The 112,157-nt window shown below is 44.2% G+C and overlaps 3 protein-coding genes and 8 non-coding genes across 11 annotated transcripts; 2 read left to right on the forward strand and 9 right to left on the reverse strand.

Moving 5' to 3' along the window:
• Nucleotides 1–39,709: 39,709 nt before the first annotated feature.
• On the reverse strand, nt 39,710–41,870 carry LOC128272135 (ras suppressor protein 1). Its single transcript, XM_053009885.1, has 6 exons — nt 41,657–41,870; nt 41,376–41,426; nt 40,813–41,052; nt 40,672–40,754; nt 40,354–40,601; nt 39,710–40,284 (listed from the first exon to the last, which is right to left on the reverse strand). The coding sequence occupies exons 1-6, from the start codon at nt 41,802–41,804 to the stop codon at nt 40,191–40,193; spliced, it is 864 nt and encodes a 287-aa protein (XP_052865845.1). The 5' UTR covers nt 41,805–41,870; the 3' UTR covers nt 39,710–40,190.
• A 276-nt stretch (nt 41,871–42,146) lies between these two features.
• Trnak-cuu (transfer RNA lysine (anticodon CUU)) lies at nt 42,147–42,219 on the reverse strand. Its single transcript has one exon. It is a non-coding gene; the product is annotated as a tRNA-Lys (tRNA).
• A 653-nt stretch (nt 42,220–42,872) lies between these two features.
• Trnak-cuu (transfer RNA lysine (anticodon CUU)) lies at nt 42,873–42,945 on the reverse strand. Its single transcript has one exon. It is a non-coding gene; the product is annotated as a tRNA-Lys (tRNA).
• Nucleotides 42,946–46,274: 3,329 nt separating this feature from the next.
• LOC128272297 (46 kDa FK506-binding nuclear protein-like) lies at nt 46,275–47,768 on the forward strand. Its single transcript, XM_053010076.1, has 2 exons — nt 46,275–46,427; nt 46,597–47,768. The coding sequence occupies exons 1-2, from the start codon at nt 46,418–46,420 to the stop codon at nt 47,667–47,669; spliced, it is 1,083 nt and encodes a 360-aa protein (XP_052866036.1). The 5' UTR covers nt 46,275–46,417; the 3' UTR covers nt 47,670–47,768.
• Nucleotides 47,769–48,180: 412 nt separating this feature from the next.
• On the reverse strand, nt 48,181–48,253 carry Trnaa-agc (transfer RNA alanine (anticodon AGC)). Its single transcript has one exon. It is a non-coding gene; the product is annotated as a tRNA-Ala (tRNA).
• Nucleotides 48,254–48,406: 153 nt separating this feature from the next.
• On the forward strand, nt 48,407–48,479 carry Trnak-cuu (transfer RNA lysine (anticodon CUU)). Its single transcript has one exon. It is a non-coding gene; the product is annotated as a tRNA-Lys (tRNA).
• A 3,969-nt stretch (nt 48,480–52,448) lies between these two features.
• On the reverse strand, nt 52,449–93,578 carry LOC128270614 (disintegrin and metalloproteinase domain-containing protein 10). Its single transcript, XM_053008024.1, has 12 exons — nt 93,515–93,578; nt 61,215–61,408; nt 60,840–61,134; nt 57,887–58,410; nt 56,436–56,585; nt 56,200–56,357; nt 55,897–56,131; nt 55,297–55,819; nt 54,980–55,221; nt 54,621–54,902; nt 54,212–54,554; nt 52,449–52,885 (listed from the first exon to the last, which is right to left on the reverse strand). Exons 1-12 carry the CDS (start codon nt 93,576–93,578, stop codon nt 52,770–52,772), a joined length of 3,126 nt encoding a protein of 1,041 aa, XP_052863984.1. The 3' UTR covers nt 52,449–52,769.
• Trnaa-agc (transfer RNA alanine (anticodon AGC)) lies at nt 53,179–53,251 on the reverse strand. Its single transcript has one exon. It is a non-coding gene; the product is annotated as a tRNA-Ala (tRNA).
• Trnak-cuu (transfer RNA lysine (anticodon CUU)) lies at nt 60,062–60,134 on the reverse strand. Its single transcript has one exon. It is a non-coding gene; the product is annotated as a tRNA-Lys (tRNA).
• Trnan-guu (transfer RNA asparagine (anticodon GUU)) lies at nt 79,756–79,829 on the reverse strand. The gene has a single exon. It is a non-coding gene; the product is annotated as a tRNA-Asn (tRNA).
• Nucleotides 83,838–83,910, reverse strand: Trnaa-agc (transfer RNA alanine (anticodon AGC)). The gene has a single exon. It is a non-coding gene; the product is annotated as a tRNA-Ala (tRNA).
• Nucleotides 93,579–112,157: the final 18,579 nt, after the last annotated feature.

Below are 112,157 nucleotides of genomic sequence, written 5' to 3' on the forward strand. Positions count from 1 at the left end.
GACCCAACCGGAGTGCGATTGTAACACCCGGTGCCGGAATGTTTTGTAATAAAGTGCACCGAGCAATCTGAATTTCCTGCAAAGAAGGTGTCCCAACTCGGTGCGTGCAACTCGAAGACCATCGATTGAGGCAATTAATGGGGTCTTCTCCTAGGACCAGCTTCCTGCACCGGGTGTTGTGGCAAATGAGTTGCATAAGGCGACGTTTAATCTTGCACCTGAACAGTCGTAATGTACATCGTGCTGTACATCCCGTATGCTGCGCTGGGACTGCGATTCCAACAAGGTTGGTAGGTCCCTTTTTCATCATGCAACCGATTTTAAATGAGCCTCCGGAGGAAGTGCTTTTGATTTGACTTTAATTGACGGCTTTGTGCTTTGTGCTCTCTCTGCACCTGGTATCGCTTCTAAACGTTGGAAAGCCCACTGACAATTGATTGAAGCAGAAAAGGATCTACTCTACAAAATGGCTCCAGTACGCTAAAAAACGAGTAATCATCGTCGGTTGGACCCGTGGGTAATCGGGTAAACAGATTTTGCCATGATTAAAGGACGGTCGCGAGTGATGGTGATTTTTCAGTCCGCCGATCGCGGACCATGAGCCGCTGTGTTGGGACGCCCTCGATCAGAAGGGTCTGGACGCGCAAACCACCAACATCACATAAATAAACCGGGGACATCATTAAACTCGTTCGAGCCGACCACCAACGATCAACTGGCCGAACGACGAACCGAATCACCGCCGCCAAAGGAGCGCCCGTTAGTTATGAGACGATGAGATTGCCGGTTGGCCGATTTAATCTTCCAATCTCGGCCACAGCGAAAGCTCATCTCGTTTAACGCTTTTTCGGCAGCCGAAGCCGGCAGCATGCCGCGTTGCCAGGCAGGACCAGCGGCAGCGGCACCCGAAATCGAAAAGCTCATTTCGGTCAGCCACCCGAAATTGAGCGTATATTTAATCTCGTTTCGAGCATCGGTTTCGTCAGTAGTTTTGTGAGTTCCGCAACGGCGCCAGTATGGGACCACGCCGTTCGGCGAAGGTCCGAAATCGAAAATTCAAATTACCCGCCCGGGTTCGATCGGTAACCGGACGCAGCTAGCCGCAGCAAACCTGCGTGTCCTGTGGCTGGGCGATTCACCGGGACCATCGCTTAGTGGGGGGCGGCACGGTCCATCGTGCGTAACGTTCGTGCGGTTTTTCAAACGGTTCCCGGTTGGTGACCACGTTCCATGCAATCCGGCGAAACATATTATTTCGCCGCTCCCCACCGGTATTGGCGATTAATCAGTGACGGGTTCGATTGCGCTAGCCTAAGGATAATATCATTCTTGTTACGTTTGGCTACGGCTAATTTAGGGAAAAGTATTTTGAAACTTTCGGTTATTGCCTTCTTACAATAAAGGGCTCGTCACGCAGCTAACATAATCAACATGGCTGAGTCCTTCACGTCCTATTAATAATGCCCCGTAATGAGTGATAATTATTATCGGGGTTTTTTGGTTTTATTGCAATGCGTGTAATATTTTTTTTTAAATTAAATTTGATCTTTATTATACATAAATGTTTGGTTAAATTAGGTTACAGAGATATTCCACATTGGGATTGCAGCTATGTATTAATTCTAAGGTAACAAAAGGATTGAAATGAACATGTTTTCGATTAAAATGTATTTAAATTATATGTTATGCCACGTGGCATCGAGTCATTTTATCATACTTATAACTAATAGCTAATAACTAAAAAATATCTTACAACTAGTTAACTATAAGAACTTCAAATAATTAGCTCTTGTATTGTTGGGTGGATAGAATTATTGCACCTGTTGATTAGGCCTTCTTTTAGTTTGTTAATTTCAAAAGATAGTCTTTACGAGCCAGCAAGGCTTAGGACGAGATTTGTTGGTGTTCTCAGGAAATTCAGGATCATTTTGAGAATTTTATTCAGTCTGATTTGTATTGATTGGAAGTTAGTTTTGGAGCAATGCGACCACAGGGAAGAGGCATAGGTTAAGGGAGGGAGGAAAATTGTTTTGTATATTAGGAGGAGTTTATTTGGAAAGTTTAGTTTTGATTTTCTGTTGATTAGTGGGTATAGCAGTTTGATAAGTATGTCTAGTTTTTTATGTAACATTTCTAAGTGTGGACGGTAGTTAAGTTTATTGTCCAGTAGTAGCCCCAGGTACCTGATGTGAGAGGACCATAATATATTTTGGTTATCTATAATGATATTTTGTCCAGGTAGCGGAACAACTCGCTTGCTGAATTTATATGGAAAAAATATAGCCTGAACTTTCGATGGATTGATTTTTATCTTCCAATTATTGTAATACTTTTTATAGGAATTAACGATTTTTTGTAGGTTCTTAATCGCTGTTTTGGTTACCTTGCTTGTTGATATAAGGGCAATGTCGTCAGCATAAATTGCCACTTCACACGCTCTTGTTTTTGGAATGTCGGACGTGAATATATTATAGAGGGAAGGACCAAGGATACTTCCTTGTGGGACACCTGCTGGTGCGTTAAACGATGCAGAGAGCGTGTTGTTGAGAAGTACATGATAACTTCTGTTGTTAAGATAACTTTTCAGTATTTTTAGAATGTATAGCGTGAAATCAAGTTTATGCATTGTGTGTAGCAGTCCATAGTGACAGACACTATCGAAAGCTTTTTCTATGTCTAAAAAGACGATGGCTGTCGATTTGGTTTCAGATTTAGCTTTTCTTAAATGGTTTATGACTCTGGTTAGTTGAAGTGTAGTTGAATGTCCTGATCTGAAGCCAAATTGTTGGATTGGGAAAATATTATTTGAGCTCACGTGCTCTATGATGCGAGTTAGCAGAAGTTTTTCGAAGATTTTGCTAAGAGAGCAAAGCAGACTTATCGGTCTGTAACTACTTGGATGAGTCGGATCTTTACCTGGTTTTATTATTGGAACTACTTTTGCTGTCCTCCAGATGCGTGTAATATGATCAAGCTTTTTACATTACGCATCGTAGCTTATATTTAGCTAGTTTTTCAGTCATCTCAAATTCGGTAATGATGTGCGTTAACGTGAGGGCAAGGTCCGTAACACACAGCTACCCGATGAAACAAACGGCTTAAATAATAGGGTACTGTTAAAATGCGGGTAATTATTGCATTATATGAACAGAATGCACATTACCTCTAATTACTATTATGATCCCTTCAATCACTATTACCATTGGGATTAAAATGTTAAACCCAGTCCCAGTCCGCGCCAAGCCAATCCTTCCTGATAGAAATCCCTACCAACCAATCGAAACATCTGCATTTTTGGCCACGAACTTTAATGCTGTTTGCCAATGTGCTTTTAGTTTGCAGTAATCACAAACATGAACGGCTCCAGGCAACCTTCCTTTGGTCTGATGCATTTCTGCGATGAAATGGGATTAGTTGAAAGAACCGTGCAGGAATCTGTACAAACATCTCCGTCAAATGTCACCACATCGTCCGTCGAGTGGAAAATCCTTCAGCCACTCCTAAAAGCCCCATCGAACGAGGTATCGATCGAAATCTGAATCACATTATTGTCAATTTACGATTATTATCCACAATCCGGACCCTCATTCGTAACGGGCCTTTGGCCACGGGTTTCTTTGTCCTTTTAATTCCTCACGAACAACAACGGCCACCAGCCCCGGTCTGCCACATTCGGTCAATTTTCCACAGATTTCCACCCATTCAGGGTTTCACGTGCAGCTTCAAGGATCGAAAATCACAGTAGACGAGCAAGCGACCGTTCAATCGGATTTGGGCCGTAAATGTGAAAACCCGGCCGGCCAGCTGACGACATTACAAACGGACCTTACACTCGGGCAAACTATTAACCGGATGAAGGTGTAGTGGCCCGAAGGCCCAACCCGTGAACCGGTTTCTTTTGCTGGAAGCGTAAATTGCTGGAAAAGGTTGCCGGAAAGAATCGGTCGCCTTGCCTTCCAATCTCGGTCGAAGATTTCGTGCAACTTTCATGAAGCGATTTAAAGGATTCTTAACAGATTCACGGCGTTCTTGGGACGGCGCCAAATCTGGTGACATTGCGAAAGGTTCAATCACCAAACCACACAAAAACCCACGCTACTTTGGAAGCCTTTGTAGCGTTGCATTTTTTAAATCACAATCCCGGTGAATAAGGGGACCCGTCCAGGACGATGGATATATGAGCGCTTCGTGGAGGGTGTCGATTTTATGGGACCGACTCCAATAAAGTGGGCACGTTAATAAGAAAAAGGGACGCGAACGACCACGAATCGATTTCTACCCACGACTCAATTTCAATTTCCAGGTGAGAGATGGAATTTTGAAACTTAACATTAATCTATTCTTTAAAACATGTTTTCGTTGTTAGAAATAACAGCTTGTAGTATGATATATTTTTTTGTTTATTTCCATTAATCAACTCATCTAAATTTTAAAAAAACCTTCATATAATACGAAGAAACAACACAAAACACAATTCGATTGTTATTCTTACCACCAAAACAAAGCTTCCACATCAAATCCCTTAACACTCGATTTGCTGCAATCGAATCATTTTTTTTTATTGAAAACCCTACACACAAGGTACTCCACATGCTTACGGCTCTATTTGAACCACGGCACCCACGCCACGATCCTTCGCAGGTTTCCCGGACTAAAAACTATCTCCACCGCGACTCACCGGAATACCGGGTACGCATTTCCCGAAAAATCACTTTCCGAGCGCTGGCGAAAATCCAATTATTCTCTCAACCGAATGATTGGAAGAGAGAAGGAATTTTGAGTGATTTATTTGCTGACTACGGTTCAGCGAATTTATTACCACGATCCACTTTGCCGGTGCCGGATTTTAATACATTCAATTTTCCCCGCGACGCACCCCGACTTTCGACGGGCTCCGGGTGCCGGGCTCGGTAATAGTCCATGTTAACCGGATTTCCTATTATTTTTACTCGGTTCGGTGAGGGCCCTCGGGGAACGGTGCCCCCCGGGGAAGGTACCTGTTTTCCATCATTTTTATCTCGTACCGTACCGTAAGTGCACCAGTAATGGGAACGTTTGGTCGGATTCCAGATTCGCGAACCACAATTCGTCGAGTCGACGCGATCGACGATTTCGATTTCCACCTGCGCCAGCGATTTGTGGGAAAAGCATGTGGAGGCCGTGTTTCTAACACCCATCCTCGACTCGAGACGATCTCGATCAACTTTTGGAAGCTGGGGCTTTTCATCTAGTCTGACTGCTGGCGGCACCAGGAACGCCGTATGTTTCGGATGCGCAGAGATAACAAATTGAGCGCTTGTAATGCCACATATACACCGGCTCTGGAAAGGAGTGTCCATTATTTTTCCCACGCTCGTGCCATAAGTCATGTTAGCTCGTGGACAGAAAAGATGTACATCAAGTCAAACCTAGTCACGAGAGCCATCCTTTTGATAGGGAAATTACACAGCCCTTCCAGTTAGTGCCGTAGTGCCGTACACTTTTAATGCTTCGCAGCGTACGATCTTGAGAAGGCAACCCAAGTCGAACCGGCTTGTTCACAATGCGCTCTGCTAATGCACCACCGAAGACAATCCTCGATGCACCGGCGATGCTCATTAGAGGCCGAGGCTTACTGAATTGATGTGTACCCCAAATTAGGTTTCTCCAATTTCTCCCGATGAAAATCGAATCGAAACCATCTTTGTTACACTGCAACCGTTCCACGAGTGGAACGGTTTTAAAATAACGAATCAAGAGCACGGCTGAATTTCCAACCGGCTGCCAAGTGACTTTGACAGTGGTCGCTTCGGATGGCAATAAAGCGCTTTTCCGTTTGGTTTCACTTCCGTCTTGGGCGGGTTGGCATGGTTCGTTGCGTTGTCGGTCGGTGCCAGGCAGTGCTTCCAATCGACTTCGTCGTTTCCGACAGAAGCTTCATTACAGCCAATAAACCTGTAAGACTGAAGACTGTAAGATGGCAGTCTTGGCGAACCACCGGATGGTAGTTTTGACAAGATTCAATACAGTACCCAGAATTTCATAGGAAATGCTGCACCAGGAAACCGCTTTCGTCCGACGATACCCGAGCACTTTCAGCGATATCGATTGTCATCGAATGATGATTTTGTCTAGGAATCGGTTGCACTCTTCAACAATTCAAGTCTATGAAAACGCCAAAACAGACATCATAAAAATAATGAATTCAAATCAAAACTTTATGAACACATTTATTAGTACAGGGTGGCCCAGCCCGAAATCTTTTTTCCATTTGGTTATAAAATAAAAACGGCCCAATACTTTTCGATGCTTGAACTTTTATTTGAAAGGTTGATTCTTAAATTTTTTATTTATGTAAAACAATTTTGGTCAAATATCTACCACAATTGGTTTGGCAGTGGCCCATTCGGTCGACCTATTTTTGAGTACGTTTTTGATTGTTTCTGGTCCTATTTTGGCAATAGCAACTTGAATTTAGGGCTTCAGGTTGTCAATAGTTGCTGGTTTGTTCACATAACATAAATATCGATTTTGGCTGACGCTGTATGGCACGTAGCGCCGCCCTGTTGAAATCAAACGTCGTCCAAGTTCTCAGCTTCAATTTCACCGAAAAACCAATCAGCCAAAATCCGCACCAAACAGTCACTCTTTGTGGGTGCATTGGCTTCTCTTGCACGATATGTGGGTTTTCCAAACCGCAATACTGCTTATTAACATAGCCACCGAGGCGAGAATGAGCTTCAATGAAATGTGCTTTTGACGAATGATTCGACGACCTACCACTTTGGAAATAAATTTTTAATATTTCCCAGCTTTCTTCAAGCGTAAAACGTATCATTTCGTAAATTTCAAAGTGTATACAAAATGATTACAACTTACCGAATTAAGTTTGACGTCTTAAACATCAAGTAATTGAAAGTTCAAAAACGAGCGCCAAATGGACCACCCTGTAGTACAAAACATTCATCATATTTTTTAAATTATTAAATGAGTTGCCGGTGAACAATAAATGATTTATTCACTTTTCAAAGTGCCCTACGGCCCTTGTTAAACATCGTGCTTTGAGTTTGTGAACGAAAGTAACATTAACCCATGCCCAATCAACGACCACGGCACGAACCCGGAGCAGTGGATTGATTGCTCAAACACCCGTTGCACTCGACACTGCAACATCTGCCCGAATTTGATCGAAAACCAACGAGACCACCACTTTCGGTTTGCCCGGTTGACCAAACTGTTGCGGTTTCATCGCCCCCACAGTGTATTTACTTTGACTTGCAGCAGATTTATTAATATTTGGTGTAGGAATTACGGGGAAGAAAACTTCCCGATCCCAGTCCGCCCGGGCGCCCAGGCGAATAAACAACATCAAATAGAACTCCGAACGTCGAAAGATTGAAACTTTGCGTCAGAAACGCTGGCACAGGACAGGCCCACCATAGCAACAAGGCAATCGTTTTACTGGCAGCGGGCAACTTTCTTGGAATGTGTCTTATTTTTACTATGCTCTCAAACAAACCGTGTTTTCCTTCAGACTCTGCCTCTGCCGGAGGTTGGGCCACCATAAAACGGGCCGATATCGAGTGCAGTGGACTGTGGCAACACGAATTTACAAGTGCCAAATCTAATCAAGGAATATTGATCAAATGGTGCTTCCAGATAAATTTATCAATCGAAAAACTTACTTCAGGACGATGCTGATTTGCCGCACGATTGCCAAGTAAGCAAAGTTGTGCCATGCCCAAACTGCTCGCTGTTGAGTGTTTTCTCATGATGGTTTGTTTAAAGTTTCACTGTCAATATATTTTCCATCAATTTATGCAGACCGATTTTTCTGTTTGTTACGAGTTTCGAGCAGTCTGTTTCGCTTGGAATTGGCATACAAACAATCAATTGATACGAATCCCCTAGGTTGAATGCTTATGTTTGGAATGTTAATAAAACCGAGAACATTGCAATTCAAACACTGCACATCTTTGACCAAATGTGGCATTTCGATGGCCCTTGCAAATGTAACTACCATTTGAACTAACATTACTATTTACTATTTCATACAGAAAATCCTGCCTCCTGTGGCAACGGGACGAGTTACGTTTTCCAGCCCTAATCCCGTAAAGCAAGGCCAGTGATCTTATTACGTGTAATCGCCAAGAAACGGTAGACTATATAAAAACTCCCCACAAACGCTCGACAAACACACGACACTCTAATACACCGTGCGTTCGAAATCTTCTCCCGGGTCATTATCAAGCTACTTTAGCGCTGGTACCGCTTACCGTTTCGTTACCGAGGCGCACACAGGACGAATCCTGGCGCTGCTTTCTTAGCACTGATTCCAATTTCAAGATGCTCGCAGCACGGCCGGCTACAGTCGTGCTACTTTTTTTGCTGCTGTTTCTGCCAAGAAAAGGCGGCCTCGGTTCGTACCGAGGAGCAGGGATTCCTTCGTTCCGAAAAGAGCAACCGGCCAATGCTCAGCCAACCGTGAACGCCCCCCCGGGGCTTGTCCTCAAATTAAGGAAGTTTAATTTATAAAGCTTATTTAGAGGTTTATACTTTTATCTTGTTTATCAAGTTAAGCAGCCAGTAGCGGGTACCGGTGTCTTAGCTCCAGGGCCCTTCGAAGCCGGGGAAAGCGGACCAGCGAAAACAGCATCCCACAAGCGCGAACCGCGAACGTCTCGGCTTCGCTGGAAGCTTTCAGTATCCCTTTTAAGAAATCGTTGTAAAGAAGTCGGTTTTAAGTCCCGGTTTTAAACCGGTACAACTGGGCAAGGTTGCGGTGCTCTAACGAAGTAATCCTTCGATTGTCTTGCTCCCGATGGTCAATGGTTACTCGTTCGTAGCCGGATTTGTGAGAGAGATCGCTATCCACCGGGAACCGCCGTGTATCGTTACCGGAAGTTGGACATTTTCGTACCTTCAGTGGGCGCTGTGCTGCAGATGGTGCACCCAACCGACCGGGTTCAGAATGTCCGATTTTCAATTATAAGTTGTGCGCCCTTCCTTATCGAACGCAATCGATTATAACGGGTTATGTCTTAAGTTTAGATAACTTTCACTGCAAACTGCTCCCGTTCACGGTTCGACACGAAAGTGCCTGGCTCAGCCAGTTGACAAACTTCTTCGTCGACCGTCGACGTTGATTGATTATGGCAGCAAAGTGGTGCATTTATGATATTTCAGTTGCTACAATCTGTATCCTTTTTTTCTATTGGTATTTAGGTAATTTATGTAACTTTTCATGGCATTAAATAATAAACATTTAAATGGATCGTAATTTCGCCACCGGTTTGCTTCTTTCTTTGTCCACTAGTTTGAACTTCGAAACAAATTAGTATCAACCCATTAAACCATGGTATAAAATAACAATATCAAAAGTTTTATCAAAAGTAAGAAACGCTCCTAAAGCACTGCACTCACTCTAAACTAGTTTTAAATATCAACGCATCAAACGGTTTCACGGCCAGTTTTCCGGATTCGGCAAGCACCGATGTGAGTCCTTCCAGCCGACGTCTAAGCGCTCGCTCCTCCGCTCTAGGAAGAACTTAGCAAATCCACACGTACTTCACCGAAAACACACAATCGAACGCAGAATGCGAAAACTTTCTCACCGGAACCTAGGTGCTTCCTAGCGAGGGGTAGCAGAAACACAAATAAACATACTGTTTTGGGGCTAGAATTTTTGCACTCAATTACCGGCAACTTTGGCTCGATATTTGTTTGCCACTCCGTGGACGACGGCGTCGGCGGAGTGCGCCCGGGCGTCCCTGGGGAGACGAAACCTTCAGACATCGAAATGTACTGCCTCTGAAGCTGGCAAAAATCACACCACTCGAGACACCAACCGAACGGGGATGCGGCTAGACTATGATTTCTAAACCTCTTAAGGTACACACACACATACACACTTCATTCCGGGTGTTTATGCTTTTCAAAAACCCATGTGTCTTCTGAAGGTTCTGGAAGGTTCGGGCATTGTTTTCGTGTTTTTTGTCGGCACAAGGTGTCGAGGAAGGATTGAAGTCGGAAGAGAAGCGATACTCTGGGAGTCTAATATGCATTAAACTTCCGTTCGCTACCTTCGTCAGTGACACTGGAATCCTATACTCAGATGCAACAGGAGTATTCTGAGCGGGAAAGGAAATTTGTGCAAAGCATTTGGCGAGTTGTACTCACCAATTGTCGAGTTTTAACACGAATGTCACAAAATTCATGTCCATTACAATGACAGGCCATTGTGAATGCGTTTCATTCCAAAGCAAATCGACCAATGTTGGCAACTTCTTTGTCTAAAAGGTGTTTCATGTAATGATTTATCAAATAAAAACGGTTTTTACAATTGATGGGACTTAGTGATAAGAAATCGATTACCGAGCATTACTTTAAGGTATTACTTTTTACGATGAAAGAGCAATTTGTCAATTTAACAAAAAAAACGATATACCAAAATTTTTGTAAACAATGTTAGTACGATCAAGTGCCAAAACTCACACAGTAATCAATTATTATTATTTTATAAAATTGAATAAGGTTTTTAACTACCGTACTAGTCTTTGAAAAACATAAAACCACTCCATTTTTTTTTCAGAAACTTCAGAAACCCATACTAAATTCAAATTAAACAAATAGATTTCCAAAATACTAAAAAATGGGAATTTGGAACTGGAAAAAAGACAATTTTAAATGTTGTTGCATGCAATGTTTTTAATTTAAATGCAGCAGAGACTAGTTTTGGGGTGTTGATGTCCATAACGCTACATGCTCCATATGGTCAATAAATAAAACAATTGGCAGTTGGACTTGGTTCCTATTGAAACTTCAATATTGACTACTTCTAAAACAAATTTCAAGGAGATTTGAGTGAAAAAGCAAACAAATTGAGCTATCGAAATGCTAAAAAAAGCCGCAATTGCAATAACAAAAAGATTGACCCAAATTGATGGCCGCGGAAACAAAAAAGAGACAAACTAAATTTCCAAAAAGTGCACTTCCAGCTTGCCGCACGTTCGCTGCACTTGCCGGCCTAATAGAAAGAGTTGTTAAAATTTTATGAGAAAACTTACCCTCCTTTTCGCTGCCAGCTGTTAGGTTTCGCTTTTTTTTCTGCCCACTCTCGCCACAAAACCACCAACCAACTCTCGGGACGTGAGTGAAGGGCGAGCTCACATTTGCATACGGAAAATTCGCATCTTGCGTCCTCGTCTGATCGACGCTTCCTTGCCACCGGAAACGGTATACCGAAAAGAAATATTTAATTATCGGGAGCTGCAACTATTCTTTTCACTCACTCCGAAGCTCGTGTCGAGAACCGGAAATACAGAGAGGTGTGTGTGGGATCTCCTTGCAAATCTCCGATGCCTCCGAGGTCCATAATTACACACGACGCACATGCATGCGCTCGTGGACATTGCCTCCTACACAATGGCGCCGTCGCCAGATTGGCGAAGAATGTGCTTCAGACCAACCAACCCGAAACTGATGCCGGTTTTCTGCCGAAAGGACTGCGCCATCATTTGCATCCTGCGAGGACTTCGCCATCATCGTTTGCGCGGCGCTTTTCGGCGCGAAAGACAGCGAGACATCGGGGCGGCAATAAAAACGCGCCTTTGGTTGCAGCAAAAACGCATTGGCCACCACCGAAATTGTCCGCCGAAATGCGCCACTCTCGGAACGGAATGGCCGCGACGTTCTCTCCATTCCCCGGCGGGTGGAAGTTCTGCCATTTGCCCGTTCCATTCGGATTCCTATCGCTTCGAACCATCTCGTCCACACCGAGATTCGATGCAGCTTCTTATGCCTGCCACTATCCGAAGCCACCAGCCACAGCGATTGTAAGTCGCCCGACAAATGCGGCCAACCATTCTCATCCGCTCGCATCCAACTTATGTCTTAAATATTTTTAAGAGAAAAGTTTAAATTGAATTACTTAGAAAATTGACGCTGAAAACTTGCCCGCCCTGGTGTCGGTCGGTCGGTCGGTTATCCCTTTTTCGCCTCGGACTCTCTCTCGGCCCCCGTCGAAACGTGTGCGCGTTTTTCTTCTCTGTTGCATCCTGGGCCAGCATAATCAAGCGATACTGTTTCGGTAGTGTCGGAACGGGGGTGCAGAACTCCATCTCACCGAACCGCTGGGCCACCGTTACACTGCACCGACCCCCTTGCATATGGGTAGCTCTAGAAACTTTCGAAATAATCTATTACCGGCCAGCATTCGCCTCGCTCCGACAAAATCCGACGCTCGGTGTGTGCACGAAAATAAACAAACAGCTCGCCGCACTAGAACCACTAGATAGAATTGCGCCAAACGGCCAAAACGGGGTGCCAGCTGGCAATGATACCCATTAAAAAAAAAAAGAACAACGGACGTCCAAAAACAACAAATGAATCCTTGCCATGAATCAGAACGATATAATTACAATAGTTAGCTTCCTTTCGGTGCCGCTGCACCAAAGTGCACGGGATTGCAGGAGCAACCTTCGCTCCAGTCCAGGATTCCCGTTTAATTTATCACATCTTAATCCCGGGGCCCGGATTTGCTTGCCTGGCTTGCCCACCGGATGTGCTTGGTTCCGTTCCTTGGTTGCCGTCCCACCGCTTTTTTGTGACCACCTTTTCCTTCCATCATGTTTTCCCGGTTTCCCGGGTTGCGCTAACCAACGGCGACAGATAATCCGATCCGGTGGAATGTACGTATCGGGTGCCGCCCAGCCAATGCCAATGCCGGAGTTCTGCAGAATTTTCTCACATAAATCATCGGCCGAACAGGCGCCGTGGTTAAAAAAAAACCGGTCCAAGAACGGTCGGGCTTCGAGAAAGATTGAACTCCGTTGCCGGTGAACAACCGTTCCTAATGGAGGTTGCTCTAACGCATAAAATAGGTCCTCCAACGGGCAGCGCTGCAGTTCGATAATACCGCCTCAGGATTTGGGCCAGCATCCGGCGGGCACGGGTCGATTTGAACTCGTGAGGTGGTGTTTATGCTTTTTCCTGCCGAAAATGCAGTTGCATACACCGTTGGGCAATGCGATCGAATGCACCCCGAAACGTACCGTACCGATCGGTACACAAATCCTTTCCTTTATGCTGCTCCTGTCCGTCTTCTTTTTCGTTCGTTGGCATATGCTTTGTATTCGAGAATGGCTGATACCACTAATACCGTGCCGTCTAACGGGTGGATTTGTTGCAGCTATATGTGAGAGAGAAAAAGAGAGCAAGAGTGAAGCAGATACAAACAATAGAGTCTAAGACCCCAAAAATACCATCCACAAAGGTTACCGTAACGGTTGACTGTTTATCAAAACAGTACTAAGAACACTAAAAGTCCGATAAGTACCGCTGTTCGGCTGAAAGGCCTCTACATTCTTCAAGGAAACATTCATAATCTTCTAACTAATTAAACTTTGGCTGCTCACTGACCTAAACAGTCATTTAATGTCATTACATTTGGGAAGATTTCGTATAAATTTTAATGAAAAAGTCTATGCGGACTTATCGTAACACGTTTCTCCCCAAATCCTTCTGGTCCTGGTGGTGTGCACCGGGCAGCCTGCCTGCATAATGCTCCAAAACTGACCCATTAACCTCGCCGCACCTCACGCGGCGATCTTGTTTCCGGCAAAAAGGTGCTTCGAACGCACATATCCCAGGAGAGGGAAGAAAATTGATACCCAACGTGTGTGTCAGGGCATCCGTTGGTCGGCCATTTCGGCCCTAGAAAATCCTGTACCAAACGACGCGTCACGGACATCGAGCTTAATCCGTGAGGTAACTGCAACGGTTCGACCATCCGTGAAAGAACGCCACAAGTGTGCGCCGAAAGCCTCGGGGACCTACGCCTGAGAGCCCCGAACGGGAGATCCGATATCCTCGGGGATCCCCTATCGGTGGCACCACTTTTCGCGGGGAATGGCCGCGCAGTCGCCATCGCTGACCTCAGATGGTTCCCGAACCAAAATAGAGCCGACCGCGGCAGACCATCGTTGAGGTTTCGGTTCCGCAGGACCAGAATTGGCACGGATACGGAAACTGCATTTTGCGGGCTGCGTTAGGATTCCTTACTCCTGTTATCTGGGTTCCGGTTTCCAACGGCGGAACGGCCGAACGCGCCGATGCAGGAACAGCATGCGGGAACAATGAAAGATTAAAGTATTAGGCTGGATTTGGTTTTATTTCGCACGGGGACGACGTCTCCCGAGGAGCCCGGATGGGCCGGCAGTCCCGATGGCAATAGTCGCAAATTGTTTGATTCGACCGGTGGCTGCGGGACGGCTGGCTGGAGTTTCCTTGTTATCCGTATTCCCCTGGGGCGGCTCTTTTTCCGGCACGATGGACTAAGCTTTTGAAACACTTTAACCGGACACATCGCACTGCTTCTCAAGTGTGTAGTAAAATGTACCGACTCACACGGCACGATGCCAAGTAGAAAGTACAAGTCCCCGGCATAGGTACCAAGATAGTTTGATCACAGGACACAGAAGTTCTACCTAGATCCATGAAATTGTACAACTCACTGAACGAAAATGTTATTTGTCTCCAATGGACACACCACTTTTATATCATTAAAAACCAGTTTTTATAATAACTAAGATAAAATAAACTTAGTACGGTGGAAAAAGGTCAAACTTCTTTCCAAAATAAATTATTTCTTTTCGCTAAACCCAGTGAGGTTACTTTAACATTTGTTTTTTCATGTTCTTTAATACACTTACCCCCTTATTATGAAACTCGAACGTTCACTCGATCATTCATTTTGAGTTCATTTTGCCAGAGCTGTCACTTTCTGTCTTCTCTCTTGCTGTATTTTGCTTTCTCCCTTACTGTGTTCACTCTAACGTTTGAGTACTCAATTAGAGAATGATAATCGGGCCTTTAATGTACCTCAATGTCGGCAAGTGTTACATTGTCTCATTTATTCAGAATTCTGTTCCGATCGTGTTTCCATATCGCATTGGTTCCGAGGTCTGTGGTGTGACACGTCTTAAAACTTTGTACTGTTCTCTTGTTTGTCCGATTCTTATGTTCGCTTGTTGTGTGGAATCCACATCACCAGTGTTGGCGCATAGAACTTTACTGGGGCGCAGTTATTCTCAGGCTGAGTTGGAAATACGCCGGTAATGGGCCTAACTAGGACACAATGTGCCTAACTAGGAGACGCTTAGCTCAGGCTGTTTTCGTTTTTAAACTTTTGCATCGTGACAATGCACCGTGTCACAAGAGCATTTTGACAATGGCAAAAGTCCATGAATTTAAGTTCGAATTGTTCAAGCATCTCCCGTATTCACCAGATTTGGCCCCTAGCGACTTCCATCTATTTCCAGACCTAAAAAAGTTCATGCGTGGAAAGCGTTTTTCATAAAATGATGGCGTCATAACGCCCGCGAAGCGTATTTTGCAGCCCTTCAGGATTCTCAATTCAGGGATAGAATTCATAAATTGGAATATCGCAAGACTTATTGAACAGCCTGGTACCTGTTCGCTACCTAAGACGTCGACATGACATGAGCTCTGAACTGTTTCGCGCATCAACATGTGTTCGCCTCAAATTGATTACAACCTATCTATTCATCAATGTCGCAATATCCTCGATCTAGCCTTCTTTTAATGTCCACACAGTGATTCGAGCGGCTCTCCAACATTTCAATACCACGTTTTTAAAACGATTTATCTTTTGCCTCAAAAGTAGACTTTCAACGATCACCTTTTCATTCGAGCGAAATTCGTCACCGGTGAGCATTTTTTGAGGTCTGTGAACAGCCCGCAGTCGGTGGGAGTCAACGTTGGCGAACACGGTGGCTGTGGGAGTAATTCAAGGATTAATTCATGCAGTTTTGCCATTGTTTCAATTCAATTGCTCTTGGTCAACATTGAGCAAATGTCGCACCCACTGTAACCAGAGCTTTCTCATAGTCGAATGCTCATGCATTATAAAGCCAACACGTTTTTTGATATCTTTACAGTGTCAGCCAACTCACTTTTTGACCATTCAGAACAATTTCGTCCACTACGACCACGTTGGAAGTCATCGAACCAACGTTCTGTGGTTGTTTCTGCCGAAGCGAGGTCCTTTTAACACTTTTCAAGCCATGGCTTCGCTTGGGCGGCATTCTTTCCCATCAAGAAGCAGTGTAAATTTAAAACACAAAATTACTATTTGTTAACTATGCACTGTTTCCCATATCCAGTGTTTTAAATATTGGGTTGGGGAAAAAGTAATCTATTATTTTCTCGGTAGATGGTTTAGTGATCGATATCTCGTGAAGTATCGATCGTACAGTTTCAAGTTTAGGCTCGTTTCAAAGCTGAAACTTCACACTTCAAAAACTGCTTTTACTGTTTTTTGTTTATTCCATTCGTTTGTGAGTTACAGGATGTTAACTATAGAAGTCAACTAGGAGAAAATTCGGTACATTTAACATTTTTTCTTTGAATAAGGCGAAAACTCAAGCTAGGTCGCTGAAATTTTGCATGGTGTTTATGGTGCCGATACTCTAACACCTAGCTACGTGAAATTTTGGTTTCGTCGATTTTTTATGTTAAAGTCTAGGCAGACACATCATCGAATAAGTCGATAAAATCACAGAAATAATCAAAGTTGATCGGCATATTAGTAATCAGAGCATCGGCCAGGAGCTAAAGATTAATCATCAAACAGTTTTAAGGCATTTGCGCAAAGCTGGATTCACAAAGAAGCTCGATGTTTGGGCGCCACCATATTTACACCAGAAAACATGATGGCTCAAATTTCCATCTGCGTAATTTCGGCCAAACGGAATGAAATCGGACCGTTTCTTTAACGGGTGGGTACTGGGAATGAGAAATGGGATACAGACGACAATACTATGTGAAAACGATCATGCTTTAAACGTGGTGAAGCAGCTTAACCGGCGGCCAAACCAGGACTCACGGCCAGGAAGGTTCTACTGGGTGGGACTTGAAAAGAACCGTTTACTATAAATTGTCTCCGTGTGGCATAACACTAAATTCAGATCTCTACTATCAAGAACTGCACCGTTCGAAGCCAGCGATTGACCAGAAACGACCAGAATCGGCCAACAGAAGAGGTGTTGTGTTCCATCAGGACAACGAAATGTTACGCATGTCTTTAGTGACTCGTCAGGAAATCCGGGAGCTTGGTTGGGAAGTTTTAATGCATCCACCGTATAGTCCGGACCTTGCACCAAGCGATTGACACCTTTTTCGCGCATTACAAAAATTCCTGAGTGATGAAAAACTAAAATCAAAAAAGGATTGTGAAAATGGATTGCTCGAGTTTTTTGCCCATAACGAAAAAGTTATCTACAAGATAGGCATTATGAACCTACATTTGAAAAGTCAACAAATTTTCCAACAAAATGATGCATATTTGACGCAAATCGGACCATCCGAACATCTTAAATACAGTTTCAAAGCTCACGCAAAAATAATGGATTTCTTTTTCCCCAACCCAATAAATGGATGAATAAATATAACTTACTTAATGTTCCTTAGAACCTGCCTCAAACAACGAGAGATACCAAACCACAAAAGGCTCGTGATCAATTACTCTGCCACGAAGATCCATGTTTAAAAAGAAATCATTTGAACGTTCTCGATATGAAATTCTATTTTCATTTTAACGCCTTTCTTCAGTTCTGTAAATGTTAATTCCGAATGCTCGTGCTCCTTTTTCAGGAAACCCTTTTACGACTATACATTTTTTCCTCACGCACACAAGTGAACCATTTTGGGTGCCAATCAAATAACATGAATAAATTGGTGCCAATATTACACCTTTCGTACACCGAGATTCGGAAGCATCAGGCCGAATATTATAATTAAACCGCCGCCTAAGCACGAGCTGGCGACATTTGAACGAATAAAATTGACCTCCCGACAACCGCCAGACTGGAGTTGTTTGGTTCGACTAGAAAATAATAGACTACCAAGCGGATCTCCAAACGGGACAGAGAGCCTTTCTCATCGAGCGCTCTCCCTGTGGTGTGATACTAAAATTTGTTTAAAAAAAAGCACCTGCGAAACGATCCCGTCGTGTCCTTTGGGCCACCCACAAACGGATCTCGACCGCCTACCGGCCCACCGGCTACTGGTAAAACTCAATTAACACGCTTCACATCATACTCGCAACCATGTGGGCGCCCGTGGTCGGTCGTGGGGTCCGCCACATCAGCGACATTTCCAGCGTGTTTTATGCTCGACTGCTGCAACCGAGCCGAGCCGGGCCGGGGACGGTGATGATCCATTGATTTATCTTTCGCCAACGCTCGGTGACGGATTTTTCGGGACAGTCACTCGGTGTTAGGGGCCCAACGTCTATGGTAACCGGGTAACATTCATTGATCCACGCTGGAACTCCCCGTGGGCCGCATCGTCCTGGTGGTCCGCCCACAGCCACACCATTGTTTTCGGATAAAAAAGCAACACGTACATTGTGCGGCAGGGTTCCCAGCAACTCCCAGAACGGGTCCAAAACATATTGGCATGTGGCACGGTTATTGAACGATGTCGATCGCATACGCAGCAGTTTGACGTGGGGAATTGTCGTGAGCCTGGTCGGCGGTGTAAATAGTTCAACAGAGATAGTACAGTTTACCGTAACTGTAACCGGATCCCAAATATTACACCGTTCAGCTTGATTGAGGTGATCGGTTTGAGCTGCAAGTCCTGGCTCCTGGACCAATTAGTACGGCAAACGGAATGGATAGCATCTCTTTGAAGAAGAAAAAACATTCTTTCTAGGAGCAGCCTGGTGAGGGGAGAAAATATAGCAAAAGTTGGCGAAACGACATTGCCACTCCACAATCCCGACTCCCGATTGTCTGTGCGGCACGTGTAACGGTGTAAGCGTTCCCAACCCCAACCATCCTGACAGTCTGTCAAGCGCTAAGCTTTTATCCGGCAAAAATCAACCCAAAAACCGATCATCGACACTTCCGGCACATCATCAACGAAAGTCTAAAAGTTCATTACCTTAATCGACATCTTTCGCCGGGTTTTTACTTCATATTTCCCTGGCGACCCCTGGCGGAGCAGGAAGGCTGCTGGAGCGTCAGCTGGTGTGCCCCGGACACCGAGACCGAAGCCGACACCGACGAGTGGAACAATCGACTTTAATTTGTCCCCCGAAATAACAAACTTTTCGCCGACACCGGCGATGTACCATGTGGCGCTGTGTGCGAAAAAATGTAACTCAACTGTTGTAACTTTCTTTTTCTCGACCACCCTCCCACGACCCTCCGCGGATCGGCGGGGCCTCTCGCTCAGCACCCAACATATGTTGCAAATTATGTTAAAATATACACATCCCATTAAGATTGTTATCGTTGATAAACTCTTCCTCCGGGCGACGTTTTTGTCGGCGGCGGCGGCGGACCACGGCGAAGTCGGGGATGAAATCTTCCCGGAAAACTGTTGGAAAAACAGAACCCCGGCCCGACCCCTCCCACTGTATTCCCACGAGTTCCGTTCCCGAAACGGGTGCGTCGAGTAGCCTCGGTTACATTGCCTCGGGTGGGAGCGCGCCCGAACGAACATGTTTAAACAAAGTTAGGGGAGGAAAAATTTGCCTTCCGCCAGCTTTATCGCCAGCCAACGATGGTTTTCCGGCCCAGCCCAGAAGCGGGAAACCGTCGCTAGTTGTCGCTGGTTGTCTTTCTCGTCGGTCGTCGTCGTCGGTTGGTAAGTCACTTTTCTGTCGGAGAGACACCAGAGCATGGTCGAATGCTGCTGCTTAACCTTATCACCGGCTACGATCAGTCAGCCAGTCAGCCGGCCAGGAGTCAGGTGTAGATAAACCATCAGGAAGAACGGATAAATTTACAACCACTCCGCGCTCGAAAGGTTTTCAACAAAAATTTGAATTAATTTCATCGAGCTTGAAAGGCCTAGGCCGTACCGTTCTGTCCTTGCTGTCGGGGTGTGCCGTGTAATTAACCCTATTGTTTACCACCTTGTAAATCGACCACAAACTTACCGAGCAGATTCGAAGTTGTCTTTTAAAAGTATGGAAACAAATCGCCACGAAAAGATAAAGATAGCGTTTAATTTTTACATCTTGTCTCACGTGAGCAATAAATAATCGTATTTCACTTTAAAATTACCGTAATTTATCCTGTACGTGGTTTGTTCAAAAAGTATCGCGACTTTTCAATTTCCGCGGGCTACGTATATCCGATTTTCGATCCGATTTTGTGGCGTTAGGTTGCTACACATGTCAGTGACTTATGGTAAAAATTTCGGCCATTTTGAGTAATCAGTAAATTTTGGACAGCTGTTTTGCTTGGGCGTGTTTTGGTTCATCGTCGATTTTTGTGTACGCCAAAACTAATTGACCACGAAGCGGTAATTTAAGTTTTGGAAACAGAAAAAAAACAGAAAAAAATTCACAGGGGGCCAGATCTGGGGAATAAAGTGGCTTTGGCATCACTAGAGTGTTATTTTGGCCAAACACTTGCGCAGAAACAACGATGTGTTAGCAGTGTCGCAAAAGCCAGTTTTTGTTTTTCCACAAATCCACACGTTTGTGGTGGATTGCTTCACGCAAATTGCACATAATTTTTAGGTAATATTCCTTATCAACCCTTTGGCAACAACTCGTGACGCAACACGACCCTGCAATCGAAGAAAACTGCAAGCAAAACTGTTCGCAATCGATCAAAGTAGGCTTTTCGACGTTCACATCTTCTCGGCCTACTTAGAAAAATTTGAAACACCGATAAGCAATGCTTTTGGTCTTAAAAGCTTCAGCATAAGCCACAGTCAACAAATCGATTGCGTCCAATCGAATATTTTCGTTTTTCACACAAAATTTGATAAAGATTCTTTGCCATCCATTTTTTGGAAGAGACAAAAATCGACGATGGGCCAAGACACGTGCACACTGAAAAAAATTGTCAAAAATTGACTGATTTTTCAAAAATTTTCAACTTTTCACCAAAAAATCACTGACATGTGTAGCAATCCAACGCCACAAAAACATCGGAAATCGGATATACGTAGCCCGCGGAAATTGAAAAGTCGCGATACTTTTTGAACAAACCACGTATAAGTCGCACCCTGATTTTTGGATCGAAAATCTTGGAAGAAAACTTTCTTTTCTTGTTCTTCTTCTCAAGAATCGAACCCATGGCCAGCTGCGTATTAACGGCGAGCGTTTCCGACTGCTCTATCAGCGGTGCCAACATACTTTAGTGAACTTTGATATAGCTAAAAGGCAAAGGCAGAATCTAGGAAAACATAATTCCACTGTCGGAGAGTAAAGCAGTAAGGTAATCACTCTCCTCACCGTACTGAAACTTAATTTAAAAGCGACAATTTAACGAAATACTAATACTAATCCTCAACATTTAAATTCTCCTGTGTACATACATAAGGACAGGACAGTACGGAAATCATCAGATATGATCAAGACGAGATGGAATTTACCGAGGCCGAGAGTACTATGAGTAGTAACATGAACGAGAGTAACATGAACGATCTCGTGTCCGAATATCAGCAGTATCAAGAAGCGACGGCCGATGATGAAGGAGAAATCTACGAAGAAGAGGAAGCAGTTGAGGATTAATTTTTTTCTTTCTGTTGATTTCTAACCCTGCGTCCACACTTACAGCAAATGGGGAAAAATGTATGTAGGCCCAGCAAAATTCACTCATTTTTGTTGGACATCCGTGAGCTACTTTGAGTTGCCGTTGAGTTCCTCTTGCTTATCGGTTATTTGTACCGATTCGGGTTGAGAGGCCTTATTTTTCAATTTGACAGTTGGTACGGGCAACTTTTTTCGCTGTCCAAATTTTTGGACAGCATTTCGAGAGCGGATCAGATTATGACAAAAATGGCAATAGAAAGAGAAGGAAAACATCATTTGTTATTATTTGTAAACGTAGTTAGGTGTCAGCTGTTGTTTACGTTGATTGCAAGTTTGTGAATTTGAGAAATAAGTGCAAATTGTCCTCGGGAAAGATATGTGCGAAATGCGGAAAATAATTTGAAGAACAATTTGGTGAACAAGAAAAAGTGGTTGTTCATGTTATCCGCAGAAAAGAATGGCGAACCATAACGTAATTGTTGAGGAACCACTGCCCAGCTATAGCTACCAATGAAAGCGGTGCGCCAAAAATCTGTTGAGGGTCATTCGGGTGAAATTCCGGAACCCTATTCCATCGTTCAGCTGGTCGATTAAATGTAATCCGTGGTGTGAAGCCTCCGCGAAGAGCTCTCGCGTCCAACAACGTCGTGATACACGCTCAGCATCCAAATACTGAGGGTATGCAACAAGCACAGACGCACCAACTAAACACATTTTTCGCGATTTAGATTTGTTTTTATTATTTTTAAAAGACATTTTAATATTCGAAGAAGCCTATTCGCTGCAAAACTACAATTGGCAAAAGAATGAAATGGTGAACTGCCAAATTAAAAACATAAACAAACGAACTGTCATTTCACTCACTGGAGCTCACAGATTTGACGTCTAGAAATTGCTAGTGTGACAGCAAAAAGTTGGCCCAACTTGCTGCAAGTGTGGACGCAGGGTAATAATGCAGGTTAATCAGGTGCGTTAATCAGGTGCTTAAATGTTGTGTGAATTTGCAATAGTAGTTTCCTTTCTACATTTCTCGGCTTCTTTCTTAGATAAACAGTAATTACAAATAACAATACAATAAAAAAACAACTAGGTATAATCGAATTCAACACTTCAACAAATACACTTTAATTGAATGCAGATAACTGCTCGGGGTTGGTATGGAGCGAATCTTTGCACCGCAACTTGCATCAATCGTTAACGATTGCTCTATCCACGAGACCATCAATTCCTTACATTTTACCCCGTTTCAAACTTACTTCAAGGTTATTGGAAAATATATTCTTCAAGAATAATAAACTGTCTTTGTGGCATATTAGGAAACTATCAGTTAACTCCTTTGTTCATCATAGTAGCCATGGAACTTCTTCTCAGAATTACTCGTATCGATAGCCAATAAATTACCGAAGGTCTCAGCTACATCATCTCTTTTTTCATAAATTGCCTCATTCCCATTGTCCCATTCAGATTATTCGAAATTCCAGTCTTTTTGATAATTGATAGTCAAAAGATTTCATTAGTGATACTCTCCCAAGAATAAAGGACCCTTTCACACAAATCACACTAGTTGCTTGACAGAGTATCTCAGGTATGCTCTGAGCTGGTCAAACTCTAAAATGGATTCTTTCTTCCTAGGGTCTCCAACGCTTTTTGCCCAATTATTAATCTACCACATTTTCATTCCAGCTTCATGCATCCATCCATAATTCGAAGCGAATTGACTCCTTTTGACAGAGTCTCTTGAAAATCAACATTTCGTGTTAGGGACAAGACAGTAATTGGTTTTCTTCAAGTAGAAGAAACTTTGACTACCTTCGTACAAGTCGCAGGCCGTTTTTAAGCCGCAAAAAAGTGGACAAAAGGTGCGACTTATACAGGATAAAATACGCTAACAGCTGGCTAACAATTGTTCGAATGGAAACAAATTTGTCCTTAAAAACAAGAAAGCGTTTCAACGGTGACTTGGCAGTCCACAGTAAATGCGTCTGCTTTAAGAAAGTAGAACGATGTCCACCGCCCACCGCCTTCGCTCGCCCGATGAATATAACGCGAACGTTCAACCGAGTGTCCCCGGGGCGCTGGTGGCCGTGTTTCTACTGGAGACTTCCGGGGAATCGGGTTATCATTCGCAAAGACAAACATTTTAGCAACTCCCGGAAAAGCAGTCCGCGCTTTTCACGTCGCGCCCCGGCACCGGCGTGCCTCAAAATCAGCCGAAAGTTGTCAGCAGATTATGACAAGATTTTCGCCCGATAGCGAACGGTGGCCTTGCGGACTCGGGTGGTACTGGTCGATGACGTGAACCATCCACGCTGGCTCACCACGATCCACCGGGGGGGGGAATGCAAGCCGGCCAACCGACCGACCGTTGAGGATCACGGGACGCCTCAGGGAGCGGGAGTGCGCGAACGGGGACGAAAACGGCGAAACAGAAACAGGCACCATTTTCTGCCAACAACCACGTCGCCGCCGTCACTTTTGCTGGCGGCCTTTTGCGAACGCGAAATTTGTCATGTAAAATGATAAAAATAAATATTGTGAAAATCTGGTAAATTAAGTTTTGTCAAAATATTTTCAAACGCCCACACACAAACACACAGCATCCTCGATACACCCCCGAAGCGCCCTTGGGGATGAATTTTTTGTGGCTTCCTTTCGGCGAAAGACGGCGAAAGTTCGTTCCCACGAACGGCATGAACGTTCCGGTGAGGGAAGACCGTTTTCCACGTTCCGCCCACAGCCCATGCGGAAACGGTAGTGGGTTCCGGTTAGCTGTGAGGGCCAGGTCCAAGGTGGCAGTCGTAGGATTGAATATGCTTTCTTGCGTTTTTGTTTTGTTCCCCGGCACACTCACTAAATCGCCCGCTCGTCAGAACAAAACCCGTGTTTCTCGGTTTGTTGAAAGTAATAGGAACGGTGGTGCCGTACGTATTCCGCAAACACCGAGATAAATCATTTCCCGGGCGGCACCCGGTGAGAAATTTGCGTCATGTACGAAAGCTGATTTGGTTTGGCTCGTGTAACGTGTTCCCGGCCGCTGCGGTAAACCCGGACGAATGTGAAATATAAACACAATTTGTTTCTTTCTTCATATTTCTTATGTTCAACGCATGCCAGTTTCTGTCTGCCAGTTTTTCCCCAATTTTTTGGATAAAATACGGAAATGTAACGATCATGTTCTATCTTTTCCCAACTGTTTGCTTGGTGTTGCTTCACTCACTTGGTAATACGTTTCCCAGAATGGCCAATTCACTAGTCAGACTGCGATGGTTGATTTAGATGAGCAATATTCAACACGGTTTATTTTCGGTTTGACACCGTTTTGTTTTGCTTTACTTGTGTATTTTTTGCTCCAAAACTAAATTTAAATGCTTGCTCAAAAAATGTGCGAAATGCGTTTAAATTAAAAAAATCCTATCTCTGATGAGAATAGGACACAATAGACTAACACATTCATACCTAATAGACAAAGGTTAGGTTAGCTTAGGGTTTTTTAAGTCAGCTAATTTTTACCTCTTTTTTTGTCAACTAGACCAGAATAGACCAAGGCATACCCCAAATCCTCTCCAACCATCCTAACCAAGAGCTTAAACGGTTACATTTCCTTAGAAGAACCGGATTATACACCCAAATCTGAATACTTTCAGATAAACTCTAACTAGCAACAACTTCAAGCAGCGACCACAACAGCCAACTAAGAGACGAATAAAGCCTTGCGCTCAAAGTCTCTATAATAATATAACAACAACCATCTGTAAGTTTTTCGTATTAAATTACTGTCCTTTGATTAAGATTTTTAAGAAAGACTTTAAGTATTTCATTTTTATCGATATTTTTGAGAAACTGATGTTAACAACGCACGCATTTTTATGTACTTTTTCTTTCGTATTGTTCTATTCGTATTACACTTTATATATTTATTAAATTGGCGAAGGATCATGAGTGAATATCATAATCTTGATATTCTTAAAACTATCGTGGTTTGGTCAATCGTGGTTTTGTCATGCAGTACTTTCTAGAACTCTCTATTGTTATTGTAGACCTGGTTTCTTGTCCTTGGAATTCCGTCAAATTACGCAGTGCCTTTTTAGCCTCTCGATGTTTAACTAATGCCCACAAGTTTTGGATATGGAGTCAAGTTTTGCTTTGTGGTGGATAATCGAAAACATCAATATCTTGACATTCAAGGTACTGCAATAATTTTAACCTTGTGGATTGCAGCATTGTCCTGCTGTATGATGAAATTTTCACCAATGAGCCGTTTTCTTTCAGGAACGGTGGTATTTTTCATCGGGTTCAAGTAAGTTTTCGAGTCAACGCGACCTTGAAGGATCACTAACTTCCCAGTTCCATGTGCAGAAATTCATCGCCAAACCATAATGTTTTTGCCATGTCCTTTTAATCTTGGATTTGACACATTTGACCATGACTGTGAGTCATGGTCAAGCACCATCTTGTGAGCCGTAATTTTGCAATTTTGGTTCGGGGCAAACCGAGATTTTCTAACACTACTCAAGTAAAAAAACTTTACAAAGCAAACCGGAGAAAATTGGTGTAAAAACTGAAAGATTCAAGCTTCAAACTTCAACTAAACTAGTTATAGCGGTGTTCAAATTCACCTTTGGCCTCAAATGACCTTTTCTAGAGACTAGATTAAGTCAAAATGTCCCTTAATCGTCCTAATTTTGCCCTTACAACCCCAAACAAACATTCAACGTCTCAAACAACGTTTCCAAAAGAGGATGTACTCATATTTTCTCGTACTATTCAAGTGTTTAGTAGCTAAACTTTTTTCCACTATCCACTGTATGTTCCGTATTAACAATTATCCGATATTTTACTGCATTTAATACGTATTGGTTTGTTATCATTCTGGCAAATCTTGCTGCCTGCCTACGTTATGTTGAACGAAAGATCGCTTACAAAGAGGCCCAAGGCTCGCCCGATTGGTAACAGTTTTGGCAAATCATTCAATTTCACCGAATCGAAAAAGGATGGCCTCATTAGCTGATTTATCGCCTTGCCCGAAGCATTGTCGCGAAACTGGGGTTCGGAACATACGCTCGACAGGTCGTTACTCATACGGATGCCACTTGTGACAATTGCCACCGGCAGGTGAAATCAGCCTCAAACGGTGCGAAATAGATTTCTCAGCCCATGGCACGGCATATCAAATCCCGCCCCCATGTCCGTGCGGCTCCCGAAAGGCTCGCTCATCGCTGTCACGGAGCACGTAGCAGCCGGCCGACGATCCTGGATTCGATGTAAGCTGTTTTATGACACCAAATTACGCACGATTTTCCAAATGAGGCCCGCAAAAAAGAAACCCCTCTGGAAAAGGCAGAACGACAGCTCTTCACCGGGATCGTAAACTGGCAGCTGGAGCGGCCAACGGGAACATCTGAGCCACATCCGGACCGGAACGGATACACAATACAGCGCGCGCGAATATAAAAGAAATAAAATATATTTTCCCACGAAACAGATAGCGGGACGCACGGGGGATGGTAAATTGTGAGCAAAACGATACCACCCTCGGAGAGCCTCGGTCGGATTTTGGCACCTAGTCAGTGGCAGTAGCAGCCGCTTTCCCGCCCTGCTCGGAGACGTCGAACAGTTTCCAACTTCTTCCGAAACACAGGCCGGAAAGAGAAGGAAAGCCAAAGACAAAACGTTCGTTCGGAACGGCGTAGGCTTTCACGGAAAACGACTTGTAGCCGGCCAGATTCGCCGTCATAAATTGGAAAACTACGTGCCCGGAATCGGAATGCTCGGTTCGCCGTCGGAGGTACATTTTAAGATTCGCTCTCGCCACCAACCGCCACCGACCATAACCTTGGAAAGGCTGGCGCGCCGCGCCACCCAGAAGGTCCTTGGATGCGAACGAGAAAAACGAAACAAACGGACAACCCATAAGTCAGGGCGGCGGCGGCCCACGATGGAGAAAGCTGCCGTCGTTTTTATTATTGGCCATTTCGTAGCTTGTTGTCGTACCATTTCGGGGCCAATTATGCGAAGGAACCATCGCCTGATTTGACGTTGATACGTTTTCAACGCGAGAAGCCGCTTGGATGCAGAATTAAAAAATCAATCACGAGTGCGAAAGTGCCAAAAGTGCCACACTTGGGAAAAGGCTATATTGTCGCACAAAAATAATCTATTAATAAAGCGAATTTGTGACAGGCACACCATGAGTGACCGAGTTACGAAGGCCGTCCCAGTGGCAAACTCTTTCTGCGAAACTGTTCAATCATCTGCGTCTCGAAGAAACAAATCGACGGATGGCGGAACCCGTGAAATCAATGTTATGCTAACCCACATAAAATTGAATAAATGGAAATGGGCAAAACAGTAGCAAAGGGTTTCCTTCCTGCGTACATCGACACAATCACGGATCATGCTCGGTTTTTTTCTCAATAAAGTTACAAAACATGAAGCGTGGGGGTAGTAAACCATTCTGCTTCATAAAACGTTACCAATTCAATATTGAGGACCGAATACAATTGTTTGGTTTAGTAGTGTTATGCAAAGTTAGGTACAATACATGGCGTACGGTCAACACAAACAAGAAGGTTTGAAACTCTCCCTGAAAAGCGCATTCTACTCAACAAGAAATGACCTTAGAGGGGAATAAAGTTACTAGAGAAATGCTGGCTTGCCCCAGAGAACAACCCCATACAAGATCATACAGCATCTTCAAACTAGGCATTCGACTCCATCTGGCATAGTAGTCTAATATACAAACAAACAAAGTTTCCTAAACAAATCGTAAATACAATACAATCGTTCCTCTCCAATAGAACAAACGCCGTACACATCGGGAATGGAAAATCTACAGTATTCATACCAACTGCAGGAGTCCCCTAAGGGTTCAAATGTGAAAAAATATTCAGAAGCACTGAAGCAGTACATCAACAGAAGATCCAAATTGTCAATAAGAAACCAAATCCTTATCTACAAATCGTTAATCAGACCAATCATGTCATACGCAGCCCCCATCTGGTTCAGCTGCGCTCAAACACACTTACAAAAACTCCAAACAATCCAGAACAAATTTCTAAAAACCATCCTCAACCTACCTCCATGGCACAGAACAACAGACATTCACAAAATGGGCAACATCCCAACTTTCCACCAACACATTGCACCAAGTTGACACAGAATGTCCATCAGAATAGTTCAAGAAATAGAACACACAACTACCCAACCTGCACAACCAAATGTAAAACAGTTAGGAAATAAGCCTATAATAATCTTAAGTTAGATACGGAAATAATTAAGTTATGTTTAAGTTACTATAAAACTAACCATTAAGAGGTAATTTGCAAACTACTATGTAAACCACCAAATCAAACATGCAAAATATACTACAACTACGTCAAGATCATGCAGCGATCACTTCCGGGAGACTGAGCGGCCATGTAGTTTTTGCTGGCCACTGTAGGGCTAGTTCCTGGTTCCTGGGTCCTGGGAAGAAGAGTTCCTGGTTCGAATTCCAGTTCTAAGCAAGCTTAACCGAGTATTGTATCTTTATGATTTCTCATGAATCCTGATTTAACTTTATTCATTGCCCCACAAGGAACTAAAGTATTACCCAAAAGTTTTGGAGTCAAACATTAGGTTGGGGAAAAAGAAATCCATTATTTTCTCGGTTGATGACTTTAGTGATCGATATCTTGTGAAGTATCGATCGTACAGTTTCAAGTTTAGGCTCGTTTTAAAGCTGATACTATCCATTTAATAAAATGCTTTCACTGTTTATTGTTTGTTCTATTCGTTTGTGAGTTACAGGGTGTTAACAATGGAGGTCAACGCGGAGAAAATTCGGTACATTTTACATTTTTTGTCCGATAAAGGCGAAAACTCAAGCTAGGCCACTGAAATTTCGCATGGTGTTCATGATACCGATACTCTAACAGCTAGCTAGGTGAAATTTTTTTTTCGTTGACCCGTTTCAGTTATTTTTTATGTTAAGGCTTAGGCAGACACGTCATCGAAAATGTCGATAAAATCATAGAAATAATCAAAGTTGATCGGCATGTTAGTAATCAGAGCATCGGCCAGGAGCTAAAGATTAACCATCAGACAGTTTTAAGCCATTTGCGCAAAGCTGGATCCACGAAGAAGCTCGATGCTTGAACGCCACCATATTTACACCTAAAAACATGATGGCGCGAATTTCCATCTACACAATTTTGCCCAAACGGAATGAAATCGACCCATTTTGTAAGCGGATAGGTACTGGGGATGTAAAATGGGATACATACGACAATACTGTGTCGAAATGATCGTGGTCTAAGCGTGGTGAAGCATCTTACAGGGTGGTCAAACCAGGAAAAACGACAAGGGAGGTTCTACTAGGTATATGGTGGGACTTGAAAGGAATCGTTTACTGTGAGTTACTTCCGTGTAGCCAAACACTAAATTCAGATCTCTACTGTCAATTATTGCACCGTTCGAAACTAGCAATTGACCAAAAATGACCAGAATCGGCCAACGGAAGAGGTTTTGTGTTCCACCAGGACAACGAAATGTGACGCACGTCTAAAGTGACTCGCCAGAAAGTCCGGGAGTTTGTTTGGGAAGTTTTAATGCATCCACAGTATAGTCCTGACCTGGCACTAATCGATTGACACCTTTTTTGCGCATTACAAAATTTCCTGAGTGATGAAAAACTGAGTTCAAGAAAGGATTGAGAAAATGGATTGCTCGAGTTTTTCGCCAATAACAACTAAGTCTTTTACAAGAGAGGCATTATGAAGGTATTTTTAAAAAGGCAACAAATTTTCCAACAAAATGGTACATATTTGACGAAAATCGGACCATCGGAAGTATCTTAAATAAAGTTTTGAATTTCACCCAAAAATAATGGATTTCTTTTTCCCCAACCTCAGGCGCAACATTCCTTGACGTCACACCAAACTCCAGACATTGGTATCGAAAATACTTGATTTCATCTCTCCGTCTTCTGTACTTTCTTTTGCACTTTGTTACACACTGAATTTAATGACACCACAACAAAAGGGCAGTACGAAAATGGCGACAAATTAGCGCCTATCGACACTGCGTTCGGTGCGGACACTGAAATAGGTGCACAACATCAATGCTGTGCTGCTGGCTGGCCCCAAAAAAAAAGGCCGTTCCAAAACATTTTTCTAACGCACACCACCCCACACGCGGCGTTTGATCATCGCCGTTCGTGTGGAAATTATTTATTGCACTCACATTTCACGCTAAAACGGACACCAAAAACGACAGCGGGACCGGCCGGGTCGCACCGAAGGCGAGAAAATACGAATAATAAGCCAATAATAATGGCATTTAAATTATATCACTCTGCGCGGCCGCGCGCTTGGAAGTTGATTTGCTTTTATTGAAATTATGTACTTTTGGCCCGGGCCCCAGGCCCAGGGGGACAGAGAGGTGGGACAGCCGGCGACAGGGTGGAAATTGAAAAACCGATCCCCGGTATCGGGCCTGGGTTTTCACTCCGACCCACCGCGTAGCCCGCCCGCCCGGCCGGGCTCCGCACATTTTATGTTGTTTCTTTCTTCGCTTCGCGCTCCGGCCCAGTATTGTTTTCCTCGGTTTTCCCGGCGCTGCGCTGCTGGAAGCACGGTCTGTTCGGGAGGGGGTGCCGTGCCGAGTGATGGGTGAAAAAAAAAGGACCGGTACACAGCAAACCAATGGCACAACACAACACATCATTTCAGACCGCCAGCCAGCGACAAAACAGCGCCAACCCTTGAGCTCCGCTGGTTCCATGTTCCTGTCGGTTACGTTTAAGCGCCAAGCGTTGGCTCCCGACAGAGAGCGCCCCCGAGGGGAAAGCGTTTCGCCAAATACGCGCGATGGATAGAAAATACTCCCGCAAACTGGGGCCGGCTGGCCGGAAAAACTGAGCCTGGACAGAAAAAAGGTGGTCGCGTGTTCGGCGAACGAAATCGAATGTAGCAATGTGGCCGGGCCCCGGCGCTGCATAAATGATGGCGTGAGCATATGATTAAAAAACAACAAAATCACGCCCGCCGACTGTGGCCGCTTCAATTTTTCCACTCCATCGCCCTCGGAACCGGGCGACATTCTAAAAAACGAAAACACAAAAAAACGCGTACATAAAACGTAATGATCATAATAATTTCCGATGCCGCCCTCGTGTGGGGCAGGCACGATGAAAACGGCACCAGATTAATCTATGATTGGACCTGGGATGTCGCCCGCGCGACCCGCCGCCAATCGGGTGGGAAAATCGGGGAAAAGTGAAACGCAAAAAAATGGGGGAAATAAGTGGGAAAAAGCAGAAATTGGAACGGAAAAGTCTGAAAACATTGACTTGAAGCGGAGCTCGCTGGGCTTTTCGCTCGCTTCCCACTCAAGAGCGCCACCGGCGTCAGCAAGCCTGACGGCAAACAGCAAATAAAATATATTAAAATTCATCCGGATCCCGGTCCGGTCCGATCCGGTCCGGTCCGGGGGTCTTCGATTCCGCGGAGCGCGGCATGTGAGTGCGCTGTTTGACTGCAACGTCAAACGCATCAAGCCCCTGCATCACACACACACGATCAAACGACCGGGAACGGGAGATGAAATTTGTCCTCGCTCGGGAGCAGTAAAAAACCCTTTCCGCGATGAGCACCTGCACGCACTGCCTGGGGCCGGCGAAGGAAAATTGATCAGACTTTCCCGATCTCGGCGTTTGGCTCTCGCTCGCTTAGAGGGCTCGGTGTCGATAAAAGTTAATTTTCCCGTTAGCTGACCGTGTTAATTCGATTTATGAGCCACACCGGTGGTGTCCTGCTTCCGGCAAAAACTGGACACGGCAAAGATTATGCGGCAGTCGTCGGAGATGCGTGCGTGCGTGCGGAGCGAAGGACCAAACAACATGCAGGAATGCAGCTCATCATTTAGCCACCGAGGGCGTGCGAAGAATTCCGGGTGACTTTTTTTTTGTTTGGTCCCACGGTGGCATCGGTCAAAAAATCATTATCACCGGAACCGGATCGATGTTTCGGTCCGCTCGATCTCGACCTATGCCGTGTGCAGCAGTTTGATCATCTTTCCAATTAATGGGCCGCCGTTTTTTCTCATTTCCATTCGTGCCGTCCTTTGAAGTCCGCTTCGCACTGCATCTCGTCTTCGGCGGGTACGGCTAGGTGGCGCTTTTTTATGGAATGTCCTTTCGAATGCGTTACGCGTGCGTGCGATAGAAAGCTATTCGAGGCCGAAAGTTCGAAGAAGAAGACAGCCCAAAATTGTTCACAAATTGGTATAGTGTTAGTGTTAAGTCATGACGTGATTTCTATTAAACAAGTATTCTTATTCATTTAATTTCAATCGGAACTACAGGGTGGTCACATGCGTTCTCTTTTTGATTTGGTTATAAAAAGAGAACGACTAAATATTTTTCGATGCTGAAACATTTATTTGAAAGGTTGATCATCAAATTTATGTGTGAAAAACAATTTCGCTCAAATGTCCACCACAATTGGCTTCGCAGTAGCCCAATCGATCGACCCACTTTTTGGGCACTTTTTCGACTGTCTGTGGTCCTATCTTGGCAATGGCAATTTAAATTTCAGTGTTGATGTTGTCAATAGTTGCTGGTTTGTTGTCTTTCACCGATCCCCTACAGATAACAGTCCAATGGTGTAAAACCGCAACTCTTTGGAGGTCAATTCACAACAACATTTCTACTGCTTATTCGCTGTCCGAAGATGCGGCGCAAACAATCAATCGTGGCTGTCGCTGTATGGCAGATAGCCCCGTCCTGTTTTAACCAAATGTCAACCAAGTACTCAGCTTCAATTTCGCCAAAGAACCAATCAGCCAACATGGCTCTGTAGCGTACGCCTTCGACGGTTACGGCGGCTCCTTCTTCATTCATGGACACGGCGGCCGATGATGCCGCCAGACCAAAATCCGCACCGAACAGTCACTTGTTTTTCATGCATTGGCTTCTCTTGCACGACGTATGGGTTTTCCGAACACCAAGAATGACAATTCTGCTTAATAACATAGCCACCGAGGTGGAAATGAGCTTCAACGAAATGTGCTTTTCAAAAATCGTAACTGTTGAGATAAGACCTACCACTTTGGAAGTAAGTTTTTAATATTTCGCAGCTTTTTTCAAGCGTTTAGCGACCCATTTCGTAAAGTTTTAAGTGTTTACTTAATGTCTATTATTTCCAGAATCAAGTTTGACCTTTTAAACATCAAATAATGGGTAGTTAAAAAAGAGAACGCTTATTTGACCACCCTGTATAAGCCCAATTCATCTTACAATCAGATACTGAAATGGAGCCCTTCAGAATCGTTACACTAAATTGTGTAATTTAATTGACTAGAAACAACAACGACAACTATGACTAAAACAAACGGGAAACTGTATACTATATGTTATCTGGATGTAAAAAAAGACCGGATCTGTGGAGAGACAATTTTTGGTTCTTGCACCACGAGGAAGAAACAAACCGAAATTTCTGCATCACATTTTCGAGTCCAAACGAAGAAAGGTTTGAAGGTTATTAAAAGAAAAGAACTCCGTTCAGGCCGTTTCAAAAATTGGAACAACTGTAAGCACAGATATTGCATAGCGCAAGGATTATTTTAAAGGTAATGACATAGATTTAGAAGAATAATTAAAGATGTTTCGACTAATATTAGAGTTCCCAATACTTTTTGGGAACAGTAGTAGATAAGCTGCTGTGTTCAGGTCCTATCTTTGGATCCAACCATTCCGGAGTCCAAGATCCGGGCGGAAGTATTGGTCCATTGGACCACAGGTGGTATTGCCCAAATACTGCTGCTTTTTCCCTTCGTTTGAGCTCTTTTTCGATGTCTAGTCTTTGGTTAAGGTTCGGCCGAAATTTTACTGAAAATACCCATCGAATTGCTGTCGAATTCAAAACCCTTCACTAAGTTTCATCGCTCCGCATATGATGAGCTCGCGTTGGGCAATTTATGGCGCACATTATCACGCTGCGTTGCGAGTCATATAAATAACGTTCGTGCTAATTAGAAGATGTTTCCCCCGTTCATGGGTGGCTAGAGCGGCCAATGGATGGTTATTCGGTTTTTTTGTTTGCAAAAAAATGCGATCAAAGGCCAACTATAATCCAATTAAGGAGCCTATTTCCCTGCGAGCCTGCCCGGTGGTGTTCCGGTTTCCTCGCTACACTATGACACTCGGGGTACGCTCAAAATCATCACTTCATCATGTCACCCTTCAGGGAGTTTCAAACGCACACCACGGCACACCGGACCGACAAAAATGAAGCGTCCCCGGCTCACACGCACCTGATCGATATCAGAAAAATTGGATACCAATCAACGGTAAATGGGACACTTGCCATACCCGGGGGCCCCGGGACCCGGCGCTGGGACACCCGGTCAGCCTTTGCACTTCCGCTTCCGTGAGCGCTTTCAGCGTTTGAAGTGCGGCGTGTGTTTGGCCGCGTTTCCGCTCTCGGCGGCCGATCGTTAATGACTGGCCGCAGTGTTCCTGGGCTGGGGCGTCAATTGGGAAAATCGAACAACGAAAAAAAAAATGTGACAAACCCGGCCCCGGCAGGGATGACGAGAAAACTGTCATGAAAATCCCATTCAAACATCAGCTCATCTCCTATGCACGCCCCGAACCCGCCACCCCGATGGCCAGGCCAGGTGATGGGTGGTGGGTGGGATGCATTAACGGCAAAAAAGAAGCGCCCGGAAGCAGCACAAAAACAATCCGCCCTCCGCAGCTGACAGGTGATTGATAAATTTGTACGAATTTTCCTTCCGTCAGGCGGGCGGGCGGGCGCGGGCTGGGGCTCAATAAAAATGTTGTTAAACATTTTATGAACCTCCCACCGAGCACCGCAAAACCCCTTGGCCGGTCGGTGTCGGGGCGGGGTGCATCTTCCCCTTCGACTTGCATTCTTCCGCGGTCCACGGTTTTGGGGCTTTTTGCTCGTTTTCTTGCGCCATTTATTAAATATTTCGCTTGGGCTTGCTTTCCCAGCATTTCGGTTGTGTTCGTCAATTCTCCATTTTCGTCAATCATGGATCATTCATCCCGTCATCCCGTTTTCGATCCCACTGCTTATCGATCCGGCCCTCGGGAATGAAAAATGCATGCCTTCGGTAAGTAAGAGGGGAGAGAAAATTCGTTGATTACGATTAATAATTTATCATTATCGCAGCCGGCCGATTGGTGTGGCCATCATTCGCCACCCGCCCAGCAGTCCACCGCAGGTGCATCGCAGTGCAGCTGCTGCCACCTTGGTGCACTATTAAGCTGCGCTTGCGGTGCACTGAGAGGCTTTTAATTGCTGCACGGGAGCGCGAATTTGTATGCCCTGTTCTCGGCATCTGGTGTAAAGCACACGCCGGAATTTTAAAAGGCGGTCAAACATGCTCCCCAAAAAATAATAATACTAGCCTATTCAACATGTTCCTAGATTCCTAGAGGCCAGCATAACAAGACACATTATGGTGGCCTCAGCGTCTCATATGAACATAGATTTAGCATAAAAATGTGCTCGACAAAGATCACTATTTGGGTGTTATGAGTCGTTTGAGAAATTCTGTGCATCCAGAAAGACCGAATTGGTAACAATTCGTTGTTCAGCTTCCTCGAGGTGTTTATCATTACATTTTCGTGACCATTTCGTGGTCATTTCGTCACAAACTCGGTCCATATCGTTCCGCCAGCGCCGTATTCGCCTAACTTAGTAGCTTTTGATTTCTGGGTCAACAGTTGAGATAGGAGCCGAAACGAAGAATGTGTTGAGGGCTGAAAACAAATGTAGACTAGGTTGTTTAATAAGTTTTGCATTCAGTTAAGATAAGTTCAGTATAGTTTCATCCATAGTGATGAGTCGACAGACAAAATCCACTTTATCCTTTCGAAAACGCTCTAACTGTTGCCGAGAATGTTGCATTCGAATGTGTTTTTGTGCCACACAGCTTCCTGGAACCGGTTACTTCAGTCAAAAGGTTGCTTACACTGCCCAATAAGATGCCTATGGCTTCTACTAAATAGTTTTCAGTCACTCGACAACTTTCCAATACGATATTCTGTACTTTTTTTTTACATTTTCAGGTGATGTGTCTGTTTTTGGACGTTTTTGGACCACGTTTAAATTCAGAAACCCATATTTTTATCCTACTGCGAAGGCGAAGAGTCCTTATACACTTTCAACATTCATTCATAAATTTCCTTTGCTTTTAAACCTTTCAAAAATAAAATATCAATCACTGCAAGATACTTGATTTGTTTCCATTTAAAAAAATACTGTGATACGTCGATGCTGACCAATTTAGAAATAAAAACTTTTGCCCTTATCGGAATCACAAACAAGTTTAAAATCAAAATTTTAAACGAAATTTCAAACGAAATAAGACAAGAATACAAAGGTTGGTCGTTGGGTTGGTCGTAAATTTAGTTCTATTTTTCCGCACGAGATATTGATCCAGAAACATCAATCAATACGTATTTAGTAGTTGTTCCCTTGGATGCTTGTCTCCCTTAATGTGTTTAGATGATGCCGATCTTGTCCTCTTTCCGAGCTCAGCTACAATCCCACCGATGCCTTTCCACAAATGCTTCATTTATTATGAAGAATCTATTAGACAATATATGCTGGATTATCTTACTTTTAGTTTTTAGATACCGCCGAAAGCTCGTCGTTCTTGTGTAATATGCTTTTGTTGCGTGCTCTACGACGCTCTTGGTTATTATTCCTAGCGAAGCAATTAAAAGTTATTGAAATTTTGAATCACTTGGCAAACGAGTGGCCGACGCAAACCGCCCAACAGCACACCTATGTGGCACCTGCGCAGACTGATCATTATGGTCATTTAATTTTTCCAATCACTCACCGCTCGAGACGCCGCGTTCCTTTGACCTGACTGCACCCGATCCAGCGGACCGAATATCCTTGCAAAAGTAAATCACTTGACAGACCGAGGAACACAGCGCCGAGTGACATTAATGATGTCTTCTCGGTCAGCTGCACTTTTTCACTCGGAAATCAACCCGGAAGTGGGCGGCCGTTGGGGGCGACAAAATCAATTCCAAACTTTCCTCGTCAATTTTCTCCCCAAAAGAAATCACTCTTCCATCGAGCGAGTCCCATCAGGCGGAGGGACGGACCAGAGGTGTGGACCGCTGGGGGACTAACGAGCTTCGTGGAAAACTCGGGACCAGTTGTGTATTGGGAAGCAGTTTGGCCGGCCGGATACTTGGCCGCTGGCAACGGGTTGCGAGCTGTCGAGTGAATCGAGCCAGAAAAGTGCTGCTGGACGAGCTGGTGCTGCCACACGTGTGCCCGAGTGGTCGCCTTGCATTATCTGCCACGAGCCGTGGGCGAAGAAAGGAAACGATAGATTATCCTTCGCTCAACGAGGTGTGTAACTCCGCTTAGCCGTGCGGCGAGGTCAGCGATGGTCGCCGGAAACTCGCCGGAAAGTTTTTAACGACTTTTGCTAATCTCCATTTTTTGCACTTCCTTCCGCTACCGTCCGCCGGCGACCACGTGGGTCGTCGATCAACAGGGCACACGACTGGAAGGACCCATACGGCCGGTGGCCGGTCGCATACAGGATTTTATCATTTAGCATTCCGCAGTTTTCGGCGACAGTTCTTAGACAGACCCAGATCGGCCCGAAGGTTCTGAAGCGTTTCGACACTCCGCCAACAAATCGACCCTCGAAAGCGATCGAAGAAAGTTTAGTCCCAGCTGTGGCCCCGAATGGGGCGACGAAAAAAATAAACCAAACGGAAATCCCGACGGAGGCGCACGTTTCGGTGGCTCGATACGGCAAACGTGGAGCCAGCTTCTGGGAGCGCCGCCATCTTCAATGGGCAGCATAATTAATTTTTATGATCATCCCTTCATTATTTTATTTCTGCACTTTATGCTCCTCTTCGAAAGGCCCTTTAGCCGTTTATGATGCAGCCGTACTTGAACTGCATTTTCGCCGAGGTCAGTTGCTCAGCGCGCCAGCTTGCTGCCGATAAGGGGCGCCGTGGGCCGCAGTTTGGCTCACTCCTGATTTTTCTTTTTTCCGTTTCTGTGCGCAGGAAGACGGTAAGATGATGCGATTAAAATTATGCCCCATTGCAAGGCCGGCGCCCCGGCATAGATTCGTTCCGCAGATCATCTACCGTGCAACTTTGTTGTTCGGTTTTATGCCTCTAGACACAAAGTTTTATTCCTCGTTCGTTTTAATATTCAATAAAAGTGAGATAAACATCATCGCCTCGAAAAAGACGATCTAAACATGGTTTAACATAATATTGCGTTAAAAATTAAACTTATTACTGGATTACCATACTGATATTTGCATTTTTGCTTCTGATAAAGTGGTTTATAAAGAGGAATGTTTGGTATTGTACAAAAGAATTGATTTTATAATCTTCATAAGTTCTCTTCGGTATTGGATACATCAAGATGGAACCGATTCGGAGACGGATGCACACGAAATGTATATATCAGGGTTTTTTTCTGTTTACAAAAGTTTGTCTTCCAATATAATATTATTTTTAATACTACACCCAAGATACGTTTATTCGGTCAAATAAAGCTTCCAAAAATTGAATCTTTAAAGCTACTTTGAAGTGCTTCAAACTTCAAGGTTCAACGGTAACTCCACATTCTGCCGGAGAAAAGTGAAGTACTTTTAAACGAAGCCAAACGGCGTGCTCAGAAGACGGGCCGCAGCAATGATCCAATTGAAACTAATAGTGAACGTGCGCCCGAGTTCCAAATTGCATTACTTACACTAATTAGGTGAGAAAGTTTTATTGCTAGTTGTAGGAATCTGTTTGTCAGCTGCCACGCGGCTTTTGCATTTCGAAAAAAGGGGAAGATACTTTCTTCAAACTACAAATATGTTTTACAATTGTCTGTTACATTTGTTGATACATAAAATCAAAGCCCAGGGAGTTGTAAGTCGCCAAAAAGGCAAGAATAATCGTGTTGTATGTTCCAATTCTTTAACTTCCAAACAGACGTACAACTTCACTCCCTTGAGAAGAAACTATTCCAAATTGGGGTTTCAGCAAAACACTTGACCCTGCTCCTGCTGTGCTTCGACAAAATGCCAATCCGTGGCAAATAAACACCCCGTGTAATAAAACTCTTTCATCGTAAAATAGTTTCAGACACATCCATTTTATTATCGGTTTTAATTGCATTTCTTTGCTAGTCACTTTGCCACGCTGAGTGTTAGCAATCGAAGGCACTGACGGATCGAAGGCGGAAGAAAACGTTTTTGTGCATCGCACACGCAATCTGTGTCCTTCTTGGCACGCTAAGTCAAAGTTAATTAAATTAGTTTAAAACTATGTGCAAAACTACCGTTGCACGACTGAACCGGCCATAAACCGATTTCGCCGGGTGTTTAGTAAGATTAGTAGAAACATGAAACCTTCGTCGCATTGCATCACTTCACAAAGAATTCCTCGTACTGTTTCGATGAGCAATTCTGTGCGAAACGATACTTGGCTGCGATTCTCTCACAGGACGGTTAATACAAAGAAACAACATTCCATCGTGGGAAAGGATGGACTTCTCGAAGAAGGCACATAGATAACATTTGGTCACCGTGGACTTTCGCGAACCCAGGCATCCTTACAGCATCCTTAAGAGCGTGCCCTGGAAGCCTTTTTAGACTTGTCCGATTTAGGCGGAATGTTGCCCGAAGATTTGCTGCCCGACGTATGGCGATTGTAGAGGCTATGGGCGACAAAAATCCATTACACTTTGCCCACAGTGTTTTTCCACCGTGGTGAACATGAAACTCACATCCTGTATGCCTCGGTCTTGATGTACTCCAAAACATGGCTAATTCCGACTAGATACTGTTCCGCAATAGCCGTCACCCACGGATTTTCCTCCATCTTTAGCACGGACTTCGGTCCCGGCATGTCTAGATTGGCCACCTCCGGGGGCAGCACGCTCAACCGATTGTTCTGTATGTGCAGCTCACGGATGCGCGTCAGTTCCCCAATTTCACGCGGTAACTCCAGCAGATCATTATCGCGCAAACCAAGCTGGTGGAAAAGGGAAAAATCATCACTCGTTGCGCTCGGCAGTTTCGTACACACGTGAGCATATGCTTACGATTTGCAGGTTTTTCAGGTTTTTTATCTCCGGCGGCAAATACTCAAACTCGTTATCGCCAAGATAGAGAGCACGAAGCGAATCTGAAACGAATTGAGCAGAATTAGCGACACAGTTTCCAATGACACCGGAATTGCATACCCATCATGAAGAAGTTGCCTGGCAGGACACTCTCCTTCAAGTTGTTGTACGAAAGATCCAGCACCTCTAGCACCGGAAACGCTCCAAAGCCCCGGGGCAACGTATCGAGCTTGTTGATGGAGCAGTTCAAAATTCGGAGCTTCGGCATCGACGATAAAGACAGCGGCAGTTCCACGATTTGGTTGTTGGACAGATTCAAGATTTCCAGGTTTATCAGGTTCGCTATACCGGGCGGAACACCTACGGAACACAAAACGGAACCTTCTGAAACCTGTTGAAACGCGCCGGACCCCCGGTTCATGCAAAAGTAAACATTGCAAAGCAACCCTGCTACGTTCATTCCACTCGTAAATGAACACCACCACGGTATGGCGCACCCATTTTGTTGTTCGATTGTTGAAGAGCGAAAATCACTATTTTCTGCCGTAACCAATTAATATTTTACGGCCGAGGCTATGAGCTGATAAGCATTATTGTTTTTCCGACTCAAAATCATTCAGCCCGACCACTTTGTGGCGACGTACGGAGCATCCGCCCTCTCGATGTACGCATCTGTTACTCACTCTTTAGCTTGTTGTGGCTCAGCGTTATTCTCGTCACAAACACCATATTTACTGAAAGAATCGAAAATATAAGGCGCCATTAGGGACTGTATTCTTTAGAACAGTTCTAACACATTTAAGTTATCATTATTTTCTCGCATCACAAACAAATATCTTCTGTTATCAGAAGCATCTCCGAATGGGTTCACTCGCTCGCGATGACGGATGAAAAAACCAGTTTTTACCAAAATAGGCAATTCTGGTCCACGAACGGCGCGCTCCCCGTGTAGGCCAATACTCACGCAATCCAGGTAACTCCTCGAAGGTGGAAATGTTTCGATCTACAAGATCAATTTCGCGGTTTTTAGTCTCGCGGGCTTCATCTAAAACTTTCTTTGCTTTCGACATTTTGACGTTCGACACAGGTAAACAACTGACGGGTTGATTCATCTTCGTAACAATTAACAATGGCGAACGAATGAACAGCACACACTTTCGGGCGCCGGTTGCAGGAAATGTTGCTGATCGACTGATCAAGGGGTGAACGAATAGTTTTTAACAACGTGATCTTACAATGCTCACTCACGTATGAGTAGGATGCTGCGCTCTCAAGAGCGGGAAATACTCTCCGCGCTATATCGTAAATATAGCTTCATGATCGAATCCCACCGTGCAAAGGATCATGCGTAGAAGAATTAGAATTAATAAAGCAGCAAAATGTTTCCTTTAAAGCAGCACAACAAAACACCAACTCAACAAAAATTTTCGGTACAAGCAAAATAATGTTCAAGACGCCCAACGTGGGGCTCGAACCCACGACCCTGAGATTAAGAGTCTCATGCTCTACCGACTGAGCTAGCCGGGCTGTCGGGCAGAGGGTCTCTAGAGTGCAACAAGAATCCATTACACATTCTACTTACAGTAGATGTTTCTTGCCATCTCTTCACCATGATTTTCTCAGCTTTAATTCTGCATTTTGAATATCAAACATGTAAAAAATCACGTTATTATTGCTCATAAATTAAAAAAATGTACTCTAGTTGCTTTATTACCGAGCAAAACGAAGGAAATTGGTGTGAAAAACTGAAAACTTCCAACTTAAATTAAACTTGTTTTCGCCATACTCAAATTGACCTATGGCCACAAATGGCCCCACCAGCCTGCTAGATTACATCTAAATCTAATTTTATCGCCCAAATTTCGCTCTTAGAACCCCAAACTAACATTCAACGTCTCACAAGAGTTATTTACATAGAAGATGTAATCATATTTTCACATATTATTCAAATGCTTAGGAGCTGAACTTCTTTTCGCCATCTACTGTAGCTTCATGATCGAATCCCACCGTGCAAAGGCACCAACCACACGGCTCGTGCAATCCCACCGTGCACCGTATTATATGATATGATATTAGAATTAAAAAAAAGCAGTAAAATGTTTCCGTCAAAGCCCAACAAAACACCAACTCCAAATCTAAACAAAAAATCGGTACAAGCAGCAACAAAATACTATTTGAGACGCCCAACGTGGGGCTCGAACCCACGACCCTGAGATTAAGAGTCTCATGCTCTACCGACTGAGCTAGCCGGGCTGTCGGGAGGAGGGTCTCTAGAGTGCAACAAGAATCCGTTACACATACTTCTTCTAACTTCAGGATCTAACCGATAACAATGATGGAATAAGATTTTTAAAAATCCTAATTTACCAGTTTTGAAATTTATATATATTTAAACGTTTGATAGAATAATAGTTCGGAACACAGACCACGATATATTAGATTTTAGGAAGAATCTACGGTTCTTTTTTTACACGTTTGTTCGTGCATTTTTCTCTATGATCCTTCTACTCCTGCCTTCGTAATACAAGTGTTTCCAGATGCGCGTCTAAGCATGCCTTACAATTAAATTCCTGCTCTGGCGATGTCTGTTTAACATTCCTTTTTAGTTAGCTCCTGTTCTGAGTCTTCCCGCGAGACATTTATGGGCTGGTTATTTATGGTTTTTCTATGTGATGGGAACGATGCGCGTTTCCAATTCCCTTGGAAGAACAGCAGCCGAAGCATTCCGGTTGCTTAGGGAGGCTTATGGCGATGCTGTTATAGGCGAAACCACTTGTCGTGATCGGTTTCGGCGCTTCAAAAGTGGTGATTTTTGCACTGACGACAAGGAGCACCCGGGACCAGCGAAGACGTTCGCAGATGAAGAGTTGGAAGCAATGCTGGAAGATGACCCGTGCCAAACACAACAACAGCTTGCAGACGCATGTGTAGTGGACCAAGGAACAATGTGCAGACGTTTGAAAGCGTTAGAAACGAAGCGAAAGAAATAAAAAACGCAGCTTTTCAGGACTGTTAAATTTGTTGATCTGATTCAGGTTGTTACTGCATGAGAATTTGTCAATGCTGTCGCAGGTTCCTGTCCTTGTTGGTCCTTGTTATGAATTTCAGTGTGCTTAGTCAAACTCTTTTTCCGGTGGAACGCTCTGCCACAGACCTCACACAGGAATGACTTCTCAGCGATGTGCGCCCTTATGTGGTTCTTTAGTTGAGTTAACCGTGCAAACCTTTTTGGACACTGCGGACACTGAAGGTGTTGATCCTTGTTGTGAAATTTCAAATGTTTAGACAAGTTGCGTGCCGCATGGAACGATGTGCCACAGACTTCACACTGGAATGGCTTTTCGCCGGTGTGCGTCCTTATATGATTCATTAGTTCTCGTGTCCTCGCGAACCTTCGTGGACACTGAGGACACTGATGTTGTTGGTCCTTGTTGTGAATTATCGTATGTTTTTTCAGGACGGCATTCGTATGAAACGCTTGGTCACAGACCTCACACCGGAATGGCTTTTCGCCAGTGTGCCTCATAATGTGATTCTTTAGTTGAGTACGCTGTGGGAACCTTTTTGGACACTGCGGACACTGATGTTGTTTATCCTTGTTGTGAATTTTCGAATGGATAGACAAGTAGCGTGCCGCATGGAACGATGTGCCACAGACCTCACACTGGAATGGCTTCTCACCGATGTGCTTCTTTAGTTCAATGGAACTCGTGAACTTTTGTGGACACTGCCGACACTGATGCTGTTGATCCTTGTTATGAATTTTCATATGATGATCCAAAGTGATTTTTGAACGAAACGCTTTGTCACAGACTTTACACTGGAACGGCTTCTTACCGGTGCGGAGATGAATCTTCAGCTTGCATGTTTGTGAGTACGTAACGGAACGATCAGAGCACTGGAGTTTTTGTTCGACTCTCTGGAAATCAGTATTAGTTTTTGAATCATGCCCTGGCGACTCTGGGAACTCTGCTACGGTGATATCTTGTTGTGGACTTTGGTGCTCATTCGACGGCAACAGTTGCTGCTCGTCAACTGTCGAGACAGATAGATGGCAAGGATATCCTGAATATTCCTCAGCACTAGGGTCCATTTGACTCAATGCAGGTCCTCCGGCGCCATGCGTGACACAAGAATGGTTTTGATCCGAAATTGATACAGAGTCGTCAGGCCTCATAATGGTCTCTCCTGCCATAGAATCATCTCCTTCAACCTTGCAGCTGAAATTGGAAGGATCCGTCTTGAGCTCATGTTTCAGATCTGCATCCGATGGTTGTTGTTCCTCGTCCATTGGTTCACGTTTCAAAAGTGTTTCCAGCGATTCTTCCTCTGCTTCGAACCAATCGTCATTATGATAATAATCGTATGTGCTACTTATCAGTTGTGAATCAGACACCGTTTGACTCGATTGATAATCCTCTTCAGAATCTTCTGCGACGACCTCAGTTTTCACCGACACCGATTCTACGCCATCGGTTTGGTGTCCGTCGTCGGGATGTTCTGCAGCGGTCAAAGGGGTTGTGTCCAGCACTTCGCGAAATCGTTCGACTTTTTCATTCTTTAGAACGCATAGGCAGCGAAACTTATCAAAAGAATCCAAGCGTGATTTGCAAGCCGAGCACAAATAAGATGGAAATTTGGCCGATATTTTCATCTGTAAAAAGAGGCGGTGTATGTACATTTCGTTTTATAAAAGCAGGAGAACATTCTATTAAAGAAGGACATATTACCTCAACCTCCGTACAGGCGAATATTTGCTGCAAAAGATATGCGCCCCGTTCATCGGCAGTAATCGGCTGCAAAGCGCCATCAGCCGACAGGCACATTCGACAAATAGGCGAGGTTCTGGAAAGAAATGTGCTATTATAAATGTGTTGGAATAGTAATCCGTGATTCGAGTGAGGTAGAATAATTTCCCCACGAAATAATCTCATCTTCTTGTCCCTACGTTATACACAGACGTGTTTCTCTGCGTGTTCTCCAATAAAATGTTTATTCTTGGTCACCGTCAACTTACTCGTCTGAAAATGAAACTTTAGAACGCTTCGAAGACCTTCTCATTTCGACTGAAACAGTTTAAAGAATGAAAAATTGTCCGCGTTCTGATTTGTTTTGCGTTTGCCGCTTTGCGATTTGTTTACAAACAAAATTTTTTTTTTTCTTTTTTTATTATTATTATTATTATTTCTGCGAATTTTCTTCTGAGGCTGCGATTTTTGTTCTGAGGCTGCGAATTTTGTTCTGAGGCTGCGATTTTTGTTCTGAGGCTGCGATTTTTGTTCTGAAGCTGCGAATTTTGTTCTGAGGCTGCGAATTTAATTATTATTATTATTTTTTATTTTTTTTATTATTCTTTCCAAATGTCAGAAGGCGATGCTGTCAATTTAAAAACTCATAGCCTTTTTCAACGGTATTTTTGAGTCATAGTCTTTTTCAATCGTTTCAAACGTTTGGTATTCATAGTCTTTTTCAGTCGTTTCAAACGTTTGGGGTTTGTGCGCCAAAACACACACACACACACACTACAAAAGAACGGCGAACGTAGGAAAATCTGTCAAACTAGCTTCAAGCGTCTCAACCGGTCGAATCGTGAAACAGCGTGTTCGGAAAGAAAAGCGTGTTCCGCGTGCCATTGCTTGTTGTAACCCCCGAAACGTGAACTTTGTGTGAAATTGTTCGAAGGTCTTGTCTGGTTTCGTTTAAACATCATTAAAAACGTACAAAAATGTTTTGGGGTAAGTACGATCCGCCATTGCGTCGCCGACTGTGCCACCACATGTGGTTGACATGAGGCACCGGTGGTTTCGCCATGGAAGATTCCTTCCGCACCGGATCTTGATATAAATTGTTCCTTTCCGTCCAACTTGTTGCTAATCGCCTGAATTATTCTGTTCTCGTCCGTAGGACTTATTATGAAGGAGGGGAAGAAGTACTCCAAAGTGGTGGAGAAAGACTTCCAGCTCTCAAACGCAGCGCTCGATCTGAACGGCGTGACCGGCGACGTGCAGGTTCTGCTTGGGACCGAAAACGTAACGTACCTGCTCTGCACACTGAACAAACAAATTCCGCAAGTGCATCTGGACAAACACTTTGAAATCGGCGAAGAGATCTGCTTTTCGATCAAGGGCAAGGGTGTGGTACACCTAACCGGAAATGTCATCGAGCCCGACGGTATGGATGATATGGAAGACGCTTCCGATGAAGAGGAGGAAGAGGAGCAGGAGGAACTCGTCGTTAGTGGTGCTAAGGAACGGAATGCCAAGAAGGTGGCGCAGGTGAAGGTAGCGGAAAAGATCGCTTCCGGCGAAGTTTCCTCCGAAAGCGACGAAGACGATGCCACTTTTAACGGGTCGGCCCTGGACGAGAGTGTCCTTAACGGAGAAGACGAAGACGACGAAGACGACGAAGAGGAGAGCGACGCGGAAGATAGCGAGGACGTTGACGACGAAGAAATTAGCGAGGACAATAGCGACGATAGCGATGAGGACAATAGCGAAGACGAGGAGGATGAAGTGGAAGAACCCAAGGCGAAGCAGCAGAAGTTGTCCGCGGATAACAAAGCCGCTCCGCAAAACGGCAACGCGAAGGCGACACATTCCAAGGAAGCTCCGAAGAAGCAGCAACAACAACCATCCGCCGCCCGTACTCTGCAAGACGGATTGGTGGTGGAGGATTTGAAGGTTGGCTCGGGCCCGGAAGCGAAGCCAGGCAAGAAGGTGGCTCTCTACTACGTTGGCCGCCTGAAATCGAACAACAAGGTGTTCGATAGCACCAGCCAGGGCAGCGGCTTCAAATTTAACCTCGGTCGCGGCGATGTGATCAGAGGATGGGATCTTGGCGTGAGCGGAATGAAGTTGGGCGGCAAGCGTCGGCTGACCATTCCCCCAAAGTTGGCCTACGGAGCGAAGGGAAGCCCGCCAGTCATTCCGCCCAACAGTACGCTGGTCTTCGAGCTTGAGTTGAAGAAAGTTTTCTAAAAAACCTTTTCCTTTCTTTTCTTTCACTGTATTCGCTATTCCCGTTCTTTCGCTCGTTTCTTCTATATTATATATGGAATAAAGGCATCTAGTTGCCGATGACACAAACAAGCGTTCTAGTTTAATTTCATTTGAGTACAATTCGGCCGGATGTCGAGGTTCATGAACAGACTGCATTGTTCTGGAAGTTAATTGTTTGTGTTCCTTTCTTTTTGAGCGACACGTTTCTTTCATACAGTCACTGCACACGTAAATATCTCAAACAATACACTTTCGATCGATTTTAAGAAGAAGAAATTATGTACGAATACTCGTATTCATCAACACACTGAAGTGCTAAGCGATCTTGTTCACAGCAAAACCGCGCAAGAGTGCAGCTTGGTAGAAAATAACTTGGGCTTAACTGTGGAAAAAGACACTTTTAACGGAACAAAACAATATTACATAAAGTTTAAAGGGAGGAAAAACATGGTAAATTGAATCAGTATAGTAAAAAATCAAAAAATACCCTTGGAGATGCGGGGTATCGATCCCCGTACCTCTCACATGCTAAGCGAGCGCTCTACCATCTGAGCTACATCCCCTGTTATACGATGTGTGTCAAATAGCCGTATTGGTCATACTTGAAACACTTATGTCATAAGACACGCGCCTTTTTTTAACAGAATATTGTAGCCAGACAACCTTATGTTTACTCGCCGAACTCTAATACAATATTTTTCGCGGGATCACCAACAGCCCGGCTAGCTCAGTCGGTAGAGCATGAGACTCTTAATCTCAGGGTCGTGGGTTCGAGCCCCACGTTGGGCGCTTTGAAATTTCTTTTTCTTTGTTTAGCTTAAACCGTTACATTGTTGAAATTTATGATTCCAACAAAGCCACGCCAAAACGGTTCCTAGGCGCCTCGAACTGTATTCATTTTTTTTGTCTCTTCTTGTTTATTACGAAGGATTTCATATTCGTGCTTCAAAAACTCATCTGCACATTAGTCAACTGCATCAGGTTTTAGAAAGTTTGCCTTCTATTCGGAATGGATTCCGCTGTAACGGAATCACTTGCCATTTTATGTTTCTTTGATTAATTACGATGCTTTTAATTGGCGTAGCTAGAGCGCTACGATGTATTATTCATTGCATTTTATTTGCATCATCTTCTCATTGCAAGCATCTTTCAGAGAGGTTTCGGAATCATCTTCTTGAATAAAGAACTTCACGCCATTATTTTTATAGGTTGAGATGTTTTCCAGTAGGATTTTGTTTCCTTTATTGTATCACTAATGCAAACTCTTTCAGACTTCTCACTTTTTCCATCAGATTCTTGGACGATGAAATCGATCATGCCGATCGAACCCCATCGATCATTCAATTCTGGCTTCCACTTCAATATTCCTTTTACATTTGTTTTTCCTAAACGTTCCGCTTGCAGGATGCTCTCCTGCTTGTCTGCCGTATTCTCTTGTAGTTTACTTCTGTTTACACACTTGCCTTTGCTTCTACCGCTCTGTCACTTTTCTTTTTACTTCGAACACTATTTACAAACATTTACAAATAGTTACATTAATAGAAACATACTATTTTCTTCTCCCCTCACGTCTTTGTCATATCTCGTTCGCCTGAAGTTATTGAATAAGTTCACCAGCTATTGTTTCAAGTTTCCTCAAGAGTCCTTCTCGTGGCTTCACACAAATAATGGTGTGCAATATCGAGGTTGTTCCACATTGGTAGTCAATTTACATCCATGCGCCTGCCTGTCCAGCTTGGTACAGTGTTAGGAAGTTTAGTGGAAGTATGCTTTCTGAAATGCTTCTTTCTACAACATGACGATCTTTAATTACTTTTCAGCAGCGCTACTTCCGCTGTTCATTCACTGAAACAATCAACTTGAAAAGTCGCGGAAACATAAAATCAAAACGATCGTTGGGTCAATCGCACACCAGTTCGGCAGTACTTTCCTATTGTTCGCATTGCTGCACTAGACCGTTGGTATGTTACTCATTTTAATCAGTGTTTGTGTTTTGATTCAATTGCTTTGCACCGAATAAGCTGATCGGTTGTCTGGCCTTTCAAAATAGATCCTTTTCCTTTTCGTTTGTGTTATTATTACTCATCGCGCTCACTCGAGTATTCTTGTTGCAATGTTTTAATAAACACACCAATACCCAAATATCGCTATTTACTGAGGAAATTATTACCTTGTATCTCTCATTGATGCAAAAGACCACAAAATAATTTATGCGCTCAAAAGCATTCCGTTAGAAGAGCATCGGCCGAAGTGGCTGTAAAGACTTACTCACAACTATGATATTTTTGTATGTAAGTGAGTGCCAAAAATAAACCCCAAACTCTTGAATGTATCCATGGAAAAAACATGGAAAACCCAGCAACAGGATCAAGTGTGTTAAAGTGACAAAATTTAGAATAACTTAATTTTAAAGCTAATGGTTGATGGGCGTATCTTACGAGGAAGAAAGTGATCATGAATCAACTGGCAACGGCAGGCATTGCAATTGGAGTGGCAGTGCGCACATTGTTTTTGATGGAGTTAAGTTGTGGTGTTAAAAAATAAGAGCAAAACATATTATTCACTCTTGGACACTTGAGAGGACACCATTGCGTAATAACTTGAGGAAAAATCAATAACAATGATATTGAGTTTGAGCCCTTTTCATACCCACTTATTGCCTAAAGGTTTTGAATGTGTGCTGTTTCAACGTTCGATTGTTAAATGTTAAGGACTCGTGGGGAGTATTAACTACACGTTTTCTGCAGTCCTTCTCTCGGGCACTCACCCTCTCTCACTTTCTTGTTGCTCTTTATTTTTGATCATTTGCTTGTTTTACTGATTTCATTGAGCTTTTTATTCTGATTTTACTTTGGATGACTTCATTTTTATTGTATTGCGCATTTGATGGGGAACTTTTAGTTTTTCTATCCTGTCGTCTTATTTCATTTCTCTTTTCTCGTCTTGTTAGGTTTGTTCCTGTTCTCATTTGTTTTTAGAAAAATATATATCACATGTATCCGCTTTAAATATTTTGTTTCTACTATGTCGCCACTTCCATTCCTCTCCACACTAGCGATTCTTCAATTTCCGTAACATTGTTTTTGTCCTGTCACTACGATTTGCCCGCGGTTCCTTAACTAATATTCTGCTAACTTAATTTTTCTTAGCGACCCACGTTGGCCGTTTTGTGTTGGAGCGGGGGGGGCTTAGGGAAGAAGCAGGAAACTAAGTAATGACTCAATATTAGTCAACTGAATGTGAATGTTTTGCATCGTTTTACATCGACGTTTTTTGTTTAAAACAATCGTTTGCGCCTAACGTTATGCCTCACTCGTAATGGTCGAATATATCTTCCGGTACCTAGAGAACAGATAAAGTCTTGTTTCATTTTGATTTCTCTCCAAATTCACAAAAACAAAATTTAACTTACTTAAATGTTTGCGTCTTAATATGTAAACACTGCTTCAAAATGGGTTTCATTATTAATCCTCGCTTTTGTAAAATAGGAACGAAGAATAAAGGCAATACTAAATGTAGATTTTTCTGAGATTGGGACAAAGGTGGCGATAAAACGATAAATTCAAAATTTATAATTTAAGTTAGGATCAACAGAAATCAAAGCCTGTCCGAACTGTCCTAGAAGGATACTTTAAAGTAAACAAATGTGCTAACTCTCAAAATTCATTCCTCTTTTTCCAGAACACTCGAAACAAGTCACACAACAATTTGCTACCCGCAGCTTCGAACATCGCTTCCTACGACCCCGGACTTGCTACGATCTTGTTCTACTATAAATACTCTGTTCGCGTGGTTATCTTTCCAACGGCATCTACTGCATCATCGCTGCAAAGAGCTAAGACTATGAGACAAAGGGTTCCTAAACTTTGTTGCCTGTTCCATAATTCCCTTTTCCTATCATTATTTTCTTTTTCTTTTATACAATCAATCTCCCGTTTTCGTTTATTGTAAGTTTGCATTACTTTTTGTTCATGTTTGTTTTACATTGCTGGACCCAGAGATGAATAATGTATTCGATTTGGATTGTGTTCCTTTGTTTTGCTCTTTTAAATAATAATCCCCTTGCTTTCCAGTTCATTCAGGCATAACATTTCCTTCCCGTTGATGCATTTCTTATTCGTCTATGGTCCACAACCAACTCTGAATCCACTGTTTGGAATTAACTTAAGTGTTTCGTTTTTGTTCTTAATTCGGGCGGCAAAGAGAGAAAATTCGACAACCAAGAGTGTTTCATTTTATGATTTAGTAGACTACTCTCACCACGAAACGTATATATATAAATGCCAAACATATAGAATGTCGAAAGTTGCTACGTCGCAGTGGAATGAATCCTTGTCTCTCCACTCAAAATGTGAAAATGTATCCTCTCAACAAAATTAATTAAACGTTTACTTCACACGCTCACCTTTCATACATTCTCATTTCAGACGCACGGTTGCTGGTACCAGACAAATTCCATTATAATCGTGCCCTCGGGCAGCACCCGTACAACGAATAGATTCGATTAATTTAAACTATACCATATGAGGAAAAATATCGACCAAATTGTTTCTCTGTCTCAATGTGGGTAGTTGTGATGAATATCTCCCTGTTGGATGTTTGCTCTAACACGGTCTGTCTGCCAGTGGGAAGAGTTATTTTTTATGACTCACCAGTGGATAACAAGATCCATTGTGACTGGGCCGTATCTACTAAGATTCATCAACTAGCAACATTCCGCTCGTACCGAAATCTATCAACATACTATTCTTGGCCTATTTTTGGTCTTCATCTGAGTAGTGATGCTTTGAGATAAAGTTTGAAAGAAACAATAATAAAAAAAAATCTAGCACTCCTGTTGCGAAGCATTTAAGCGAAACGGCAACGGAATGATGGGCCGTCAGGGGAATGATGGCGATGTCAGGCGCAACAGCAACGAGAGTGGAGGAGATCGTGAAATCATTAACGAAATCGATGGCGAACTAGCGGCGATGAAGGGCAGTTGAGACAGTGGAGGAACGGTCGCTGCTGCACAGATGTGACCATCTTTCGGTTGGCTCTGTTGCGGTGGTATCCGTCCTGTGCTTGGTAGCGATCTTGTCAAACCTTGTTGTTGGGATAAGGACGCCTAGGTGGTTCGTAAATCCCCCGGTCGGGGTAAGCTTCGGCGTACAGCTCCGCATTACTCATGCGGCTATAATTCTGCATTGGTGGTGCTATCGGAAGAAAGAGCAGATAAGGATTACTAAATTCATCCGTTAAAAAGGCAAATACGCAGCGGCAGTTAGTAGAATGATTCAATGATAGCTTCCGCTAAAGATAAGCAATATGAATGATTCCTGGTAATCATTTCCGTTTCAAACTTGGCTTGTAAACACAGTATGACAGTTTGTGAAAATTGAAACGAAAAAAAACTACAAGAAAATAAAGAAATTTTTAACAATGTTTTTGTCTTTAAACGTATTGAAAAAATACGAAGATCACGTATTGAGAAAAAAAGTTTGCTTGTTGGAGATGCGGGGTATCGATCCCCGTACCTCTCACATGCTAAGCGAGCGCTCTACCATCTGAGCTACATCCCCTGGTGAAAATCTCCAAGCTAATACTGCTTAAGAGCACGGCCGTAGATACAATGATGCCTCCTCGAATTATTTCATAACGTAGATTCCAAAATGTACTGGAATTTATAGTTAAAATACTATTTATGACACTGAAAGATATGTTCTGTCTCTGAGAGGATGATGATGCATGGAAATGGTAGGAGAGTTGTGTTTTAGTTTTTTAGGCGAGGTTAATAATAAAACAAATGGAAACTTGTTAGTGGAATCAGTTACAGCAAAGCAAAGTAATAGAGCACAAACTAAGAAACGAAAAACTATGCTTACTTTTGTCTAGTATACAAAATGCCGGAACACACGATGGGCTCGAAACAGACAAAGGGTAACAAACGACAACTTCTCAGGCTCAGGATCGAAAATAAATGAATATCAAATTGGCCAACGAAGTGTACAAAACCGTAAAATGGATACTTGTAAGGATCGAATATGCAACCGGCAGTGGCAGAATCGCACTGCGCCCACATTTGGCTTCCAGTTGGGGGGATTGTACTTTTCGTTTGCTCGTACTCGCGACGCGCTTACAGTGCTTCTGTTTAGTCTCTTCCCGGGACCATATCTTTCCCTTTCCCCAAGCGTCTCGCGATCTACTTCTTGTACGCAACTGTGGTGGCACTCGTCGAATTGTTGGCTGCACGGCCCGTTTCACGGGAACCAGAATTTGCTTTACGGGAATGATGCTTACTGTGATGGCCTAAAAAGCGAAAAACAAAGATCGAATCGGGAAAACATAAAAATAAACGCAAAATAGATAAAAAAAATTAATAGAAAATATATCGTAAACTATAAAATCGTGCGCTTCATCATGCAAACAATCAATATCATAGTAAGCGGCGGGCACCACTAACAGGCCAACAAAATGCTCGAACGAAGCAAATGATTGACACGAAAAACGGTTTTGTGTTGTGGATCGAAGAGAGAACACACCTTTCGGTGGGTAGTATTGTTGGCCACGGCCTTCGCCATACCCATGTGCTGGCACGCGGGAGCTATTTGATGGTCGACTGTTGCCGGAGGACGAGGAAGTATGACCGCCGGCGCCGCCACCGGCGCTGACGCCATTACGAATCTCTCCGTGACCGCCGCCATCGGCGCCACGCGTTCGTCCTCCACCTGCCCCTCGACCTCCTCCATTGCGTTGTTCCCCACTGCGTCCTCCACCACCACCGACAGCACCACCTGCGCCAGCCGTAGCTCCCGCACTCCTTGACCGTTCACCTCTGGGCACAGGAACACTCCTAGGCCCGCCACCGTTGTGATGATGTCGACGCTACACAGACACACGAGAAACATGATTAGAAATTGGATCATACGCGTTGGTCGCGTTGACCATTACCATCATTCGCAGGGTGTTCATCGGACGGCGTAACGTGTCCGATATGCGGTATGCGGCCGCTTTCTTCGGATTCGAGCTAGGCGTGTGGACCGCGCAGCACTTGATGAAGACGCCCATCAGAATGATGAACACGATACCGAACCCACACACCAAATACCAGCGTTCCGTCGCCCATTCGGCCACCGTCTGGAGCGTTTTCTTATTGAACAGCAGGTTCTTTAGCCGCACCAACGCCCCCTCGGCATCGACGGCACGGCACTTTAGGAACACGTCACAGTATCCCTTGGGAAAGGTGGAAACGAAACGGATGATAATAATCGTGGATTTAGCAGCAGTTCCCTTATGCGGTATGCGGTTACCTGGAAGTTATCGCAGGGTGAGCCGGGTCGCAAGCTGTACCCACCGTCTGGAAGACCGTACTCCCGTGCGAACTCGCTCGTACTCCTGCACGTGCTGGTATCATTGCCACTCTGGCAAGCGAGTTCGCACAGCTTCCGCTTGTCGATGTTCGGAATGATGTTGGACGTCAGGAAACACTCCGTCATGTTCCACAGCAAGCAGATCGAACCGGAACACTCGCCTTTGATGCACAGCTGAGTGCCTGGAAGGGATACGAAACATGATCACCACCGGAATCCATGGCGGGTTAGGAGATCTCTCCCGTTGTTGCACCTACCATTGTTGCACTTTGTCTTATCATCGCGAGGTCGCGGTTCCGGGCACTCTGGCGTCGTGCCGTTACAGGCTGAACCCCACGAGCACTCGGTCTCTTCCTTGCACGTGACCCTCGCGTCGGACGGTATAAAGTGGCAGGTGTTGCTATCGCAGCACGGGCCCTGCGAGGGACTGCACTGCGTTCGTGTCCGCCGTCCGCAGCTCTGGGCCGTCGCGTTTTCGATCTTCATCGCATCGGTCATCTCGCGAGGATAGCAGCACTTGTCCATACACTCGTCCTCGTTGAAACCACAGTCGCACTCCTCGCCGATCTCCACGATCTTGTTGCCGCAGAACGCACCCTCCGACGCCTGGAAGCAGTTACGCTTCTTGCTCTCATCGATCGCGTCCAGCACGTTCGAGATGTTGCGCACCGAGCAGGGCGAAAACTTGCCATTGTTCAGCCGGACACCACTGGTGGCGCTGGCGAACATGATGAAGTTTCCATTGTTGCCACCCGGACGACAGTCGGCTGGGTAATCGTGCTGGTTAGAGAACCGAAAGACAGTATTCTTAAACCCAAACACTTTTGTAGCGCCGCCGCGGATGGGGACTTGCTTACCGGCGAGCCAAAGTTATGACCAATTTCGTGCGCAAGCGTCAACTGGGACACTTTCGGTGGGACGCGCGTGTTGTAGTTGACGAACGTGATGATGCCCGTGTTGAGTGACCGCTTCGTGCTCTGGTACATACCGCCGATCGTTTCGGTGTACGTCTTGTACTTCTCGCAGATGCCGCCGGACGCACCGGAAGCAGAAGCGACCCACGCTAGTCCGAGAGTGCCGCCAGTGAAATCGCTGCGCGAAAGCAATAGCAGGTTAGTATCGTCGTACCACTTGGCGTATCTTGGCCTTCGTTCGCTTACCGGTAGGTGAAAACATACGCTAAGCAGAACGCTTCGTGGTTACCCAGAGAATGTAGATTAAGGAAATTGGATACGTCAATATTCTCCAGACACAGTGGGTTCGCTTCGTCCAGGCTGTCGTGGCAAGAGGAGTCGTCATCAATCTTTAACCGTTGAACCTAAAATGAGAGATGACCGGAGACCGGATGAGCCACAGAGATTGTCGACTGTCGGGGCGAACGGATAAGTTCTCTTACCTCGAAGCGAATGTTACGATGCTCCACTCGTCCATCGAACTTGGTGTTCCGGTAGATGTAGTTAACGGCAGTGATGTGGTGTATGATCAGCGAAAGGATTTCCTCACGTGTCTTCTCAATCAGCTCGACCTTCCGTGCACGGTGCAGATGCTGTAGAGGTTCGGGAACGAAAGGTACCGAAAGATCCCGCGATTTAGTAAACTTCTTCCGCTGGCTAGCTCCTTATCTATCCCCCGGAACGGAACCCGCGAAAGCATGTTGCATAGAGAGCGTCGAATGAAACTTACTGTCACCCTTTTCCCGTGCCCTTTCAAAACATGACTAATTAGTCTCCAAATTAGGCGATTGGCAAGCAGAGGCCACCGTCGGTTGAAGCACGGCGTCAACGGCGTGACGTGATTTATCGTCACCGGCCCCCTTTTGCAGCCATCCGGATCCGGACGAATGTGGTCCAGGACGGGCCTCAGTTTCTCATTCGAGGTTGCGCTGATAGTGCGACCACACGATGAAATATGTTTTCTCTCCCTTTCACTTGAAGAGTGGTGTGTGTGTGTGTGAGAGAGAAAGTGCAAAAATCGAGTTGTGAACTTGGCCAACAGTTTTAATCCAGGATCGGATCGGTGGCGGTAGATGGCATTTCATTTGAAAACCGTACAGCAGCCCGTATGGAAGGACACGGGAGAGGCACCATCTCGCTTCTATCTTTCCCGGAGCCTCCAAAAGGGGCGCTGCGGTTTTATTAGCAGTGTCCGCCCTTGTCGCAGGAGGACACAGCCGCAGAGGAGCGGCGCTCGAGGCTCAGCTCGTACACCTCGAGACCGCAGATGTAGTGCACATGTTGTGGACGCTGCGACGTAAAGGGCCAGAGCCTAACCGCTGGTGGTCGGTCTCTCTTCTGCTAGTTCTGCCACGACCACGACAGCGCCTGACTCTCGCCTGTTGCAAAATGTCCCTCGCTTTCGGTGCTTGTGGTCCACAAACGACAATGAGATGTGACACGTTCATCGAGTGTGGCGAAGAAAAGTTGTGACAAGTTCACAAAAAGGGGGGTTTTGGTGGCAGCACTGGGACGAAGACTTCGGCCGGTTTCCATCCTCGGAGTTTGCTGAACACCATCCACCATCACATATGTTGTGTGCTGTGGGCCAACAACATGTGGGACACACGGGGGCACCGAAGTGAAAAGGTGTGGCTTGGTGGGACTTGGGTCGCGTTGGATGCGGGCACAAAGTGGACAATATTTAAATTAAAACAGACCACTAGAAATGATTACAGCTTAATATCAGCGAATAACTGTTCAAGGAGCGTTTGAGGGCGTACACATTACGAATTTTACGATCTACACTCAGCTCAATTGATTTGTGATTTGAACACATGGAGCCTAACCAACGACTAACATGGAGCCTAACCTTTGCATTACGAGTTTGATCCGCGGAAAAACGAGTACTCACGCTAACGATGCTATCCCGTATGTGGCTCCACAGCAGCGGATCGGTCTGGATGTACAGTGAGCAGGTGTTCCGGTAGTCCTCCTTGGCCCGCGCAGCCCGGCGCGCTCGAATGTGCGACTTCCAGTGCCACTCCGGGTCGCTGTCGGCATCGGCCGGCCCACGCCAGTTCGCCGCCTTCGAATATTTTTCGTGCGGAAACTTAAACTCGTACCCAGTTTCGATGACGTTCCGGTTGTCCCGTGCCGGGGCTGCCCTTTCCTCCGCCGGCGATGCCGATCGTCGTTTCGTAGCCTTCGGGTTCCCATTCTTGCGTGGGGCGGCATTGGTGCGGTTTTGATGTGGCGGCTGCTGTTGCTGATTACTGTTGTCGTTGTCCTTTTTGGCAGCAATCGCTGGCGGCAGCTCTTCGTCGTCGCCACGGTCTGCCGTGGGCGCCGCCACTTCGTCTTCCTCGACAGCCGAATTCTGGATGCGGTCCATCCAGGCGGACACCTCATCGTGCACACCGCAACCGGATGGGTGACCTACAACAAACATGGGACAAACAGGGAGAATTATTGGGCTGAAATCAAAGATGAACGCTGATGCGATTACAGACAACCTCGCAGGCCCCTCTCACAACTATAACCGGGGCCGCCTGCACGTGCGCCGCGCGATAGGCGGATCCTAGATTCGCATGCAAATCAGGATGCAATTTTGATTAGATGGTGTTCTCGGGCGCTGCTTCTGCACGATAACTGCTTTTTTCGATTTGCTCTTCGCGACAAAAAAGCATCACCAGCCAACGGGGTATTATGTCGCGCCGGCCGTCGGCCATGCGCAGCGTTATGGAGAGCGCGAAAATCAATATCCCCCACATTCATGACATTCATGAATAAATTTGAATATCACATTCCGGTGGTACTAGGTGCCGGTGCCGGACCGAAAAGGGAATGAAAAGGGGGTTTTATGCAAAACTCACATCGTGCGCCTCACGGGGTTTGAAGATCCCGCGTTCCGTTTCCGTTTCCCGTTTTCCTTTGCACCTTCGCTTGTGTGCTGTGGACGAAAACCCGTCCCAGTTACGACGCATCGCCTCAGAGCTTCGATTGCGTTAGTTAGATTCATCTCTAACCTCGCTCTGCTGTTTAGTGTTTTTATTTTACGAATGTTGCTTCACGCGATGACATAATCACGAATCCAATCCAGATTCAAGCGACCCAGCTCCAAGCTTGCGAACGAAGCGATTATATGAAAGCATGCGTTGATCTAGTTCTGGGGACTTTTCTCTAGAACATCCTAATTTAGAACTCATTCAACTCCTAAACAACTCAACAAGCTATTTGTTCAAGGTCGTTCTGATAACAAAACATGATAACACTTTTCCGACGGTAAGGGAAAAAGGCGGTTTGCGTGTGACCATATTCGTCCCTTCAATAGAACCCCCTCTCCGTAGAAGTATCGCCTCCATCATCGTCCTCACCACCGTCATCGCCGTCGCCGGTGATGGATGAGTGTATCGGAGACCATTTTTTTCCTGAAAAAGGATCGTTACCGATACTATCTCTAGCAATTAAGGTTTCGCCACTAAACGACTGCTGAACTGTGTTTGGGCCACATTAAAGGCGATGACCACACATCGCCCCCTGTAGCTATCGACATTCCCGAGCACACATCTTCTAGAGCGATTCACCTTCGCGCGTGGCGAGAGAGAGTTGTTTTGCGAAATCACCGTAGTTAATTATGGGTTGAACATCAGTCAGAAGTCAACCGGCCGAATGAGGGTCTCTTGGTCGTTAAAAGAGTGCGCGTCAGCTGATTAATTTCTTTGCGAGCAACTTCAACGACGGTCATCACGAGAGCCCGTTGCTCAAGTAGGTGTGCTGGCGCAGGCACGCTTTCCCTTTCAAGGGTGGACCCATTACAGAGATTTGGATATCACACCACTGGCAGCCACTCTTTACTTCGGTCTGGGGTACGTTTTGGCCCCATTTAGTTTTGCCGTCACCCTCGCGGTATAACTTTCGAGAAAGGAGCACCACGACGGAGCAAAATCTTTGGCGCGATCTCTGCAATTCGCAATTGCAATCGGTTATTGTTTGGCGACACCTATCACCCTTTTAATAAATTTTTATCAGCTACCAATTCCACCTTTTTCAACCAAAAAATCGAAGTTGAGGGGAAAAAAGGATTGCGCGCCCAACGTGGGGCTCGAACCCACGACCCTGAGATTAAGAGTCTCATGCTCTACCGACTGAGCTAGCCGGGCTTGCTGATCGCAGACGATCGGACAGCATTTCACTCACAGCTGCCCTGATACGCGTGTCGCTAGCGAATTTCCCGTTGGAAAATCATCCGTTTGGTTTGGTTTTCTTACTCTCTGCCCACGGATCGAAGTGAGACTAATGTGTTCGCTAGTAGTGATGTCACAAGATGCTTGGTAAATGTGTAGCTACGAGTAAGAGAGCAAAGAAACCTTGTTGTCCACCGCATTAACGTGCGACATAGTATTAATCAATTCTTACGCAGCTCTGCGCCCGAACGCCCACTGAATTACCGAATTACCGTACCGAATCCATGAGCTGTGTTGTGTGAACGTGTGCTGTGCAGAAAATTCGTCCCGATTCGCGTTCGTTGGCAAAATATGTTGCACACCACCGCGGCGTTTATGTAATGCAGCGTGGCGCTTAACGTGAAGGGCCACCGAGAGCGCTTTTGTCGGCATTGCCGAGTACCTGCCGAGATGGAACAATGTATAATTTTCCTCGCGCATAATGAAAGCTCCATTTTGCAAGCAGCTTTATGTGCCACGCGACGAGAATTTTCCTCGGAACTCGGAGGGAGATGAACAATTTAAGAAGGATTTATGCTTCGCTGCGTTCGTTCGCTGCTGCAACCTCACATCTCTGACGACAAGCCATCGCCAGACACACAGTCGGATTGTTGCTGGGGTGGTCTTCCACTTGTTTCTCACCTTTCCGCCGGTGGCGGTACGGATCGTCGACGTGTTCGTCCTTGTAGATCACCGAATGGAACGGTGGCTCGTCGTCACCGAGGTGGTGCAACGGGTGCGTATCGGGATGGGACGACTCCCGAAAGTAGTGTTTCGCCCGCTCGACATGGTAGGTGGTGCTGTCGCCGCTGATCATCTGACCCTCGAACACACCGTCGAAGATCGACCCAAACACGTAACTGTCCGGCTCGCCGATCAGCTCACCGTGGTAGATGTGGGACGAATCGACCTTCACCGGTCCCTGGTCCGAATGTATCTGCCGAACGGGAATGGAGGGGAGAAAATAATTAGTAGATGCAGATGCGGAAGGTGATAGTGGCGGGCCGGAAAACTCACCTCTAACTTATCGCTTATCGTGCTGAGATCACGTTTAAGTCTAATGTTAAAATCTCGTTCGTGGGCCCTAAAGCTAAGATGTACATGATGATCTTTGGTGACCGATCGTTTCGCCCGGCTGTGACTAGCATGCAGGTGCTGGTGATCGTAGCTCAACTTCTCGTGGTGCGATATGTACTCGTTGAGGGGACGTGCTGCAAAAAAAAACGAAACAAAAAACGAGGCGAGGAATGAAAGAAGAATCCGAATGAAAAATGTTTACCGTCACGAGCCACCGCGCCCCCCCGAGGGGTCACGACGGTGGTTTTTGTTCGTTTACTTTTCGAATGGAAGCACCCACCGGAAATGTTGCCTAGAACGGGGGGGAAGGTCGTTCCACAAAGCCACCCAACCGAAACCGATCTTGAACCGGCACATACACAAACACACACACTGTAATTCATCAATCGGCGGTGATGTAATCTCGAGATCAAAGTCTAAGTTACGGCACCAAGCGCAGGGCAAACGGCACGCAGCACCTTACGCCATGGGGCATGTGCGCACTTCGGATAAAAAACACTTATGATGGAAGCGAGAAAAACTGTTTACGACATTTGCATCAATTGCAGGAGTGCACTCTGGGCCACTCTCATCCATAAATTAGCTCGACGACCATCCGACCGGATCGGGGGGAAGAAGCCGGAAAAGGACGTCTGTTGGTCTCGAAGGAACCCGGGGTGTGCAGTTTTCCGTTCGATTGCCGATCGACGGTCAGCGGACGGACGTTCTCAGGAGGAGGTCAGGGCAACCGCAAGGAATGTCACGTTTGCATGCTTGTCAGACCGACCACGAGCGGGGTGGGGCGGTCTGGTTCGGAAACTGAGATATACCTACGGAAACTCCGGATATGTTTCCGCCGCCGCACACCACTGTCAATCGGCGCTAAAGTGTGACAGAAGTTCGAAGCAAAAACCACCGCTTGGCGCTAGGCACCGATGTGTCCCGGCCGGGGGGGAGCAACCGAAGCCAAGAGTGGGTAATCATACTGTAGTAGCCCGACCGACGGTGTACCGGAAACAGAAAGCCAGAGAAAGTGGCACAAACACGATGCCCCCAACCGGCGGCCGGCCGAGAGAGAACTTTTGCAGCACACAATTAAAGGACTGCGCCGCGCAGGAAGGATATCGGGGAATCGTGAAGTGGCCGACCGTTGGGGTGCGGCGGCGAGAAGGACACGAAAGTCGCAGGCAGCTGGTCGGTTGGTTGGTTGGTGGGGAAAAAATTACACTTCCGGGCGACTTACACAAACAGGAAACCGGAAGGCTCACGGACCCGTGCACGTATTCCCTTTTTCGCCGGGTTCGGAATCCAAACCGACCGACGGCCAGGCCAGAATGGCAATAAATTTCCCATTTTCCTGCACCATCGCGCGGCGTTGGGAGCTCTTGGTTGGGGGGGGTTTTCCGAGTTTGCCAACGTTTTCGGCCAAGACCACAGGGCGTTCGAGTCGAGGAGTTGCATTGAGGGCGCGGCGCACGTTGGAATTATATGACGAATGGATATGAAAATGCAATTTTCACCGCCCATCGTCGCATCCGTACGTAATGCGCCCGAGAGGTCTCTCTGTGGTTGTGAAAAAGGGTGTCTCTGTGTGCCGGTGGGCAGATGGAGCTTTAAAGAAGGAAAAAAGCGGGGTAGCTTCATTGCAACCTAATAGAAATTGATCGGCGGAAATGGTGCCGGAAGTCCAGTTCGTTTACCGTGTGACCGATTCCCGGTGAACCGTTCGATGAAGAGAGAGATACACCCGTCCCGTGTAGGTGGGGATTGATTGAATAAAAAACCATATTATCCTGTCATCTGGGGCTCGGTGCTCGAAGGCAGGACGCCTCGTTACTTTACATCGCCGAGACTGAGGGTCGTGCGTCATACTTTGTACTTCACTGAAAGGATGGATGTATAGCACAATGTTGGAAAATTGTATGTCATTAGATGCCACAGTAACATCCATTTGCAAAGGGGTCCGTGTACGAAAGAGAGACAAACGAGAGGCTGGTGGTTTGGGAAGCAACTAACTAAGCTGCGGATCACTGAGCGCCGGAGGTTCGGTTGCGCTTATGTTCGACAGACTTGCAATGCACACCAATCTGTGGCACGGTGGAGGAGCTCGTGGCCATGGGAAAACTCACACCGAGCTCATGCACATTCAATGCCCGGTATCTTTCCCGCCGTCCCCAGCTTAGCCGTTGCAACGACTTCCAATAAGCCGCTTGACGCAACTGTAACGTAACTCCGCGTCGCCGCCGTCGCTCGTCTGGTTGAACTCGGCCCAGTTTATGTTTGGTCATAAACGAAAAACACAGAAGCCTCCCAGCGCGGCCCCCAGGCTATCCAACTTTGGTCATAACCTTCTATTGCATGCTGCGGATGCGGATGGCATCAGAGGGTTCGCTGCAGCTGCTGCGAGCCCGACCCAGAGAGCACTTGTGGTGCACTTTTATAACGATTTAGGACCGAACGATATTTTAATGACGAAAACGAACGGCGAACATAAAACTTTGTGTTTTTTTGTGTTCGAATCAGGGACACAAATTACCAAAACAAAAAAAGGAAAATAAAAAGATGCAAAATATGGCCAAAAAGCGAATATTCTGGGAGTCTGAGTTCATTGAGTCTTTTTTCGTGATGACCCACAACACGCAAAATAGTGAATAATTTCTGCGAAACGTGCCAAGAATGTTTCCCAATGTTAGATTTGATCAGCTTCGCAATACCCTCCATTCCCAGTTACATAACGGAACAGTTTTCCATCAGAGAACAGAAATAAAACGAGACCGGACTGCTGAATCGGACTACTGACATCGGATTGTCGTCGACAGTTTCGTAGGCAATTTTTCACTTGCTTATCGCCGCCGCGTCGATAGCAAGGGAAAGACATTTTCCACCGAAGGGATGATTATGCTGCAAAAAGACACTACACAATCGCGGGCAGACGCGGGACACACGGGGGTGTGGGACAGAGCAAGAGTTTAACGAGAGCACAAGCACGGAAGCACTGCCGGGAGATGGTGTATGCAATCAGTTCCTTTGCAAACGATTGGGTCGGAGGAAAATTAATGAACCCCCACACACAGCGAGGCAGCGATCCCTTCAAGATCCCTATTTCAAATAAGGAGAGCAAAAAGAAGCGCTCGACAAACTCAAACAAAGCGCATCACACATACCGTCACCCACAGCCACACACACACACACACACAAGGATGCTCGATGACAGGGAGTGCGCCGTGACCGTTTTTCTGTCGTCTGGCTTCTGCTGGAGCACTGCGGAGCGCTAAATTAGATACCCTCTTCTCCGGGTTCCAGGGATGCGTATCAGTCAATGTCGACCGTCAGACAGTCGTCTATGCGAAGGCACAACTACTCAGGGCGTTGTTGTAATTATTTCATTCGTCCCAAGCAGTGCATGCGGAAGAACAATGTATATTGCGTTTATGAAATAAATCAAGTAGAAGGCCAGTGTTGAGTGACCTGACTAAGCCAATATCGTTAGTGGTTCTGGTTCGAAACAAATAGGAAACCACTGATTTTTTACTAAATAAGATTACTAACCAGTTAAAATATAAGGCCGGGGACAAAATCATGCACATTTTTTGCGTGAACTTTAAAACTTTATTTAACAGCTTTCCAGTGGTCCAAATATGCACCATTTTGTTGGAAAATTTGTTGCCTTTTTAAAACTATCATAATGCCTCTCTTCTAGAAGGCTTAATCGTTATTGGCGAACAACTCGAGCAATCCATTTTGATCTCAGTTTTTCATCACTCAGGAAATTTTGCAATGCGCAAAAGTCCGCACTATACGGCGAATGCATTAAAACTTCTCAACCAAGGTCCCGGACATTCTGGCTAGTCACTAAAGACGTGCATAACATTTCGTTGTCCTGATAGAACACTACACCTCTTCCGTTGGCCGGTTCTGGTCGTTTCTGGTCAATTGCTAGCTTCAAACGGTGTAGTAATTGACAGTAGGATCTTAATTAAGTGTTTGACCACACGGAAGCAACTCATAATAAACGATCCCCTTCAAGTCCCACCCAGCCAGTAGAACCTTACTGGCCGTAAGTCCTAGTTTAACCACCGGGTAAGATGCTTCACCACGCTTAGACCACGATCATTTTCACACAGTATTGTCGTACGAGGGGTGTTCAAAAAGTAATGATAATTTTGCATTTACGCGGGCTACATAAGTCCGATTTTCGATCCTTTCGCGGGCTACATAAGTCCGATTTTTTTGTGGCGATAAGTTACTACACATATCAGTGATTTATGATGAACAGTTCGGCCATTTTGAGTAATCGGTCAATTTTTGACAGCTGTTTAGGTTGGACAAGATTGGACTCATCTTCGATGCCGTCTTTATCGCCTAAATCGTATCGTGGCGTCGTCCTTTCATGCCTCCTTTTGGTTTCCGGAACATGAAAATGTCACAGGAGGCCAGATCTACAGAATACAGTGGCTTTGGTATCATTTAAGTTTTTTTTTTGGTCAAAAATTCGCGCAGAAACCACGACGTGTGAGCAGGGGCGCGACAGCCAATTTTGGGTTTCCCACAAATCCGGACATTTGTGACGGATTGCTTCGGGGGAATTTCGCATAACTTGCAGGAAATATTTTTTATTGACCGTTCTATCATTTGGCAACAACTCATGATGCAACACGACCCTGCAATCGAAGAAAACTGTAAGCGAAACTGTTCACAATCGATCAAAGTAGGCTTTACGACGTTCACATCTTCTCGGCCCACTGAGAAAAATTTGAAACACCGATAAGCAATGCTTTTGGTCTTAAAAGCTGCACCATAAGCCACAGTTAACAAATCGATTGCGTCCAATCGAATATTTTCGTTTTTCACACCAAATTTTATAAAGATTCTTTGCCATCCATTTTTTGGAAGAGACAAAAATCGAAGATGAGTCAAATCTTGTCCAACCTAAACAGCTGTCAAAAATTGACCGATTACTCAAAATGGCCGAACTGTTCACCATAAATCACTGATATGTGTAGTAACTTATCGCCACAAAAAAATCGAAAATCGGACTTATGTAGCCCGCGTAAATGCAAAATTATCATTACTTTTTGAACACACCTCGTATGTATCCCATTTCTCATCCCCAGTACCCATCCGTTTACGAAATGGGTCGATTTCATTCCGTTTGGCTAAAATTGTGCAGATGAAAGTTCGATCCATCACGTTTTTTGTTGTTAATTCGTGTGGCGCTCAAACATCGAGCTTCTTTGTGAATCCAGCTTTGCGCAAATGGCTTAACACTGTCTGATGGTTAATCTTTAGCTCCTGGCCGATGCTCTGACTACTAACATGCCGATCTACTTTGATTATTTCTGTGATTTTATCGACATTTTCGATGACAGGTCTGCCTGTACCGAATGTACTAAATGTACCGAATTTTCTATATGGTGACTTCCATTGTTTACACCCTGTACATCCCCCAAACGAATGGAATAAACAAAAAACAATTAGAGCATTTTTTAAGTGTAAAGTATCAGCTTTAAAACGAGCCTCAACTTGAAACTGTACGATCGATACTTCACTTGATATCCATCACTAAAGGCATCCATCGTGAAAAACGTCCATAACTTTTTCCCCAGGCTTATATTCAAGAAAGAATCAGCAAACGATAACTGTAATATGCTACGAGTGGATTGTGCTGCACAATAAATCATAAAAGAGAATGCAACCATTGCATATCTGGACACAATAATGTAGCCTGGTGGGTCTCGTCCCGTGAATCGAGCTCGTAGAGCTCTGCAAAGCATGTAACCATCAGCTTAAGGTTTTGACGAACGGTTGCCCCTTTTATGCGTACATCTCACAACAGCTGCTATGCCTGCCTCCAGCGGCACGTTAAAAAGAATTGGCTTGCCAATCGCGAACGACCACCGACGAAAGCCTCAACACCGTGTCTCGATTTAATAAAAGACCATTGCATAAGTAATGGCCCTCAACTTCAGTTACAAAATTAGGCAACACACTTCAGAGGCAGCAGAGCACATTGGATGCATTTCGCGATCATTTCAGCGGAAGCAAAAAACATGGCCTAATGCCTATTTCCCTTCACGTCCTATTGTGAGTGCGCCGCGGCCACTCGCGTACATTGCCTAATGTAGGCGCCCCCCGTACAAGACATCTCCGAAAAAGGCCACTACAGACCGTAACCGATTTTTCCTCCCTTCGTAGGGTGGACGAAGCTTTATGAAGAAGAAGCCAATGATAGGAGCTGCAAGAGCACCGGAGAGCGCGACGTGGATCTTTTTGCTGATTGCTACCGAAAACAAGAACCTTAAGCTCCATTAGCTTCATTTCCGCCTGCACACGTTTGGTGAAGTGTAAAGTAAATTTGAATTGGAACAAGTGCCTGTGCAAGAGGAAGCATCACGGGCTCCGGCGTCATTCCGGCGTGAAGTGTTTTACAATGCGGAATGCGACGACACAGGGATAGTATGCGCATCTTGGGGAAGAATCCTTGTTCCAATCTTGAGAGAGAAAAACAACCTAAAATGATTCGCTGTAATGCATTCCCGGAAGCTCGCAAAAGGTGCAGCGCCACGCAAGGATGCATCCGTACCCCGTTTTCAGGAGATGCATTCGAAAGAACGGGCGACAGAATTTTCTTTCATGGCCCCTTTTTTGTTGCAATGATAGAGAAAAGGTAAGGGAAAATGCGCTTTTCCATTACGAGAAAGAAATCGGTCCTTCTAGCGTCGCCCCGAAAGGATGCGTCGTCACTGTGGTACGATTGCGTCACCGTCGCTTCGTTGTGGGTTCTTACAAATAAAGGGGAAGTGATGTGCTTCTTCTTTTGCACCTCGCTAAACATCGTGCCTTCCTCCCCACAAACATGGCTTCGCAACGAGGAAGCGCGTAAGTTAAGGAAATGGCAAAGAAAAACTCATTCAACATCAGGGTCAGTATGTCAGGCAAAGCACCTTGCACCGCGAGGTGCCTCCCATGCGCCCCCCACGGATTGCGACACACTTCTGACCTTTGACACTACGGCGAGGTTTTTGTCCTTTCCATTACCATGTATTGCAAAACCCTATTTCCGCACTGGTTCATGGATGACATTTTTCGCCACGCTTTCTGGCTTGCAGCGTGTATTTCGCCAAACAAACCGAAGGAAGTTAGCGAAGCAACGCGACAACAACGACTACGACACAACAAACAACCATAATCATGGAAAAGGAAACTATTTTGTTTTGTCGCGTGAAATTGTTTTCCCGAACGAAACTGCTGCAGGACCGAGCGCCACCGTCGGCCATATCAATGTGAGAACATCTTTGAGCAAAAAACAAGAAAAACCGATACTTGCATTTGTCGGAACAGTATCACTGCAAAAGGACTTTCGGTCCCTGGTGGTGAGTTCTGGTGCACCCCGTGACACTGCATTGGACACACTGTTCGATGCTGTTGAGTACGCTTATCTGGACTCAGCAGCAGTGAGGCGCGAAGCAAAAGTTTTAATGAAATTATCCAAATTTAAAAATATCTCTCGCAGCGCGTCCGAGGCGTTCCTCCCAGGTGCTATGTCCAAAGCGGTGAAACTTTCCACGTCCCATCGGATACGTGACGACTTTACTGGACGGGAATGACAACACCAACACCGGAACTGCATCGTGCAAGTGAAGCTGATAAAACATACGTGTATTACTTGCCCTCGACGGCTTTATGGGGTAGCAAAGTTTAAGGGTTTACCTACCGGATACCGGAAAACCATGTGATCTTCATTGTGGTATTCATTCCCGAAAATTGTGTTTCAATCTATCTACTTTACGTTGCAAAAGTGCACGAGAAGCGAAAGAAACTTGTCAGAAAAAAAACACGACAAAACATAAAAACAGTTTCTTCCTTAACTTTGTTGCGATGTGATGTACATTACTTTTAATGACAAACTATAATTTTTAGTTGAGAAACAAAAAGAGGGGCAGAAAAGTTATGCTCCGGTTTTGAATACGGATGTTTGAGAGGAACTACGTCGCGTGCTGTGCATCGTTCCAATTAACACTCCACGCTACGGCACAAACGCAAGCATATTTCACGATTCTGTTGCTCCATATTTCATTTACGTTACAAAGTTGGTATTATTTTATGGAAATGGTTCGTGCATTGTGCTTACTTATCTTATGATTTTAGCACATCAAGCTCCGTTCAGAAATCGTTTCACCTTCCTCAAACTAAAATGGGACTGACAGTAACGAGACAAAATGCTCTATTGGAAGCCTTAGCTTTAATATTTCCGCTTCCATATCGATCGATGAAGCTTAAAGAATAATCCTTTAATATTGTTAGCATTCCGTCAGTGTGGCGCATGTGGCTGTGACATCCACCGGTCGATATTATGTTTCAGCATAAGGTAACAAAGAACTGCAATAGGGCAGCAATTAGCACGATGCTTGCGTTACTTTAGCATTCATTTGTGATCGCTTTTCTTTATCAAACTATCAGCTTATTGCGACGAGAAGCGGCTCCTTTTTGGTTTCCAACTGCACATTGGACACCAACGGAGAGAAGGATTGCAAGCGAAGCTGCCCTGCATTTTCTTCTCAACATTTCATATCAACATTTGACGACCACACATTGGAAACCAGAAGTGCCCATTCGTCCACTTTAGGCCTGTTTCGTTGGGAAGGCTACGACAAGCGACAGTTAAATTATTCACCGCAACTAGGCGCACTGTCCTCGCTGAGTGTCACGAAGTCGTGGACGGAACCGTTCATGCCCTACTCGCATTCTAATGTCATTAGCAAGAATTAGAATAATTACTCCTCGCGGAGCCAGAGAGCGGAGTGACATATCGCCCGACCAACAACAATGTTCCTGGGCGTGTAAGAGCATCTCCTCGGCCATCACGGCCAATGTTGAACGCCACCAAACGGCGATTGGACATCGCCGATAACGGGACGCGGGGCCAGCACGTCTGTGTGCGGCAATCAACTTAACCATAGCGCAGTCCATCAGTTTAGCCATTCGTGAAATGTTGCGCTTAACGCTTCCCGGGAGGATGCACTTTGCCCGACACGTCGGTGCACTTGATTGTCCTCGATGGCGTCGTTATGCATCGCAAGATTTTCTCAAGGTCTCGCCGAAGTGGGAGGACAAGCCTGAGCTGCCTGAGAGATTTTGAAAGAAGATTTCTAGTTGAAGATGAGCAAGCACATTTGACATTCCAGCGCGACACTACACTTCCTTGCTGCAGATTATCCAATCACATGGAAGTTCCTAAATGTGCCCCAACAAACTATCGACTCCATCTGAGTGCTCTTGGCTTCCTGATGGAGTAGGCAGTAGCATATACACGTGGGACGTGGCTCATGGGTAGAACCTCAATTATTTCCAACCTCTCACCGTAATGAAGATTTCTTAATAGTTTCACAAACTCCGCGGTTGGAGGTCTTTTCAGGGTGTTCAGATGCTAAGAAACTTTCCTTCTGTTGAGAAATGCTCAAGAAAGCAGCTATATCTCCATGACGAGTAGTGAAATTCAATTGAAATGCGTTTCTTCTAAATCTTGAGGTCGCCACAAATAACCTAACATTTGTCATTTTTATGACATTCTGTTCCGAACTCCTTTCAGTCACGCATCGGCAAATGACGCGTCCAGAAAAACGTACTATTACTAACTTCAATACAAAATTTGCTACAGCACACACTGAAAACTACGAAGCGGTGCAAAACGTTTAGTTAATGCTCATCACTAAGGTATGTAAATTTTGGTTCTAAAGGTAAATGACGGATAAAAACGCATGTTTCCAAACGATTCGCCTGATTCGCCACTCAAAGAGGCATTAATGAATTGTTGTTGCCGAATATTGAACGAAATGTTATATTGATTGTTAACTTTAAGGATAGGAAAAAGGTGATTTGAAAATAAGATTGTTTCCTTTTGATATTTTAAACTCAATTTGGAAACATTGTGGCCGTGCTATGTAGGTTCACTGACCAATTACAAAATAACAACCGAGCTGTGTGGGGCTTGCTTATTGACAGTACGTGCTCAGCTAAACCCACGGTCGAGCTGAAGAATGCGTCGTGTCCATTCACGTCCGACGGGCATTACACCAGAAGCGAAAACATGATTTCAAGCAACAACTGCAACTGCAACAACGCAGGCCTAACAATAGCAGCTGTGTGTTGCTGCGTTTTTCCATGCACACCGAAGACCATCCATCTTTGGCACGTGTACCGAACGACCGTAAGACATCGGCTTCCAAGAACGTTCACGGATTACTAGGTGAAATCTTCAACGAGTCTTCGCCTGCAGCGAGTCCAAGGATGCCGCTTGGATGGCCGGCGGAAGTGCACCAAAGCGAAGCCACCAATGAAAAGGGGTCGACATGCTGGCAGGCGCCATTCATTTATGCTTTTGTGTCTCCCGAAGCGACGAATGGAGCACACCGAATAGGTTTGCAGATATTGATATATGTTCGACGGACACATAACAATCTCGCTGGTCAGCATGATCTGATGGAATGCTGCACTAGTAACGGTTTGTGATGTAAAACAAATTATGACACAATCCGTATTCAACTTAACGCTACCTATGAGATCCATACTTCAGGTACCAATAAGTGTAAGATATTGCAAATCACTCCAAACAACCACCATTACTCTGGCAAAAGAATGATACATGCACTTAAAAACTTATCACGGATTAAATGAGTTGTCAATGATAAGAAGAAATAAATTTTCTAAAAATTAAAAGCAGTCACTGCATCACTGACGCACCCCAGCTTCTTCGCCCACGTTTGTCACTGAAGCCCACAGCTTTGCCAGACATTGTTGACCTACAAAAACTAGGTCGTACAGCCCTTTTCGCCTTGTACTTCACTCTTCACTCGTTCTAAGCGTACAATTCTTTATGGATGGCGAACATTTCTGTATATTTTATGGGCTTACCGACTGCAGTCCTGTGGGGTGCTTGACGGCTAGCCTCGTTCATTCGTACAGTTCGTTTCCATGCCGACCGTGTGTTCTTGGGTGCAGCATAACAAGGTTACTGTTATCAACGAAGCGCAAGAGCGAAGTTATGCTCGAACGACCGAAAACAAGAAGTTGCTAATTTGCTAAACAATGCCCCGTAAATTGCATGAATGAAATGTTAAATTCTATGACACATTAAGTTGAGTTCTTCCACCTCGTTGGATGGCACCGAGAATTTGTGATTTTCAAAATTAGCATAATAAAATAGAGTACACATTTAGAACTTCGTGCCGCCAATTGCCAACGGGAAGAACCTCTCTGCTGAACCAAACAATTTGTCAGCAAAAATATTGCGTTCCCCTTTTTTGAAAAACTGCTCCTTTCGATCTGATTTCAAACATGCCAGTTTTCTCTTGCAAGAGAAGCGTCTTTGAGGAAAAAATCTAACTAAAGAAAAAAAAACCAAAGTACAGCTATAGTTGTTTCACAATCAACACACGCGAACAGAGCTTCGGGTATTTTCCCAAAGTGTCCACAGTCTCAAAACTGCAAGACTATCGCACAACATCGAATCTTGCGGAATGTCTACCCTTTGTAGACAATCGTTAAAAAGTGCCCTTACTGGTATCGTATCAGAACCACTATCGCGTCGCTTCGGGTCAAAACAACTATGGTGAAGAAAAGCAATTTAAATATTCATATCAGCCATAGCAATCAGGCATTGGAAATTTGAATAAAATTAATTCATCTTCACCGAACGTCATGAGCTTTACTATGAGATTTGACGTGACTAATTCAGCGTATCCTCTGGTGCCACAAGTGCAATTTTATTTCCAAATGCAACATGTTTTTGTCAAAAACATCCCAAATGATTGTATAGTTGTAAATTGAAATAATACAAGACTGTTTCCAATGTATTTACGAAATTTGATACAATAATGCTGTGAGTGCGAAAAATAATTACTTGCGACACTTGCGAGTTTCTTGAGCGGCTCGTCCGCGAATAATGGGTTCCGTAACTCGGTGCGTTTTATTCGCGGATGATATTAATATTGCTGCTGCTAAAAAACATTCACTCTTGTTCGCTTCTACTTTTGCACTGCCTGCTCGGCGTCCGGCGACGGCTCCGCGTCCTCGCCGGTCAGTGCCCCTTTTCTTCTCCCTCTATCTTTGGCGCTTCTCGCTCTAACTGTTTACTAGCGCCCTCTGGTTGCACTAGTTGCAGGCGTTTCCTACCACTTATCGTTTAGCTATCACTGGAGGGGAATACGCTCTATTTACAAACAACAAATGCACTAATTTTCGTTTCAATAGCAGGATTTTAAAATATTTTGAACCAATATTATTTTTTAAATTAAAATTGTTTTGAATTATTGGACCATACACATTAAAAGGTTAATTGTCAAGTAATTTATGAACGCCTGAGATTTCTCTGTGCACATCTAGTAAATATTAGTATACGGTTGTTATGAACTGCATCGACACTAAACTGTGCGCAATTGAATATCCAACAATGTTTTAAAGGTGCGTAGAAAAAACCCGTATCCGCCGCAACATCCGATTATGCTTCCATTCCGTTATGAACCAACGCGTACATACCTTTTTTTGATTCTCTTACGTAACCTGAAACGATAACAGAAAACAGTGCATTAGATAAAAAAAAACATTTTCATCAACATTTCGTATATGAAAAATAACCTTAAAAATCATAGCATCATAATGCAAACAAACAGCCTCTTTTCATATATTTCTGAGCTCCGTAAGTTTTTTTTAAATCTATTATCCCTGCGGATTGGTGAACTTTTGGACGATATTTGCTCTACGCCTTTAGCCCAAGAATGTTAGTAAAAGAAACTAGAAAGAAAGTTTACAGCTCACTGTTTCGTGACCGATACTGTTGCCTATTAAATATATTCACATTCACTAGTCGCACAGTGTATAGGCACGACGTTCTAATAAATCGAGCGAACAATATGGAATTTGCGGACACAAAAGAAACCTCCAAAAGGGGAGGTATGTTTATGAAAGTCAAATGATATGTGCATTCCTTCCGGCAAATGATCGCTTTCATCGTGTAGAAAAAAAATAGGTTCAAATATGCATGACGCTAAATGAATATGCAATGTAATGGGGCAAACAAAAGGTGGGACAAAAATGTTAACAACATATTTCATACAATTTCAATTCGGCGAAGGTGTACCATTAGTACTGCATCATTAAAATGTTTCTACTATAAGCCACGTTGAAAACGATAAGTATGCGACATGGAGATATCATTTCCCTATATATTTTTATCAAATTCAAGTAGTTCAGTGTTTGTTCATAATAGTTTGTTGTTAGAAAATGTACAGCATAACATCAACTGAACACGTTACATTGTTGTAAAGTTTACCCACGAAAGTTGCTTTTAAAGTTCGCTTAACTATCTGTTTTGCTTGTTCGAGCATCAGATGGCCGCCATACAGCATCCGTCTAAGATTTCTACCGGAGCTTCAAGTGCACACACTGGTAAAAATTATGGATAGTTCGCTGCCATCCCAAGTCCTTCGCTTAACGAACTCATCATGCGCACTTGTATCTGCGACTGGCATCTTGTGGAAAATAGGCGCTTCAAGAACTATGAAAGTTATTTCCATTTTGCTCCAGCAAGCATCAATCATTAGCACAGGATGTAGAAGATGAGAAGCGGAGTGCGCAGAAGATAGCAACTACAAAGTTGAACTTTACAAAATGGGCCACACTTCTTCGCGGATTTTAATAAAACATTACTTTTCCTGCCCGTTACTTATATAGCAAACTAAATGTAAAAGGATGCACGTATTCTTCCACTTTGCTCAGTTCCTCGGCGTAACAATAAACCAAAGCAATGAAGTGTGCCCGCAAACCGGGCCGAAAGAACTATGTTTCGAGTACCGAAAGAAGTTTTGGCGCAGCATTATCCGCGGAAAAAATTAAGAAATTTTCATTGAAATAACTTATAAAGCCCTCGATGAAGGAATCCCGATCATATTTAACAAACAGCACAGCAACGTCCCTGTATGTTGATAGTTCTGGCTGAACGACTTGATGGATGTTGTAGGAAAACTATCTACTTCATCCTGAAAGCTGGAATGGAATGTTTTGTTTCGGCTAACGCCAACGTAAAGCTACTTATGTGACGTGCTGCTGTACCAACGGCTCAACAGCACTCTACTACAACGTAAAACAATGCTAACCCATTTCTCATTTTGGCGCTAGTAAATGGTGCGATTCTTCGGTCTAAATGACGGCGAAGGTGCATTCGCTGGCCCGACGGCAGTGATGACAAGGGGACGACATTAAGCTGCAAAAGTTGAGCTCTACGGGAATATTCGTAAAGCTTTAGCGCAACTGTGGTGAAAAACTTATAATCTCTTGCAAACTCAGGTTAGTCCGCTTCTGCTACTTATCGCGAAGAAACGAAAGCAAAATGCATAACACTGTCGCGATACGGCGTTTTAGTGGGAGCCTTAACAACTTTTCTGTAAGGGAAGTTCAACAGAACGGTTTGCACCTAAGCAGTTTTCAAAAAAACAAAGCAATTGCGTTGGAGAATATAAGTAAAAATATTATTAAATATTCAAACTATTAGTGCAATACTCGCATCAGGCGTGCATCGAACAAATATGATCTACAATTTTAAGATACCTGTATCCGAACAGTATCTACAAGCTACAGGATCTGCATTTTTCACAAATATCAACACGAGCGCTATGGAGCTACAACATTGAATTGGTTTTTGCATCAAAATTGGCATCGTTCGAAGCCGGTTCCCAATATTGGAATGAACCAATCGTGTGAAGAATCAACCATTCTCGCAACAGGCGATTTCGCTGGACGCGAACACCAGTTGCCCGCAATTTCCCGCCTTCCCGATGACACACGATTCTTTGTCGTATGGATAGGTTCTAGAGCTGGATGGAACAGGGGATAAAACACGAGAATATCCTACTCTCGCAACCCGTTTCGTTAGCGACGAAATATCGCCGTATCCTGTGCAGGGATGTTTGCAATTTATGACGAGCACGATTGGGGCGGCAAGGAAAAGGAAACGGAAAAATGGACAGCGGAGCAAATATCGACCGATTCAGATGCCTCTGGAACGGTGCCTTCCGACGGTTATCCACGTGAGCGTTGCTTTCGTTGCCACGGGGCGCCTCCAACTAACATGAGCCATGCGTGTCGGTTCACACATTTCATGCAAAAACGAAGCGAAGAAACGGTTTTTATGTTGGTGAAACCTGGCGCGAAAGGTTGCCTCTTTTTAAAAAGGATCGCAAATGCCGACAGCATTTGTGTGCCAAATATGGCTGACCCAAAAACGAGATGCATTTGACAGGGTTCTTTCAGCGTCGAGGACCAAACGGCTTCGAGGACGCGCAAAAAGGTGAAACAAAAAAAAACTCAGCGTTCAGTTCAGGATCAATGCTCGTTGCCGGGGAAGGAAAAATCATTCTCGAACTTGTGGGTACAAAAACCAATCCATCGGTAACTGTTGACGGAAACAGAGATGTTGCCTCACACGCATCATAGTAGAATATTTAGAATTTTTTGGTCAAATTGAAACATGTCCTACGTGAGATGGTTGAAAGCAAATCCAAGCGTCAAGGCATGTTAAATGTGAGGTGAAAACAGTGCTGGTTTATGTGTGAAATAGCTCATCGTTGTATTGTTACTGTAAATTACAACCATTGAATGATATTTATTATTATTATTGTGACAGAGCTTAAATTTATCGTTATTGTGCAAAATTATTTTAGATTTGTTAGTGGTTTAATAAATTTGCTGAGCACATCAATGATTCATTCAAAATATTGTTTTAATTTCAAAAAATCAGGCCAGTTCGTCGTTCACACCAAAATGAAGTATGGCTTAAATAATTTAATTTTAAAACAGATTTGAAGCACAAATACCCTCAAACTAAAACTTTGAAACCATACAAAGAAAAGCCAAGACGAACGAACACAAACATTTAACCATATTGTTTCGCGGTTAATCAGATGCGAATAGAAGCCCCGGAAAAGCATTGTTGTTGCTCAGCTGTAGCGCCGTAATCGACACCCCAAGCTTTTCCGCCTCGACCACCTCACCCAACAGTGTTCCTCTTCTGCGCAAGACCTTGACATGAAAAACGTAGCCGCCGCCACTGACCACCAAGCAACTCAACGCCGGCGGCCTTTACTTTCCACTCCACACCGCACCAATCCCGCCCGAGGCTGTCTGGGGCGGAGCTGTAGAAAAATAAAAAAATAATAATTAAAGTCGCGGCCTCGTGAGCCTCCAGGGTGTGCTGTGGTCTCTCCTGGCCGACGAGCAGCGCTTGGGTGGTGTGCGTTCGGGGCTGTCAAAACATCACTCCGACGCACATAAGCGGTAGCAAGTCTTTTGCAAACGCCGATAAAACGCCGCGAAACACGGCAACGCCAGGCCGTGGGGGACGCAGCGGGACGAAGACATTAAATCGGAGGGCAAAGTTTTGAATTTTCTTTCCCCGCCGTGAAATATGGCGGGCAAGCAAACCACCACGACGGACCGAGGCCGTCTCAAAACCTCGGCGAAAATTAATGCGAAAACTCGAAGCTCAAGGCCCGACCATTGCTCATGGATGGCCGCGTGCGCCCGAGTAATGCGTGTGGTTGTGGAAGAGAATTTAACAGAAAATTGTGGTGAAATTTAATTATGGTTTACAATACCAGTGACGAGGCCTTGTGCGCCGCACCGTGTGCGACGATACAGAGCAGAGTTGATATAAATTGGTCGGACTATGGATAAAATTGAGGAATGGTCGAAGCGATGTTTTCACGAAGATATGTTGTCATCATACTTTGTTCATTCTGTTTGGCGACGACACAGTAAAACAATGTACAGCTTTGAATCACTTTTGTTGTAAGGGATCATAAGAAATATACGCGGCGAAAAGTTAAATTTTACATTTTAATTCAACAAACTAATCCTGGTGCAGATATTATCTGCTACCAAAATACTGTTAAAAATCGCAAGATTCGTACACAATGAAAAGAATACCGCTCTGTGTGTGATTAAAACGAGTTCAGTGCCAATCATCCCATCAACATTGCATTACGAAACATCTCAGGTGCTGAAGCGGCAAAAATTTTAATTAATGAAATAAACGATTACATCAAGCAGTAAAACTGCCGTTGAAAGGCGAAGCACAAAATGAAGCCGTGAAAATAAGCAACGGAAAATCATTTATTGCGAAATCCAAATCGTTAATTGCGATCCCGCGAAGAAAGTGCGTCCTGATGTGGTGGCAAAAAGCGATCAAAAGTGTTATTCTGATAGCAGCGGCGGTTCGTCCGGTCCCCGGTGAGTTGTGGCTGCCATTCCGCCATTCGCTGATTGGTGGCCCAATAAATGATGATAAACGTTGGTTTTTCTTTTGCCCAGCATACATATTTCGATGCAACAGTCCGCTGCTGGGTCAATAATTTGCAGCCATTATAATCGGAATCACGAACGGTAAAGAAACGTGCTGCTGTCCCCATTTTGGCAAACGGAAGTGATTTAATAACCTTCACCGTCAGATACCATCATAACATAATGGTTTTAACAATGCATTTATGCAATAAACCTCGAAACATAATCTGCGCTTTTAATGCTGTGCGTTAATGCAAAATGAACCACGTTATTCACTGAGGTTTGAAAGGAATTTTTGGTGTAAATAAAAAATTCTTTTGGCAAAATGGGTATTTTTTCAAAAGAACACTAAATGAATGGAATACTTTCGATGATCTACATTCAATCTGAACAATTGCAAATGATCTGCTCAACATCACTCAAACTCGTTGTAAACAACACCCAATGCTTCAAATATTAAATGGAAAACGAACAATCGTCAGTCAAATTGCAAACTAAATTTTGCAAAAAAAATCTCAAAAATGTAAAAAAGTTCCATGAATGGAATGTGGTACGACATGCAAGCTGCCGCAGGCCGGCGGCGGTTATGGTGAAATGCAATTGGTCGTGTGCGCTCACAGAATGCATTGTTTTTATGTTTGTTTTATGTGTTTGCCTCGGGCTCACTCAATGCGGCGCCAGCTTTTGACTTAACGTCTGACCCTCTGTCCTGTGAGATTTCATTGATTCTGAATCATTTAAATCTAGCTCATTTCGATGGTTGAAACGGGTTGATAAAAACCCCAGTCTGGTAAAAACAAAAAGCCGCTTTCATAGGAGGACACTGCGTTTGGTGCAATGTGCCGGATTGTTAGCAGCATACCAAACAAAACTGACACACACACACACACAGATGGATCGTTTAGGACATTTTAATTAGTGTGCGGCCCTCCTGCGTTCTTCATCGGCTTGTGCGTTTTGCATAGGGATTCAATTTTACTGCGCATCAGACGAGTTTGCACATTCTTTGAAATAATGCAATAGAATCCATTCCGACAACAGTGCTACGGATTGAAAAAAATGGCGATATGGAACATAAGCATTAGTTATTCAAAACGAGAAAATAAAAAATGACGATCAACAGAAAAGAAGGGCAAAAAACTGCTACCAAAAATTATGATAAAAATTTCGTCGCCCCCGGGTGGACTCGAACCACCAACCTTTCGGTTAACAGCCGAACGCGCTAACCAATTGCGCCACGAAGGCTGATGACGCTCGAGGCTTACAGAGCATAATAAAAACCCAAGCCACTAAGCCACTAGCCACTTTCGTTCGTTCGTACGACTAACACCTTTTTTGAACAAACGCTCCATCGCACAATTGTTACAAAAATTGTTATGATAAAAATGTATCCAGCAACTGCAGTTTGAAAAGTACTAGCAGTGCGGCAGAGTGTATTGGGGTGTAATTATATTCAGATGCGTGACTGTTACTATAAAGTAAATTTTAAACCAACTTGTAGATAGGTAGACTTGAGCTCAGGCATTCAGTAACAACATACGATGCATACCACAAACTTATTTGTTTTTAAATCAGTTATTCAGTTAGCTTAAGCGGGCGACGGCAAATCAACTCCAAAATTTCATAAAATACATTAAAGGAATGGTACATTAATGTGACAAACACTCGACCAATACCTCGTGTATCGGTATCATGCTTTTGGATTCATCAAAGCAGAACGAAGAATGGGGAATATTCGTTATTTTTAGGCAAAAGAACCAAATACAAGTAGTGGTTTAATTAGCGGTAACCACATCATCGCTACGCTCTTCTACTTTTGCTTTAATCTCATGCAAACGGTATTCCTTTGCAGGGGGCATCACTGCGGCTAGCGAGGAGAAAACGTACCACACATGGACTAACCTCACTCAAACTCGGCGAAGCGGTGTTGGTGGTAAGCCCAGCGAAACATAACTTCGGCCCGACCTTCCTCGGCAACTCCAGGGAGGTCTCCCGCAGCGAACGCTTAACCCGATCTGTTGCTTGCAATTAGAATCTCGCTGCATGGTCAGAAACCAGCTCTGCGATTCACGCCACGCCACAGCACCAGCGAATGGATGTTTGAGTGTGGAGAAAATGGGCGCAGAATAATAAATTATTTAAAAACGCTAATCGTTCTGGCGGTTTGCAAAAGGCGAAACATTCACAGGAAACAATGATGTTGTGCACGAGCTACTGTACTAGCTCATCCAGTCGAAAAACCACCGTCAACGGTAGGTTTGACCATCTTATTAACAGGAGGAAATAAGAAGTCTCTTTTTTAGCGTAATTGAACAGGCATGTTGGAAAGAATATTAGTGTACTGCTTAGCTAAAGACAGTATTTTTAATGTTGTCTTCCTTTAGTACACAGAAGATATTTTATCAAACAGGCCATTCAATTTAGTTCAAAAACTAGAGTTCAGATTAAAAATTAAAAAAAAATCAACATATTTTAAAGCTCAATTTTCGAAATACAAAGTACAAAAGTTGTTGTATTTAAGAAGTTGTTCGAAGTATTTTACCGTGAGGGAATGTTTCGGCTTAACATCACATTGATCCTGGCAACACATTGATCCGAATTTTGGTCTAAAGCAAATGGAGGGGTCACGCTATTTCCAGTATGTTTGAATCTATGGCAAAGAAGGCAGGCAAACAACCAAAAGCAGTCCAAATCCAGACGTTATCTTCAATCATTTGCCAGACGCACCGATGGGCGTTGAACGCGACGACCATGCCTCGTGGGACTGCTGTTGCTGCCGTCAAGGAACTTAATCCACTGTATGCAACCATTTAAAAGACGACAGAGCGGTAAAGTATGGGCCACCGTCTTATTGCGTCAAAGAACTCCACAGTTTCCCTCTCATCTCGTCTGCTAATGCTAAAGCCACCACTCCCAGAGTGGAGCGTTAGATCATGCTGAAACGCCAATGGCAAAGAAGTAAAAGCTAATACCGGGAAAATCTCCAACTGGGCGACCTCCTTCGGATTACTTCAGTTCAAGTTGATTGGCAAAAAATAATCTCTATTTACAGTCAAATGAAATCGCGGAGGTGCCAAAGGCAAAAAACCCTCGTGAGAATGAATCAATGGCTGTAGATTTTCATCAAGGACCAATCGAAGAGATGAGAATAAATATTGATTTATAGTATGGGCGTTTAAGAATGTCAGTGGAAATTCAAATGCTGTTTGCTGCTTCAAATGCTCCCTATTTTTGCCATATCTTAACCCATTTAATCAGCTTAATCGACTTCTCAATCGTTTATGACAAATAATCTCATCCGTCACGCTTAAAGTATAACAACATTATTGTGACTCTCTGACATCTGACAACTGCTCTTCTCCGCGGCAAACTAATAACCCAATTTTGAACAAATTTGCCAAACAATTCTCAAAAGTTATTGACACAACTGAAACTGATACACTATAACCTCAAAAACGGTTGTTTAAATTTCGTTGAGAAAGTAATTACATCGACAAAAAAACGAAAATGTGAACGCAGCAGACATAATGATAAAAAGGGAGAAATGGAGAAAGAAAACAAACATTGAAACATAGTGTCGAAAGTTTCTACGCAGACATTAGCATTTCCGTTTTCTCTTCCGTTTCAGTCGGTCATTTTAATTTTGCGATGAACAATAAATTTCAGGCTTTCATGTGTCGCGGACGGATACGAAAGTCCACGCGGAAAGTTCGACTATTAAAAGGGTGACGATGTTTCATCCAACCATCACATCGAAAGGTTTCTTCACCAACTTTTCCACGCTGAATATTTACAAAATAGAGCTACCCTCGCGTAGTTTTAATGGAACTTTCGCTTTTGATCGCGAAGAGCGACTTTACCAACAAACCTTCCCCTGTGGGCCATCAAATAAGAAAATGCAAGTACCCTTAAGAACAAACATCACACCTACAGCTAACTGTCACGCGTCGTAAATTTCACAATCCGGTACTAGGAATGGCCCAGCACGGGCAGGAAATACATTATTTAGGCAAAAAACACCAACCATGTGGCGCTAGAGCGAGTACTGCAGAACGTAGCCAGCATACTTTATGTCGTTCGTTCTCCACCAACATCAGGTTAGTTGTGTTAAACGATGTGGCGGCGCACACACACTCTTGGGTACGTGAGCGAAACAAAGCCGTCACACCGTAAGTTTCGAGAGGACGACGACGGAAGGTGCAACATAATTCATCGATTTTATGCCAAGAGCGAAAGAGTGTGCGAGAGAGCAGGGGAGAGTAGAGAGGGACGAATCTCGTGGAGTGAAGTTTTTGCATGAACTATTGAATTGAACACGAACAATCGAGGTAGTAGTGCAGGACATGGCCGGGAAAGGCCGTTGCAAAATGGGGTCAAAATTTATGGCTGGTCAGTTCCGGATTATCGCAGGGCGTTCTTACGAAAGGCCACCGCACCGAAGGTCCCTTACCGATTGACCTACTCGCAGTGGCTAGGACTTGCTAGATGTGGTGTTGAAAGCCTAGTTTACCTAAAACAAAACTTCAAGTAAGCGGTCCACTGGTGACCATCGATATTCACCCACAAAGGAACGGAGACACAAATGGTATGAATGTGATGGGTATAAGTAACGCATAAGTAACATATACCAGAGCCAGGATCGTTGTTGATGACGGTCCTAATGACGCAGTGGCACGCGAGCCAATAAATTCGTTGTCCTGCAAACAAAACATGACGACAACAGGAGTAAGAAAAATATTGCCCCACTAATACCAGCGGGTATGTGTGTGTTATAAAAGAGCTTCTCCGAATCCGAACGAACGGAGTAATGTCAACACGTGCGTGGATTTCTCGCAACTCTAGATTAAGTAGCTGGTCGATGGAACTGGCCATCGACCCACAAATCTGACATGTGACAAGAATAAAATGAAAAAAAAACATTGGCAATTGGAAGGATGATTAACGATAAAATAAGTGACCGTTAAATTCTTGGCTTTGCGCAGTTTGCGTATCTGATTATGGCCACACAGCGATGGAAGGTAACGGTTTACGGTAGAATCCTGGAACAACCCCCCGCCATGATAGCCGGAATGATATGGAAAATAAAATTTAATTGAGTTGAGTGAGTTATGAGTTATCTCAATCGGTATCATTAAATACGCGAATGACCAATGGCGGCAATAAGTAACTCGTTTATTATACACGGATAAATTTATGCTGGGATTTTTTTGGCTTGCGATATGCAAGGTCTAGGACTAAAAAAGTCTTCACGAGTGGAGATGCGGGGTATCGATCCCCGTACCTCTCACATGCTAAGCGAGCGCTCTACCATCTGAGCTACATCCCCGATGCCAAGGTGAGGTCTTATTTACGACAACGTCTGCAATGTGGAACAATCGAATAGATTGCTTTCAACACAAGGACCTCAGCATAAAGTTTTCGAAATGCTTATAATACTGTACATAGGACGTTGTTGCACGTAGATTGCATGCATACATTATGCACACTTTATCATGAGTGCTTTATGGGACGCCTGCACGCCACGGGTACCGCCATAAATATGTTAAAAGGCCTTTCAACGGCTATACTCCGTTAATTACGATTTATTTCTAAGGAAAAACCGGCAACACCTCATTAGTTTCATTCGAGCAATCTGTCACCCTTTTTCGTGCCGCGATTCTACGTCGTATCAGTGGAGCGGGAAAAATGTTATGTGCTGCGAAAGCGTGTGGTGATGATGACGGTACAGAAAAAAAAACCATAACCATACATATGGGGGAGCACGGAAATGGTTCAGCGATAACGATTCTTTAATCGGCAGCCGGCTTCTATCAGCTCCAACGGTCAATTGGACAATTTTCCATTTGACCACCAGCTGCGGCACCCGTTACCCCACGTTTTGCATACAACGGTTTTGGTGGTGGGTCAGCACAAAACGACGAATGACAAGGTTTCAATCAGGCGCAGGATGACAGAAGCGAAAATGCATACCGTTACCTTGTCTTTGTCCGATGAGTCGAAGTGACTATTCGATAGAACTCTGGAACAACCGTATATTTGACCAATGACAGGTTCAACTGATTGGAACTGATTTAGCGGAGTGAGGTTTAGGGGCAGCATTTAATGCATAAATCCCCCAAAACAAACCATCAACTAATCATCGGTCATCATCTCGGTCGGTAGAGCATAAGACTCTTAATCTCAGGGTCGTGGGTTCGAGCCCCACGTTGGGCGCTGCAGTGAAACCGTTTTTTAAATACAATCTCTTTGTTAACGATCAAATAGAGCACAGAAGAAAATTGTAAAAAATTATATTTACCTATTGGCAAACTTTTCCCTTGGCTTCGAACATAGTCCGATGCAAGTAAAGGGCACAAGAAAACCCTTATTTTATATCACCGGAACTGGAGCTCACCAAACAACTGAAGAATGAAGTTCGATAACTTTGCACCGACAGCACACGAAAATCGTGCTGATAACAACACGTTTGCGCAATGCTTTGAATTCAAAAGTTGTTCTTCTCCCACTCGACTCTCTCGGCTGGTGGCACCGGTGAGATAACAGCATTATTTTTTGCAAAAATAGTACACCACCGAACCGACTGTGGTCCGCGGTGGATTGTGCTCTTCAGTGGCCGTTGCTGGAAACGAGCACTTTGCCCTGCTGCATGGACACACTACTACTGTGAGAGTGCTGTGCGACGAGTGTCACCATCATCTCGGTGATGCTGCTCCCGTGTGGCCCATGGTCATCGAGGCGGGAGAAATGGCTACTCCCTTCCGAGCAAAACATAGTTCACGCCCCGACTGATTTAGGTCAATTAGTAGAGCTTATAGTTTATTTCCCCCCGTCATGCTCTTACAGCATTTGAACATCACACGCGCCACCGACGGGCCCGCAGATTGAAGCGGAACTTTCTCGCGAATGTTGTATTTTTGCTGACCTTTGGATGCCGCCGATGACAAAAAAGTTTACGTACCAGCATGAAAACTGCTGACGATGCAACGTTGCATAAGACAAAAATGAGTTTGGGATAGCGACATAGCGGACACAGAGATTCATGCTCGCCCAGTCCTTTTCACTTCATCTATTTTGCTCGCCGGTATATTTCACGGTGTGGATTTCATCTAGAGCCGATGAAGTGATGAATCATGTCGATGGATCGCATCCGCCTGAACTCGACCATCATCCAGCGATGCACCGTAAGTTATTGATTTGTTCGACTTTGTTTTCTGCTACAAGCAAACATTCCCGCATCGAAGATGTGAAAAAAGAAAACGACCGTCGTCGGGGGGCTGAGTCATCGTCAAATATGCTTATCGCAAAAGTCCGGTGTTTGATGATTGCGACTACATCCAGTACAAGTCAATACACTAGACATAACGTGCTGTCGGAAGTTTTGATCGAAATCGAAGGGGAAATTCCAAACAACTTCTCGTCAAATGAGTACCTCTACAAAGTATCTTTCAAAACATTCCATGAGAAGGGCCAAATATTTCTGCATTTACCTTTACGATATGAAATGAAATATTCCATTATAACGCACAACATATTAAAAACCCATATATGGCGTATTGATGAAACAGCCTCCGTTCGTTCTCGCGTTTCCTGCACTCAGCTAAACATTTGTTTCGTTACTCAAACCACAGCATGGATAATTTGAATGGCGTTAGTTAAAGACCGAAGGTTAGGAATGTGATGCAAATACCACTAGCAACTACACCGGCAAACATCGCACTTGCGAGCGAAAGTTTGTTCGGAAGATTTACTTAAGCTTGTAACAATGAAAATATGTTCATGCAAACATGGTATGCATGCACTTAATACTTTCTTAGATTATGTTGCTGTCTATACCGTTATACGCAACATATTTTCGACACCATAAAACAGAACATTTTTATAGGTTTTCCTAAACATGAATTAGTTAAATAAATGTACAAAAAAAGCATTACATTGAAAATAATTTTCTTGTCGTTTGTCACAAGAGCAACTGATAAAAATGTTAAGCTCAAATACTTTACATTAAATACTACATTTGTCATCGAAAAGGCTTCTCGTTCGCTACGTTCATAATGCAAAATCCTGTTCAAGACAGGACATTTTTACCATTTTGTCAGAAAAAAATCTATACAAAAAGTTTTTTTTTTCAATTTTTTGGAAAACAGTAAAAAAGGAAGCATACAGGAACAGAACAGGAATGCTAAAACAGAAGGGGTTTTGCTTTATGGCGACGGACTTGGGTCGGTTTCGTTCTGGTTTCGCGCACAGTTTACGGTTCTGAAAATTCGTCATCCGAGTCAAGTGCACGACCCGAATAGTCCACTCATTACAGGATGTTGGCCCTGTCTAGACGTATCAACGTATGTCACAAAAAAAATGACCAACATTTCTCTCATGCCAAGTATCTTTCTCTGGGCGGCAGAAGCCAAGGTATCGAAATTGGTTACACCATCTTGAGCATTTTCAGCAACAGCAGACGGTCGGATGGAACCGACTTAAGGATCTATACGGGAAACCTTCACGTTTCGTTTGGCTAGAGTACGAAAGAGAGAGAAAAAAAACATCTTGAACTTTCAGAACAAAGGATCATAAAATGTTATTATGATTTCACCGGTGAAACCTACACGCTTTCCAGCGTTGAGTTTGTTGCCGGTTTTGTTCTAACCAACACGCTTCTCGTCGCGACGATTCACGATACTTCTACGGTTTACGACTTCCGAAACTCGTAGATGCGATCATTAATGTTGGGGGAAAAACATTCGCCCAGCTTGGAGCCTGGATGGAAAAACCCGGAGGCCCCTGGGGGTGGACACATTTTCAATTGCAATCCCATTAAAGCCAACCGAGAGGGAGCAAAACGCGCGGGCGTGCACAGGATGTGAAACTAATTCGTCCGTACCCGAAAAGGCGATGCATTATTCAGTTGAAAAAAGGATGACAATAATTCCGCACATCAAGGGCAGCTTTTCCGACAGACCTTATCGGGCAGGGATTTCAGAGAGCGTTTAATAAATACAGAATAACGTTTCAGAATGTGCGAAGTTTTTCGTTATTCTTTGAAAACAGAATAAATTTTAAAAGGACTGTTTTTAGGTTTTATTTGTTTATTAAAACTATTAGGAATTTTATAGGGAATATAGAAAAAAAACACTTGTATCTAGGTGACTGTGATTGTGATTTTTAGGATTGTTTACTTATTTAAATGAGCTGAAAACCCCGAGAGGGGCGTTTGAAAGCTTTCTGCTGAGTTATTCAGGTTTACCCAATATTGGATAAATAGTCCCTTCGGGAGCCGACATAGCCTTGATATCCGAAAATTAATTCGGAAACCTACCAAATTGACTGCCCTTTTAATAAATCAATGGCTCCACATCCGCGTGGGGAAAAAACCAACCGAATGTCGGCGAACCGAACCGATTATCAAGGTCGATGTATTTTCGACAATCCATTAAAAGTTTTTTTCCCCAATGACTTCCGTCGTCGCCGCCGTGGACCTAACTGGAAGCGGAAGCTGAGTAGACAGGGAGTATTAGGCCACACTTGTCCCGGGGCCCAGAACGGATAAGGGAAAAATGGAAGTCACTTCCTACTGGAATCGATAGCAACATAAAATAAGTAAATACAAAGAACGTTCGTTCGGTCGCCCTTTGGTGACGCCATGCTTTCCATTAGACTAATCATTCGTAATCGAGTATAAACGGGCCCACAGAATAAATTAATTGCACGAATCTGGATTTCTGTTTCTTTACAGAACTTGCATTTCTAAAAAGTATCTGAATTTATGGTTACCCCAGCAAACTTCCAGTTCCACTCATTGAACATGAACTCATGAACATGTTTACATGATTTAAATAGACATTTTAGGTACCAAAATGGTTAAAAATCAAACTGGACGAACTTGTCTGCGCTTGTCCGGCATCGGATAACATTTTGATACAAAACTAGGAGCATTAGAATGAGACAATGAGGTGAGAGAACTTTGAGAGGGCCACAGAGCGACGCGCAGCGATGGATATCAGCATAAAAGTCCAAGGGTGACATCCGTAGCATACCAACGAGATTCAAACGATGATTAATGGGGCAATGGCTTTGCGTGGCCAGATTATTCTCGTCTGCTGCTCGCGTCAGATTCGCGACGATTGTAGTGGCGCAACGCGCGATGGGAATGACAATCCATGAGCATGTGTGAGAACGACGATGCCGCGGGGGGGCTTGGGGCGTTGGTAGAAATTCAAAACCGGAACATGAATCATTGCCCTCTGGTAGATGGTGGTGGGTTTCATCAACACATTGGTGCTTGATTCTATCACACGACTATCGCGCGCCAGAGTGGGAAAGGACACAAAGAGAGATAGGGACACGCAGTCTGCGTGCGTTGGTGTACGATCGCCAATGTTACTGACCTCCAGTAGGACGTCTTGCGTGTCGATCAAAAACGCAACTCGATTGTTGCGATGTTGCGTTATGTCTAGAGTTCCACATTGCAAATGTTTAGCTCTGGCGAAACAGATGTCATCAGATACGAACCAAAAGTCAAGTGACGGAATAATGGTGAAATTGTGATTTTTCCGATTAATGCTTATGCAAAAAGCAAACCGAGGTGAACTGTACTAGGTCTCTTACGGTTCTGATGCACCATGCAATGATTGTAGGAATGAATCAACCAATCAGGACATCAACACATTGCAACTTTTCATACATCTTCACGCATCCGATAGCAACAAACTTTGGAATAATGATTTATGAGTCACCTGGTCCGTCATAACAACGGCGACCACGTAGTCGAAACGTGGAGGAAGTTATCCATCAGAACGAATAGAAAGTTTCACATTAAGGAAACTTATGTCCCCGTTTCTCACGACGGGTTCAACGAGCAGAACAGTTGACAAAACAAATTTACCCAGAAAATTATCACTCGCGGGTCCCGCGGGCTGCAAAATAGGGCGTTCTCTTTCTGTCCTGCCAACGTACTCGATAGCCACCTCTTTCTCTTTATGTCTAGTGTTATTTCACAGCAAGCACTACTCCGAAACTACCACACTGTTTCCGATCATTCATTTTGAACGACTTGAACGATGATGTTTTACCAACTGTCGTTAGTTTTACAATCTTCAAAGAAAGGTCTAATGTTGTAAAATTTATACCTAACAACTTTTTAACACTAAGAGTAATGAAAATTCCTTGAAGTAACAAACGCCTTACCGAAAAGGGAAGTGCCAAACCCAAAAGTAGAACAAACTTTTTACAGTGGAATGTAAATGTAAGAAATGGAAACAGTTGACATAAGAATGCCATAAATAGCAAACAATCACGTCCTCCAAACACGCTCGCCGCAGTGAATGGAGTGTGCGGTGCGACGAAACGCCACCCTAGAACGCCACCCTAGAACGGCACACAAGTTTACGTGGGGTGTGTGTTATGTTTTATTTTTAACCCAATACCGAGACCTCCGGTAGGAACAACATCAGACCAAAGTGCGGAAATGGCCATCATGCACGGTTTGATGTGATTTAAGTGCAACTGTAACAGCATCGGCTCTTAGAGTATGTGGCGCAGTCTTGGTGGAGCACTCTACGATCATGGAGAATTTCAGGCAAACCACACGCACGCATGAATTCCAATGCACCGTGCAGTATTAATGCACACAGACAGAAAGCGCCATCTTAATAAAGGAACCGAACCGACAAGTAGTGTTGGGAAGTTTCGCTGATCTGCCAAGAAACTGGCGCCTTTTAACGATTATTTCAAATAAATCCAAATTTTCGAATCATTATCAAACATTCGTTTTTCCAGCGAGAACTGGAATGCTTGACGCAGGCACATTATTGAATGGACTGGATGATTGTCAATTTCATCATACACTTCAAACATCAAATTCGCTAAACAACTCAATTCACTAAACAATCGACTGGATATTTGTCGCACTGATTATTTTCAATTTCAAGCAAATTTACCATGACTTACAAGAGCACTTTTGCCTTTTGCCACAATTGTTCTCGCCGGGTGATGTTTAAGGCTAGTGATGGAAAAATACTAGGCTGCTAATTAAATTCGGAGCCTCGACAAGAAAGAGCGCTGCTAAGAGCCTGATTTTTTTTTGTGATATTGGTACACTCTTCAAATGAACGTATGTGAAGTTTCATTTCAATCGGTCACTTATTTTTTTTCACAAGCCATTTAGTATCGACATGTCACAGTATTTTTTACAATGGAAAAAATCAAGTATGTGCAGTGATTTAATTTTTATTTTTGGAAGGTTTAAAAGGCAAGGAAAATTATGAACGAATATTGAAAGTGTATAAGGACTCTTACCCTTTAATTAGGGGGTTAAAAGAGGGTTTTCTGAGTTTAAACATGGTCGTAGTAGCCTTTAAGACGAAGCATGTCATAAACGTGAAAAAAAGAAACTGAAACTGAAAGAGATTTAATATAAGGCCTAGCCATCTCATTGAGCAGTATAACCAGTATTTTGACTGAAGTTTTGGGTTCTTAATGTTCGACAATGTTCGACGTTGGGAATCGGTATGCGGAAGCAATCCAATAGAGGCCAACCTTCATCAATTTGTCATGGTTAGAAGAACACATTTCGCAAATGAACTCACTTTAAAAAGCTGGCAAATGGTTTTGAAGAGAATAATTCGTGGACGGTGTAAAATTATAAATAATATAAATTACAAATGAACTTGTCCCGCAAAGATTGTTTGTTTTGTTCAAATGAAATGTCATAAGTCGTCGTAACGTATGATCTCAATTTAAGCAGGTTATAATGTGCAAGAGCAAAGAGATGGTTTTACCAAGAAAACGTAAAACTGCGAGAGAATTTTCCTCTCCATTATGTAACGATTAGCGAGAAGTTGCAAAACAACTTAAAAACAAACAACTTTTCCAAGCGCTTAAGACTTATCACCCAACAAGCACTGGCCGAAGCCGAAGCACACATTTCGGTACACGAAATACGATACGCAAACGCACAGCGCAGGCAACATATTTAATCCCTTCCAGGGATACCACCTCTTATCAAAATTGATCCTTATGCACACCATTTTCGCGAGTGTGTTTCGATTTACGTTATTTAATCTGAGAGCAACTTTTCTGCCTCCTTCACGACCAGGAGTTTCTATTACGCAAGACAGTCGCAACCGGTTTGTGTTGTTTGTGTTTTTCCAGCGAACCCCTAATGCGGGACACCACCGTAAGCGTAGGCGAGTTTTCAGAAACAACTTTATGAAAATGATTTCGCTACATTTCATTTGGTGCAACAAGCGGCATTTCGTTTGCCTAGCGTCGTTGGTGAACACATAAAACTTCAGCAGCACGAGTAATCCAAACGAAAAACAAACAACATCCTGTCACTCGCGAGGAGTGTTGCGCGAACCGGACGGAGGTCGTTGGACGAAAAACGAAAATTTTGAGCACACGCCACCGAACGCATGCTCACAGTAAAAACCCGACGAGCAGGGAAAACCATCGTTACGACCAACATTTCGTTCCACGCAGAAAAAAAGCAACGTCCTTTGGGGACAAAAAATGAAAGGCAAAAACGGCTGGAAATGTTCCGAAGAAAGAACTCGCAGCGCGCCGAAAAAAGATAAAAAGAATAAAAATCAAAACATTTTATTTGGAAGATACATGTCAGTTTATAATTCCGAAAACCTGTTGGCTGCGAATAAAATGTGGTAGTACATAAATGCCTAATTACCATTTACCATGAATAATGCCCATTATTTCATGCAATGATATTATACGCAATGTTTGTGGTTCACAGATAGATATTTTCCCTTCCCGAAATAGTTGTTCTAAATTTCAATTATAGGAGTATTTTCTATCGGTCGCGGTGCTATAGTTAACAAGCCACACAGCAATTAAGTTACGATAATCGCCAGATCATTACGCAGAAATTGTCACGCGAGCATAAGACGAGCGGTAACGGAGATGCCAAGTGACAGACAAATACAGCATCTAGTCAATCAATCCACGGCTGTGATGTCTAAGGACCTGGATGTAATCGATGTGGTTTTAAAAACTCATCAAAGCGCTCGGGAAAGTCGAAGCGATCGTGTCTCCCGAAGCGGCCAGAGTATTGAAACTTTTAATTGCTTTTACGCCTCCAGCAGGTGAAACATTATCGACCTACGGGACGAACGAATCGATCTTCGATGATGAATCGTGTTCGGGTTACCGATTCAATTTAGTTTGCCTTTACGTAAGATGCTTCCAAATGATAATCCATGATATGCCTCACGTTTCTGAACGCTGCGATAGAGTGAACATACAAAGTGACATTCGAACGCCCAAAGTTACATACAAGATACCCAAGTGTTTTTTGCATAATCCGCAAATTGATTCAGAATTTGAATAAAAAGAACCTCGAACCTCTGAACGCCGTGTCGAACACACGTCAAGAGTAGGTTCATAATTTTTGCGAACCGATCAAATCGGGGGAATAATCCGTTACACGATGGTAATTGAGCAAAAGATTTCCAATTCAACATCTCGAAGCCCGGTTAAATGCTTCCGAAACATACCTTAAACGTTCCTTTTTTTACTAATCCCATCCCGCACCCATCACGAAACCCTCTTCTCGAGCGCTCGAACATTCTCGAGCACTTAAACACCGCGAGCTGAGTTGCTGAGTAGCGTGCTTCCGGCCCGGCCGAAAACGTCGGAGGATTATGCCGAAAAATGGCGGAAAGGATTATGAGGTCGCAATGTGGAAAAAATATATATGAATGGTACATACATATTTCATGTTCAAGGACGAATCTTGGTTGTTTCAATGACGATGCCAAAAATTCTAATCAAATAAACATTGTTAAATCGTTTTCCGTCCGGAAATTCAATCCGCCCGGCTCTAATTCAGAAAAGAAAAAGGACTGAAGCTTTTTTGTCACTTTTCTTGCGCTAAGGCCCTATTAGGGTATTCGGTAAACATTTGTTGCCCGTACACTTACCACTTTCGATGTCGTTGAGGAGCAGTAGCGTTGAAAGTAGCACCAATCCACATTTCAGATGCATTTTTCCCACCGATCAGAAGCAGAGCCTGATGTCCGTCCGTGGATTGTGCCGGCCGTCTTGATCGCCGTCGTCGTGCGAAGGAAGGAAATCTGATGATGGGCGAAACGATGATAGGATGCAGTTCAGGAGGCTACAAACTACGATCCACTGGCTAACGGAACTGGACAGCTGCTGGTGCAGTGACGCCAACATACACCCCTCACAAGCCAAGCCTCACATTGGCACCGCGGGCTAAACGATCACGAAAAAGCATCCTTTTCTCAATAGCTGCACATCACCACACGGTATAGGCGTCGAATAGGAAAGGAACTAACATAAGGGTACAAATCGTGGAGCACTTCTCACAAACAAACGATGGGTAGAATTTAGCACTATTTCTTCTCCTTTTTTTTGGCTTGCACCTCTCGCACTCGCACCAGTGCACTCAGTGCGTCGTGGGGACACCGAAATGATTTCTATTTGCACTTGCACTTGGGTGGACCATCATCTCACTTAGAGCTCGACTGGTTGGGCTTCATCCCGAACACAAACACACAGACACACGAAACTGCACATCGCCGTGATGCATCGCTCGCTGGAACTGGCACACGCTCAAGACGCACTTCACTGCAACCGACAGCTGTCCCGCGCACTATTGCACTCTCGGGAAGCAGTCGTCGTCATACTTCACTGTGATGGGCGACACAAATCGGTTGAAGAGAACAACTACTTCTTAAGGAAGGATTCGAATGGATGCAACGAAGGAACGGACGGAAAACGAACGGTTTCCGAAAAGAAATACCTATAAATGCCTGAATCTAACTCATTATGATCATCACAGTCTTCACAATCCTGTCTACTTCTTTGCATATTTCTTCACCCAGATCTTCGGTGCATCCATTTAAATGTTAGCAAAACAAATAAACTCAAACAGACTCTTAAGGGTCTTAGCTTGACACTTGAGGACTTTGTGGAAGTACCAAATAAAAATCCTTTTTCCTAGATTCCCCAAGAAGCGCCGTGGGCAAGGTTGCTATCACTCCATGACCCAACTTGTTATTCGTCTCGGACACAACGTACAACACCTGCGAAGGTAATCTGAAACGAGAAGGAAAAAGTAAATAGATTAGCGGGGTGCTATCCTGATGGCGATGGGTGTTAATGATATGAAATTATCCTTGCTTTGACCAAGGGGCACCATTTCGGGGTCGAATTTTTTCTGCGCGAAACACTCACCAATCCGAAACAGAAATCAGAGATGGATTGTTTCGGATGATGGGACCCCTTCTTGCGGAGACTTAATCCATGTCAATGGCAACACTCCTGGCCACCTCGGGATCAACATAAAAGACCTCTGGCAGCAGCACCAGCGCTGGCCGTTCAAAAACAAGCCACGAAAATGTATTTGGCTGTCGGGGACTCGACTCTAAATTTTTCCTTTGTTTCACCCCGGACGTCAGGAAAGCCCCGCAAACGTAACCGCAAGCAACAAGAAAAAAGGATTCAACCGGCCAAGGCCGAAAAAGGAACAAATATGTTTTCGGTTTTTTCGGTTGTTTCTATACGGGTAAGGTTGACCTCTACACGCTTACGTTTTGTTTTTCTTATGCAGATATGAAAAATCTGCATTTTACAAGCTCCGGTATCCGCGGTAGAGATGGCGAGCTGCTGCGCCTACGGCCAACGAAAACAGAGCGACCCAAAAAGTCCAGCTGATTTTTTTTGCATTTGGCGAAACCGAAACACACACACACACGAGCGCATCGTAAGTCGCAGTCATCACAAACCCACACCAACTTTGGCATTATTCCTATTTTTTCAGCATCTTATGTCCTCTTGCTCACTGCTGTCGGGACGAAGGATAAAGGGCGGTGGACACTCTCGCAGTACTCGCGTTTCGGTCGGAGCGAGATCCTTTTTCGCTCACAGCTTCACAGCGAGTCACCAACACAGCGACAGCGGATAACATACACACTGACAGCGGCGCACGTGTAGTACATACTCCCGCCGCCAGCCCATCTCGTGGTGAGATCGGAAAATGTACAAAACAACGGCCACGGGGCCACGGCCAACAGCAGCATCGGGGAGCAAAAGTGCGTCGTCGCTAGTGTTTCGGTGTTTCGGAACAAAGGAAAATTTGGATCACCGTTTGCCGCGCACTGGACTTTCCATCGGGATCGGCAAACGGTGCTGGCCAAATCCTTTCATTGCGTTTTGTGAATAACTGGGCCAATATGGATTGAATTCACTTATGCGAAATAGTTTGTGTTTTTCCATGGAGCAGCGCAATCGAAACTTGGCCTCTCTGGTAACACTTAAAATTGCCCAATTGTCTCAGCTGCGAATAGCTTCCCATCTGCCACCGAAAATATAACGAAAATGTCCTTTTTTCGTGCATTTCCTACGCCCCAGACACACACAACCATAAACTGCACGATAGAAATATTTTCACACGCGCGGATCAACACGATAACGCACGCACGGACCACGAATCGAACATTCCATACATTGCGCGCGGAAAGATCACTGTTCTGTACCTCGTCGTTTTGGTATTTGCAGGATCCTGCCGGACGGAGTATGTTGGCGCACCGTATGCTAGGCGCATTTAGCAACCACGATCCGCCCCAACCAGCAGCAAGGTCCTTTCGACCATTCGAAAAAGGAGCACGGAGCAGCCACGAAACATTGCACCCCCAAACAACTCGTTTGTGCGACTCCTGACAGTTCCGTTCGGTCAGACCGTCTTTGTTATCCCCGAATCGGTCACTCACGCATAAATGCCTCCACTACCCTTGGCCACCGCCGCCCCCGCTCTGGGTTTTGGGTGGGTGCGCGTGGGATGAAATGAAATGAAAAACCATAAACAACAGACTTCAACTTGGACCACGGAGCGATAGTGGAAGCGAGAAAGGACATGCGAAGGACAGAGAGCCGATGCAATATTTTGCGCAAGCTCGTGGAGCGCTGCCCGAACAAAATAGTCGCTCAGTTTCTCCATACTGAGAAGAAATTTTTGAGAGCCAATTCTTTTCTCACCAAAGGCCAGAAAGAGAACACGACAGCGAGCAGTATTTTCTCTCTCTGTCACGCTAATATAGCGTCCAGTCCGGCACTCAAACTGATAGAAAAATTTTCAACAATTCAGTCCGAAGCGTAGAAGGCACGAAGTCAAAAGAAAATCGACATCGGATCATCGTCGTAATAAAAGTGTTTAAAAGTGAATTTTAAGCTGTTGCTTATCTCGGTAAGTAAATTTAAGCATCGGGAAGCATTTCTCGATAAGTATTTACTCATAAATAATGAAAGTGCACCGCATTTGTTTACATTTTTAGCCGAGCAGTGTCATCCTGCCATTGAATGCCAGCGACGCAGCGACGCAGCGAAGCCAGCGAACGATGCAATGACGATACAGCGGATACATGAAATGCTGCGGCGTAGTGCTTAATATACACGTAGAGCGTAGTGAAAAGTGTATGGTGGAAGCCAAAAAGTTAAATAATTGTAGAAAAATTGTATTTTGTGATACTAATAAATACAACTGTTTGTTTACATCAGTTCACAAGTGACAGCTTAATGAGGGGAAATGAATTGAGAGAAAGAAAAAATAGAAATATAGGGGAAATTTCTCCACCCAGGCGCTCACGGCGGGCCCTCAATTTTAGGGCTGTAAGGGCCCGTTTAGTCCTATAATCGACGGATGACGTCACTTATAGCCCTAAAACGGCCATAGTGAGAGGGACTCTCAAAAGTTGAAATTCTGCGATTAAAAAAATGAAAAATTGAGTGAATTTTTCGTTCGGGTGATATCCTTCGGCCATTCGGAGTGTCACATGGTCTGTGCGGGCGGGAAACAGAGATAGCCGGATCCGGGCGAGAAAGCGAGAGTTTGTCCTGAAGAAGCTGGAAAATGAGATTTTTCCCATCGATAGCGAATTTTCTCTCTTCCCGAACTCTCTGTCTCTCCACCTCTCTGGTTCTCTATGTTTGTAACCACCCACACACAACAGCGCTCGCATCGGGGGAGTTCATTCGCATCCAAATTTATGCTGCCACCTCTTCTCCGTCCTTTCCCTGCATCTTTCGCCAGCAGCACACACACTGGCTGGCTGCACATTATGTTGGGTTCATTTACTTTAATCGTTTATTTTCCACCCAACCGAAAAGGATGGCCCCCAGCAGCGGGACCGGTGGGGGCGGGGGGTCCTGGGGACATGATTTTATGGCGCTCATGCCACACGCACACCCACACGCACGCACGGGGAACACACTTTTCCGATTCGGAAGGATGCAATTGAATGTTAATGAACGGACGACCCCGAACCCACGGGCACACGGAGGGCAAATGGAACGGCGCGGTTCGTTCGGAAAATGGACGACGATTTCGAAGCGCACACCTCGGGAGTTTGTGGAGTGATTTGTGCTGTTTAAAAACCTTTTACCACACTAATGCACTTTCACGGGATTGGCACTACGCGCCGAAGGACCTTCAACCCTACGGAACGGAACCGCTCGGAATCTACGGGCCGAAGCGAGGTACGTGACGGCGGGCAGTCACATTTTGTCAGGCGGCCTACAGAAACCCCCTCTGGTGTCACTTGTCGCCATCACGCAATCGCCCCGTAGGCTGCGGCAGGGGCGGGTGATATGCACTTGGATGCACTTTATGCGCGGGCGGGGGCTGCAGTTCGTGTGCGGAAGCGAAGCAGAGCGAACGCATTATGCTTTTAAACGATATCACAATCGTGCCCAACTGCTCAGACTAATGCACTTGCTTTTCCATTTGCACAGACAGGCGAAACCACCGGTGAAAGGTTCAATCCGTGAGGAAGAATCCTTGCAGAGGCCGGAGTTCTATTAAAAGACCCTATCGCCTGGTGACCTGTGTAAAACTTTCAATTAATGTTTGTTTTTGTAAATTAATAATAATTATAGTTTGTTAATTATTAACTAATGTCGTTTTTCGTATAGAAACCGACGAATCGTTGCAATGGAGACGCGGATGCGGACAGTCCGATTGTTGTAAAATTTGCGCTGCCACTTAATTGACCAGAATGTTAAGCGACACAAGTTTGAAGGCTAGTGGGTCCTAGGCTGAAGGCTACTTCATCGATTTTTAACCTACTGTAATAATTTAGCGAAGAGATCGCAATTAGTTGTGTATTTCTCAAAGGTGTTCTTGGGCAAATTCAATCGAATAATTGTATAAGACACACCGATGACTTAGTTTCATGAAGAACTGAAATGTGTGATTGATTTTTTTATTTATTTATTTATTTATAAAAAACCGTCAACGGGCCAACTTAGCCTAATTGACAATAGTATCTTAACCAAGAGCTTAGAACAAAAGTTAATCAATCAGGCGAAACGCAAAAACGAAGCAGGTAACCGAAATCAAAGGAAGACACAGGCGACAGTAACGAGGACACAACAATTACCATGAGGACATGAAAGCAAAAACATCTCTACACCGATCCAGGGACATATTAAAGTCAAGTAACGACGAGAAATTGTTATAAGTGCGACATAGTGAAAGCAACGGGTCGTTATGTCCAGCGAGCGACGTACGCGCATCAGTTCTAAGTTCGAGGTTAGGTCTTCTTCTCAAACATCGAACAGGAGCAGAAAAATTGAGACGAGACAGGAGTGTTGGCGAGTCAATATGTGAGGTCAAAATCTTAAATGAGATTTAAAGAAAATGAATTAAAAATTTGAGCTTGAGAAATCTAACACAAGTGCCAATCAGTTCATCATACGAATCATTTCATAGGATTTAGAGCTTCTGTTGCTTCATAGAAAATGTTTTCATAGAAAAATAGACTGCTGAGAATGTTCCACACAAAAACTCAAGCAGAAAAAATGGATTAAGCAAGGATATTTAGCAGATATTCGGTCTTTCGGAACGGTTTACGTTTTCCTAAAAGAGAGCTTTGAGAAACAGTATTCGAAACAATATTTAAACGAAAGGTCGAAAATCGAAAGAGATGCTAAAGATGATCCGGCGGCAGTTAATGAAAAAATGTGAAACATTGAATTAATTACAGGGACAATTGTACTGTTCTAAAACGAACTGACTTTGAAGACAGTAAAGACAATATCGATCGATTAATTGTTAAAAATCGATTGTTAAAACACAAACAAATTTAAAAAAAAATTACTATCCGTAAACGTTTTGTCAATTGCGAACGACTTTCTAAGAGCAAAATTAATGGGAATTCATACACCCAGTTTGCTTCGCCAAAGTAGCTGAATGTCCTCCGGTTTTCCATGTGATCCAACTACAAAAAAGAAGAAAAGCACTGGAAAAAAGTCAACTGTTTTAGATTGACGTGCCGCAGGAAAAAAAAAAACATATTGAAAAACTGGAAGGGCATAGAGGGGTTTGGCAAAACAAACACTTCTCTATTGTGATGCACCTCCTCTGTTCGTCTATTTCAATTCGATCCAAACCGAACCGAACAACCAACCGGGGTCAGCCCGGTCTGAGAGAGAGAGGTTCGCCGGAACGAAGGCAGGAAACAATGCGAACAGATGCACCGAAGTGCATCGATGTGCGGTGGTGGGTGGCACGAATGCGTCGTTAATTAAATTGCCGATGGGAGAAGTACGGCGGTGGCGGCGACGGCGGCGGCAGCAGAAGTACCACAGCGTTATGATACAGACCAGCAGCGAGCAACCTTCAATTCGGTATCTACAGTCATTCCCGCAAAGGATGGCGCACAGGATGGAAAGGCGGACGACGGGCCAACCCTACCCACTGACAACGGCCATTCGGGTAGTTCGGGGGTCGATTGAATAGTTCCTTCACTTTTCTCCCTTGGTCGTCGTGTGCAATTTATCAGTGTCGAAGCCTTGTCTCTCATTGCTGAGCTTAATTTGGAAATAAAATTCCAGCAGAACATTATACTATTTAGCATGGCTCAGGCAAAGCCTCACAATCGACCGTATTGTGTTGAGAGAAGTATAATTTAAAAGGTGTATTTGCAGCAGTAAAAGGAAAAGAAACATCAATACTCGAAGGGGACTGCCAGTTTATAAAAGACGTGCTTTTAAAGCAACCAAAATGCACATTTTTCCAACACGAGCACACCCGCGGATGATGCTGGTGTGCATCGTCGACGGCATAAAAGCAGTATCGACATACAAAACAGGACGAGGTCATAGAACGCCGCCAGCCAGAAACACATCCCAAACCCGGCGTACCGAAAGCACCGAGTGCCCGAGACCAGGGAGCTGGTCAGGAAACTAATGGGCTTCGAAAGGGGCAAGAAGAATCCGTGGAGCTCCGGGTGGAGCCCCCGATCCTTTTTCTCAAGAGCGACTGGCTGGTATTGACATCGATTTACAGCAACGTGCCCAGGGGGCCGCCAGCGTATGACGGAGGAAGAAACGCGGGGCAGGTCGGCCAGACCATCCTTGTTCCACCGAAATCAACGCATTTATTCATTACCGAGAGAGAGAGGGGAGAGCGGCCCGAGCGGGGAGGCATGTAGGAACGTGGGCGACAACCAATACATTTAACTGAAACTTTCACCCAAAGGACTCCTCTTAAAGGATGGGGGCTTGGGGGACTCACAATCGGAGCATGGCATGGCGGAGAGGCAGAGCTATGTGTTCCAAACGTGGATAAAACGTTAGGCAGGGACACCGAGAGAGAGAGAGGGAGAGCGAAAGAAAGAGTGAGAAAGAAACTGAGGGTCGATGAACAGTGTGCCCAAAATGCACACAAACAGCAGCGCGCAAATACTTAGCCAAAGCGGGACGTTAGCAGCAAAGGACGAAGTCACCGAACTTCACTCTGCGACAATGGCGCTACAGTGGTGCGCACAATTGTCGCTGTCTTCGGTCATTCAGTCCATCAGCCATTTTGCAGTGCAATTATAGTTCCTAGTGCATCAACTACCAAAGATCTTGGTGTGTTTGTAAAATATTCACATTCATTCTGGTTCGATTCGGTCTTCGAATCGAACCAACTCGAATGGAACTTTTGCGCCAACGGACCATTCTCTGTGAAGGACTGTAAGGTCCAACTTTTCTCATGACGTTGTCCGATTTTGTACTTGGCTATCTCTAGCAGCAGCACATCCATATTTCACTCAATTCAACTCTCAGGACTCCGATGTATAGCCACGCTGCTCTCTGTGGCGTTCGTTTGCTCGGTATTTTTTTTTATTATCTACGATTCTCTACCACTAAGCTAAGGACAGGATGCTGCACCCCTACGAGCAGCCCTTACTTCCTCTTTCTTATCAACTCAATGTCATCCAGAGGGATTAAACTGAAATATTCTACTTGCCACCGCCTGGTTAAGACAATGTTTGCCTTTGTAGCCGCATGGCAAAAACATCATATTTGCCATAGCTAAATCTACACTGGTTCAACAACTCTACAAATTCAAGAGAAACCCCAACGATAACGATTTGGGTGGGTTGTCGCAAGAAAGAAATAAAACTTTCTTTCTGTATAATCGCACGACAATGACCTACGACCAGCCTTCTTGTTGGCCTGTCACTGTCGAGGACGGTGGCACATTCAGAGACGGGCGAAATTGGGTTCCCCAGATTTTGCACATCGCCCCTGTGTTCGGGAAGGACTCGGCGGCGGCAGAGAATTCTTTCCGCCGAGCAGCATTTTTATGAGCACATTAAAGGGAAGAGTGGTTTCATTTTGCACATCGATGTGGAAACGACCAAAAAAAAAAGGAACTTGCCTGAATTGTGACAAATAACCGGCTCGAAGGATGCAGAAGCAGCAGAAGAATAGAACAGAGTGGAAAAAGCGGATCGATTCGGATTCGGGTTATATTTTCTAACGAATGCCTGCGACTGCTTCTGCTAGCGAAAGTGTCCTAATGTTCTAAACGGAAAACGATTTTTGAAAAACCGTTTTGAACTTTCAGCACGACGATGAAAGAAAGCATTTAATATTGTTATGCTTTTCAAACTTCGATCAGAGGATGGTTGTGTATTTTATGGTTGCGTCATTTATAAGGGATCTTTAGTCCGTGTGAGTTCCACAATTAGTACGAGTCGATTCGATCATATCATATTCGACCGAAGCTCCCGAGAACCGGAAGCTAGTTGAAGGCACAGCCATGCTATGGAAGTGTATTTCAGGTGAGCTTTATTTCAATTAAATGAAACATCCAGACTCATTACATAGTAGTTGACACAAGATGCTATGGAACAAACCATATCGACGAGTCGTTTCTCTGACTCGGATCGTTGTTAGTGTAAACAATAGAATAGCCGTAACACAAACAGGGCGTACCATAGGAATAAATTCCAACCTTTCCACCTTTTGCACCGGGAAGATATAATTCCATTTCCTAATTAGCATCACGCGACCCAATTCTCTCGAGACTTTGAGATGGTCGCTTATATATGTTGCGCGGTTCGTTCCTCTTTTTCCGATTGTAGGACAAATTTCAAAAATTTTACCAGCAAAGCAATTAAAGCAAAATAAGCTAGGCAATATTTACATATAGACGAGCAAGTATGAGGACGACGAAACCCACGATGAAAAGAACCCGTCAACCAGTGTGTGTGCACGATAAAAATGTCCCAGGAAAACGAAGCCGAAAGAAACTTACGAGTAGAAAATGCCGCCAAACGAGGCGGTCGGTTTCGCTCGCGCCAAATGACTAATTAAGGGTTACCAACGGATGGGTTACCATTTCGAAGTGCAATGCCATGCATCGCGCACTTGCCACAAACAGCCTCTGCGCCATTGAATATTCCGCGGAGAGCAATCCGAACAAAAAAAGAAAATCTGCTGAAATGGCCCCGAAAAGTGAAACTCATCGATAGCCGTGTCCAATGGCACGTCAATTCTTGGTTCGATTCGAACGGATGAGCATTGGGGCCAATGTTTTTGGAGGACGTCACAGCGCCGAGTGAACCAAAATTAGCTGCTCGCCATTGCAGCGTCGTCCCTACCGCCCCCGGGCACATGCCCACCCCAGCGAGGAGTGCCGGCGGCCGTCAATAATTGGTGGCCGGTCGACATTAATTGTTGCCATTATTGTTTATGGTACCAACCACCGTCAACAACAATTGGCCAAAAACACTTCAGGCGATGAGAGGCGTCTGAAGGTTGGCCGACACATTACCGAACCACACGGATGTACGATAGTTTCCGGTGGCATGGCAAGCCCTACCACCCCGTTCGGTCATTTGTTTGAAAAAGTAACTTAATTATGGAGGGAAAAAAATGAACTCACCAACCGGTAATTTGTTTGGCGTTTTTATCTCGAACCGTGTGACGGACCTTAACCGATCGGAGTAACGGTTTTGTGGAACCAATACGGTTGAGATACTGACAGATGGTGGAAATCGTTGCAACAAACAACAATCATTTGCAGGAGGACAAGATTGTTCCACATTCTGTGTTTGGATAAGTGAAACTTCACCAGATCACCTGGTCAGGTCCACCAGGATGTTGGGTAATACTGTACTGGTTTACGTTTTTCTTTTAACCTTAGAAGAACGGACCGGGTCGTATTTATTTAAGTAAACGTTATCGAACACAACTTTGCCGTAACATGTAAGCGTCTCAATTAAGTTTGCAAAATGGACAACATATACGCACATCATGCGTTGAAGAGATTATCAGGCTGGGGAAAAAGTCATGGACGTTTTTTGCGTCCATTTCAAAACTGTATTAAACAGATTTCCAATTGTCCGATTTGCGTCAAATATGCACTATTTTGTTGGAAAATGTGTTGCCTTTTAAAAATACCTTCATAATGCCTCTCTTGAAGAAGGTTTAGTCGTTATTGGCGAAAAACTCGAGCAATCCATTTTCACAATCCTTTCTTGATCTCAATTTTTCATCACTCAGGATATTTTATAATGCGCGAACATTGAGCTTCTTCGTGAATCCAGCTTTGCACAAATTACTTTAAACTGTTTGATGGTTAATCTGTAGCTCCTGGCCGATGCTCTCACTTCTAACATGCCGATCAACTTAGGTTATTTCTGTGATTTTATCGACATTTTCGATGACTTTCAAAATTCAAATGATGCAAAATTTCAGCGGCTTCGCTTGAATTTTTACTTTTATCCGACAAAAACTGTTAAATATACCGAATTTTCTCTACGTTGACCTCCATTGTTAACACCCTGTAACTCACAAACGAATGGAACAAACAAAAAACAATGAAAGCATTTTTTAAGTGTAAAGTATCAGTTTTAAAATGAGCCCAAACTTGAAACTGTACGATCGATACTTCACGAGATATCGATCACTAAAGGGATCTATCGTGAAAAACGTCCATGACTTTTTCCTCAACCTGATATTTTAGAAGAAGGTTACTACCAAAGATAATTATTGTTTCTTCTTGTCTTATCTTGTTGCGTTAGTTAAAAATATAGGACGACATTGTTTCTGCAGACCTTCAATATTTTTTATCATAAAGATCACAACTTTCAGTGATGCACGACTAAAATATTACAATAGGTTTTTTTTTACTGGTACAATGGAATGTTATTAAAATCCACGAAAACAAGCAACGTTTTTGAAGATGCAACGTTATGCTACGCTGTTATCATCCGAGATATGCATCATTAAATGGTTCAAACGACGGATATCCATCAGTGACAAAACAATCTTATGAAAGGAATGCAATTTGTTTGTGTTTTCCCTTCAACACACCAGTCGAGTGCAATAAAATGCAACTCTCGGGGCCGGGCAGGAGCAGCGATTCAATGTCGCTATGTAAACAACCGATCAGCATTTGGTATCCCGTCTCTTATAGCCATTTGCATCTCTTTCTAAATCGTTATTTCGCCTCTGTGACCAAGATTTCCCTCTGCTCGGTATCTCACGGACACGGGGACACTGTTTATAATGAGATGCAGCACCTACACGATAATAATCGTTATCTTTTTGCTATTATAAAGTAGTAACAATGTTTATGTCACTCATACAATAATCGCCTTTTCTCTCGCATCACGATTGATTACGTTTTAAACAGTTGCTAGTGGGAGGCGACATTGTGGCAATGTTTTGGGTTGAAAGCCGATTGCTTCAAACAAAGTTCCTTCCAACGCGCTCCCCCTTCGATCGTTGACTGTGAAAGTAAACTATCAGATAGTGCAAGCAGCACCGAGCAGGAAACTGTAAACAAACGATCGAGCAAATAGCCACCACACACACACACGGGGTGTCTTTAGTGTTACAAGTTGTTGAGATAAAATGGAATCTTATTTGGGCCACTTACGAGCCAAACGACGTACGCACAAAAATTACAAACACGAAGCAACGTTCGTTCAGTCGCTGAGTTGGTCATCCAGTTGGACAACTCTACGTGTGTGCGGCGAGAAAAAGGGTTGGAATGGCTGACGCCCGCATTCGTCCAAGTCGATGGTGGTTCCAGTTGAACGGGCGCTGCGGGCGCTAATTCTGAAATAAGCTTCACCCCACCCGGCATTCATTCTACATTTTGGACAACCCTTCCGGGGCGAGGTAATTACCGAGGCCGCCATTGACCGACCAATCTCGAGACTCGAAAGCCCAAAAAGCCCACCGTCACCCTTGATCGACACACGATCCACGCAATTACGGTGGTGTCCCGCATTAGGGGTTCGCTGGAAAAACACAAACAAAAAACCGGTTGCGACTGTCTTGCGTAACGGAAACTCCTGGTCGTGAAGGAGGCAGAAAAGTTGCTCTCAGATTAAATAACGTAAATCGAAACACACTCGCGAAAATGGTGTGCATAAGGATCAATTTTGATAAGAGGTGGTATCCGTGGAAGGGATTAAATATGTTGCCTGCGCTGTGCGTTTGCGTATCGTATTTCGTGTACCGAAATGTGTGCTATACTTTGGCCAGTGCTTGTTGGGTGATAAGTCCTAAGCGCTTGGGAAAGTTGTTTGTTTTTAAGTTGTTTTGCAACTTCTCGCTAATCGTTACATAATGGGGAGGAAAATTCTCTCGCAGGTTTACGTTTTCTTAGTAAAACCATCTCTTTGCTCTTGCACATTATAACCTGCTTGAATTGAGATCATACGTTACGACGACTTACGACATTTCATTTGAACAAAACAAACAATCTTTGCGGAACAAGTTCATTTGTAATTTATATTATTTATAATTTTACACCGTCCACGAATTATTCTCTTCAAAACCATTTGCCAGCTTTTTAAAGTGAGTTCATTTGCGAAATGTGTTCTTGCAACCATGACAAATTGATGAAGGTTGGCCTCTATTAGATTGCATCCGCATACCGATTCCCAACGTCGAACGTTGTTGAAAAGCTAATTGGAATGTATTTTTCCATCACTAGCCTTAAACATCACCCGGCGAGAACAATTGTAAATTTGAGGTCAATGAATACATATCATGGGAGACGAATGCCAAAAGTGCTCTTGTAAGTTATGGAAAATTTGCTTGAAATTGAAAATAATCAGTGCGACAAATATCCAGTCGATTGTTTAGTGCATTGAGTTGTTTAGCGAATTTGTTGTTTGAAACGTATGATGAAATTGACAATCATCCAGTCCATTCAATAATGTGCCTGCGTCACGCATTCCAGCTCTCTCTAGTGCTGATTTTCTTCTCTCGTTGTAAAACGAACTCGACTGTAAAACGAATGTTTGATAATGATTCGAAAATTTGGATTTATTTGAAATAATCGTTAAAAGGCGCCAGTTTCTTGGCAGATCAGCGAAACTTCCCAACACTACTTGTCGGTTCGTTTCCTTTTTTAAGATGGCGCTTTCTGTCTGTGTGCATTAATACTGCACGGTGCATTGGAATTCATGCGTGCGTGCGTGCGTGTGATTTGCCTGAAATTCTCCATGATCGTAGAGTGCTCCACCGAGACTGCGCCACATACTCTAAGAGCCGATGCTGTTTCAGTTGCGCTTAAATCACATCAAACCGTGCATGATGGCCGTTTCCGCACTTTGGTCTGATGTTGTTCCTACCGAGGGTCTCGGTATTGGGTTAAAAATAAAACATAACACACACCGAACGTAAACTGGTGTGCCGTTCTAGGGAGGTGTTCTAGGGTGGCGTTTCGTCGCACCGCACACTCCATTCACTGCGGCGAGCGTGTTTGGAGGACGTGATTGTTTGCTATTTATGGCATTCTTATGTCAACTGTTTCCATTTCTTACATTTACATTCCACTGTAAAAAGTTTGTTCTACTTTTGGGTTTGGCACTTCCACTTTTAGTAAGGCGTTTGTTACTTCAAGGAATTTGCATTACCCTTAGTGTTAAAAAGTTGTTAGGTATAAATTTTACAACATTAGACCTTTCTTTGAAGATTGTAAAGCTAACGACAGTTGGTAAAACATCATCGTTCAAGTCGTTCAAAATGAATGAACGGAAACAGTGTGATAGTTTCGGAGTACTGCTTGCTGTGAAATAACACTCTAGACATGAGGAGAAAGAGGTGGCTATCGTATACGTTGACAGGACAGAAAGAGAACGCCCTATTTTGCAGCCCGCGAGACCCGCGGGTGATAATTTTCTGAGTAAATTTGTTTTGTCAACTGTTCTGCTCGTTGAACCCGTCGTGAGAAACGGGGACATAAGTTTCCTGAATGTAAAACTTTCTATTCGTTCTGATGGACAACTTCCTCCACGTTTCGACTACGTGGTCGCCGTTGTTATGACGGACCAGGTGACTCATGACTCATTATTCCAAAGTTTGTTGCTATCGGATGCGCGAAGATGTATGAAAATTTCAATGTGTTGATGTTCTGCCTCAGAACCGTAAGAGACCTAGTAAAGTTCATCTCCGTTTCCTTTCTACATAAGCATTAATCGGAAAAATCACAATTTCACCATTATTCCGTCACTTGATTTGTGGCTCCTTTCTGATGACATCTGTTTCAGCAGAGCTGAACATTTGAAATGTGGAACTCTAGACATAACGCAACAATCGAGTTGCGTTTTATGATCGACACGCAAGACGTCCTACCAGAGGTCAGTAACATTAGCGATCGTACACCGACGCACGCAGACTGCGTGTCCCTATCTCTCTTTGTGTCCTTTCCCACTCTGGCGCGCGATAGTTGTGCGATAGAATCAAGCACCAATGCGTTGATGAAACCCACCACCATCTACCCGAGGGCAATGATTCATGTTCCGGTTTTGAATTTCTACCAACGCCCCTAGCACCCCCCGCGGCATCGTCGTTCTCACACATGCTCATGGATTGTCATTCCCAGCGCGCGTTGCGCCACTACAATCGTCGCGAATCTGACGCGAGCAGCAGACGAGAATAATCTGGCCACGCAAAGCCATTGCCCCATTAATCATCGTTTGAATCTCGTTGGTATGCTACGGATGTCACCCTTGGACTTTTATGCTGATATCCATCGCTGCGCGTCGCTCTGTGGCCCTCTCAAAGTTCTCTCACCTCATTGTCTCATTCTGATGCTCCTAGTTTTGTATCAAAATGTTATCCGATGCCGGACAAGCTCAGACAAGCTCGTCCAGTTTTAACTATTTTGGTACCGAAAATGTCTATTCAAATCAAGTAAACATGTTGATTCTAATGAACGTTTGTGTTATTTCCAAACTTTAACTTCAATGAGTGGAACTGGAAGTTTGCTGGGATAACCATAAATTTAGATACTTTTTAGAAATGCAAGTTCTGCAAAGAAACAGAAATCCAGATTCGTGCAATTAATTTATTCTGTGGGCCCGTTTATACTCGATTACGAATGATTAGTCTAATGGAAAGCATGGCGTCACCAAAGGGCGACCGAACGCACGTTCTTTGTATTTACTTATTTTATGTTGCTATCGATTCCAGCAGGAAGTGACTTCCATTTTTCCCTTATCCGTTCTGGGCCCCGGGACAAGTGTGGCCTAATACTGCGTGTCTACTCAGCTTCCGCTTCCAGTTAGGTCCACGGCGGCGACGACGGAAGTCATTGGGGAAAAAAACTTTTAATGGATTGTCGAAAATACATCGACCTTGATAATCGGTTCGGTTCGCCGACATTCGGTTGTTTTTTCCCCACGCTGATGTGGAGCCATTGATTTATTAAAAGGGCAGTCAATTTGGTAGGTTTCCGAATTAATTTTCGGATGTCAAGGCTATATCGGCTCCCGGAGGGACTACTTATCCAATATTGGATAAACCTGAATAACTCAGTAGAAAGCTTTCAAAGGCCCCTCTCGGGGGTTTCAGCTCATTTAAATAAGTAAACAATCCTAAAAATCACAATTTAGCTTCTACAGCAACCTAGGTACAAATGTTTTTTCTATATTCCCCATAAAATTCCTAATAGTTCTAATAAACATATAAAACCTAATAACAATCCATCTAAAATTTATTCTGTTTGCAAAGAATAACAAAAAAACTTCGCACATTCTGAAACGTTATTCTGTATTTATTAAACGCTCCCTGAAATCCCTGCCCGATAAGGTCTGTCGGAAAAGCTGCCCTTGATGTGCGGAATTATTGTCATCCTTTTTTCAACTGAATAATGCATCGCCTTTTCGGGTACGGACGAATTAGTTTCACATCCTGTGCACGCCCGCGCGTTTGGCTGCCTCGGTTGGCTTTAATGGGATTGCAATTGAAAATGTGTCCACCCTCAGGGGCCTCCGGGTTTTTCCATCCAGGCTCCAAGCTGTTGTTCCAAGCTGGGCGAATGTTTTTCCCCCAACATTAATGATCGCATCTACGAGTTTCGGAAGTCGTAAACCGTAGAAGTATCGTGAATCGTCACGACGAGAAGCGTGTTGGTTAGAACAAAACCGGCAACAAACTCAACCGGCAGGAAAGCGTGTAGGTTTCACCGGTGAAATCATAATAACATTTTATGATCCTTTGTTCTGAAAGTTCAAGATGTTTTTTCTCTCTCTTTCGTACTCTAGCCAAACGAAACGTGAAGGTTTCCCGTATAGATCCATAAGTCGGTTCCATCTGACCGTCTGCTGTTGCTGAAAATGCTCAAGATGGTGTAACCAATTTCGATACCTTGGCTTCTGCCGCCCAGAGAACGATACTTGGCATGAGAGAAATGTTGGTCATTTTTTTTTTGACATACGTTGATACGTCTAGACAGGGCCAACATCCTGTAATGAGTGGACTATTCGGGTCTGGCACTTGACTCGGATGACGAATTTTCACAACCGTAAACTGTGCGCGAAACCAGAACGAAACCGACCCAAGTCGGTCGCCATAAAGCAAAACCCCTTCTGTTTTAGCGTTCCTGTTCTGTTCCTGTATACTTCATATTTTGCTGTCTTCCAAAAAATTGAAGAATAAAACATTTTTTATAGATTTTTTTCTGACAAAATGGTAAAAATGTCCTGTCTTGAACAGGACTTTGCATTATGAAACGGAGCCCAAAGCTAGCGAACGAGAAGCCTTTTCGTTGAAAAATGTAGTAATTAATGTAAAGTATTTAAGCTTAACATTTTTATCAGTTGGTCTTGTGACAAACGACAAGAAAATTATTTTCAATGTAATGCTTTTTTTATACATTTATTTAACTAATTCATGTTTAGAAAAAAATCTATAAAAATGTTCTGTTTTGTGGCGCTGGAAATATGTTGCGTATAACGGTATAGACAACAACATAATCTTAGACAGTATTGCATATCATGTTTGCATGAACATATTTTCATTGTTACAAGCTAACAAAACGTTAAGGTATTTTAGAGCCACAAACTAAGATACTCGTATGCGTTCGAACAAACTTTCGCTCGCAAGTGCGATGTTTGCCGGTGTAGTTGCTAGTGGCATTTGTATCACATTCCTAACCTTCTAGTCTCTAACAAACGCCAGCCAAATCATCCATGCTGTGGTTTGAGTAACGAAACAAATGCTTAGCTGAGCGCAGGAAACGTGAGAACGGAGGCTGTTTCATCAATACGCCATATATCAGGTTGGGGAAAAAGTAATCGACGTTTTTCACAACAGCTGCCTTTTGTGATCGATATCTCGTGAAGTATCGATCGTACAGCTTCAAGTTTAGGCTCGTTTTAAAGCTGATACTTTACACTTAAAAAACTGCTCTCACTGTTTATTGTTTGTTCCATTCGTTTGTGAGTTGCAGAGTGTAAACAATGGAGGTCAACTAAGAGAAAATTCGGTACATTTTACAGTTTTTCTTAGAAAACGGTGTAAATTGAAGCTAGACCGCTGAAATTGTGCATGGTGTTTGTGATGCCGATACTTTATAAGCTAGCTAGGTCAAATTTTGGTTTCATTGACCCGTTTCAGCTATTTTTTTATGTTTAAGTTGCACCTCGCACAGGCAGACCCGCCATCGAAAATGTCGATAAAATCACAGAAATAACCAAAGTTCATCAGCAGTTTGGTAATCGGAGCATCGACCAGGAGCTAAAGATTAACTATCAAATAGTTTTAAGCCATTTGCGCAAAGCTGGGTTCACAAAGAAGCTCAATGTTTTGGTGCCAACCTATTTACGTAAAAAAACATGATGGCTCGAATTTCGATCTTCGCAATTTTGGCCAAACGGAATGAAATCGACCCATTTCCTAAACGGATGGGTACTGGGGATGAGAAATGGGTCACTTACGACAATATTGTGTGAAATCGGTCGGGGTCTAAGCGTGGTAAAGCTGCTTAACCGGTGGCTAAACCAGGAAAAACGGGTA

The sequence above is a fragment of the Anopheles cruzii genome, chromosome 3 (genome assembly GCF_943734635.1).
Source record: "Anopheles cruzii chromosome 3, idAnoCruzAS_RS32_06, whole genome shotgun sequence".
Taxonomy (NCBI): Eukaryota; Metazoa; Arthropoda; class Insecta; order Diptera; family Culicidae; genus Anopheles; species Anopheles cruzii.

Coding starts and splice junctions, on each gene's coding strand:
- LOC128272135 (XM_053009885.1), bottom strand. CDS start 41,804: ATGAATCAACCCGTCAGTTGTTTACCTGTGTCGAACGTCAAAATGTCG. Junction 41,053..41,375: donor GAGCCACAACAAGCTAAAGA/GTGAGTAACAGA, acceptor TGTGTTCCGTAG/GTGTTCCGCCCGGTATAGCG. Junction 40,602..40,671: donor ACCTGAAAAACCTGCAAATC/GTAAGCATATGC, acceptor CTTTTCCACCAG/CTTGGTTTGCGCGATAATGA.
- LOC128270614 (XM_053008024.1), bottom strand. CDS start 93,578: ATGCATCTGAAATGTGGATTGGTGCTACTTTCAACGCTACTGCTCCTC. Junction 61,135..61,214: donor CGATAAGCGATAAGTTAGAG/GTGAGTTTTCCG, acceptor CCCGTTCGGCAG/ATACATTCGGACCAGGGACC. Junction 55,820..55,896: donor GTCATAACTTTGGCTCGCCG/GTAAGCAAGTCC, acceptor TTCTCTAACCAG/CACGATTACCCAGCCGACTG.